The 144179-nt window shown below is 44.5% G+C and overlaps 4 protein-coding genes across 6 annotated transcripts in view; 1 reads left to right on the plus strand and 3 right to left on the minus strand.

Annotated features, from left to right (window-relative positions):
- Positions 1-13770: 13770 nt before the first annotated feature.
- On the minus strand, positions 13771-21992 carry RPS25 (ribosomal protein S25). Its single transcript, XM_040325426.1, has 5 exons — positions 21885-21992; positions 17796-17891; positions 16442-16625; positions 15891-15981; positions 13771-13834 (listed from the first exon to the last, which is right to left on the minus strand). Exons 1-5 carry the CDS (start codon positions 21885-21887, stop codon positions 13828-13830), a joined length of 381 nt encoding a protein of 126 aa, XP_040181360.1. The 5' UTR covers positions 21888-21992; the 3' UTR covers positions 13771-13827.
- Positions 21993-36100: 14108 nt separating this feature from the next.
- Positions 36101-62500, plus strand: TRAPPC4 (trafficking protein particle complex subunit 4). Its single transcript, XM_040325427.1, has 5 exons — positions 36101-36323; positions 47563-47737; positions 50661-50764; positions 52773-52899; positions 62418-62500. The coding sequence occupies exons 1-5, from the start codon at positions 36149-36151 to the stop codon at positions 62494-62496; spliced, it is 660 nt and encodes a 219-aa protein (XP_040181361.1). The 5' UTR covers positions 36101-36148; the 3' UTR covers positions 62497-62500.
- Positions 62501-67588: 5088 nt separating this feature from the next.
- Positions 67589-113936, minus strand: SLC37A4 (solute carrier family 37 member 4). 2 transcript variants are annotated; one of them, XM_040325429.1, is made up of 10 exons: positions 113809-113936; positions 96872-97338; positions 83331-83563; positions 82894-83137; positions 80740-80901; positions 78987-79072; positions 73717-73830; positions 73461-73526; positions 70582-70720; positions 67589-68123 (listed from the first exon to the last, which is right to left on the minus strand). In XM_040325429.1, the coding sequence occupies exons 2-10, from the start codon at positions 97023-97025 to the stop codon at positions 67957-67959; spliced, it is 1365 nt and encodes a 454-aa protein (XP_040181363.1). In that variant the 5' UTR covers positions 97026-97338; positions 113809-113936; the 3' UTR covers positions 67589-67956. The 2 variants fall into 2 exon arrangements, with proteins under 2 accessions (XP_040181363.1, XP_040181364.1); XM_040325430.1 differs by lacking the exon at positions 73461-73526 and having other exon boundaries at positions 113809-113934.
- A 12960-nt stretch (positions 113937-126896) lies between these two features.
- The window catches only part of HYOU1 (hypoxia up-regulated 1), a 63463-nt gene continuing 46180 nt past the window's right edge, over positions 126897-144179 (minus strand). For both annotated transcript variants that reach the window (XM_040325432.1, XM_040325431.1), the window contains exons 19-25: positions 137580-137667; positions 136997-137119; positions 136354-136487; positions 134419-134503; positions 131123-131372; positions 130275-130355; positions 126897-127485 (exon numbers count right to left, since the gene is read on the minus strand). In XM_040325432.1, coding sequence (XP_040181366.1) covers positions 127436-127485; positions 130275-130355; positions 131123-131372; positions 134419-134503; positions 136354-136487; positions 136997-137119; positions 137580-137667 — 811 coding nt within the window. In that variant the 3' untranslated portion in view covers positions 126897-127435. The remainder of the gene's footprint in view (positions 127486-130274; positions 130356-131122; positions 131373-134418; positions 134504-136353; positions 136488-136996; positions 137120-137579; positions 137668-144179) is intronic.

The raw sequence follows: 144179 nt of genomic DNA on the forward strand, positions 1-144179 counted from the left end.
CAAGCCTGCTTATCTCACACATTTGCTGATCTGACAGAACACTGCCGCTTTAAAAATTCAACATCAAAACAGTGTCACGGATTTCTAAATACTGTATTCTTTTTTTTTTCTAAATACTGTATTTCATGATATAAGCTCAGTTTAGTGGTAAAAATAAGTGTGAAATGCAAGATTTCAGTGGGTGTAAAAAGATGTCCGCTTGGCGACTTCAGACTGTAGACTTAGTGTGGCTGAGGTGTACCAAGATGGCCGTAACGGAACGTCACTTCTGTTACAAGTTTTGATGGAGTTGCAAATCTGATGGAACACTGGCGCACACCAGGATACCTTAAGCTGCTATCATGCCCGTGCTGGGTGTTCCGTGCATCCTTATACCTCTGAGGGGTGGGCTCCCTCCCTCCAAACCTGCCCTTAAAGTGATTGTAAACCTCAGACAGGAAATATGAACAAAGCACCCCCCCCCCCCCCCCATAGGATGTACTCTCAATTAAGTACACCAACTGTCATTTCTGTCTGCTGCTGCATTCCTGTTTTCTGCATGAATCGCTTCTGACAAGTTTTCCTGACACCAAGATAAAAACGGCAACAGGGGAGTGTGCGCCCAGCAGATTGACAGCTTCAGCTCTGTTCCTGTGTGGAGGGGGTGTGTCACTTCCCTCCAATCAGCTCTCAGAACTCTCCTCACTGAGCGCTGCCAAGTGTAACTTCAGCTCTCCGTATTTTTTTTTTTTTTACAGCTCTCCAAGCTTTATGAATTCAGCACTTTCAACAGATGTAGACTGCAGGTACAACTTATGTATGAGGATTAGTTTAATCTCTGTGCATCACCTGAGACCAGTCACCGCACTGCGACTATATAAGGGTTTACTACCCCTTTAATCTATTCATCTGCTATATATGTGCTCCAATTTTAGGGAGACTCAAAATGATAGTTGGAAATGGGGGGTACCAATGCGCAAACCAAAATTATAAAAAGACTAATAGGTAGCTGCCAAGATAATGGTGTTCCCACACTAAAGATATATAAAATAGAGTAATGTGGCACTTACTAAATTATGAAATACAGACTAGTGTTCTTTATAGAATAAAAATAAAAAACATGACGTGTATATATCTCATGTAAAAATGAAAGTGCATACAGTACAAAAACCTGTGCAATCTTCATAAAAAAAAGTGTGCAAATAACAGTGGCATCGATAATACTTCCAGGGATTTTGTGAAGAAAGAAAGAAGTCCCATTCAAAAATGCAAATTGCGCCACAATATATATTAATATATGTCAATCGTGCAAAAAAGTTCATCAAATAAAGTGCAAGTGCCAAAAGTCCAATAAATTTCCACCATCCGATGTGCGCTAATGGTTTTCCCCAACCTCTCACCTCATACAGGTCAAAAACAAGCCTCTCTGTAGATAGAGTACTGGTTCCACAACAATCAATTGGTTTCCAGGACATCCACGATAAGAAAACACCCACAGAGGAATCAATCTCCCAATCATTCATAGAGATCAACATGTAATAAAAGAAGGGGGGGGCTCCATGGTGTAGTATTTCCAGATTTTTTTTTTCCTGACGCATTCATGGCAGCAACACACTGGGTTGTGACTCCGCCCCCACAAACCTGACAGGATTGGTTAGCTATAAATTTGAAGGGAGACACCCGGCATTATTCTCTTTTTTTATCCTCACCTGACAGGACGTGGACGTACAGCTTGTCTCCTACCGCTATAGCCCCAGCAGGTTCAGCCTCTCCTGTTTGGAAGTCCCCCTTGTACAGTCTCTAAACGAGCGTAATGCGCATGCGCGCAGCAGAATGATGATGTCGGCGGTCTCCTCGCCCTCATCCAAGATGGCGCCGGGACGCGCGGGACGCTACTGCGCGTCATCAGCGCCGAATTTAAAAAGGCACTAAATTTCTTTTTCCTCCCTAGGCTGCTGCTTTACTCAATCCCACCGGGATTTTTTCCCAGGTATTTATCTGCCTCTCCCCTTCTAGGCTCTCCCCTCTGTTTTTTGTTTTGACTTGTTTTTCACCATATTCTGCTGCTTTCTGCACTTCTCATGGAGCCCCACTGCCCTCGCAGACCACTACAGCAAACGAGGTATGGAGGCCATCATGTTACTAGGTAAGTAGAGAAGAGACAAAAAGAGAGCCGGCCGCTAAACACTGCCTTTTTGTTGCAGTCCCATCAGGCCAAGAGACGCAAGCCCACGGCGCAGGGAGAGGTCCAGGCATGCATCAAGCAGGAGGTCCCGTAAAAGTCGGTCAAGATCTTCCTCCCGCTACCATCGATCAAGGCATAGCCGATCACGCCGCAGCCGCTCCCGTCACAGTCGGTTCTCATCGCGGACGCTCTCCCTCATGTCACCGCCAACGCTACCATACCCGTCCTGCAGCAAACGCTTGCTGGGTGTGCGGTGCTACTGCTTTGCCAGGAAAGCTAGCATGTCGTACTTGCTTTAATGAAGCAACTAGAGAAAAGGAGACGGACGCCAGGATGGCTACAGATCTCTCTTCCCGACACCACATTGAGGAGCCAACACAGGAATCAATCTGGACCGCACATCCTCTGGCCTGTGATGAGCCCATCCCAGGCTCTTCATCCGCTGCTGGCCCCTTATTTCTCAGCTAACAGAGGCTCATTCCGATCATGAGGATCGAGAGCTCGTGTCCGGATTTGACTTTGGCCCTGGTTCGAACCTTTTGCCCGCTCGGTTAAGGAGACAATAGGTTGGGAGGAACCTGTGTCGGAACCACCGAAGGTTGGGAAATACTTCCCCGAGTTAAGGAGGGATCCAGAACTGTTTCCCTTCATTGAGGAATTGGAAGACCTCATTAAGGAGGAGTGGGAAAAACCGGACAAGCGGCCCGGTCTGTCAACAAGCTTGCTAAATTGTATCCTCTGAAGGAATCTAAGATCGCTTCCCTCATTAACGCTCCCGTTGTGGATTCATCTCTTATGCGGCTTGCCAGGCACGTCACTTTGCCAATAGAGGAACGCAGTCTCGTTCCGGGACGTTCTCGACCGCAAGATCGACCTGGAGTTGAAGAAAGCATACTCCACGGCAGGGGGAGCATGTAGACCAGCTATTGCCACAGCAGCTGTCGCCAAGGCCATTTCCGTATGGGCAGCCAGCGCTGAGAGGGCTCTCCTAGAAGGTACTGACCGGGGGGACATAATGTCCTCCTTGCAGGAGATCAGGCTAGCGGTGACTTTGTGGCAGGGGCCTCGGTGGATGTCATTCGTTCTTCGGCTAGGTCCTGTTGGCCTCAGTTATGGCCCGCAGAGCTTATGGCCTGAAGCCTTGGGTCGCTGACACGTCTTCAAAATCCAACTGGTGCAAGATTCCGTATGATGGCACAAGCCTGTTCGGCACGAAATTGGACTCGGCAATCTCCAAGGTCACTGGAGGAAAGTCGGGGCTTATTCCCCTCCGACAGGAGGCCCCAAGCCTCAGAAGGTCCTACTTCAGGCGTAATCTGCCTGAAAGATACAGGGAAGCCAGATCCTATCGCCCCGGCAAGGAGATTCAGAAGGGATTGGAGACCTACTCGCCCTCCCTTTGCGAGGGGTCAGAAGTCCCAAGGCCATTACTACAGGGGATCAGCAAAAGTCCTTTTGAAGTATTGCCCTGTCCACCCAGCTCAGGTGGGCGCCTGGCTCAGCAGTTTCGCACAAATATGGTCGGAACACATAAAGGACCATGGACTCTTTCCACAATAAGACATGGCCACAGATGGAACTTTATGGGGGCATTGCCTCACGCTACTTTCCAACCTACCAAAAATACCATCTTCCTAGACAAAAGGAAGCTTCCTCATTCAATACATCCTAGAACTACTCCAGAAGGAAGCTATCGTGGAGGTTCCTTCGCACCAAAGAGGCAGGGGATTTTATTCCCCTCTCTTTTTAGTACGGAAGAAGTCAGGGGATCTACGGCCCGTGCTGGACCTCAAGAGGCTCAACAGAAGGATTTCAAATAGAAGCCTTCAAGATGGAGAGTCTCCAGTCCATTCTCATGGCAGGTGAATCTCGGAGATTGGATGCTGTCGATCGACTTATCAGACGCCTACCTTCATGTGCCATTCACCCCGCATTCCAGAAGTTTCTGCGCTTCTCCATCGGCCAACATCACTACCAGTTCCGATGTCTACCATTCGGATCTCTTCAGCTCCCAGGACATTTACAAAGGTCCTTCTCCCTCTCATAGCATTCCTCAGGGAAAAGGGGCTGCGGGTACATCATTACCTGGACAATATCCTGCTCTTAGCAGCAAGTCGGGAGACTCTACTCCTCCAGCGGGAGATCCTAATCTCGTCCCTCCAGAAGTTCGGCTGGTAATCAACTGGCGGAAGAGCAGCCTTCAGCCATCACAGTCTATGGTATTCCTGGGGGCAGAATTGGTACCAAACAGAACAGAGTACAACTGCCCTTAGAGAAGGTGGAGCCCCTTAGTACGGAAAGTTCGGAATCTATTGTCCTCCAGTCTCACGTCATCCAGAGCCTGCTCAGTATGCTGGGCTCGATGTCCATCATACCATACCCATGGTACAATGGTCCCAATGGCACATGAGAACCTTGCAGAACACCTTTCTCAGACAATGGGACGGGAACCTCGATGCACCAACCCATCAGCATCCCCAGCATGTAAGGCACTCTCTTTTGTGGTGGACTTGCCCTCCCAACCTCAGAAGATTCAGGCTCATAGCCCCTCCAAAACCAGAAACTAGTGACATCAGATGCCAGCGAGAAAGGTTGGGGGGCTCATACCTGGATCAGACAGCCCAGGGTCACTGGCACTTCCCGGCTCGGGGGACAGTCTCGAATATTACTGGAGCTCCGAGCGGCATTCAGGCCCTCTTAGCTTTGGCCTCTTCTACAGGGGAAGAAGCGTCCTAATTCGGATGGACACAGAGGGTAGCGGTGGCCTACATCCAGAGGCCAGGGCGGGTACCCGGAGCCACACTCTTCTAGAAGAAGTTCACCCCATAATGGAATGGTCACAGGTACATCTTCTGGACCTGAAAGCAGTCTATGTTCCAGCAGCACAGAACACGCTAGCCGGACTTCCTGAGCAGGGAACTTCTGTCCAAAACGACAGTGGTCGCTGAATCCCCGGGAGTTCTCCATTCTGCGGAGACATGGGGGGTTCCGGAGATAGACTGGCAGCAACACCCGCAAATGCCAAATGCTCAAGGTTCCTTTCCAGAGTACCCTTCCGACAGCAGAGGGGACAGATTGCCTTCTTCACCCATGGGACTTCAACTGGATACATCTTTCCCCGACTCCTCTAATAGCGAGGTTTCTATCTCGTCTCCGAAGGTCATCTGGCCACAGTAATCACAGTAGTTACCATTCTGGCAAGGAGGCCGTGGTTTACCAGCTCCTACAGCTCAATACCCGACTCAATCCACTACCAGCTGCAGCGGATCTCCTACACCAAGGTCGGTTTCTCCATCCAGCCCCAGACAGGCTCCACCTGACAGCCTGGAGGTTGAGAGGGCTAGACTAAGAGAAAAGGGATGTTCCCAGGCGGTTATAGCAACTTTAATGCAAGCCAGAAAAGCCTCCACAAACACCATTTACTCCAGGGTTTGGGAAAGATTCGCCCAGTTGGCGCAACTTAAAGGCTGGAATCCCATCTCTCCCGATCCTTACCAGATCCTGGAATTCCTGCAAACGGGAGTCGACAAAGGCCTAAATTCAAGCACCCTAAAGGTACAGATCTCCGCTCTGTCTGCCAAAACTGGCACCAGATGGGCCTTGCATCCTCTCATCATCCAGTTTATAAGGGCATGCATAAAAATCAGACCGCCCAGCCTGGGATCTTTCGGTGGTCCTCGAGGCTTTTTCCAATCCACCCTTCTTCCCACTCGACTCGATTTCTCTAAGGGATCTGACCTTGAAGTTATCCTTCCTCATTGCCATCACCTCGGCAAGGAGAGTGTCGGAGCTGCAAGCTCTCATGTCTAAGAAACCATACCTGGTTTTTCGGCCCGACAGGGTGATACTGAGACCTTCAGATCGTTTCCTTCCCAAAGTTACTTCGGCCTTCCACTACGGCCAGGACATCGTCCTACCATGCCTTTCTAACGAGACTGGCGAACCTCATGCCTTGGACATTAAGTCTACAATTTCCAAGTATCTGTCGGTTACTACCCATCTTCGGTCAACAGACGCCCTCTTGATTATACCGCACGGGGCCAGGCGAGGCCAGGCGGCCACTTCCCACACCATCGCCTCTTGGCTAGTCAAGGCTATTGAAAAAGCGTATTCCACTCAACAACTGGATATCCCGGAAGGCATCAAGGCTCACTCAACCAGGGCAGTGGCAACCTCTTGGGCAGCATATTGTGGGGTTTCTTCAGAAACCATCTGCAGAGCAGCAACCTGGTCGTCCAGGCATAGCTTTATCTCCCACTACAGGGTGGACGCCGCTCTCTTGGCTTCTGCCGAATTTGGCAGATCTGTCATCAGGGCTAATTCTTCTGCTCTCTAGGGAATAAAAATCTTTTGCATTGAACCCTCCCGAATGGTGAGTTATTTCCCAGTGTGTGCTGCCATGAATGCGTCAGGAAAACGGAAAATTGTATACTCACCTTTCCGTGATTTTCCTTTCCTGACGCATCTTCATGGCAGCACACAGCTGCCCACCCTACTGTTCAATGATGATATTTACGGAGAATAATGCCGGGTGTCTCCCCTTCAAATTTATAGCTAACCAATCCTGTCAGGTTGTGGGGGCGGAGTCACAACCCAGTGTGTGCTGCCATGAAGATGCGTCAGGAAAGGAAAATTACGGAAAGGTGAGTATACAATTTTCCGTTTTTTATAATAAACGTAGTAACTCACAGTTCAGAGAAGCACAATACAGCGTAGTAAACGTGGAGACTTCCAGTCTCAGCCGCGACCGAAAGTGACGACACCCGGCTCTTTACTGACGCGTTGCATCACTGATCACGTGACCTTATCAAGGAGTATATTTATCATCAACATACTGACATTCTTATAGGGATCTCTCCTAATACGGGACACTCCCACTCCATCTAGTAGACATATATAATACAAAACCCATCTACAACCTTAGGATCAGTGGCGGCATCTAGTGGATGTCTATATAAAGGCAATTATGATGAAAAAAGAAAATAGAAATCCAAAAGTTGGATATACAGCAATTTAAATCGAACTCCACATTATGTCCTAGTGGTGCTAAAGTAAGTGACTCATGTATCCAACGGGATTCAGACTGACTCAATTTAATGATTTTATTATCCACTCTCCAATGAGGTTTATATTTTTCAATCCCCCACACCAATAAGGAAGAGGGGTCTCTATTATGGTTCTGGGCATAATATCTCGATAGACTATGTTCGGTGAATCAATTTTTTACATTTTGTTACATTTTTTTTACATTATGTTCTCTCACTCTCTTCCATAGTTCTCCCAATATATTGAATCCGACAGGGACAGTCTAAAAGATAGACAAGTCTTACACTATATGAAATCTTCAATAAAATATTCTCTCCCAGTTACTGTAGATCTAAAAAAAAACTTTTTTACTTTCTTTAGTGTGTCTGCATGTATAGTAGTCTTTACAAGGGAAGTATCCCTTTCCTTCAAAAAAGGAAAAATTCCTTTGAGCAGGTGGATCCAGTACATTTTTTTGCGATGAGGTCTCCGAGAGTTGGAGCTCTTCGGTATGTGAATTTAGGTTTCTCAGGCAAAAAACTACCAAGGTGTCGATCAGCTTTTAAAATGCTCCAATTTTTTTCTACATATCCCCTCTTATCTGCTTATGCTGAATATTATAATCCATAACTAATGGAACAATATTTTTACATATCCTGGATTAATTTTTTGTTCAATAACTCCATGAGGAAACCACTTTTGTACAAATCTCTCTCCAATCAAATAAGCTTGTTTAAGAAATACATATTTCTCTTTCGTCTATGGACGGACACAGCTTCCTTATACTCTTCACTGTAGGGTTATGATCAGTCTATTAGGAGAGGACTAGGCAGACATGTTAATGGTTAAAACATGTAAACTTTAGCAAAGCTGAAACAGCCCCGCCCACGGGGCAGTCCCTCATAACCCCTCACACTGCCCTTACAAGCTCAGTTTTTTTCTGCCTAGTAGAGAAGGACCTGGCTTCCTTATGGGCCCTTGGTCCTGAAGAACTTTTTTTATTCTTAACGATTTCAATTTATTAAATTTTTTCTTGATCCTGAGATCTTCTATCAACTGCCGGCTGGGTGACAGGTTAGATCAGTGTTTCTCAACTCCAGTCCTCGGGGCGCACCAACAGGTCATGTTTTCAGGATTTCCCTCAGATCAAACTGCTGTGGTAATTACTAAGGCAGTGAAACTGATCAAATCACCTGTGCACAATAATGGAAAGCCTGAAAACAAGACCTGTTGGTGCGCCCCGAGGACTGGAGTTGAGAAACACTGGGTTAGATAATATAGATTCTTGTAGTCCCCCCATCGAGCGTGAGCAAGCATTAGCTACGCGCTGGGTCGACTACGACATACCCCATTGCTCCAGGGGTGGCCGGGTTAAAAAAAAAAAACACCCCCTCCCCCCCACCATCTCCTGGGGGATAGCTCCGACTTGGGCCCGGCTGCGGCACAGGGCCCTGGTTTTGAGGTAGCAGAGGATGCGGACCAGGACCTTTTGGACAGCGAGGACTCCGGGTCAGCGCAAGACAAGGTACTTGTTGGAGCTCTTATCACCGCAGTGCCGGACACTCTTAAGCTAGAGGATACTGCCGGGACATCTGCTGAGGGGGTCAGTCCCTTTTTGGGTCCCACAAGCAGGCCTGCCCTGCTAAAGTGTTTCCTTATGTGACCTTTTTGACAAGTTCATAGACAAGGAATGGGAACGACCGCAGGGGGACTTTTTGCAGTTCCTAAGTGTATGGCAGTTCTTTACTCCTTCGAGAGCATATATATATATATATATATATATATATATATATATATATATATATATATATATATATATATATATATATATATATATATATATAAATAAATATAATAAATAATGTGGGCATCTCCCCCATTCGTCAGTCAGGTCCCACAGGTAAGCATCCTCAGACACGACATAGGGCCTGCTGGGGGCCAAAATCGTCCCTGGGTTCGCAAGCCAACGCGAACAAATCTGCGACAGCATGAAGGTTTGCCCCCGCCCAACTCTCAGGTGGGGGGACGTCTGCACAAGTTTGCGGCTCGGAGGACCTCCCTGATTTCCGATCAGTAATCTGCAAAGGGGTTTCATCAGGGTACAAGATAGAGTTTCTTTCTCGTCCACCAAACAGATTCTTTCCCTCAAACCTTCCAGCTTGTCGGGACATCCTGTTTGGGGCAGTGCAGGACATGTTGAGCTGCAGGGTAATCATACCTGTGCCACTACGGGAAAGGTTTCAGGGTTTATACTCGAATCTGTTTGTGGTCCCGAAGAAGCAAGGAGTCTGCCCAATCCTGAACCTCAAGGCTCTTAATGCCTTTGTAAGGGTTCAGAAATTCAGGATGGAATCAGTTCGCTCTGTGTTTGCTGCTCTCCATCCGGGTGAGCCCACTAGTCAGGACTTCCCTGGTCTGGTGGCTGAGAACTCCCCCTCTTATGCCGGGAAGTCATTCCTTCCCTTTCACTGGACGGTGATCACGACAGACGCCAGCCTGACCATCGACACAGGGTCGATGGACACAGGAATAATCTCGCCTGCCGATCAATATTCTGGAACTCTGAGCGATCAGGCTCTGCCTCTCCGCATGGTCGCGAAGCCTACAGGAGCATCCAGTCAGGATCCAGTCGGACAACGGCTCAGCAGTGGCGTATCTCAACCATCAGGGAGAAACAAGAAGCTTGGCTGCAGCTTTGGAGGTCGCTCACATCCTGAGGTGGGCAGAATGGAGCGTGTCGGCTCTATCTGCCGTGTACATTCCGGGTGTAGAAAACTGGCAAGCGGACTACCTAAGTCGCCAGACGCTGGACCAAGGAGAATGGTCACTACACCCGGATGTGTTGCCCCATTTTAGGAAAAGGCGGGAGCCAGACGTGGATCTCCTGGCTTCTCGACTCAATCGAAAGGTGTTGAGATTCGTGGCCAGGTCAAAAGATCCTTGGGCAGACGAGTTACTGTCCCCATGGGGCCACTATCGGCCGATATATGCATTTCCCCCACTGAAACTGCTCCACAGAGCGGAATCCTAAGGGATCCCAATTGCCCTCTGTGTCCTTGGTACGCTGACCTAATACGCCTGGTGGTGGATGTGCCTTGGCGGCTGCCAATGCGGGAGGACCTTCTTGTCAAGAGTATAAGGAAGCTGTGTCGGTCCACAGACGAAAGAAAATTGGATTTTTGTACTCAGCATAAAAAAAATAATTTCTGAAGTCCATGGCCGGACACAGCACCCACCCCTCCTTTTGAGTTTGTACTGCTTTTTGACGAATTGAGTTTCTCAGGGCAGTGTGAGGGGGTTATGACCAGAGGGACTGACCCCTTTGCTAAAGTTTACATGTTTTAACCATTAACGTGTCTGATTAGTCCTCTCCTAATAGACAGGTTATAGACGGCACATAACCTACAGTCAAGAGTATAAGGAAGCTGTGTCCGTCCATTGACGAAAGAGAAAAAGGATTTTACAGCGAGTACAAAATTTTTTTTTTTTTTCAGTACAATTTCGTCGCAGTCTGATTAGTTGACCTCTCGGTATACTGTCCAACCAGGGAGCATAATGACAGCCGTTTCTGTCAACCAATTTAAAATGTTTGCGTCACTAGTCTCTCTCCTTTCAATATGTCCAGATCTAAACCTAAAATTCACCAAACATAAGTTTATCGAGACATTATGCACAGTACCCCAATAGAGATAGCAAGAAATGTTACACCACAGCCACTTGCGATATACAACTGGAAGTGAACACTAAGGATTCTCTGAATTTCAAAACAACAAAACATGCTTTTAACAGCAACAGACCAGCCGCCAGTGTGAAAGGGGCCTTAGACTGGGCCAATTTGGTTTTGCTAGCTGGCAATTTTTAATCTATTAACTGCTTAACGCCCACCGCATGTATATGTACATCCACAGAATGGCACGTACAGGCATATGGGCGTACATGTACGTCCCTGCCTTCTTGCGGGTCGGGGGTCCAATCGGGGACCCCCCGCTAAATGCGGCGGGCGTCTTACCTCCGGGAGCGATCCGTGATAAGGGGCGGCTGTTATCGGCCCCCTTGTGATCGCTCCCAGCCAATGCGGCAACCCCCCGCCATGTGACTTCCTCTGCCTGTGTAATGTAAACACTGGCAGAGGAAGTGATGTCAGCTCTCCTCTCGGCGGTATTTTTAATCCGACGAGAGGAGAGAAGACATCACAGTAAGTGGCACCAACACTACACACAAACATAGGCACACTCAACCCCTTCTGATCACCCCCCCAGCCCAGTGTCACCGATCATATATTTACTGATCACTGCATTTAGTGTCAGTGTGACAGGCAGTTAATGTTAGGTCCAGGGTAGCCCCATACCCCCCTAACCCCTTGATCACCGCCCTAGTTAACCCTTAAACCCCCTATTGCCAGTGTCACTAAGCGATCGGTTTTCTGATCGCTGTATTAGTTTCACTGTTGCCGCTAGGTAGCCAATTTTTTTTTAAAATTGGGATTTTTTTTGACTAAAGACATGTGGCTGAATACATTTTGGCCTAAAATTTTGTTCATTCGATTTTTCTTATAACAAAAAGCAAAAAGAAATCTTGTTTTTTTCAAAAATGTCGCTCAAATACCATCAAAAGAAAAGCTCTATTTGTGGGAAGAAAAGGCGCAAATTTTGTTTGGGAGCCATGTCGCACGACCGTGCAATTGTCTGTTAAAGCGACGCAGTGCCGAATTGTAAAACGCCTTTGGGCATTTAGTAGCATATTGGTCCGGGGATTAAGTGGTTAAACAATCTCATTACCAAGTGGTACATTGTGAGAGAGATGTGAAGCAATGCAAGTGTTACTTTTCAGTTTATGAATTTAACACCATTCATCTAAACTGTCACCCCAAATCAGATGTGCACTTTAAACATTCTGCAGAACTAAATCCTTTAACAGTTTCAGAAAAGCTACAGTCCCAGTATGCTGGTAATGATAACTGTCATACTTATGCTCTCAAACAGCCGGAGTTATAACTGATCATATGGGCAAGCATGATGGCAGTTGCAGACCAGAGGCCAATATGGCAGCTTCCTTGGCTGAAAGGTATGGGAGGGTTTAGTTCTGCTTTAAGAGCCACTTTAACCACTTCCCCGCTCTATAGCAGAATGACAGCTGGGCAGTGGTTCAGTAATCCCGACTGGGCATCATACGACGTCCAGCAGGATAACCGCCTCTGGGCGCGCATCCCTGCGATGCAGCATTTCAGTCTGACACACTGCTACGCCGATTTTGGTAAAGAGCCTCAGACGGAGGCTGCTTACCATGTGATCAGCCGTGTCCAATCACAATGTAAACAGGAAGAGCCATTGATCGGCTTTTCCTCTCGCGTCTGACAGACACGAGTAGAGCCGATCAGCAGCTCTCCTGACAGAGGGGGGGGGTCTGTGCCGATTTATCAGTGCGCCCCAGATGCCTGGCCAGGTATCACCAGGTATGCCAAAGTGCCCAGCCACAATGCCTGCCAGTGCCACATTATCAGTGCCCAGCAGTGAAGGAGAAAATTTACAAAATTGTATAACAAAATACATTTTACCAACTTTCCAGTCTTTATTTGGTACAGTGTAGCATGACCGCGCAATTGTCATTTAAACAGCAACAACGCTGAAAATTTGCTTGAGCAAACATGGCTTTGTTCTCTCTAAATTACCTACAATGTTTTGTGTTATAGGTCTTAAGTACCTGACAAAATGACCATTTAGTGACTCAAAACAGGCATTACAAAAAGTCAGAGCAAGTTTAGTAATACTTGACTTTGGAAAGGCATAGTTTGACGAGGGAGTTGTTGGAGCCACTGTCAGAAACCGGCCTGTGTCCCCCTATTAGGAGATCCACTCACTTTAACTGTCCTGATCACCAATATCTCCAAACACAAAAGTGAGGGTTTGATATCCCACCTTAACAGTAATAGAAGGGACAATCCTCTGATGGAACACTTGTGCTTATGATAACCGTCAGATGGGATTTCCCCTATATTGGAAAGATATCCTTTTCACCTGTTGAGTCTCTACAACGGGGATATGCAATTAGCGGACCTCCAGCTGTTGCAGAACTACAATTCCCATGAGGCATAGCAAGACTCTGACGGCCACAAGCATGACACCCAGAGTCAGAGGCATGATGGGACTTGTAGTTTTGCAACAGCTGGAGGTCCGCTAATTGCATATCCCTGCTCTACAAGAATGTGAAAGAGACAGAGGAGAAAAAAATAAAATAAAAACTAGCAATTGACTTCCCACTTGGTACTTTGGTGTCTGTTACATTGAAAAAAACGTTTGATGATGCAAGTTCAGATTATACCTACTGATCTTGTTGGAAAGCTTGCAAGACCTTGTCTGAGGACTACAGAGCCACACCTTTAGGTGATCGACAATCGAAAAAAGGGCAGGGTTCTGTAGTCCCATCTTGTTTTGATACAGAACTGATAAGCAGTAATCTATGTGTTTAGGTTTAGACATTTAAAAGTGGTCTTTCCTTAAAATACCTTTTTACATCATCCCATGAGTTTTTCGGCTATAAAGTGCATATTTTAAAAGTAGAAAAAATAGATAGAACAAAGTTTGTTTTTTTTTAGACGGTTTTATTTCTGTTAATGTACATAGAAAAGTTGGATCCTTCCATTAGGCCCTGCAATAAAGAGAACATGAATTAATGCTTACAGATCCATATTGAGATCAATATCCTTAAAATGAGAGAACTTTAGGCAAGATGTTCTATTTAACATTAATTTACTTAGTTTTGCTGTCTGATCGGGAGCCCAGCTAAATCAGTGATCAGTCAGGTTTCCCATGCATGCAAGATACACTATACACAAAGACACTCACACATAGGTGGGGGATGTCCCCTCCTGTGGCCTGGAAGAACGGTCAGCACCTGAACTGCCACTATAAATTCTTACGGTGCACAGAATCGCCAGCATATATATCTGAACGATGCATGCAAATGCAGGCATCAGATATCCCCACTGAAAGTCAGGGACATCATTTAAGTGTAAAAGATGAGGGGAAAAAAGTGCATCAGGATATAGGAAGTGGCCACTGTGGTTTCTGAAGGCACATAGTCCAGAGACCTCTTTATTACCCCCTTACTAGCTGGTGAGAAACTGAACAGAAAAAAAAAAAAAAAAAAAACCACAGTCAGGTGTCAGGAAGGACAGCTTCCATGTTTCTATGACTGGCTCTTGTCAGCTGTGACATGCCTTGCTGCCATAATAAAAATTAAACTTGGTTCTCCTTCAAATAAATCTATCCATTGTTACACTTAAAGCCTGAGGCCGGGTTCACACCAATGCGAATTGAGTGCGGTTTAAACCGCATCCAATTCGCAGAACATTTCTAAATACATTGTTCTCAATGAGGCTGGTTCACATATGTGCGATGCATTGGCACTGCCGAAAAAACGTGCACGTTTTTCTAGGCGGTGCCGCTCAGGTGTGAATTCTGGCCCATTATCTTCTTTGGGCATGCATCTGCCCAAATTCACAGATGTTCCTTTCTCTTCAGGATTTGTCTCATTCACCTCAATACACTCCCCCCCCCCCCAGGTCTCCAAATTCGCATCTAAACCGGAGCTGATCTGCTGAACAGTTCTCTTATCTCTCTGCAGAGATAACAGAACTGAAATTCGCACCGCACTAGTGTGAATCCGGCCTAAAGCAGGCCATACACGGTAGAATGGCGAACACATTTTATTTTCAAAATCAGAAAGTTCGTTTTTTGTGATCTGATGATGCCATCATTGATTTTCGAAATTCGGCCAACTAAGCCTTCATGTTGCTACAGAAAATTTGTAGCCGGGAATATTTTTTTCTTGCACATGCGCATTTTTTCTTTTTACATTATTCGCACGATTTTCCCATCATGGATTAGAAAATTGTTAGTTTTCAAAAAATTGCCAACATGTCCGATTCCTCAAATTTGATTGGCGCACGAAAAATCGGCGGTCGCTGCAGCCCACCAGCAGTGCGAAATTTGTACAAAATTTCTTCGATACAATTTTTAAAAGAAAATTTCGAAATTCAAACCGTGTTTTGTTGGCTTAAGTGAACCCATAGATTTAAAAAAAATAACTGTTACAATTCTGGCACATGCCAGGAATGCAACCGTTTTATTGGTTGTGTTCTCAACCAAACCATTCTCACGGCTGGTGTTATCACATGTGCAGCATCATGGCAGTTAAAGATTAAACAAAGGCCAAGATGGCAGCTTCCTTAACTGAAATAGGAGGGTTTACTTCCACAAAAAAAAGTTTTTTTTTTTATCGCCAGGCCTGTTTATATAAACAAATTAAAATTTTTTTTTACACAACAGAACAAAAGGCAAAAAAAAAAAAAAAAGCCAGCCTATTTTCATGCCAAATATCCCTGTCCGATTTCTGATCAGTCATAATTGATAAAATTATGTTTAATAAATCATTGCATTGTTGTTGGCCTATGTTTTTCTGGTATTTTGTTGCCATCTGTCCCCATCAGAGGAGTCACCTTACTATGGCATGTAGGGTATCACCAGAACAAGAGTCACAGATAGCAAAAACCTGAAATTAATCAGATTCCTTGCTTCCCGTCTCAGTTATGGAGACATGAAACCAGCTCTACCCTTACTTGGTGAAATTTTAAGTCTTGGCTGGGAGTTAGCCCAGAACACACACACACACACACACACACACACACACACACTAAACCTACGTTTCCTCAGTTCCAGCAGGTGCATCTCCGCCCTTTGTGTTTCTGGTATAGATGACTTGGGCTCTGTGCTTGGACACCAACTTAATCAGACCTTCGAAGAGAAAAGTTACATAAGAGAAGCTTCTTGACCCATTTTACTACAAAAAAGGCTCACCAACACAGTTACGCAAAATTCATTTAGGGTGGAATATTGGTACCAAACTGTACTGTTATAATGACAGCTGTGGGTTTGGCCCAAAGGGACTGGTTTCCTCACTTGACAAGTTAAAAGTAGGAGGTGATGAGCAACATCACAAGTTTACGTATGACTGAGGGGGGTCTTAAATGTGCAAGAGCATGCGGAACATCTGTACAATATAAAGCAAAGGGGGCAGCAAGTATATGCAGGCTCTGACAAGAATCTGTTGGTTTGCCCTGCACGTTCAATGTTATGAAGAGGACATTACTCATTTAAGTTCTGTTCTTTATACTTTACAACCTATAGCACACAATAAGCAAAACATATATAAAAAGTTAAATAGCTCTTTAACACAGCGCACTCCAATGCTTACCTTTGTTGAGCAGCTCCTGGAGGGCAGCTCTGGCCAGTGAGCCTCTGATCTTCAGCCTCTCAGACACCACAGCTGGAGTAATGAGTTTGTAGTTGGGAACTTCTTTACACAACTTGTCATAAGTGGCCTTGTCAAAGAGCACAAGATTGTTCAACTTGTCCCTCACTTTTCCTTTTGACCACTTCTACTTGGAAGAAAAAAAAAAAAAAAAAAAAACAGTCATATACAGTTTTATCATTAAGCCCCAACTCACTTGATCAAAGTTATTAACTACACTCAATTTTATAATTAAAATAAGTCTTCTGGCATCTCCCACTGCTTAAGCTGAATATAAGAACCACAAGAGTCCAAGAATGATTAACGCAAAACAAAGCGATAGAACAAGACTGCTTAAAGTGACCCTGTCACCACAAGGTAATGAGTCACTGCAGGGGGTTGGGGGAGGAGGCCATTTAACCAACCTCAAGTACTGAATACATGCAGAGGCCAGGGAGAAGCAAAGCAGCTGCATTTTAATACAGGCCACCAGACCAGAACTTGAGCTTTCAATCACCTAAGGCAGTGATGGTGAACCTTGGCACCCCAGATGTTTTGAAACTACATTTCCCATGATGCTCCACTACACTGAAGAATGCATGAGCATCATGGGAAATACAGTTCCAAAACATCTGAGGTGCCAAAAGGTTCACCATCACTGGCCTAAGGTGATCGAAGGGGAAGTGGGACCAGGTACCTATCAAAATCATGTACCTTCTCCACAAACAGGAGCCAGGGAGGAGGCCTTACAGCAGAACTTACCCTTTTGGGTGGAGCGCTGATTCAATAAAACATGCAACTTTTTGGCAGGTAAAAAAAGGGGGAATGTACTATTTATTTTTGGAGCAAGAAAAGCATTGCAGCAGCAATCTTAACCCTGATGCTATGCAGGTCTCAAGCAGATTGTCAGTGTGAGCCGTCTGCCTGTACATCATAGGGGCAGGCAGTGTCACACTGACAGGAAGAATCAATAAACTAGCACGGCACCCAACAGTGCCGTGGTAGTTCATGGACTACAAGCCAACACCCGCAAATGTTGGTAGTTCATGCCTACAAAAAACACTAACATGTTACAAAAGGCTTCTTTAAGTATACTGCTATGAGGGTTAACCCCTGCGGCCGAGTCCTGAGTCACATGATCTAAGAAATACAGTTACATTTGGTAATTATTGATTAAGTGTTTCCATTATCAATCCAGGTTCTATCCATTCAAGCTGGGAAAAATATCTGGGTCTTCATCCTATACAAGCACTCTGTACCAACACTCCTTACGCCAATGTACTGATTTTTGCCCACAAACAAATGAGCAGACGTTTACCTTCTTTTTGGCCTTGCCTCCAGACTTATTGACTGGGTCCTTATCCTTCTTGGCAGATTTGCCAGCATCCTTCTTTTTCTTGTCGTCTTTAGGTGGCTGGATAAGAGAACAATACATTTAATAGGCTGTACTGAAAGTTCACTTTGAAAGGTTAATCATCTCTAACTGTATTACTCTCAGCAAATCTTAAAGTGATTGTGAAGGCAGACTTGTATCTTAGTGCATTCTACGCATTGAGAAAAAAAAAAAAAAAAAAGTCTCCTGTGTAGCAGCCCCCCTCATACTTACCTGAGCCCCATCTCTATCCAGTGATGTTGCGCAAGAGACTCAGCTGTCTGAGACATAGCGGTGGCGCCATTGGCTCTTGCTGCTGTCAAAGTCAGGAAGTCAATGAGAAAAGAAAGGGGAGGGGCTGGGTCGCTGCACCATGTCTGAATGGCGAGTGACCTGAGGCTCAGCTTAGGTGCCCCCATTGCAAGCTGCTTGCTGTGGGGCCACTCAACAGGAGCGAGGGGCTGAAGCACCGAAGAGGGACCCTAGAAGAGGAGGATCTGGCAGTGAGAAACCCCTGCAACAGAGCAGGCAAGTGTAACATGTTTTATATTTTTAATAGAGTTTTTATTTTTAAAGAGAAGTAGTGTGTTTTTTTTCTTTTAATTCATACTTGCCTCGATAGATGCAGCTTTAGACCGATGCTGCAGCTGTCCCACGCCGTCTCTGCACTGAGAACCAAGCCCCTGAACATCACCGATGGCTTGGTTTTCACAGATCCCCTGAGAGGAGAGCTGCTGACTGTCAGCATTCCTCCTCCGCGCTGTGTTGTGGAGGGGCGGGGAGAGGCCGTCTCAGCGGCTCGCTGAGATTGCCATCAATTAAGGCAGCTGGTGGATCCAGACTTGGAAGACGGGATGACGCGCTGCCCTGACTGATGGCAGCGACGTTAGCGAAGAGTGGACTTCAGACCGTTCGGTTGAAAACGGGTCACAGGAGTGCAAAATGAATCGCACTCCTGTGACCCATAGAAGCCCAACCTAAAAAGCTCAGGTCAAAAAGCAGAGGTCCAACAAATTCGATTTTTCTTTTTAAAGTCAGCAGCTACAAATACTGCAGCTGCCGACTTAAAATAAGGACATTTACCTGTCCAGGGCGCCGGCACCCGAAGCCGATCTATCGCTCAGCTCTCGTGTGCTGCCACCATCACCGGTAAGGGAATCAGGAAGTGAAGCATTGCAGCTTCACTTCCTGGTTCCCTACTGCGTATGCGCGACTCTTGCTGCGCTATCCCACTGGTCCCTGCTGTCTTCTGGGACCTGTGTGTCTCCCAGAAAACAGCAGTGGGGACACATAAAGGAAGGGGCGTAGATACCCACGGGGGGCACAGGTATCTATGCCCGGAAGTAGGAGCAAATACCTGTATTACACAGGCATTTGCTCCCCTCTGAAAGGTGCCAAAATGTGACACCGGAGAGTTCCGAAAAGTGGGGGTTCCATTTTTGGGTGGAACTCCGCTTTAAAGGGAATCTTTACTCAACTAATACACATCACTTACTGGTTTGCTACTTTATTTTTTTAATCCACCCCCTTCTTCCCAGGTGACTGCAGGACTAGGTAGACGCAGTGGCCAATAGGCAAAGCTGGTATGTGCGATCAGGGGCTGGCAAGACAGGAGCGGCTGTACCGAGCAGTGGATTGCAAAAGAACAACCCAGCTTCACCGGTAAAGCACAAAGGAAAAAAAAATAAAAGCACTGCTGCGTCCCAGGCAAGCCAACATGAGCCCTCATTCACACTGCTGCATTTTAGTCCGACTTCGGGGGCAACTTGAAAGACATCTGAGAGGTCATGCGCAGATGTATATTGAAATCGCCCCAAAGTAGTGCAGGAACTACTTTTGGAAAGCAGTGCAGTGCTGCAAAGTTGCACCAATTGGGATGAGATTTGACTTGACAAATCACACTGATGTGAACAGAGGCTCAATGCCCTGTTCACATGGGAGGTGCTGCAGTATCTCATAACTTTGCCGTTTCAGCAAATAGTCGTAAGTACCAAATGTTTCATACAATCATTGTGCTTTATTGCTCCTCTTGATTCAAGGCTACTAATCAGATAAAAGAAATTCCTAAAGCCAGTTTCAGATAGCAAAAGGACATGTTTAAATGCTGTGTCCCTTTAGGGAGATTTTCTTCAACTTCCTGCTTTGGGTCACAACAGAAAGTAAGGAGATCCTCTCATCTCAGGCAGCTGTCAAATCAGGTGTTCACCTACTACAAGCATTTGCACTCTGTTCCAGTGATGGCTGAAAACCCTGGAGATTCTCCTCATTAGGTTCTATCCCTTGTCAAAGTTTATTTTTATATAAAACGTTAGAGGCCCTTTACTGAACTCTGATGCTGTAGACACAAAAGTTCAAAACACATTCCCCACTATACACCGGGCTCCAAATAAGGATGAGCTCAGGCGTGTTTGCAAACCCCATGTGTAAAGTCCGCCAGGAAGTCTGCACTGCGCAAATCACAGGCAGAGAGACATTGCAGCTGCACAGCGGGAAATGTCTCGCTGCCTGTGATTAGCGCAGTGCAGACTTCCTGGCGGACTCTGCACATGGGGTTTGCAAACACGCCTGAGCTCATCCTTGGTTCCAAACACCAGTCTCTACATCACTGGTGTGTCTGCGGAGGGAACACTAATGACAGGAGCTGGATGTGGACCATAGTGAGGGGCTGGGGGACACCTGAAAGTGTTAGGATCCTTTCACAAGGACTACAGCAGCAGATCCGCCTCAGCAGGGAATCTGTCCACTGATGTCTGCTGAGCAGGCAGGTGACAGGTCTGTGTCTGCTCCACTTATGCAGAGCAGACACAGACTACTCTCTATGGGCGGTTGGATGGAGACAGACCGTCTGTCTTCCGATGGATGGGAAACAAATCTCCCATCTGTCTGTTTTTAGCAGATAGGATTGGATGTTGGCAGGTGTCAAGAAACCCATGTCTGACACCCGCAGCTTCAAAGAGGGTAATGGATGATCTGGTCTGATCCACCCCCCCAAAAAACCTGACAGGAAGACCCTATTGGTCCACCCATGTGAAAGGGGATTTGGATGGTGAAGATCCCAGAGCAGAATTCACATAGGACTGACAATTTAGCATTTACCAGGCTGCATTTTATGTCAGCAATGGAGTCACCAAAGGCAAACATTCTAGAGATGGGACAGATCACTGTTGTCATGTGTGCCCGTTAGTCCCCATTCATGAGTGCATTTTCAACAGTGCTGACAATGGAAGTTACATTCATCTCTATAGTGCCCATCACATTTTTTTAAATGGTGCCAGTGCTTCTTTTGGTGGCATGGAGCACATTTTTGCCCCATAGACTGCAATGAAAATGCACCAAAAATAAATGTCTTGTGTATAAAATCCAGGCAGCCATCAGAATAGAGGGGAAGCTTCCTACGGGGACACATCCAAGTCTTTTGGGAAGATATTCTCTCACACTTTTCAGTTGGCAAGACAGGAAGTGACATCAACTAATCCAAAAAACTGACAATGGTTTCACCCTTCCCAGGTCACTGTCCTGAGACATCCAAAGGACAGTTCAGTCCTTATCCCTCATGGAGGTGCAAGTGGGGTCCCAACCCTCCAGGGGGAGCCAGCGCTCAGGGAGAAGGCCCATGAGATTCCTCCAATCCCACAGATCTGGAGGCAGCGGCGCAGTGACGCCACCACACTCTCTGAACCTGGGGGGGTGGGAGGGGATCATCGTTTTAGCTTATAACGTGTATATGACTGGAAACAACATCCCGCCATAACATTCACACGTTACGGACCAAGAGATGGTAAAGGATCAGTAAGGTTTGTTTTATTTGTCACCACACAGGCACTAGGAAAGCCCTGCGTGACCCGAACCCAACCAACCGAGCACACCGACATACAGCCCCCTATACCACAGAGAGGAGCCGCCGGACCCCCTTCCTGGGCTGTGTGCAGAGCCACCCGTCCCTCATACACACAGGGCGGTATACCCTCCACCCCGGGGCAAGGTCTGCCCGTCCAATCCGCCCCACACCGCTCACCCCCGGACCCGGAGCCTCACCATGCTGCTGCTGTCTCAAAGATGTCGGACAGAAAGGAAGAGGCTCTTGCAGAAGAGCGCAAGAAACCCCGTAGAGGGCGTGAACTTCCGCTTAACACCGGAACACTGGTTATCCCCACTAAAATACAGTCCCCCATGTTCCGTCAGATTAGGCGACCCCGTCAGAATTGATAACGGAAGTGACGTTCCGTCGCCGCCATCTTGCTACACCCCGCACTCCTCCATAGTAATGATACACCGAGAAGGGGGCAAGCGGACATTTTGTTACACCCACCGGAGTTTTACACTTCACAGTTATTTTCAGTTATATGCTTAAAGCGCTTGTAAACCCAAAAATATATATGAAAAAAAACCTGCAAGACAAAGGCATAATGAGCTAGCTCATTATGAATTACTAACCTTAGATCGAAGCCCCCAAAGCTGTCCTCGTCTCCCTCTCCAGCCCCACGGCCCCAGACATCTCTCCGGAGCGGCGAAGATGTCACTCCACTAATGCATGCGGGAGCCGTCAAAGCCGGTGTATTGTCACAGTTTGCTGCCTATCCTAGAATGCTCCGGAAGTCACGTGGCGGCCAACTGCGCATGCGTGATGCGTTCCAAACGCAAATGCGATGCGTTCCAATGCATTCACGACAGTGCACACCAGTGAAACCTCGGTCGGCATCCAGGCTCTTTCCTTAACATCCCAGTGGATTGGAGGATGTTAAAAAAAGAGCCAGGAGGCCGAGCGAGCAGAGCGAGGACGTGAGGCCGACTGGCCACTTTCCCCTAAGTCCACGTCGCCCTGAATGACGGCTTCGCTGGTGTGTACTGTCGAAAACCCATTGGAACGCATCACACTTGCGTTTGGAACGCATCGCGCATGCGCAGTTGGCCGCCACATGACTTCCGCAGCATTCTAGGATAGGCAGCAAACTGTGACACTACACCGGCATTAGCTATTCACAAAACCGGCGTTCCCAGTGCGTCTGCGTCATTGTCCACGGCGCGCATGCGCCGTAGATATCGGTGCATTCTTTTTGGGAAATATCTCCTAAAGCGTGTAGGTTTAGGAGATATTGCAAACACCTACAGGTAAGCCTTAAAGTGGATGTAAAGCCACTCTCATCTTTTTTAAAGTAATGCCATAGTGCTGATCTATAAGGATATACATGCCTCCTGCATGTATCCTTACCTGTCAAATATCTCCCCTTCTTTATTTGGACCCCCGTAAAATTGTGGATTCAGTGGGCGGGCCTGATGTATGGCGCTCGGTGGGCGGAGTCATGACATCTCCAGACTCTCCGCCCACCTCAACACTCGTGCCTGGCTGGAGTGAAAAGTGTGCGCACAGGAGAAGAAGAGCGCGCTCATGGCCGCTGTCAATTCATGTGTCACTGTCCAGTGACAGTCGGGCATGATGGTGCGGTGAGGACAGCTGTAAGCACGGATCCCCCTGAATATCTTTTCCGCGGAAAGCCAGGGGAGGGAGAAAAGGAGAAGCGGCTGAGCTAAAGCCATGCAGGGAGATCGGTGCTCACGGCTGTACCGATCACCTCCGTGTTCTCCTCCACCAACTCCCCTCACCTTCTTCTCTGTCCCCCCTTCTCTCCTCCTTATCTGCCTGCTATGTCTTCCTCCTACACGCCCCCCCCCTTGTCCCCCGCAGCCGGCTCCCCTCCTCTCCTCTCCCGCGGCTGGGGGGGTTAATCTCTCAGGATGGAGAGCGGAGGAAAGGACCAGCAATATATGTCATTTACCGGTCCTTTCTTTTTCTGAATGGTACATAGAGAGAGCGTTCGTTACCGAACGCTCTCTCTATGTCCTGCGATAACTGAGCAGAGTAACCTGTGTTACTCTGCTTCAGTTTATGAATAGAGGGGAGACGCTGTCTTCTCTCCATTCATCTTCAGTGTAAGAAAGGGACTGGGGAATCTGTGACCTCACTCCCGTTCTCTGTCTCAAAGGGGAGATGTCAGGGGTCTGTTTTGACCCCTGACATCTCACCAAAGCCCCCCAAGGAAGCTCATAAAAAATAAAACTGCAATGAATGAATATTAAAAAAAATAATTGTAGAAAAAAGACAAAAAAAAAATAAATACTGACACAATATGATTGTGAAAAAAAAATGAAGAACAAATTAAATTGTAAAAAAAAAAAAAAAAAAAACGATTGACACCGTCCATTACCCCACTGACACCGTGTACTGACGCCCACCAGTGACACCGACCGCTGACGCCGACCACTGACGCCGACCACTTACACCGTCCACTGACGCCGACCACTGACGCCGACCACTTACACCGTCCACTGACGCCGACCACTGACACCGTCCACTGACGCCGACCACTGACACCGTCCACTGACGCCGACCACTGACGCCGACCACTGACGCCGACCACTGATGCCGACCACTGACGCCGACCACTGACGCCGACCACTTACACCGTCCACTGACGCCGACCACTGACACCGTCCACTGACGCCGACCACTGACACCGTCCACTGACGCCGACCACTTACACCGTCCACTGACGCCGACCACTGACGCCGACCACTGACACTGTCCACTGACACTGACCATTGCCCCATCCCCCCACCCCCTTTCCCAAAAGCACTGTGAAAAAATATATTAAAAAAATAAAACCCCACCCTCCCTTCAATAGTACAGAAATAAATTGTAAAAAAATAAAATTGTAAAAATGTATAAAAAAAAAAAAAAAATCCACTGGTCTCAAAAAACCTTTTGAAAAAAATAAAAAAATGTAATTGTAAAATAAAAAAATAATCTGACACTATCCTGACACCATCCTGCACGTACTACCCACCACTGTACACTCTGCATTCCTGTGATTCACACCGCATTGCTGTTCAGATTACATGCGATGTCTGTGCAATGAGATTTGAAATCGCATTACATTCGGACCAAACACGCACAGGACCCTTTTTTTGGTCCGCACCAGTTTTGCATGGGTGTTCACACCTATGCGTTCCGATTCATGTCCTAACTGTCAGTTCGCAGTGCGATATGCGAGCTGAAATGGGGGTGTCATTACCATTGTATGACTCTCCCTAGAAGTTTTCGCATAGTTTTCGCAAGTTTTCCAATGTGATGCAATTTCAGCCATATAGTTTGTATGGCTGAAATCGCATCGCACAGACATCGCATGTGATCTGAACAGCAGTGCGGTGCGAATCACTAAAGATCTTGCACAGCGCACTAATGTGAACCAGCCCTAAGTTCATTCAGCCTTACTGGGTGTAAGTATAAAAAGTGAGAAATCCACCCCTCCCCCAAATAACACATCCTAGTCATATATGAATTTTGCATATGTGATCAGGTGACCTCAGACACACACACTGCAATATAACAATAATAAGAAGATCACTCACGCTCGGACTACATATATCTCCCCTAATAACTTGTCTATGTCTATTCTGATGGCTGTTCACTGGAGCATTTCCTCATCACACTGAACTGTGGATCACCCCATATTGTAAAAAACATTTAGTCAAAACACAGGAAAGACAGCCAATCCTGGGAGAGCTGGAGGGGAGAGGAGAGGAGGAGAGGGGAGGGGGATGTGAATTGAGCACTTTTTACAGAAACTGTGCATGTCTGCAAGCTAGTGCACGAGATATGTAAATAACCTGTCACTCAAAGCAAGGACTTTGGTTTTTATCTGGAAGTCTGTGTTATTTCACTGAACAATAAAAAGAGGATTGCTCAGCGCTGGATTAACTCTGTGTGGCAAGTTTGGGCACAGATGATAGGACATCTTATTCTCTACATTGTGACATAAAAAATTTTTTTTTTTTGGGGGGTTTACATCCACTTTAATCTAGGCTTACCTGTAGGTGTAACCTCCCCCAGAGGGTTTACTTCCTCTTTAAATACAGTGGGGCAGATCCACAAAGAAATTACGCCGGCGTATCTATTGATACGCCGGCGTAATTTCAAAATTCCTGCGTCGTATCTTTGTTTTGAATCCTCAAAACAAGATACAACGGCATCTCGGCTAGATCCAACAGGCGTACGTCTTCGTACGCCGTCGGATCTAAGATGCAATCTTTCGGCGGCCGCTAGGTGGCGTTCCCTTCGTAATCCGCGTCGAGTATGCAAATGAGCTATTTACGGCGATCCACGAACGGACGTCGGCCCGTCGCTTTTTTTTCCGTCGTTTGCGTTCGGCTTTTTCCGGCGTATAGTTAAAGCTGCTGAGGCGTACTCAATGTTAAGTATGGCCGTCCTTCCCGCGTACAATTTTGAATTTTTTACGTCGTTTGCGTAAGTCGTTCGCGAATAGGAATTTGCGTAGAATGACGTCACCGTCGTAAGCATTGTGAGTTCTGGTTTAATTTCGAGCATGCGCACTGGGATACCCCCAGGGACGGCGCATTCACAGTTCCAAAAAAAACGTTGTTTACGTCGGGTCACGACGTATTAACATAAAACACGCCCCCATTAGATCCATTTGAATTCCGCGCCCTTACGCCGCGAGAGATACACTACGCCGCCGTAACTTACGGCGCAAATTCGTTGAGGATTCAAACAAAAGCAAAGTAAGTTACAGCGGCGTAGCGTATCTTACATACGCTGCCCCACTATTTGTAAATCCGACAGACATGTTCAATTTTAAAATCAGATGTGTTCTGTCACATTAGCAAGCATGTAAGGTCAGCAGGTTTGCTCCTGCTTTAAAAATATACATTTTTAAAGCAGTCTGTCGGATTTACAAATACTGGGCCAGATTCATGTAGCCGCGCGTCGGCGTAATGTATCCCCTTTACGTTACACCGCCGCAAGTTTTCAGCGTAAGTGCTTGATTCACAAAGCACTTACCTGTAAACTTGCGGCGGTGTAGCCCGCCTAATTCAAATGGGGCGGGCACCATTTAAATTAGGCGCGCTCCCGCGCCGAACGTTCTGCGCATGCTCCGTTCGGAAATTTCCCGCCGTGCTTTGCGCGAAATTACAGCGCCCCAATGTGTTTTTTGAACGGCGACGTGCGTAACGTACTTTCGTATTCCCGGACGTCTTATGCAAAAACATTTTTTTTTAAATTCGACGCGGGAACGACGGCCATACTTTAACATGGCTGTTCTAAATGTAAGCCATGAAAAAGCAGCCTTAGTTTTGCGACGGGAAAAACCGACTAGCGACGACGTAAGAGATTGCGACGAACGCGCGTATCTTCGTGGATCGCCGTAATCAGCTAATTTGCATACCCGACGCTGGAAAACGACGCAAACTCCACCCAGCGGCCCCTGGAGAATTACAACTAAGATCCGAAGGCGTACGAAGCCGTACGCCTGTCGGATCTTAGCCAAAAGCCGTCGTATCTTAGTTTGTGAATTACAAATAAAGATACGACGCGGCAAATTTGAAAGTACGCCGGAGTATCAGCAGATACTCCGGCGTACTATTTCTGTGCATCTGGCCCACTGTATTTAAGCATATATGCTCAGTTTCCTGTTAAAAAATAACTGGTGGGTGTAAGAAGATGTCCGCTTGCCCCCTTCTCGGTGTATCATTACTATGGAGGAGTGCGGGGTGTAGCAAGATGGCGGCGACGGAACGTCACTTCCGTTACTGAATCTGACAGAACACCTTCCACCACTAAACTACACTTCCCGGCATGCCTAGAGAGTGCACGAGAATGTACAGTGCTTCGTCACATATGGCGACCCATCACATTTGGCTACCCGCTGGAGTGCGCATGTGTGACGCCGCCAAATGCGTTCCAACACTTTTACGACAAAAGAGCACACTAAAACCTTGATGGATAGCCGAATGTGACGAAACACCGCCATCTTGCCACACTCCGCACTCCTCCACACTAAGGATACAGTGAGAAGGGGACAAGCGGCCATCTTTGTACACCCCCCCGGAGTTTTACATTTTACACTTATTTATAACAGTAAACTGAGGTTCTATGGTGAAATACAGTACTTGGAACTCCGTCTGACTGTTTACATGTTGAATTTTAAAAGCAGCGGCAAGCCTGCTGATGTCACAGGTTTGGTAATCTGACAGAAGTCCGCTGCTTTTAAAATTCAACATGTAAACAGTCAGACGGAGTTCTAAGTACTGTATTTCACCATAGAACCTCAGTTTACTGTTATAAATAAGTGTAAAATGTAAAATCCCGGGGGGTGTACAAAGATGTCCGCTTGTCCCCTTCTCACTGTATCCTTAGGCCTCGTACACACGACAGAACATGTCCGCTCAAACTGGTCCGTTTTCCGGCGGATCGGACAGGTTTCCAGTGGACAAATGTTTCTTAGCATGCTAAGAAACATGTCCGCTGGAAGCCTGTCCGTCTGACATGTGTGGAGGAGTGCGGAGTCTAGCAAGATGGCGGTGTTTCGTCACATTCGGCTACCCATCACAGTTTTAGTGTGCTGTTTTGTCGTAAAAGTGTTGTAACGCATATGGCGGCATGAGCACTCCAGCGGGTAGCCAAATGTGATGGGTCGCCATATGTGACGAAACACCCTCCCCCACTGAACTACAAAATTCCTGTCCTGTCGATATGGGTCCCCCGTCGGATAATGCTCGGGCTGGACTGCGCATGAGCAAACGGAGCCACCGAAAATCTCTGAGGATGAACAGCTGTTCATCACCTGTACACGGCGCATGCGCAATCAACACGCCGCTCACTCCCGATGCTCGGGGAAGGTTATTCATTGAATACAACAAGGGATGGTGTTCTGACGATATGGGTCAAGGGCGGATGCTTTTCTCAAAGGGGCGGCTGTATGGTTATACATTCAACACAACAAGGGGAAGAGGCCGCATGATGGGCAGTGCTATTTCGCAAAGGGGCGGATGTATTATTGAGCAGTGCTTTTTTGGGGGATGGATTTCTCAATAAACTACACGTCTTGCTGTATACACATCCATTACTATTATATGTTTAAATGCCACGCTTCTCAATAATACATCCGCCCCTTTGAGAAAAGCACTCCCATCGTATGAGCTGCCCATCATGCAGCCTCTTCTGTATGCATCCGCCCCTTGTGTTCAATCAATAACCCGCCCAAGCATCGGGAGCGTGAGGCAGTGTATTGCGCAGGCGCCATGTACAGCTGACTCACAGCTGTTCCATCCTCTGCAATTTTCAGCTGCTCCGTTTGCGCCTGTCCAGTCCAGCCTGGGCATTATCTAATGGGGGACCCATATCGTCAGAACACTGGCTTCAGCCAGAGGCGTGTCTGCTCCACCTACTTGATAAACATTAAATCATGATTGGTTTTTAGGGGAATGGGCAGGTTGAGTGGCAGGCGGGGCCGAGCGATCTCCACCCACCTGAAAAGCTAATATAGAAATGGGGTTAAAGGGGTGGGGCTGCAGATGGTGAGAGGCGGAGCTGCGCGCTCCCCACCACACCATCCTTATTTTTATAGAGCATCACGTTCTCTTACCTAATGGGTTTGCTCATCTGACATTACACACGTGTTCTGTCAAATTATCAAACCTTTGCTAAGGAATTCAGAGGGAAGGGGCGGGCACTTCTGAAGCCAAGTCGGCCATTTACAGTAATGGAAGAAGGGAAATCAAAGCCGGTGGGAGATACATGGCAAAACAAGACCACACCCATAACATCATGTTAGCCTATATCAGGCGGTGATTAGATGACACATTGGGGGTTATTTAACCACTTCCATACCAGGCACTTACGCACCTTCCTGCCCAAGCCAATTTTCAGCTTTCAGCGCTGTCGCAATTTGAATGACAATTGTGCGGTCATGCTACATTGTACCCAAATGAAATTTGTATCATTTTGTTCCCACAAATAGAGCTTTCTTTTGGTAGTATTTGATCACCTCTGCGATTTTTATTTTTTGCGCAACAACTAAAAAAAGACAGAAAATTTTGAAAAAAATTACGTTTTTATTTTTTTCTGTTATTTTTTTTGTAAATAAGTACGTTTTCTTCTTCAATTACGGGCACTGATATGGCGGCACTGATGGGCACCGATGATGTGGCACTGATAGGCGGCGCTGGTATGCGGCACTGATGGGCACTCATAGGCGGCACTGATGGGCACTGGGCACTCTTTGGCGGCACTGATGGGCACTCATGGGCGGCACTTATGGGTGGCACTGATGGGTCCTTATGGGTGGCACAGATGGGCACTGGGCATAGATGGGCAATGAGAGGTGGCACTGATGGACACTGAGGGGTGGCACTGATGGACAATGAGGGGTGACACTGATGGCATTGCTGGGCATCACTTCAGTCAGTGCCCATGTTGCCAGTCAGTGCCCATTTGTGGGCACTGATTGGCATCGATTGTGCTCAATTTATTTTTTTTGCCTATTATTTCTCTATTGGGCACCGGGGGCCCTCCCTGGTGGTCCAGTGTGGGCATCCGAGGGGGGGCTGCGCTGATAAACAATCAGCGCGAACCCCCCCTGTCAGGAGAGCCGCCGATCATCTCTCCTCTACTCGCGTCTGTCAGACGCGAGTGAGGAAGAGCCGATCAACGGCTCTTCCTGTTTACATCGTGATCAGCCGTGATTGGACACGGCTGATCACGTGGTAACGAGCCTCCGCCGGAGGCTCTTTACCGAGATCGGAGATGCAGGGTGTCAGAATGACACCCTGCATCACTGTTTGCCGCACTGCGCGCCCCCATGGGTGTGCGCCGGCATGTAATCCTGCAGGACGTCAATAGACGTCCAGTCAGGATTACAGAACCACTTCCCGGGCGTCAATTTACTATTGACCGGGCGGGAAGTGGTTAAGAAAGGCAAATCCACTTTGCTCTACAAGTGCAAAGTGCACTTGAAATTGCACTGAAAGTGCACTTGGATGTGCAGTCGCTGTAAATCTGAGGGAAAGATCTGAAACGAGGGGAAGCTCTGCTGATTTTATTATCCAATCGTGTTTTTTATTTTCCTAGCATGTCCCCCTCTGAGCTATAGTGACTGCACTTCCAAGTGCACTTTCAGTGCAATTTCAAGTGCATTTTGCACTTGCAGTGCAAAGTGGATTTGCCTTTAGTAAATCAACCCCCTTATGTTTAAATATTCTACAGCTAAAGGGTGAAGACTATGAGTGACGTCACAGAAGGGCGGAGCGGGTAAAGGTGCGTTAAGCTCAGAGAGCGAGCAGTAAAGCAGGCAGAGAGCCGACCAGAGGGGCCCTTCAGCGTGTCTGCGCTCTGTGAAATGTAATAGGATACTACTGAGCCCAGATTTATGTGTACAACAACATGTCCGGTGATCTGACAATATGGTTCCGGCTATCGTGAAAGTTCCGGCGCAGGCGCAATCTGATCTGCCGATATGGTTCCGGCTAACGAGAAAGTTCCTTTAAGGACTGCGCAGGCGCAAACTTGCCGACGGAAATCTCCGAACCTCGGCCGGCATCCAGGACGTGGATTTCGAGGAAAGTGGCCAGTCGGCCTCACGTCCTCGCTTCGCTCGGACGGCTCGCTCTGCTTGCTCGGCCTCCTGGCTCTTTTTTTAACATCCTCCAATCCACGGGGATGTTAAAGAACGAGCCTGGATGCCATCTCGTTAGCCGGAACCAGATCGTCAGATCAGCGGCACACATACAATTAAGAGACGGGGCCTGCTCTGGCGACCGTTGGCCTTGCAGCTGATTGGCCGACTTCAGAGCGAGAGATAATGAAGAGCGTTGCACTGAAGAAGCTTCAGTCTGCAGTTCGGCAGTGGGTGGAGCGCCATGCATGATTGCAGTGCCCCTAGTGGAGAGAAACCATAGCACACTGAAGATGTTCTATTAGCACAGGAGGTTATAGGCAAAGTAAAGACACAAGACACTAATATTATATGTTTATTTGTATATTGAAGAATTATGGAACATTTTTGTACTTAGAGGATTATGTATTATTGTATGTATATGTATATATATTCACTTACTGAAAGAATTGGTTTTCTTGTCATTTACATATATTGAATTGGTAAATTATCACCCTATTTAATAATGCTTTTATCTGTATATATATATAAACCTCACACCTGTATATATTTCTATCAGTATTAGCAATTCAGCGCCACTTCACTTCCACATTTCTATACACTATAAGTACTTACAGTGACTCATTTACTTTTATAAATGATTTATTCACCGATAGCATGGAAATATCACCCATTTATTATCACGTCATTATAATTGTGCACAGCATCAGCCAGCTGAACATGTTGGCTCAGCCACCAAAGTCCGAGGCTTTCAGCTGAGAATTAGTGGTCCCGTCTGATGGGATGGGCAAAGATGGCAAAACGAGAATTTTTATCTTTTATTTGAACCGTCCATAACAACCAGTCCATAGTCACCGTCCAGTTCAACCAGTCCATAGCAACCAATTCATAGCAACCAGTCCATAGCAATCATCCATAGCAGCCAGCCCATAGCAACCAATACAAAATTAGATATTTTTTTTATTTGAACCATTAAAAGCAACCAGTCTATAGCAACCAATCCATAGCAAACAGTCCATAGCAACCATCCAAAACAAGATTTTTTTTTCAAAACGAGAAAATTATTTTCTTTTTTAAAACGAGAATTTTTTAACTGTCCATAGCAACCAATTCATAGCAACTGTCCATAGCAAACCAGTCCATAGCAACCATCCAAAATTAGAATTCATTTTTTTTATTTGAACGATCCATAGCAACCATCCAAAACAAGATATTTTTCTTTTTCAAAATGATAATTTTTAACCAATCCATAGCAATCAGTCCATAGCAACCAGTCCATAGCAACCATCCAAAACGAGAATTTTCTTTTAAAGCGAGAAAATAATTTTCTTTTTCAAAATAAGTTTTTTTTTTTTTAATTTTAACCTTCCATAGCAACCGGTCCAAAGCAACCAATCCATAGAAACCAGCCCATAGCAACCGTCCATAGCAACCAGTCCATAGCAACCATCCAAAATTAGAATTTTTTATTTTTCTTTAATTTGTACCGTCCATAGCCACCAGTCCATAGCAACCATCCAAAACACAATATTTTTTTCAAAACGATAATTTTTGACCAATCCATAGCAATCAGTCGATAGCAACTAGTCCATAGCAACCAACCAAAACGAGATTTTTTTTTCAAAACGAGAAAATTATTTTCTTTTTCAAAATGAGAATTTTTTTGTTTTTTCAAATTTGAACCATCCATAGCAACCAGTCCATAGCAACCAATTCATAGCAACCGTCCATAGCAACCAGTCCACAGCATCTATCCAAAATTAGATTTATTTTTATTTGAACCATCCATAGCAATTGCCCATAGCAACCAGTCCATAGTAATCAGTCCATACCAACCATCCAAAATTAGATACATTTTTTTCAAAACGAGATTATTATTTTTTTATTTGAACTGTCCATAGCAACAAGTCCATAGACACCATCCATAGCAACCAGTACATAGCAACCAATTCATAGCAACCAGTTCATAGACACCATCCATAGCAACCAATTCATAGCAACCAGTCCATAGCAACCATCTAAAAAGAGATTTTTTTTATTTGAACTGTCCATAGCAACCAGTCCATTGCAACCATTCTATACATGCCCCCTGGGGCAGGACCGGAGTTTCCAAACCCTTTTTAGGACAATAACTTGCATATTAGCCTTTAGAATTCGCACTTTTGATTCCTCATGTTCGAGTCCCATAGACTTTAACGGTTCCTCAAATGGTGACAGGACAGTGCATGCATTCTTGATTACGAGCCACTGGCGTGGCGAAAAAAAGCCAAGCTCCCCTGACCCTGTTCTGGTGCCATAGTCGCACAGGTACTCATTGATGGCTCTCTGCTGCATGTGCAGCCACTGCAGCATGGCCAACGTTGAGTTCCACCTGGCGGGCATGTCACAGATTAGGCGGTTCTGGCATGCCTCAGGACATCCTGTAAGCCCGGGTACCTGCACAAGAACCGCTGCACCACCAAATTAAGGACGTGAGCCAAACAGGGCACATGGGTCAAGTGTCCCTGTCGGAGGGTGGAGAGGAGGTTGGTGCCATTGTCGCAAACCACCATTCCTGGCTGAATCCGGTGTGGCGTCAACGACCTCTGAGCCTGCCCCTGCAGAGCTGACAGAATGTCTGCCCCAGTGTGGCTCCTGTCCCCTTGGCCATTATAAGGCAATGGGCATCATGCCTCTTCTAACCATATCCGCCTCCCAGATTGTGGCCATCATAAAGCACTGGGCATATATATATATATAGTGCCCCATCATCGGTGTCAGGGGGAGGAATAGTGCCCCATCATTGGTGTCAGGGTGAGGAATAGTGTCCCATCATTGATGTCAGTGGAAGGAATAGTGCCCCATCATTGGTGTCAGTGGGAGAATAGTACCCCATCATCGGTGTCAGGGGAGGAATAGTGCCCCATCATCGGTGTCAGGGGGAGAATAGTGCCCCATCATTGGTGTCAGTGGGAGGAATAGTGCCCCATCATTGGTGTCAGTGGGACGAATAGTGCCCCGCCATTGGTGTCAGTGGGAGGAATAGTGTCCCATCATTGGTGTCAGTGGGATGGATGGTGCCCCATCATTGGTGTCAGTGGATGGAATAGTGCCCCCATCATTAGTGTCAGTGGATGGAATAGTGCCCAGTCATTGGTGTCAGGGGGGAGAAATAGTGCCTCATTATTGGTGTCAGTGGGAGGAATAGTGCCCAGTCATTGGTGTCAGGGGGGAGAAATAGTGCCTCATTATTGGTGTCAGTGGGAGGAATAGTGCCCAGTCATTGGTGTCAGTGGGAGGAATAGTGCCCCATCATTGGTGTCAGTGGGAGGGATGGTTCCCCATCATTGGTGTCAGTGGATGGAATAGTGCCCCATCATTGGTGTCAGTGGGAGGAATAGTGCCCCATCATTGGTGTCAGTGGGAGGAATAGTGCCCCATCATTGGTGTCAGTGGGAGGGATGGTGCCCCATCATTGGTGTCAGTGGATGGAATAATGCCCCATCATTGGTGTCAGTGGGAGGAATAGTGCTCCACCATTGGTGTCAGTGGGAGGAATAGTGTCCCATCATTGGTGTCGGTGGGAGGAATTGTGCCCCATCATTGGTGTCGGTGGGAGGAATAGTTCCCCCATCATTGGTGTCAGTGGGAGGAATAGTGTCCCATCATTGGTGTCGGTGGGAGGAATAGTGTCCCATCATTGGTGTCAGTGGGAGGAATAGTGCCCCACCATTGGTGTCAGTGGGAGGAATAGTGCCCCACCATTGGTGTCAGTGGGAGGAATAGTACCTCATCATTGGTGTCAGTGGAATGAATAGTGCCCCATCATTGGTGTCGGTGGGAGGAATAGTTCCCCCATCATTGGTGTCAGTGGGAGGAATAGTGCCCCATCATTGGTGTCAGTGGGAGGAATAGTGTCCCATCATTGGTGTCGGTGGGAGGAATAGTGTCCCATCATTGGTGTCGGTGGGAGGAATAGTTCCCCCATCATTGGTGTCGGTGGGAGGAATAGTGCCCCATCATTGGTGTCGGTGGGAGGAATAGTTCCCCCATCATTGGTGTCAGTGGGAGGAATAGTGCCCCATCATTGGTGTCAGTGCAAGGAATAGTGTCCCATCATTGGTGTCAGTGGGGGGAATAGTGCCCCATCATTGGTGTCAGTGGGGGGAATAGTGCCCCATCATTGGTGTCGGTGGGAGGAATAGTGCCCCATCATTGGTGTCGGTGGGAGGAATAGTGTCCCATCATTGGTGTTGGTGGGAGGAATAATGCCCCATCATTGGTGTCAGTGGATGGAATTGTGCCCCATAATTGGTGTCAGTGGGAGGAATAGTGCCCCATCATTGGTGTCAGTGGAATGAATAGTGCCCCATCATTGGTGTCAGTGGAATGAATAGTGCCCCATCGTTGGTGTCAGTGGATGGAATAGTGCCCCATCATTGTGTCAGGGGGGAGGAATAGTGCCCCATCATTGGTGTCAGGGGGGAGGAATAGTGCCCCATCATTGGTGTCAGTGCGCCGTCGCTGAGGGGAAGCAAGGTGCTCCATTGTCCCGCCAGAACATTGGAAAGCCGAGGGACCTGGAGCCATTAAGATACACATAGGTCCTGACTTCCCTTTCAGCATGCTGCTATAAGCGGGTCATCGGCCTACACTTTACATTAGAGAAAATGTCACGTGTAAAATAGGAGCGTTATCTTTCACCGAAGATGATGCTGTGAAGAGCATGCGCAATGGATGCTCTCTCCTCCCCTCACATCCAATACTAAGGAGAGAACTACATTTCCCGTCATCCTCCCTTCCGGGACACGCCCCCCAGCTCATGTCACGTGACCGGGCTCCTCCAGGAAGATGGCGATCTTCAGTGTATATGTGGTGAACAAGGCTGGAGGACTCATCTACCAGCTGGACAACCAGAACCCCCGAGCCGAGACCGAGAAGACCTTCAGCTACCCGCTGGACTTCGTTCTCAAAGTACATGACGATCGGGTGTTGGTGTCGTTCGGTCAGAGAGACAACATCCGAGGTGAGCCTGGAGGGGGAGGAGGACGCCCATCATCGTCTGCCCTCCCTGCCCATCTACTGCCCTCCTGCTCATCGTCCACTTGCCCCGCCCATCTACTGCCTCCCTGCCCATCTACTGACCTCCCTGCCCATCTACTGCCCTCCTGCTCATCGTCCGACCTCCCTGCCCATCTACTGCCCTCCTGCCCATCGTCCGACCTCCCTGCCCATCTACTGCCCACCGTCCGACCTCCCTGCCCATCTACTGCCCATCGTCTGACCTCCCTGCCCATCTACTGCCCTCCTGCCCATCTACTGCCGTCCTGCTCATCGTCTGCTTTCCCCACCCATCTACTGCCTTCCTGCCCGTCGTCCGACCTCCCTGCCCATCTACTGCCCTCCTGCCCACCGTCCGACCTCCCTGCCCATCTACTGCCCATTGTCTGACCTCCCTGCCCATCTACTGCCGTCCTGCTCATCGTCTGCTTTCCCTGCCCATCTACTGCCTTCCTGCCCGTCGTCCGACCTCCCTGCCCATCTACTGCCCTCCTGCCCATTGTGCGACCTCCCTGCCCTCCCCACCCATCTTCTGCCCTCCCCGCCCGTCGCCCGCTCTCTTTGGTGAGATATCCAGCATCTAAATAAACCCCTGACAACTCCCTTTTGAGACTGGGAGCCTTAGCTGTACTGCAGCAGGTTGGCTTTCCTGGGCAAATCGCCCTCATGGCACATTGGCCACTTTAAGAGCTCTAGGGGGCACACCGCCAGAACTGATGCGTGTGCCAGCCAGCCAGTCACCCATGATGATACATTGACAGATGTCTGTTCTGTCAGGGGAGGAGAGACTGATCTGCTGTTTCTACTGATTAGGAACAGTGATCGGTCTAATCCTCCAGTCAGTCCCATCCCACCACAGTTAGAAACATACATTGAACCCCTTGTTTCCCCCCTAGTGTTAACCCCTTTGCTGCCAGTGACATTTTTTTACAGTAATAAGTGGCTAGTTTTTAGCACTGATCGCTGTATTGAATGTCGGTGTGTCCTAAAAAAAAGTGTCAAAATTGTCTGATCGGTCTGCCGCAATGTCGCAGTCGCCGCCATTACTATAACAAAAAATAAAAACGCATAAATATATTCCCTATTTGTAGACGCTATAACTTTTTTACGCAAACCATCAATATACACTTATTTGCGATATTTTAATTTTTTTCCCTAAAAATATGTAGAAGAATATATTGGCCGAAACCTGATGAAAAAAATGTAGTTTAAACAACAAAATAAATTGGCATATGTAATATAGCAAAAAGTAAAATATATTGTTTATTTTCTTCCAAATTGTCGGTCGTCTTCTTCTTCTTTTTTATTTTTTTTTTATTTTTTTTTATTTTTTGTTATAGAGCAAATAATAAAAACCGCAGAGGGAGCAAATACCACCAAAAGAAAGCTCTAATTTCTGGAATTGTCAGTTAAAGAGATGTAGTGCCGTTTCGCAAAAAATGTCCTGGTATTTAAATGGGCAAATTCTTACGGTCCTTTCACCATTTTATTTTCTAGGGTCTCTGCTTTCACCAAATATATGATGTTTTGAGGGTTTTATGTAATCTTTAGGGCCATAGTTTAAAAAAATAAAATAAAATTGTACACAAAAAACACAAAAACAGCTCTGGGAGCAAAGGGGGTTAAATGTTTAACCTCTTCTCCTCCCAGCCTATTGTCAAATGACGACTGGACAGGAACTTTGTCATCTGGGCGGACATCACACCGGAACCGGGGCAACGATGCTGTCACGGCTGTGTCCACTGGACTCGGCTGATGACTGGTCAGTGTACCGGCACGCTGCTGGTACTATGTGATTGCTGTGACCAATCACAGCAGATCACATGGCAATTGTAAACAATGGATGGCATCTTTTCATGGCATTTATTGTGTACAATTGTGTTTCTAGCAGTGATTGGACACAGTGATCACTTGGTACAGGCAGGGCCAATCGCAGCCCTTCTGTACCATGTGCTTAGCTGTGGCCATTCACTTGTACCATGTGGATTAGCTGTGATTAGCCACAGATAAATCACAACAAAATGCACTGAATCAGTTTCATTTAGTAAAAATGGTTGCTTATACCAGTGAAACTCGCCGTGTAGAAATAACTTTTTACCTTTTATGCCTGTCAGTTTTGACTGGCCGCGCTCCATGCAGTCCTATGGAGCGTTGGATTCAGGGGAGACATGTCTGCCAAAATCGGACTGATGGCGATACGTCCCCATCCGTCCAGATCGGATCGGTAAGATTTGATGAAAACGGACATGCTGTCTGTTTTAATCAGATCTCCCCTCTCAGTGAGCAGAGAGGGACTTGTGTGATCCGCCGGCTCAGCGGAGGAGACATCTCCTGCTGAGCTGGAGTCCGCCTGTGTGGAAGAGGGCTTAAATAAAAAGTTATTCTACAAGTCAGACATGGTAGTTACAGTAACATAGCTGACCAGTTTCCCAATTTCTAAACTATCGGCTTCTTCAAGGCTTGTATTGAAATACGTTACAAGTCTGTAGTTTGAATAAAACATAAACACATAATGACTTGGTGTATTTCAGTGTATTCAGTTGCCTCATAGGGTGTAGGAGGGTGCAAAAAAAGGGGGGGGGGGGGAATGGAAGGGGGCGTATAGTATAAGTGTTATATGGTGTCAATAGTAATGGCTACCTTTTTAGCCATCCGTGACTTCCAGATAAAGGGGAGATCAGACAATATAGGTTCATGTCGCAGCAAGGACCCCCACATGGCACACGGAAAACCCCTAAAGTTTCGCATCTGATAAAGTAACAAATATATAATGGTTTGAAAGGGGCATTGTGGATAACCCCCCAAAAATAAATATAAACAAATACAACCAGAGTTGAACCCCAGACATCAACCATGGTATAAGATGTCTCCATATGGGATGCAAGAAAACATTCTCAACCTTTTTATACAATAGGGTGACTGAATCTCCTATATATCTCTATCTGTAGAACAACTGTGGCTTTTATTTAAGGGGGCATCAATATCCCCTCTGTGTGTGTTCTATGCTTATGTGTTTTTGATTATCTTATAATAAAACATTTAATATTTACTAGTACTCTTATATGTCTGGAGGTGACCGCGTAATGCCAGATCCTTTACCCAATTCCCTTTCTATTTCTGACATAGGGTTGGCACTCCATGACAATATATTTTTCCCTTTATGGGCCTGGATCACATACATCTATTGCATTAAAAAAAAATATATATATATATATTTTTCCTTTTTTTTTTTTTTCCAAATTGTCAGTCATCCTTTGTTCTAGGGCAAAGAATAAGAACCACAGAGGTGATCAAATGCCGCCAAAAGAGAGCTCTATTTGTGGGTGGGAAAAATGGGCATACGTTTTATTTGTGTACGACGAGGGTTTGACAAATTATACTTTAAATCTAGGAGCCAGCTAAAAAAGTTAGGAGCCAGAAAACGTGTCCCGACGAGCTTGCGCGCAGAAGCGAACACATACGTGAGCAGCGCCCGCATATGTAAACAGTGTTCAAACCACACATGTGAGGTATCGCTGCGATTGGTAGAGCGAGAGCAATAATTCTAGCCCTAGACCTCCTCTGTAACTCAAAACATGCAACCTGTAGAATTTTCCCGAGGCGTCTTTCAGGACAGCACCTTGAGATATGGTGACTCCTCCCACTCCATCAGGAAACACCTTCTTTCCAATCTTTTAAAAGGGAGGTCCCCTTGTACCAGTCAGTTTTTGTGTTTCCTCCTCCGGAGGGGGCATCTTTTAGGAGGGAGTCTGATATCTCAGGGAGCTCCTGAAAGTCGGACTCTTTTTTTGTACTCCTACCTTTCTTTTTCTTTTGCGGCGATTCGTCGCGGAGACTGTCCGCTCTCCTGTGCCACCCGCGCGGCGGTGATGGTATTCAGGCTCCTCTCATTCCCGTGCTCAGTGGAGCCAGCAAATCTGGGGCCTGGCATTCGATTCCCTGCGTGCGCGGGGCGCCGCCATTTTGGCGGAGCCAGGCTCCGGAGACGCGCGTCACTTCCGGCGCGACCGGGAGGAGGGGCAAGGGGCGGACGCTGGGGCCTATTTTCCGCTTCCTGGTCCGGCGCAGCGGCGCTTTAGGAGTCCAGGGAGCGCGTACACATGCCACAGGAGTAAGCGCTGTCGTTTCTGCTATGGAGAACGCAGAAGATGCAGCGAGTGGAACAGGCACTGGCACCAGCAGGACCTCGGCGGGAAGCAGTAACATGAGTCTGTCTTCCTTAGGGGTGAGGGGGTCTTATGTTTCTCTCTCTCGGTCTCCTTATTTTTCCCCCCAGTGGCATGGGGGCCTGTCAGGACGCAGGTAGTGGTCACTTTCCTTCCTGGCGCACCTGGTGAATGGGGGGGGTTCCTTTTCTTGTCTGAGACCGAGTCTCATTCCGGACCCCTTTATTGTTTTTCTTCTCGCCCGTTTCCTTAGGTCAAAGCGGATGCTAAGAGAAGGTGTCCTGGCGTGCAGGACTAAATGGGGGAGGACTGGAAGAAACCTTGGTGCAAAGCATGCATCGCGGCAGTAGTGCCGGAAGAGTCAGCTTCTATTAGAGAGGATGTTAGTCCTCTTCCATTAAAAGCGAGTTTACTGGCCTCATTCCAGTCAGTTAGGGAATCCCTGACTTCTACTACCACCCCCTCTACTCAGCCGTCCACCTCTGCAGTCTTCCCGAGGGAGGTGGTAGTATTATCTTCTGGGCCCTCGGTCTTCGAGGAGGTATCTTTAGGGGCAACCTCAGGACCCCTCTAGTGGGGGAATCGGAGACTGAGGAGGAAACGGGGGTCTTCCGCAAAGTTTAAGCTTTCCTTAGAGGAGGTGGACAATCTCCTTATAGCCATTTACGCTACCTTAGGACTGGGTGAGGAGAAGAGGGGACCTAAGTTTGCACGATCGAATGTATGCTGGTCTCTGCGAGCCCAAGGGTCGTACCTTCCCGGTACATTCATTTATTTCTGAGACTATTCTACGGAATGGCTGGAGCCGGAGAAAAAACCCTTTTTTTTCCAAAGTCCCACAAAAGACGCTTTCCTTTTGGAGAAGATCCATCAGCTATCTGGAACAAGTTCCAAAGCTGGATGCAGCCTTTTCGCAGGTCTCTCGGCGTTCCACGGGACTTGTCCTTTGAGGACATGGGTCTGCTCAAAGATCCTATGGATAAGCGTATGGATCTTCTCCTTAAGAAAGCCTGGCAGTCTATTTTGATCAATCTGAAACCAGCCATGGCTACCACTTGCGTGGCTCGTAACCTGGAATATTGGGTGGATCAGCTTAAAGCACATATTGAGGCAGATTCCCCGAAACAGGATATTTTGGATTCTTTTTCCACCATAGCTGCAGCAGTTGCCTATATGGCAGATGCCGAGGCGATTAAATTTTCTGCCAGGTCCGCAGCCTTAGCCAACGCAGCCAGGAGGGCCCTTTGGCTCAAGACCTGGCCAGGAGACGCATGCGTCCAAAAGTAAATTATGTGGAATCCCGTTCTCGGGAGACCTAGCTGTTCGGCCCTGAACTAGATTAGTATCCTGGACAGGACGGCAGATAAGAAAAAGGCTTTCCCAGTAAAAGCGAAAAATCCTCCCCCTAAGCGTTTTTTTTCGGGCCCATAAGCAGCAAAATAAGGGTAAAGGGCCACAGGGAAAGAGAGGTTGGTCAGCGCAGAAGGGTAAAGGTAAGGGAGTCCTTTTCTATCCTCCTGGCGCAAACCAACAAGCCGCAATGACTCAGCCCCAAGGGTAGGCGGGAAGGTTGTGAGAATTTCCTTCCGCAGTGGTCGGCAGTGTCAGACAAACCGGTACATTCTGACCACTATCGCCCAGGGTTACACTATAGAGTTCTCGGAGGCCCCACCAACAAGATTTTTGGTAACTCAGACCCCAAGAGATCCAGTGAGAGGCATTGGCTTTAAAGTCCTCCCTGTCGGAGCTTCGACAGCAGGGAGTATTAATCCAGGTTCCTCTGGTAGACCAGGGCAGGGGGTTTTACTCTCATGTCTTCCTAATAAGAAAGCCCACAGGAAAATCAGGCTAATCCTGAACTTAAAACCTCTAAACAGATGTGTAAAGTACGAGAAGATTCAAGATGGATTCGATATTTTCCATCAGGAATCTTCTGACGCCAGGTTGCTTCATGCATCGATAGACCTGAGGGACGCGTAGTACACATTCCTATATCCCCCAAAGTCGGCAGAGGTTTCTCAGGCTAGTGTAGAGTTGGAGGGCACAGTGCAGCATTTCCAATACAGGGCCCTCCCCTTCGGGCTCTCAATCATCACCCCGGATCTTCACCAAGGGTGCTGGCAGAGGGCCTTAGCACCTTTGCGGCTTAGGGGATACAGGTCATCCCCTACCTGGACGACCTCCTCTTCTTTGCCCCTCGAAAGAGAGGTTGTTGGCAGATCTGTCTCGGGCACGAAGTCGCTTGGAATCCCTGGGCTGGATCTTAAATCTTCAGAAGTCCGCCCTAGTACCCTCACAGGAGATTCGTTTTTCTGGGATTCCAGGTGAATTCACTATGCCGGAGAATATTTCTCCCTTTGGAAAAGACAACCAAGGTCTTAGATTCCGTTCGGTTGTTGCAGGCCCACCAGACACTAACAGTCAGGCAGGTTATGGCAGCACTGGGAGTCTTGACTTCCACCATGCCAGCCGTCCAGTGGGCGAGATTGCATTTCAGACCCCTGCAGGCTTTTTTGTTCAGGGAATTGGGCTTGTGATCCCATGCTCTTGACTCCCAGGTGAAGATTCCAGCCAGTGTAAAGAGATCCCTATACTGGTGGCAAAATCAGAGAGTGCTTGTGGAAGGTCTGGAATGGTTCTTCCCAGTGGAAAAGAGCTTACCACGGATGCCAGCGCCTGGGATGGGGAGCGCACTTAGACGAAAGGTTCACTCAGGGAAATTGCTAAAGGAGGAATCCCTGCGTTCCTCAAATTGGAGGGAACTGAAAGCAGTCGCCCTGGCCCTAGTGGGCTTTGCTCCACACCTACGGGTCGCCATGTTCAGATTTTGACAGACAACTCCACGGTGGTAGCCTACTTAAACAGACAGGGGGTACGAGAAGCCGGATGCTTCAGTCCCTTGCCACAGAAATCCTGCTCTGGGTAGAAAGCAACTTACTTTCCCTGACGGGCCCTACATCTGAAAGAATCACTAAACCGGGTGGCGGACTTTCTAAGCAGACACCAGGTTCGGGAATCAGAGTGGTCCCCTGAATCCAGAGGTTTTCCTACAGATCACCGACAGATGGGGTCTGCCAGAGGTGGACTTGTTCGCCTCGAAGGAGAACTCCCAGGTAGGAAAGTTTCTTTTTCTCTGAGCCAGGGGGATGGCTCCCTAGGGGTGGATGCTCTGGCGAATCCCTGGGAATTTCGCCTTTGCTTTGCCTTCCCCCCCGTTTCAGCTAATTCCCTTGGTTCTGAGAAAGGTCCAGAAGGAAAGGGTCCCGGTCATCCTCATCGCCCCGTTTTGGCCCAGAAGAGCATGGTTCGCGACGCTCCTGACGATGGCAGCCGAACCTTGTTGGCACCTGCCCCTCAGGCGGGATCTTCTAGCACAGGGCCCCGTCTCTCACTCCGGAAGTGGCACGACTTTCCTTGGCAGCGTGGCTTCTGAGAGAGAAATCTTAAAAATAAGGGGTTTTCTGACCGTCTAGTTTCCACCTTACTTAACAGTAGGAAAAAAGTGACCCGAGCTATCTATGCCAAGGTTTGGAAGGTATTTTCCACATGGTGTAGCTCAGCGGGCCAGGACCCTAGGGATTTAAAGTTCCATCTTGGAGTTTTTACAGGAAGGGGCAGATAAAGGCTTAGCTATCAGTACCCTAAAGGTGCAGGTATCCGCACTCGGCAGTGTTCTTGAGAGGCCTGTGGCCACAGAACCCTTAGTGGGTAGGTTTTTTAGGTCTCTCACGAGATCCAGACCACTACGGTTACAGGGGTTCCCGAAGTGGGAGCTCTCAGTGGTACTTAGATCCCTGGCAAACAAGCCGTTTGAACCCTTAGGGGAAGCATCGCTTAGGAATGTTACCCTAAAAACTTTGTTTTTGATCGCTATTACCTCGGCACGTAGGATCAGCGAATTACAGGCCCTGTCTATTAAGGAGCCTTATTTATGTTTATTTACGGATAGGGTAGTGCTTAAAACTGACCCTAAGTTTTTGCCAAAGGTAGCTTCTAAGGCAAATCGTTTACAGGACATTGTCCTTCCCAGCTTTTGTTCTAGTCCTTCGGGAGAGAAGGAATTATTTTTTCACATGTTGGATGTCAGGGCGGACTTTATTAGGTTATTTGGAGATAACAGGTCCGTTCAGACGCTCGGATGCTTTATTTGTCCTCTTTGGGGTATCAAAAAGGGCCAACAGGCATCTAAGGGGACCCTAGCTAGGTGGCTGAAGCTGGCTATCCGGGAGGCTTATTTACAGGCAGACCTGACCCCACCAGAAGGGGTTAATGTCCATTCAACCAGAGCTCTTGCAACTTCATGGGCAGAAAGAGCTGGTGCCACGCCAGAGCAAATCTGCAGGGCAGCGACGTGGACAAGTTTTCACACGTTTGTGCGACATTATAGATTGGACCTCACCTCGGCCAGTGATCAGGCTTTTGGCAGGAAGGTCCTACAAGCTGTCGTCCCGTCCTAAGGTAGTAAGTCTCTGTTATCCTCTCAAGGTGCTGTCCTGAAAGACGCCTCGGGAAAATTCAAGTTAGTCTTACCGGTAACTTGTTTTCCAGAAGTCTTTCAGGACAGCAACGACCCGCCCTATGAGTGTTAAATGAACTATGCTGTGACTAACGTATGTGTTTGTGTTCCAGCCGGGGCCGGAGGTTTTTCTCTATTACAACTGACTGGTACAAGGAAGGACCTCCCTTTTAAAAGATTGGAAAGAAGGTGTTTCCTGATGGAGTGGGAGGAGTCACCATATCTCAAGGTGCTGTCCTGAAAGACTTCTGGAAAACAAGTTACCGGTAAGACTAACTTGAATTTTTTTTAAACGTCGCCTATGAAGATTTTAAAGGGTAAAAGTTTGTCGGCATTCCACGAGCGGACGCAATTTTGAAGCGTGACATGTTGGGTATCAATTTACTCGGCGTAATATTGTCTTTCATAATATTAAAAAAAATGGGGATATCTTTACTGTTGTCTTATTTTTGTCATTAAAAAAAGTGTAATTTTTTCCCAAAAAAGTGCGCTTGTAAGACCGCTGCGCAAATACGGCGTGACAGAAAGTATTGCAACGATCGCCATTTTATTCTCTAGGGTGTTAAAATAAAAAATATATATAATGTTTGGGGGTTCTAATTAGAGGGAAGAAGATGACAGTGAAAAATGACATTAGAATTGCTGTTGAACTTATAATGCTTAACTTGTAATACCAACGGCCACCACCAGATGGTGCCAGCTCACACAAGGAAGAGCTTTTTTTTTTTTTTTTGCCCACCTTCCAAGCCAAGTCGCCAGGATGCTATTTCTAGTCGCCATGGCGACCGGGATTTGTCGAGCCCTGGTGTATGGGGTCCCACGACCGCGCAATTGTCAGTTAAAACGGCGCAGTGCCGTATCGCAAAAAATTGGCCTGGTAAACACTCCAGAGCTGAAGTGGTTAAACTGACTTAATTTGCAGTTTGAAGCTCATCTCTTTGATCTGTAGATGAAGAAACAGACACAAAAAGAAACCATCTGTTTCAGTGGCTGAGCAATAATGTTGATAAACATTGTTTGGCTGCTATTTTTTTATTTATTTTTTTACAGCTCCAATTGCCAGACTTTGTTTACACTTCAGCTGTCAATGGAGGAACCCCACTGATGGCTGAATGAGTCATCAGTTGTTAGGGAGCGGGGCCGCCACCTCCTTAACGATGGATAATTGCGGCTTTCTTTTTTTTTTTTTTTACATTTCAACTGTCGGTGGGGGAATCCTGCTGACAGCTGAAGGAGCAGAGCTTGAAAGTATCAGTTTTAGGTATTGAAGCATTTGCATGAGTACTGGTACAAATGCTTAGTATTGGCACAGATGCCTGTATCGATGCAACCCTAGCTGAAAGTGTCGTGTGTTTTTTTTTTTTTTTTTTTGAGGTTTAACCACTTCCGGACTGCCGCATGTACATTTACGTCGGCAGAATGGCACGGACAGGCACATCAACGTGCCTGCCTAGACGTGGGTCGGGGGTCCCCCCCCCCCCCCCCCCGGTACCTGCGGCGGTCCCCGTGGCTTCAGGAGCGATCCGGGACGACGGCGCGGCTATTCGTTTCTAGCCGCCCCGTCGCGATCGCTCCCCGGAGCTGAAGAACAGGGAGAGTCGTATGTAAACACGGCTTCACTGTGGCGGCTGCATCGATCAAGTGATCCCTTTTATAGGGAGACTCGATCGATGACGTCAGTCCTACAGCCACACCCCCCTACAGTTGTAAACACACACTAGGTGAACCCTAACTCCTACAGCACCCCCTTGTGGTTAACTCCCAAACTGCAACTGTCATTTTCACAATAAACAATGCAATTTAAATGCATTTTTTTGCTGTGAAAATGACAATGGTCCCAAAAATGTGTCAAAATTGTCCGAAGTGTCCGCCATAATGTCGCAGTCATGAAAAAAATCGCTGATCGCCGCCATTAGTAGTAAAAAAAAAAAAAAAAAAAAACTATCCCCTATTTTGTAAACGCTATAAATGTTCTGCAAACCAATCGATAAACGCTTATTGCGATTTTTTTTTTGATTTTTTTTTTTTTACCAAAAATAGGTAGAAGAATACGTATCGGCCTAAACTGAGGAAAAACATTTTTTTTAGATATGTTTTTGGGGGATATTTATTATAGCAAAAAGTAAAAAATATTGCATTTTTTTCAAAATTGTCGCTCTATTTTTGTTTATAGCGCAAAAAATTAAAACCGCAGAGGTGATCAAATACCACCAAAAGAAAGCTCTATTTGTAGGGAAAAAAGGACGTCAATTTTGTTTGGGAGCCACGTCGCACGACCGCGCAATTGTCTGTTAAAGCAACGCAGTGCCGAATTGTAAAAACCCCTTGGGTCATTTTATTTTCCATTTGTGAGCTGATTGTGTCTATTCCCTATTGTCGTCTTATTACATCTCAGCTGTTATTTTCTACCACTTTACTAAAGGAAATGTACTTGGTGTGTGTGACTTATCTTGTTTTATCATCTCCTCTATGAGATTTGTTTAGTAATAATTGTGTCTCTTATGTTTTATAATCCCATATAGTTGGACACTCTGTGCTCTCTATCAATGGCATTGATGTAAGTGGAAGATGCACAGCAGATGGAAAGGAAGTTCTGGAATTTCTGGGAAACCCCTCCAACTATCCGCTTTCCATCCGCTTTGGGCGACCCCGTCTTTCATCCAATGAGAAGCTGATGTTGGCATCCATGTTTCACTCGTGAGTTGCTGCATTGAGACACGCATGTTTACCATGTTACCTTCACCCAGTTAAGCTTTGATACAATTTGTGTTTTTATTTGATTTTTTTTACATTATTATAGAATATTGGGGAGTAAGGAAGATGTAGAGATAGAGAGTAACGCACATTTTGCTCGGGGGGGGGGGGGGGGGGGGGGGGGGGGGGGGGGGGGGGGGGGGGGGAAGTAATTTCAAACTTTTTTTAATCCAGAGGAGCCATTTGATTGAAGACCACCTGCCCTTGTGTGGCTTCTAAATGATCTGTAGTAGAAAAACCCAATGATGTGACCGGAGGGAGGGTTCTTGATCCAGGAAGATATTGGCTATGTATGCTGGTTTAGTTAGATTGCAGCTGTAGTGTAAAGGCCTGTACATATGATCGGATATTCCAAAACAATTGTCCGACAGATGTGTTTTGTCGGACAATCCGAGCGTCTGTATGCTCCATCGGACAATTGTTGTCGGAATTCCCAACAAAAGAAATGTTGGATGTTCATGCTCTCAATTTGTCTGACAACAAATGTCTTACATAGTTAGTCAGGTTGAAAAAAGACACAAGTCCATCCAGTTCAACCACAAAAAATAAACACAGTACAATCCTATACACCCAACTCCATACCCACAGTTGATCCAGAGGAAGGCAAAAAACCCCAGCAGAGCATGATCCAATTTGCTACAGCAGGGGAAAAAAATCCTTCCTGATCCCCCGAGAGGCAATCGGATTTACCCTGGATCAACTTTACCTACAAATCTTAGTACTCAATTATTTTATGTACATTTAGGAAAGTATCCAGGCCTGCCTTAAAGTAATCTACTGAGCTGGCCAGAACCACCTCTGGAGGGAGTCTGTTCCACATTTTCACAGCTCTTACTGTGAAAAAACCTTTCCGTATTTGGAGGTGATATCTCTTTTCCTCTAGGCGTAAAGAGTGCCCCCTTGTCCTCAGTGTTGACCGTAAAGTGAATAACTCAACACCAAGTTCACTGTATGGACCCCTTATATATTTGTACATGTTGATCATATCCCCCCTAATTCTACTCTTCTCAAGAGTGAATAAATTTAGTTCCTCTAATCTTTCCTCATAGCTGAGCTCCTCCATGCCTCTTATCAGTTTGGTTGCCCTTCTCTGCACTTTCTCCAGTTCCCCGATGTCCTTTTTTGAGAACTGGTGCCCAAAACTGAAGTGCATATTCCAGATGAGGTCTTACTAATGATTTGTACAGGGGCAAAATTATATATCTCTCTCTGGAGTCCATACCTCTCTTAATACAAGAAAGGACTTTGCTCGCTTTGGAAACCGCAGCTTGGCATTGCATGTTATTATTGAGCTTATGATTTACCAAGACCCCAAGATCCTTCTCCACTACAGACCCCCCCCAGTTGTACTCCCCCTAGTATGTATGATGCATGCATATTCTTATTCCCCAAGTGCATAACTTTACATTTATCTACATTAAACCTCATCTGCCACTCAGTCACCCAATTAGACAGAGCATTGAGGTCGGCTTGTAAATTGGCGACATCCTGCAAGGACGTTATTCTCACTGTTCCGTCAGATCATGTGTACACAAATCCGTCAGACTAAAATCCAAAGTACAAACAACTCCGAACCAATGCTAAACATCAGACAACAATAGCAGACGTTGCCCAAAGGGTGGCAGTAAAGAGCTGAAAAACCACGTGGTTTGGTGTATGTTGGCTGAAAATGTTCTGCCGTCTGTATGCCGAACAAGTTCATGGACAACGCCCTTTGGACAAAGATCCACGGATTTGTCCGATAGAAGTCCGACCGTGTGTATGAGGCTTAAGGCTGGCCATACATTATAGAATTTTCCTTTTAGAGATACCAAAATCATATAATATGAGGTTTAAACATAAACCCTTTCATTGTGTATACAATCAGGCAGGCCCTTCTACTACATAGATGAAGGTAAAACTAAAGGAAATTGTATAATGTATGGCAGGCTTAAAGTGGAGTTCCACCCATAAATATAACATTACATCAGTAGTTTTTAAAAAATGTCATTAGTCCTTTACAAATTTTTTTTTTTTTTTAGATGCCTTCAAAGTGTTGTTGCTAGGCAGAATAGTTAATCTTCCCACTTCCTGCACCTAGGTGCTTAATGCACCGCACAGACTCCTGGGAATGTAGTGGGTGTAACTTTCCAGGAGTCTGTGCACTCCCCAGTCTCAAAGAATCATGTGACTTGGACAGTACAGGTGCTGAAACCTGATCTGACACTGCTTGTGCAGCACTGAGCATGTGCGAGATCTGCAAGGCTGAAATCCAGGAAGTCATACAGTCTGGCTTCATGATGCCCACACTTAAGATGGCCCCAGTCAATTTCTATTTTTATAAAGTGTCTAAATGCTGTAACAACCTAATAAAACGGACCTTAGTTTACAGACTAACTTTACTAGAATACATTAAGCTTGTGTATTACAGGGGTATTTATATTTAAAAAGTGAAATTGTGTCCGGAACTCCGCTTTAAGTGTAACCATGGGAGGCACCTAGCCAACATGAGGCAGTATTCCTCCCCTGTTATACAACTTTAGTGTTATATACTGGCTGACGCATGCAAATGTATCCAAGTGGTAATCCAGACAACATAATAGGACTACATAGAACTCTTCTAGTATTGCAGCGTATTGGTTTAGTAAAACGCTGCAGAAGCCACATAAACCTTTACCAATTGAGCTGTCCTCCAGGCATACAGATGAATAAATGAACACGGAGATCTTTTACCAAATGCTTTGTATTTTTGTCCATCCTGTCCTCAGATTTACACAGCTTTGGGAGAGGATTTCATCTTTCCCTGTTACAGTTTCACTTACAGCTTTGAAATCTGTGTTTACCAATCTGAACGCATATGAATCTAAGCTTCTATCTTGTTTTCCAGGCTATTTGCTATCGGATCCCAACTCTCTCCAGAGCCAGGAAGCTCTGGGATTGAAATGCTGGAAACGGATACATTCAAACTGCACTGCTATCAAACTCTAACAGGTAAGTGGTTTTGTTGGTGGCATGTGTTTTATTATTTTTTTGCTTTCCAGTAATGTATCCGCCCTTTGTGACTGAGGAATATCGGAGCTGGAAATATTTAGTATATCTCATACTACTTTTTTTTTTTTTTTTTTTTTTTTTTTTAAATCCAAAAACATTTTATTGAGTTTAGCAGAGGTACAAGAGATACACTGTGACAATGTAGGATAAAAAACATAGCGTACATAAAGTACAGTACTGGATTCGGAGCTGACTGTCCAGCCAAAAAATGACCAACAGTAGAACCACGTCTAAAACTTAATTCTCCCCTTTATTAGTTCACACATCCCTACCTCATTTACACTGTTATACAAGCTGTACACTCACTACTTTACTAGTTGTTGCCCACGCATGTAGATTAGGGGGCTGGAAGCATGGGGGGGGGGGGGGTGGCGGCGCCGGCGCCCCTGCGCCCTGCATTACAGGCTGACACTGCTGAGATGTGTGCAAACCTGGTCACCAACTACAAGAAATATCTTGCCTCTGTGCTTTACAACAAGAGTTTCTCCACCAAGTACTAAGTCATGTTTTGCTTGGGGATCAAATACTTATTTTACTCCCTGAACTGCAACTCAATTTATAACATTTATATCATGTGTTTTTTATGGATTTTTGGTTACTATTCTGTCTTTATCGTTTAAAATACACCTATGATATAAAATTATAGACCCTTCATTTCTTAAGTGGGCAAACTTACAAAACCTGCAGAGGATCAAATTTCCCCACTGTATCTGCATGCTGACTGGCTCTGTTTGCTGTTTATTCCTTTCACACACCAGCCCTGCTGTACAGGGACACAACAGGTTGATAGCAGGTCAGGCTCACCACTTGTATTCGCAAAATACATTTAAATGATGTATTAACCACTTAAGCCCCGGAGCATTTTGCAGCTAAATGCCCAGGCCAGGTTTTGCGATTCGGCACTGCGTCGCTTTAACAGACAATTGCGCGGTCGTGCGACGTGGCTCCCAAACAAAATTGGCGTCCTTTTTTCCCCACAAATAGAGCTTTGTTTTGGTGGTATTTGATCACCTCTGCGGTTATTATTTTTTGCGCTATAAACAAAAATAGAGCGACAATTTTGAAAAAAATTCAATATTTTTTACTTTTTGCTATAATATCCCCCAAAAACATATAAAAAAAAATTATTTTCCTCAGTTTAGGCCGATACGTATTCTTCTACCTATTTTTGGTAAAAAAAATTGCAATAAGCGCTTATCGATTGGTTTGCGCAAAATTTATAGCGTTTACAAAATAGGGGATAATTTTATTGCATTTTTCTTAATTTTTTTTTTTTTTACTACTAATGGCGGCGATCAGCGTTTTTTTTTTTTTTTTTTTTTTTTTTTTTTGTGACTGCGACATTATGGCGGACACTTCGGACAATTTTGACACATTTTTGGGATCATTGTCATTTTCACAGCAAAAAATGCATTTAAATTGCATTGTTTATTGTGAAAATGACAGTTGCAGTTTGGGAGTTAACCACAGGGGGCGCTGTAGGAGTTCCGTTTCACCTAGTGTGTGTTTACAACTGTAGGGGGGTGTGGCTGTAGGACTGACGTCATCGATCGAGTCTCCCTATAAAAGGGATGACGCGATCGATGCAGCCGCCACAGTGAAGCACGGGGAAGCCGTGTTTACATATGGCTCTCCCCGTTCTTCAGCTCCGGGGAGCGATCACGAGGGGGAGGCTATAAACCAATAGCCGCGCCGTCGTCCCGGATCGCTCCCCGAGGGAATCCGCATGCAGCGGAGGGGGTCCCGATCGGACCCCCCACCCGCTAGAAGGCAAGGACGTATATATACGCCCATCTGCCTGTCCGTGCGTTAAGGGGTTAAAGATTAGAGGTGTGTTCAAGTATACCTGGAGCTCAGTTTATTGTCCAATATCCATATATGCTGTATTTGCTGACTTTTTGTTTGCAACATGTACTTGTTTGTTTTACTATCCATTCCTTCTCTTCAGGTATAAAATTTATGGTTTTGTCTGATCCACGCCAGGCTGGCGTAGATGCTTTACTACGCAAAATTTATGAACTGTATTCTGACTATGCGCTCAAGAATCCATTTTACTCCCTGGAAATGCCCATTAGGTAAGAATTATTTGCAGTAGTTGCTGTAAGCGGAAAAGAGGGTCAACAATGCCCATTTGCATGCCTCACTTTGCCCATTGCACCCTCACTGTGCCCGAGTCAGTGTACCTGAAATTGACAGGTTGCGGGCGTCCATTCATTGTTTAAAAATTGCGGTCTCCTCCTGGTCCCTTCCGTTTCTCAGCAGACACAGTTCCGCCTATCACGAACGTTCTCTCATCCTCGGACTCCGTTTGCCAGCAGACGCTGTGTGCAGTGTTCCGCCAATCAGACGTCCTCTTGTCCGAGGCTGAAAAGACATCTGTGATTGGTGGAACTGTGTCTGCTGAGAAACGCCCATCATGGATGGGACCAGGAGGACACTGCAACTTTTAAACAATGTACGCCCGCAGCCTGTCAATTTCAGGTACACTGACTCGAGTGTATGTATGTATATATGTGTGTGTATGTATATATATATATATATATATATATATATATATATATGTATATATGTATATATATATATATATACAAAAGTCTATGCACCCCCTGTTAAAATGTCAGATTTCTGTGATGTAAAAAAAATTAGACAAAGAATCATTTCGGAACCTTTTAATGTGACCTATAAACTGTACAACTCGGTTGAACAGACTGAAATCTTTTTAGGTGGAGGAAAGTAACAACTAAAATAGGGTTGCAAAAGTGTGCACACCCATCAACTTATTATTATTCAGAATTTTACAGCACTTTACAATATAAAAGGGAGACAATACAGTTACAATAAAATACAAGAGGATTAATATTTTGTTGAAACGCCTTTTTTGATTTTATTACAGCACTCAGTCTTTTTGGGTATGAGTCGATCAGCATGGCTCATCTTGACTTGCCAATATTTGCCCACTCTTCTTTGCCAAAACACTCCAAATCTGTCAGATTGCGAGGGCGTCTCTTGTGCACAGCCCTCTTCAGATTACCCCACAGATTTTTAATGGGATTCAGGACTGGGCTCTGGCTGGGCCATTCCAAAACGTTCTTCTGGTGAAGCCATGCCTTTGTTGATTTGTATGTATGCTTTGGGTCGTTGTCATGCTGAAACATGAAGTTCCAAAAATGAAAGGAAAAGCGCACTCAATAGACTAAAATGGCAATATTATAAAAACTAGGGTTGTCCCGATACCACTTTTTTAGGACCGAGTACAAGTGCCGATACTTTTTTTTCATGTACTCGCCAATACCGATACTTTTTTTTTTAAATGTGTCCCCCCACATATATCCAGCCGTGTCCCCCCACATATATCCGGCCGTGTCCCCCCCACATATATCCGGCCGTGTCCCCCCCACATATATCCGGCCGTGTCCCCCCCACATATATCCGGCCGTGTCCCCCCCACATATATCCGGCCGTGTCCCCCCCACATATATCCGGCCGTGTCCCCCCCACATATATCCGGCCGTGTCCCCCCCACATATATCCGGCCGTGTCCCCCCCCACATATATCCGGCCGTGTCCCCCCCCCCCCACATATATCCGGCCGTGTCCCCCCCACATATATCCGGCCGTGTCCCCCCCACATATATCCGGCCGTGTCCCCCCCCACATATATCCGGCCGTGTCCCCCCCACATATATCCGGCCGTGTCCCCCCCACATATATCCGGCCGTGTCCCCCCCCACATATATCCGGCCGTGTCCCCCCCCCACATATATCCGGCCGTGTCCCCCCCACATATATCCGGCCGTGTCCCCCCCCACATATATCCGGCCGTGTCCCCCCCCCCCCACATATATCCGGCCGTGTCCCCCCCCCCCCACATATATCCGGCCGTGTCCCCCCCCCCCACATATATCCGGCCGTGTCCCCCCCCCACATATATCCGGCCGTGTCCCCCCCACATATATCCGGCCGTGTCCCCCCCCCCCCACATATATCCGGCCGTGTCCCCCCCCCCCACACATATATCCGGCCGTGTCCCCCCCCCCCCCCATATATCCGGCCGGTCCCCCCCCCCCCCCACACATATATCCGGCCGTGTCCCCCCCCCCACATATATCCGGCCGTGTCCCCCCCCCCCCCCACATATATCCGGCCGTGTCCCCCCCCCACATATATCCGGCCGTGTCCCCCCCCCCACATATATCCGGCCGTGTCCCCCCCCCACATATATCCGGCCGTGTCCCCCCCCCCACATATATCCGGGCCGTGTCCCCCCCCCCCCCCCCCACATATATCCGGCCGTGTCCCCCCCCACATATATCCGGCCGTGTCCCCCCCCCCCCACATATACAGGGAGTGCAGAATTATTAGGCAAATTAGTATTTTGACCACATCATCCTCTTTATGCATGTTGTCTTACTCCAAGCTGTATAGGCTCGAAAGCCTACTACCAATTAAGCATATTAGGTGATGTGCATCTCTGTAATGAGAAGGTGTGTGGTCTAATGACATCAACACCCTATATCAGGTGTGCATAATTATTAGGCAACTTCCTTTCCTTTGGCAAAATGGGTCAAAAGAAGGACTTGACAGGCTCAGAAAAGTCAAATATAGTGAGATATCTTGCAGAGGGATGCAGCACTCTTAAAATTGCAAAGCTTCTGAAGCGTGATCATCGAACAATCAAGCGTTTCATTCAAAATAGTCTACAGGGTCGCAAGAAGCCTGTGGAAAAACCAAGGCGCAAAATAACTGCCCATGAACTGAGAAAAGTCAAGCGTGCAGCTGCCAAGATGCCACTTGCCACCAGTTTGGCCATATTTCAGAGCTGCAACATCACTGGAGTGCCCAAAAGCACAAGGTGTGCAATACTCAGAGACATGGCCAAGGTAAGAAAGGCTGAAAGACGACCACCACTGAACAAGACACACAAGCTGAAACGTCAAGACTGGGCCAAGAAATATCTCAAGACTGATTTTTCTAAGGTTTTATGGACTGATGAAATGAGAGTGAGTCTTGATGGGCCAGATGGATGGGCCCGTGGCTGGATTGGTAAAGGGCAGAGAGCTCCAGTCCGACTCAGACGCCAGCAAGGTGGTGGTGGAGTACTGGTTTGGGCTGGTATCATCAAAGATGAGCTTGTGGGGCCTTTTCGGGTTGAGGATGATGTCAAGCTCAACTCCCAGTCCTACTGCCAGTTTCTGGAAGACACCTTCTTCAAGCAGTGGTACAGGAAGAAGTCTGCATCCTTCAAGAAAAACATGATTTTCATGCAGGACAATGCTCCATCACACGCGTCCAAGTACTCCACAGCGTGGCTGGCAAGAAAGGGTATAAAAGAAGAAAAACTAATGACATGGCCTCCTTGTTCACCTGATCTGAACCCCATTGAGAACCTGTGGTCCATCATCAAATGTGAGATTTACAAGGAGGGAAAACAGTACACCTCTCTGAACAGTGTCTGGGAGGCTGCAGTTGCTGCTGCACGCAATGTTGATGGTGAACAGATCAAAACACTGACAGAATCCATGGATGGCAGGCTTTTGAGTGTCCTTGCAAAGAAAGGTGGCTATATTGGTCACTGATTTGTTTTTGTTTTGTTTTTGAATGTCAGAAATGTATATTTGTGAATGTTGAGATGTTATATTGGTTTCACTGGTAAAAATAAATAATTGAAATGGGTATATATTTGTTTTTTGTTAAGTTGCCTAATAATTATGCACAGTAATAGTCACCTGCACACACAGATATCCCCCTAAAATAGCTAAAACTAAAAACAAACTAAAAACTACTTCCAAAAATATTCAGCTTTGATATTAATGAGTTTTTTGGGTTCATTGAGAACATGGTTGTTGTTCAATAATAAAATTAATCCTCAAAAATACAACTTGCCTAATAATTCTGCACTCCCTGTATCCGGCCGTGTCCCCCCCCCCCCACATATATCCGGCCGTGTCCCCCCCACATATATCCGGCCGTGTCCCCCCCCCCCCACATATATCCGGCCGTGTCCCCCCCCCCACATATATCCGGCCGTGTCCCCCCCACATATATCCGGCCGTGTCCCCCCCCCCCCCACATATATCCGGCCGTGTCCCCCCCCCCCACATATATCCGGCCGTGTCCCCCCCCCCCCCCCACATATATCCGGCCGTGTCCCCCCCCCCACATATATCCGGCCGTGTCCCCCCCCCCACATCCGGCCGTGTCCCCCCCCCCCACATATATCCGGCCGTGTCCCCCCCCCCCACATATATCCGGCCATGTCCCCCCCCCCCCACATATATCCGGCCGTGTCCCCCCCCCCCCCACATATATCCGGCCGTGTCCCCCCCCCCCCACATATATTGCAGCCGTGTCCCCCCCACATATATTGCAGCCGTGTCCCCCCCCACATATATTGCAGCCGTGTCCCCCCCCACATATATTGCAGCCGTGTCCCCCCCCCACATATATTGCAGCCGTGTCCCCCCCACATATATCCAGCCGTGTCCCCCCCACATATATCCAGCCATGTCCCCCATACCTAGTAGATGATGATGCCGCCGCCGCCACTGCCGCATTAATCAGTGTGCGGGGAACATTACAGGCAACTTTCGTTTGAATAGCTGTCCATTCCTTTCCGTGCATAGACACTCCCCCCTTGCTCGGGATTGGACAAATCAGTCCAATCCTGAGCAAGGGGATCTGTCCAATCCCGAGCAAGGGGGAGTGTCTATACGCGGCGGGGAATACAGCTATTCAAACGAAAGCTGCCTGTAATGTTCCCCGCACGCTGATTAACGCAGCAGCGGCGGCTTTGCGGTATGCGGGGGGGGGGGGGGTCAAGTATTCTATTCAGGCATCGGGGGCATTTGCGGGAGTGCAAGTACTCCCGCAAATACTCGGTATCGGGACAACCAAAATAAAAACCACTTAAAATCATGAAATGGATTCAAGAAAGGTAAGTACATATAGTGTACATATGGTATCGTCCCATGTGGGTAGATGATGGATGTACATGATTTTAAGTGATTTTTATAATGTTGTCATACATTTTAGATTTTTAATTTGTATTGAGTGCTCTCTTCCTTTCATTTTTGGTCTACTAGTGGCTACCAAAGTCCAGTATCACTCCACATCTTTTCTTTGGTATTTGGAATTGTTCATAATTCCCTTCACCTTTTCTAAGGCCCTTGTTCCAGCTGAAGAAAAACAGCCCCAAAGCATGATGCTGCCACCACCATGCTTCACTGTGGGTATGGTGTTTCTTAGGTGATATACAGTATTATTTTTGCGCCACACATATTTTGTAATTATGGCCAAAAAGTTCAGCCTTGGTTTCATCAGACCATAACAATTTTTTCCCACATGCTTTTCCGATGCCTTCAGATGGGCTTTTACAAAATTTGATCGGGCTTGGATGTTTTTCTTAAGGCTTCGATCTTACTACTCTACCCCATTGCCCAGACATATGAAGAATACGGGAAATTGTTACCACAAAGCCAGTACATGGCAAATATTCCTGCAGCTCCTTTTTAATGTTACTGTAGGCCTCTTGCAGCCTCCCTGACCATTTTTCTTCTAGTTTTTTCCTCAATTTTGGAGGGACGTCCAGTTCTTGGTAATGTCACTGTTGGGCCATATTTTCTCCACTTGATGATGACTGTCCTCGCTGTGTTCCATGGGATATCTAATGCCTTGGAAATTCTTTTGTACCATTTGCCTGACTGATACACTTTTAACAATGAGATCCCTCTGATGCTTTGGGAGCAGGACCATGGCTTTTGCTGTAGGATTTGACTAAGAAAATGTCAGGAAAGACCTACTAGAACAGTTGAACTTTATTTTGGGTTAATCAAAGGCATTTTACCATTTCCGGACCAGCCACCGTCATTATACGTGGGTACTTTGACGTTGAATACTGGGGTTACGGCAGCAGATAGCTGCCATAACTCCAGTATTTTCTTCAACGGCGGGCGGTCCTCTTTCTGATGAAAGTGGTCTCTATGGCGGATTCGTCCCGGGATCACTTTTATCAGGGTGGGAGAGGGTCGTCTCCACCGCTTACTGGAGCCGTCAGTCGCAGCGGAGACTGAGGCTGGATGCTGAATGAGAGAAAGATGGCCCCCACTCGGCTCTATAACATTGGATCACGGAAGCGTCGTCAAATGCCCCTTCTATCCAATAGTCTTAAAGCGTGTTTTTTATTTATTTTTTTATTACAAGGGATGTTTACATTCCTTATAATAGGAATACAAGTGACCCAAAATTATTATTTTATATATATATATATATATATATATATATATATATATTATAATTGTAGCCTTAGATCTCCTCTTTAACTCAAAACTGGTAACCTGTAGAAATTTTTAAACGTTGCTGAAGGAGATTTTTGAGTGTCAAAGTTTGTTGCCATTCCACAAGCGGGCGCAATTTTAAAGCGTGACATGTTGGATATCTATTTACTCTGCATACCATTATCTTTCACAATATAAATTGTGTTTTTTTTGTGTTTTTTTTATTTCATTTGTAAGACCGCTGCGCAAATACGATGTGAGATGAAGTATTGCAACGACTTTTATTCTCTAGGGCATGGGTGCTCAACCTGTGGCTCTCCAGCTGTTGCGGAACTACAATTCCCATGAGGCATTGCAAGCCGCTGACAGGTACAAGCATGTCTCCCAAAGGCTGAGGCATTATGGGAATTGTAGTTTTGCAACAGCTGGAGAGCCACAGGTTGAGCACCCATGCTCTAGGGTGTCTGGAAAAAAAATATATATAATGTTTGGGGGTTCTAGGTAATTTTCTAGCGGGAAAAAATTATTTTTAACTTTTTAACAACAAATCTCAAAAAAGAGCCTCGGTCCTTAAGTAATTAAATGATGGAAGTGTGTACTGACTCCTATTTACCTTGAGTTAGTCATTTATTTTTACTTTACCTCCCTCCCTCGATAGACTCATACCCCAAAAGACTGTTTGCTGTAATAAAACCAAAGGATGCTTCAACAAAGTATTAGTTTAAGGGTGTACACACTTTTGCAACCCTATTTTCGTTTTTTAGTTTTACTCACCCATAAAAGATTTCAGTTTGTTTTTCAATTGAGTTGGACAGTTTTTATGGTGGAAAAAGTGAAATCCTTTATCTTTTTTATTGTTTGTGTTGTCCCGAATGAAGGGCAGATCCGTCTTCGCCTATCTTCCTTTCGGGGGCCATGGACTCTGGCTCTGTGACTGGCCAGAGTCCGAGTGATGTCACTTCCATGCATGCGCAGGAGCCGCCAGTCAAGGCACACTTGCCTGAAGAAACGTCTCTGTTGGCAGTTGCTTCATCGCGCATTCGCAGATTACATCATCGGCACAGTAAATCTCTCCTAACAGGCGCACTATTGGGAGATATTTACAGTACCTTATTCTAGGCTTACCTATAGGTACAACTTACAAAAGGAGGTTTACAACCGCTTTAAGGCAGAATTAAACATAAAATATTTTTTTATGACAAGCCACACCATTGGTCGCTTTTGTCATAAACCCTTCTGCCTGTCAGCCCAAGCATGTGCAGCTCGGCATACATTTACAGCATGGCTCTTTGTTGTAACTATGTGACTCCTGTGCGCATGCGTGCAAATTGCATCATCACAATGTAGCCAACCAAGCTGCTGAAGAGTCCTAATCTGGTGGAGGCAGAAGACCATTCAGCCTGCCCTCTGCCAAGCAAAGTGATTGGAGTCGGTGGCACAGTGCAGTCTGAATTCTGCATCCATTGATTGAGTCTGCACAGCTTGACATAGTAGCTGACAAATACAGAAGTATATATAAATACAGAAGTGTATATTGAACTATTCACATGGGAATCTTTTAACGTTCAGAACATCTAAAATTGATATCCGTTGAATGCTAGTCAGTGTTCATGCCGTGTACACCCCTTTAGCTGTGGGGTGTCTGCTATTCTTATCTATGACCTGTGACTACATAACCCGGCTCTTTGTGCTGACAGGTAAAAAGAGACATGCTTGTTGATGGCTGTGGTGGTTAATTATTAGCAGAATTAACTATCATGGGTGGACTTTGCGATGAAATAAGATCACAATCCACTGGAATCATTTCATGCAAATCCATTTCATTGAACCATTCATGATTTATTTCTAATGTTACTAAAATCTGCCGTGGAGCCAAATCTTGCATTAAAATCATCCTATTTTATATAGTTTCTGCTTTTTAATTGCTTGTTCTTGTTCGATTTGTAAGCTATTGCTCTCCACAGGAGTACTTGAAATGTTTTTGCTTTGTTTAAAGTAGGACTGTTGCTGATTAAAATTTTCATGTTCCATTAATCGACTAATTTCGATTAATTATAACGCGCATACATTTTTCGAATTATTGCCATATATAGTCCCTACTGTAATGTCCGCAGACATCCTCCCCCCCATTGTAATGTCCGCAGACATCCTCCCCCCCCCCACTGTAATATCCGCAGACATCCTCCCCCCCCCCACTGTAATATCCGCAGACATCCTCCCCCCCACTGTAATATCCGCAGACATCCTCCCCCCCCCACTGTAATATCCGCAGACATCCTCCCCCCCCCCCACTGTAATATCCGCAGACATCCTCCCCCCCCCCCCCACTGTAATATCCGCAGACATCCTCCCCCCCCCCACTGTAATATCCGCAGACATCCTCCCCCCCCACTGTAATATCCGCAGACATCCTCCCCCCCCCACTGTAATATCCGCAGACATCCTCCCCCCCCCCACTGTAATATCCGCAGACATCCTCCCCCCCCCCCACTGTAATATCCGCAGACATCCTCCCCCCCCACTGTAATATCCGCAGACATCCTCCCCCCCCACTGTAATATCCGCAGACATCCTCCCCCCCCACTGTAATATCCGCAGACATCCTCCCCCCCACTGTAATATCCGCAGACATCCTCCCCCCCCACTGTAATATCCGCAGACATCCTCCCCCCCCACTGTAATATCCGCAGACATCCTCCCCCCCCACTGTAATATCCGCAGACATCCTCCCCCCCCACTGTAATATCCGCAGACATCCTCCCTCCCCCCCCCCACTGTAATGTCCGCAGACATCCTCCCCCCCCCCACTGTAATGTCCGCAGACATCCTCCCCCCCCCCCACTGTAATGTCCGCAGACATCCTCCCCCCCACTGTAATGTCCGCAGACATCCTCCCCCCCACTGTAATGTCCGCAGACATCCTCCCCCCCACTGTAATGTCCGCAGACATCCTCCCCCCACTGTAATGTCCGCAGACAACTCCCCCCCACACACCAGGGAGAAAGCCTTGCATTACTGTGTGGAGTTACAGGCAGAAGAACAGGAAGTGAGGATTTCTCAGAAGAAATAAGGGCATTTAAAAGCAAAATGGAAGGATGAGGTAAGTGAAGGAGGACTGCACTGAGGTAAAGGAAGCTATTTAGGGAAAAAATTGTACCTTTTACAACCCCTTTAACGCCCAAGTTCTGGGCCCCTGTAAACGTGTAAAAGCTTTAGACACTTTTACATGCGTCAGTCTTTTTTTCTTTCTGCCAGGAGGAAAAGCTTCTAGGTGAGTTTTTGCCTCTACTGTCAACTAATGTGTTTATTTATTTTTTTAGGTGTGAATTGTTTGACCAGAACTTGAAGTCTGCTTTGGAAATATCGGAGAAAGCGGGAACATTTGGAGCCAGTTCCTAGCCTTTGAAAGTCAGTAAATAAGAAGAGCGTGCAGGACAGAGCTGGAGCCATGTGCTGGTATGTGGAGTGTGAAGTCACATTTCACGTTTCATGCTGGGTGAAGGTTGCACACTGCCTTGCTTGTATATATTGTAAAGTTTACTAATGTCCGGTGGGTGGATCATACTGAAATAATAAGGGTTGAGTATGTTCAATTGAAATGCTGAAATATGTAGCTGTGTTTAAAGTATTTAAAAATAAAAAATATATTCATATTCAAAAGTTTTTGTTTCTAAATCCAAGTTTGGCCGTCCTTTATTTTTTTGCTTTCTTTTCTCATCTCGGTGCTACTGATGTCTTTTCAGCCTCTTCCAATTTCTATGCAATGGCTTCCCAATAATGAGTAGAGTGTACTTGCCCAAAGTGAGGCTGAGTTCTCAGCACAGCTCGACCATGCTCGGGATCGATCTGCTGATTCCCCCCCCCCCCACTGAGCTGGTGGGTGACGGGTCTGTCTCCGCTTACTGTGCTGAGATGGACCCGTCAGAACCCCTCGCTCTCCTCTATGGGGGGATCGTATGAAAACGGGCTGCCTGTCCGTTTTCAGCCAATCTGCCAGATGGATGGAAAATGGGGTCACCATCCGTCTGGGTTTCACAGATCGGATCTGATAGTAGCGGGTGTGAGCAGACATGTCACCGCTGACATCTGCCACTCAATAGCAGTGAATGGAGGCTGGGATCGGGTCTGCCTGACAAATTGATAGGTGGACCTGATTGGAAAGCCTGTGTGAAAGGGGCCTTGGCGTGGTCAGATTTTAATAGGAAAGCAGAGGGACTGGGCGGAACACCAGGGATTTCACATAAATGAAGCAATACAAAGAAAACAGATGACGTTCTCATACAAGTACAGCGGGAACATCAGGAATATGAAATGTTGGGTTTACATATTAACAAAGGCTGTAGATTCAAAGAGATGGAAAATGTAACATGTTGAAGTAGTATTAAACCCTTAAAGGGGTTGTAAAGGTAAAACATTTTTTTTCCTAAATAGCTTCCTTTACCTTAGTGCAGTCCTCCTTCACTTACCTCATCCTTCCATTTTGCCTTTAAATGTCCTTATTTCTTCTGAGAAATCCTCACTTCCTGTTCTTCTGTCTGTAACTACACACAGTAATGCAAGGCCTTCTCCCTGGTGTGGAGTGTCGTGCTCGCCCCCTCCCTTGGACTACAGGAGAGTCAGGACGCCCACTAACACACAGCCCCTTTCTCTACAATGTAGAGAACGTCATGACTCTTTTGAAGTCCAAGGGAAGGGGCGAGCACGACACTCCACACCAGGGAGAAAGCCTTGCATTACTGTGTGGAGTTACAGACAGAAGAACAGGAAGTGAGGATTTCTCAGAAGAAATAAGGGCATTTAAAGGCAAAATGGAAGGATGAGGTAAGTGAAGGAGGACTGCACTAAGGTAAAGGAAGCTATTTAGGGAAACATTTTTTTTACCTTTTACAACCCCTTTAACATGTTGAGTGCAATGAAATAAACATTCCCCAGTAAAATTCCTACCCAAGCACTTGCAGCTTAAAAATTTTGATGCTGCTGGCTTTTGCGCTCAATGCTACTTCCCTGAACTTTCAGTCTTCACAGGAAAGCGATAACATTGGACAGTGCCGTCTCCAGTCACTCCGTTGGCTTGAGAGGAGAGGAGGGGGGGGGGGGGGGGGAGAGAGAAGTGGTGCCTTGCAATTCAAGGCTATGGGGTTGTGTGTTTCCAATGATGCACACAGTGTAGGGTGACAAAACTCTAGTCCCTGCATGCATGTTTTTCCATAGGATGCTGCAAGAGGAAGGCGCCACCCTGAAACAGGAAACCTGGAGCAGGAGTTGTGGCTGCAGTTAAATGGGAACATAAGCAAGTATTAAAAGATGAAACGGCTGTATTCTCTGTAAGTAATTAAATTCGCTGCTGAAAGTGCCTAAATAAAGCAGGGTTTATTGTTAATTTAGTGGTTGCATAGAGAATTATAAAGAATATAACCATACACTCTGGAATATTCTTTTGTAGCTTTATGCATTCCTATGATTAGATTATTATTTTTTTATATTAACACTTATGCAGTTTCTCATGAGGTTGGGTTGACATAAACAGATTTGTTAATTGGAATAAACTCTCAAAGATTTTATTAACTCTGAGATTCACATAAATGTTCCATCAAGAACCTTGCTTGCTTAACCCCTGCCCAGCATTCCTTTAACTGAGATATTACCTCCGGGGCTGGGTGGGGGAGGGATGGCCGGTCTGATTTTGTGACTGGTTGTCACATGATCAGTAGCCAGTCCTTACCGGCTCCTGATCATTACTAAAAGTCCAGGAGCCGCCTTGACAGCTTGGTCACTGTGCGCTCTCTGCATCTCTGCACAGAAACCTCTGCTGCCCATGGATGCATACATATGGCATGTGGGTGTGGTAAAGCCCACCCTTTGTGCCACTGCACATGTGCTTTCCTTGGCAGCAAGAGGTTAAATCTCATGCTCAAAAAAAAAAAGATCCTTTTAAACTACAACATGCCAAACATTGTGATTGGCATAACCATCTTTTATGGGGATGTAAAGATTATAAAGCAGACTCTCAAATGTTTTAACCTATAGGAAGCGTAACCAGTTTTTCAGGTTTCAGGGGACCCCTGCCTACAAATAAATGTATCTACACCTCATGGTACATTAGTGATTGGTAAGTTGTATACACAACAAGAATATAAAATGAAATTTTATTGTGTAATGTAAAACCCACCTGTTTTTTGCTGCTGTACGTTGGTGGGAAAAGGCTTCTTGATATTGGTGGTGAGTATAGTGCTGCCTTACCTTCAGTGGGTCATTGTTAGATGGGGGGGACCCCTTCTATCAGTGGTTAGAAGGATGAATGTCTATTGTATTGGTGGCCCTTACAGACCGGTAAAAAGATCAATTATGTCCATGGTCACTTACCCTACAGAGGAGGGGAGATGTTTTACATCTGACTCTGAAAAGTGACATCAGTTCCAGAAGCAGATACTGTAGGGCAGGGATATGCAATTAGCGGACCTGCAGCTGTTGCAAAACTACAAGTCCCTTCATGCTTCTGCCTCTGAGTGTTATGCTCTGAGTGTTATGCTTGTGGCTGTCAGAGTCTTGCTATGCCTCATGGGATTTGTAGTTCTGCAACATCTGGAGGTCCGCTAATTGCATATCCCCGCTGTAGGGAAACAGATCTGTGTGCCTGAATGATGGTCACAGAACCCCTTGTGAGCTCTCATGGACCCCTTCTGTTAGAAACCCAGGTTGGGAGAGGCCATTATTGAGCATTAAGAATGGATGTATAGTTTTAATAAATTTTGCCTTGATATACAAGCGATGTCTTGATATAAGAGTAGCGTCATGTCACAACTGAGTATAAAAGAGAAGAGCGGAGCCTCTAAGTATAGCAATATGGTTACATTTAATGAAGTACAACATTTAGCAACACATTGCTATACTTAGAGGCACCTCTCTTCGAAACCCTGTAAAAAAAAAAATGCTTTGATATACAAGTGCTTTGGATTATAAGCATGTTTCTGGAACTAATTATGCTTGCAAACCAAAGTTTTACTGTACTTGGCGCACTGCTATGTTGTGCTATTGAGAGCTATAATACTACAAAACGTACTAAGTGGATCGCTCACACCTTTATCTATCTCTCTTTTGAATCTAATATTATTAAGCATGTTTAAATATTTTCACCTTTTTAAGAAGCTTAAAGGGACACTAAAGGTTCCCCCCCCCTTTTTTTTTTTTTTTTTCAAATAACAAACATGTTATACTTACCCTCACTGTGCAGCACGTTTTGCACATGGTGGCCCCCGATCCTCGTCTTCTGGGGTGTCTCGGCTCCATCCCACAAGAGCTAACCCCCTTCATGAGAAGCTCTCTCCCAAGGGGGTTAGCTTGCGGGTGCGATCCTGTGATACAGCCGCTGACTGTATCACTTGGCCCCGCCCCCCAGCGTGCCGCTTCATTGGATGTGATTGATAGCAGCGCGAGCCAATGGCTGCTCTGCTATCAATATCCAATGACGAGCCTTGAGAAACCATCGTGGGAACGAGCCCACAGAGTTTTGGGGCTTAGGCAAGTAAAACGGGGAGGGGGGGGCTGTCATTGCCAGGTTTTTTTTCACCTTAATGCATAGGATGCATTAAAGCGGTTTGTATATGGATTTTTTTAACTTTTACCTACAGGTAAGCCTATAATAAGGCTTACCTGTAGGTAAAAAAATATATCTCCTAAACCTTTACGGTTTAGGAGATATTCCCCTCGCAATGAGCCGCTGAATGTTTTTCCTTATCATATACATTTTTTCCATATTGTTACACCAAAACATTATAGTACAGACATTACAGTTTTGATGACGTGCCTCAAAAGTCCAGTTCTAGTGTATTTTTTCTGTGGATTAAATGTTTGTTTTTGACTACAATGCCAACAAAAAATTCCAGGGAGCAGGATGAAAAATGTTTCTAAATTTTCCATTCATTCCAAAATCAAATGTTACAAGTAAACAACATCTTTTAAACGACATTCAGTTGTTCTGAGAATCTTCATACACATTTTCCTAAGGATTTTTGTATGACATTCTATCCCTCTATGGCCACCTTTAAAAATTGATTATAAACGTTTATTGGAAAAAAACAAATATGCCTATACTTACCTGCTGTATGCAATGGTTTTGCACAGAGCAGCCCCGATCGGCTTCTTCTGGAGTCCTCCAGGCCCCTCCTCATCATTGGATGCCCCCACGGAAAGCCACTTTCCGCGTGGGCTCGCTCCCGAGTCCTGCTGCTGTGCCCATTGACACAGACAGTGGGACTCGGCCCTGCCCTCCGATTTTGATTGACAGCAGCTCCGGCAATCAATCTGCCCAATGAGGAGGGAGACAGTGGCGGGAGCCTTGGCTCTCATGCACATTGCTGGATCTGATCAGGCAGGTAAGAAAAAGGTGGGGGGTCTGCAGCCCAGATGTTTTTTTTTTTTTAACCATAATGCTTTACAACCACTTTAAGCATGAGAAGAGTAGAAATACAACTGCGAAAAATCTTCCCAGTAACCCAGTTACAAAGGGTTTGTTCCAGTTGTGTTTATTTAATGACAATATTGTTCTTAGTTTTGTATGTGAGAGATGCAGTAGTATTAATTCCAGTTAAAAGTCTGTGATGTATCACAGTAAAGGGTAAAATGAAATGAACTTTCCTTCATAAACTCTAACATTGGCAGTGTGTTATATCCCCATTTTCTTCATGTCCTGCAGTCTGGATGCTTCTGTGCCTTAACGGGGAAAGGCCACATGACTTGCTTGCAGCATCCAATCAGAACTCTGCAGTACTTTGAGTTGAAAATAGTTAATAAGTTAAAACCCATCCCTCCACCTTCCGTCTGACTTCCATACTCTTCGGTGGAGGGATCTTTCATTTCATTTCAGTCTGACTTCTTGGGCAAACGCCCCATTTTAGTCTGGATGTTCCTCAGAAGAAAGAAGATTATGGTGACTGCCAGACAGGTCATCTCAGCAACCCAGAAGGCTGCGTCCCATCCGTAATATTTGGCAACCGTGCTGAAGGGCAATCCTGCAAGAAATCCTCCAACTGCAAGAAAATAAAGAGTGCTAAAATAAGACACTTTGGCGAGGAAATTAATAGCATTAAAATGGCAAGCACAAAATCCACCCACAGTAGAGGAATGGGTCAATGTAATGAATAGCACAATTGGGAAGGAAAGGGGAACATGGATTAGAAGGGGTAACCTCAAAAAATTTAATGCAATATGGGAGCACTGGTTACGTAAAATAGGCCGCTCACTTTAAATCAGGGAAAATTGGCAAAGAAAAATCTAAGGAAAAGAATGGAATTAAAAACGTGTAAGCACTTTAAAAGCAAGATAGGAGGGAGGTGAGGGGCGGGAATGGGATGTATGGTCATTTTTTATTGTTGCAATAATTTTTTTCTTATATGCACATAAAATGCACTAAGTATATAAAAAGAATGGATCTGTAAATTTTTATCTGTAACTGTATGGAAATATTAAAAAAAGTATTGAAGTTAAAAAAAAAAATAAGACACTTTATATCGTCACTGATATCATTTACATAAAATAATCAGAAGCACTTAAAGTTTACTGCCCTTTTTTATAACCCATTGTCACAGAAAAGAAGGTGAGAGGACATTTTCTCCTGAGAACACTAAATTGTAAACTATTAACCTGGTTGTAAAGGCAAGTGTTGTTTTTTTCTTTTTTAATCTTAATGCAGTCTTTGCATGAAGTTAAAAAAAACTTGTGTGCAGCTCTTCTAATACTTATCTGAGCCCCATCTTGATCCACAAATGTCTTGGGTGTCCGACACTCTCCCTCCTGATTGGCTGAAACACAACAGTGGTGCCATTGGCTCCCCCTGCTGTTACACTCCGCCAATGAGGAGAGAGATGCGGGCCTATGCACGGCTCCGTGTCTGAATGGACACTTGGAGCTACAGCTTGGCTCAGGTGCCCCCATAGCAAGCTGCTTGCTGTGGGGGCACTCAACAGGAGAGAGGGGCCAGGAGCTCCAGCCAGGGACCTGAGAAGATTAGGATCCGGGCTGCCTGTGCAAAACCATTACAAAGAGCAGGTAAGTAGAACATGTTTTTTTTTATATTAAAATAACAGACTATACAATCACTTTAACTATATTATACCTGATAAGTATATTTATTGAAGCTGTTTTTATAATACATATTAAATTCTAATATATAAAGAGTGTGTGTCCTGAACAGATTTAACCGCAAAACAGTTTAGACTAACAAAAAGCAACGCTGCAAAATAACTAACTGATTGATCTAGTTTGGATAGAGAAACACATTGTTAGAAACCCTTTTAAGTTTTTTGCCATCTGTGTCCTGGTGGGGGGGTCTCCCTTTACTTCCTGTCCAGGATACACAACAGGAAGTGACAGCAAATCTATCCAAAGTAAGGGAAATGCCCTTAAGGGAAAGGGCCAGAGTAAAGCCCTCTTCTAGGGGGAAAAAACAACAACAAACAGTGATTATAATATTACTGCTCTATCCAAAACTAAAATAAATTCTATTGGATTTAAATACAGTTAAAACCTTTTTTTCATAAAAAAGGATGAAAAGAAAAACTGTTGCCGTAATCTCTTCAAATTACATGTCCATTGTTGCTTTTGTGCACATCACTGTCTATGGACACAGGCAGCGTGGCAGGGGATCGAGCCTGCAGGTGTGCCGCCATAGAAAGCAGCTTCTTATGGTGGTACACCAAGGAGAGGAGGACCCAGGAAGGCCGGCGGTGGACCTTGGAAGAGGAGGTTCGGGGCCACTCTGTTCAATTCCATTGTACAGAGCACGTAAGTATAAACCAGCTTGTTATTAACAAAAAAAAAAAGTTTACAGTCATTTAAATGTTACTGAATACCAATTGCTATACCATGACCTGGATAAATGAGAAACTTCACAGACATATGACAAAAGGAAAAATATCAGCAAGAACTATTCTGTATATGTTATCAAGTAACAGAGACAGCACAAAAGCTAACACCTAAAGATATACACTCATATGCATATTTAGAATACACAGTTTTTGGTCCCTAAGAGCCGGTTCGCACTGAGGCAACCTGGGATCCGACTTCAAGTCGCCCAGTCGAGAAAATTAATGGAAGTGAATGGGAGCCATCTTAATGTACACTTCAGAAAAGGTTCCTTGTACCCATTGATTTCAATGGAAGTCGCCTCAGAAGTCGGATCACTGTCTTAACTGAAGCAACAATACAGGAAGATTACAAACATTTCTCAGGAAAACCCCTCCCCCCCCCCCCCTCCTACAGAGCTGATTGTTGTTTGATTGGCCACTGGAAAGCCTCCTGTCCTGGAGGCAACTTGAAGTTGCCTTGTAAGTTGCCTGATGATTCATACTCAAGTCGTGTCCAAGTTGCGTCCCAAAGTCGTGCTAGAAGTTGTGTTGCCCCTGTGTGAATGGGCTCTAAAACAAAGGTATAGCACACAAAGTAATAACAGGCAACACATCCATATTGTGTAGACAATTTTCAACTTACCATTGGCAGAAAGAGCCACAATTGCATGAGAAGTGCCGCAGAAGTTGGATGGCGCACTTTCATTGGCAATAACCCCAAAGAGAGCAATAGGTCCATATGAACAAAAGCCAAATATGGCGCCTAGGATGAGAATCCATACCTGGAAAAAATTATATTTATAATGAAAATAATTCGCTTCAGATCAACACGCAAGTAAAAAGACCAATTATTCATCACTATTATGCTGGACATAGACAGGAGACGATGACTGATGAATAAGAAATGTTGGGATCACCAAGTACACCTAACACCAACACGTACATGCATGCAAGTATCTAGGTAACAAACTTGCAACCTGGCCAACCTTTCTTCTTATATGGTGATAAGGACAGTAAGTTTGCCTATATACAACCACTCATCATACCTATCAGTTATGCAGGCACCAAATGTCCAGGGGTATCCAAAGGCTCACACAGGACACGTTGCAGCTGTAGTTTATAAACTAAATTCTGTTCTCACACAATTTTGCTAGTTTCACAGGTTTATTATATAGGAGAAAATGGCTTGTGAAAAGGTTACAAAACGAAAGCTTTGTATCTTTTTTTGTATATAGGCTATGCTCAATAGCATATAAATAAATAAATAAATAACATACTTAAAACTGAACTCTCTATTGTGTTCTGATCCATCACATGTATTTCAGATAAAAAACAAACAAACAACTAAAGGCTGTAATGTAACAAAATAGGTAAAAAGCCCAGGGGTTGAATACTTTTGCAAGGCACTGTACCTTCCTGAAAAAAATCCTTTCACAAAATCTTTGTGAAACAAGGCTGCAGATTTATTTCTCCTACAGTTGCATCACAATCTTAATTAGGGGACAATCTCACATCTATATCTATGGGATACTCACATAAGCACACTTTGGGAGGAGCAATTGACTGGGTAGGTTAGAAATCCTGAACATTAATGCTCTCCTTATGATATATAACTGCTTCTATATGGTCTGTGCCCTTTCCCTCTCCATAGAGAGACGTGGGGCTTGTACATTTCATGCACCACTCAAGTTTAAAATCTCTCAGATCCTTCAAAAATATCTGACCACACCTGGACATTTTTAGGCGTCTTTACAACCTGCCCAATAGTAAAGTAAGGTGAGGGCAGCACCTAGAACACATCTAGTAGGTAGTTGCAAACAAAGGTCAGCAAAGGAATCCTGTACAAGAGCAATTTTTCTGTCCTTCCTCAATAATTACTACCCAGATACGATTCCCTGTGTATCAATAGCTAGATTATACCTAATGCAAATAGGCTCCCAAATTCTAGAGGGTCCTTGTGCAGCTGTATAGCCTGCACCAATGGCCCCTTCACCCTTACTGTGCAAACAGACATTCCAGTACTCTACAGATAGAGAGGACAAAGTGTAAATACGGATAGTGAATATGCCAATATAGCACCAGGTGACATTAGCAGGATGACAAAATATTACTGGTGCAACCTATGGCAACCCTGCTGCCTTATACTGTCTGTGTGGCTCTGTAAATCAAGCCCTGTCTTCAAGGTCTAAATCAGCTGTGAGATGGTTAGATCTGTCTAGCCAAACATGGGCCAATGTCTTTAGTCCCCCCCCCCCCTCTATATATGTGTCTGAGGAGACCAGCCATCACTGGCTGTGGGCTCCAGAAGCAGCAAATATCTACTTAGCCTAAGTCTGACTATTCCCACCACTATCAGTCTGTGTCTGCATGTTGCTGTAAGGCACCAAACCTTGCTGGATAAATGTGTCAATGACAGCTGGCTCTTCACAGGCAATGGGGCAGGAGATGCATTCTGACATTTCTGGTTACCTGAATGGTATGTAAATTAACTTCTGCAGTAATAATGGTCAAAGATTAAACAGGACATGCACACACTGCAATAACTGTGTGGAGGTCCCCATCAATAAAATGTTTGCCTTGGGCCCACATATGATGTAAAGCAGCCATAAACACACTTGACGTGATTTTTATAATTTTCAGGTTTCTTCATATAAATTATATATATATATATATATATGAGAGAGAGAGATAGAGATACATGTCCCCATGGGAGGGTTTTGCTTCCTGCCCCCTAGTGGTCACAGGATTTGGGCTATGTATTCCGCTGGACTTTATCAAAACAATCATTTCATTGTTTATGTCTGTTTTTGTTTTATTTTTTGGATATTATGATATACTTATTTGATGTTTCTTTATACACCTATTCGATTTGAAAAATCTGAAGAAGATCTAAAGAAGCGCATCTATGCACGCAACATGTAGAGCAAATTTTCTGTGCGACCTCATATTGTGACTCAACTACTCCCACGCACTTTATTTCCATTGGATGCTGCTACCGGTTACTCTTATTATTGCACCAACTTGGTTTAATATATATCTACATATCTTGGAGGTGTTTTTAGTAGTCTTTGGGGTCACTCAACATTATAATGTGTTTTAATATGTGTTTGTATACAATGATTTTAACTTTATCCAATTAAAAACTTCAATACATTTTTACAAATCCTATGCGTGTGCCTATAACGTCTATCTTCCTAGTTAAAATTTTTCCTTCTGATTTTCATAATTATTTTAAGAAAATTAACATGGAGATGGCAGCAACAGAATTAAATTTCCAGCTGTCATCTTTCCACTGTCTACCTCCAGCATCACAACTTATAACGAGAGATCATGTTGTTAACAGACACACTGCTGCAGTACATAAAGCTGAAAGACTGCCTTACACAGCCTTGAAACACTACTATTACTACAATACAGTACACAAGCTCTATGAACATGTAAAATGACAAAAATGTAGAAACGGCCATGAAGGGAATGGGATAAAACAAAAGATGGACAACAAAATATAGAAAGGATGTAAACCTCTTGTTCATTCAGACCCGACATCTCAGCAAGTGGCTCGAGAGCGATAGATAAGATTCCATCAACCTGAGCGAGAGGACAGCAGGGAAGAAGAAAGAAGAAAAGAAAAACAGGGAAATTTTAGGAACAGCAGCTGTTCACAAAGAATGAAAAGCACCCCAGGCCTGCCAACTAGAAATAATGTGTAGATGCAGTAACTATATTTAGCAGAACTTCATTGCTGGATGTTTGAACACTGAGCATTGATTATTGGTACCTTGGGTGATCCAGGAGTCACTGTAATACGGAACAGAAACATGGAGCCCACTATTCCAGCCATCATTGAGAGAAGTAAAGTATGACGCGGGCTGCCATGGCTCTTTAACCCTTCCTATGAAAAAAAGCCATTAGTAAAAAAAGAGAAAGAACATTAAAAAAAGCAATGCCATAAATTAACTCAAGTTAAAAAAGTTAAATACATTTTGATAGTGTTGATCATACGGAAGAGAAAACAAAAACCCAATTCCTATTAAAGCGGGGTTCCACCTGCATTTTTTTTTTTATAAAAAAAAAAAGTCGACAGCTACAAACACTGGCAGGTCCCGGCGCCGCCATCCTCACTAAGGGGAACAGGCAGTGGAGCCTTACGGTTTCACTGCCCGTTTCCTACTGCGCATGCACGAGTCTCACGGCGATGTATGAATTGGGTGGCTGCTCTCTGGGATACACACAGTTCCCAGAAGGCAGCGCGCCCCATTTCCCGGAAGACAACGCAAGGATGAGGACCAGCCACGGACTATGAAGAGGCAGATTAGGAAGATCCGCCTAGCAACCACAATTTCTGTTAAGTAAAAAAATTATAATTTTTTTACATTTTTTTTTGCAGCATTTTGATGTATTATTTTTTTTTTTCTTAGGGTGGACCTTCACTTTAAATCCACAGCCGCATGAAGTAGAATAAATTCCTTTTTGACTCAGAAAACGGCAACTGAATTAAATTTGTGCAGTAAATTAATCAAATACCTTTATTAAGCTAATGTTGTAAGTATTTGTTGGTCATTAACACCACATGCAAAGAGTATTTTGTAGCTTGGTCTTATTAGAAGAAATCATTTCCTAAACAGACTATCGTATGCCCATTTGTCATTGATGGTCCCTTGGCCTCGGTACAGACTATGGTTAGAAATCAGCCAGGATTTAACCTAACCCACCTCCTTTACCCTCTTCAAGACATATTAATACATGGCAAATCACAGATTGTGTTTAATGAGAAAAACTAATAATAATAAAAAAAAAGGTTCCCTTCTGAATTATCTCTTACATATTTAACCTGAATCCTGTTGCCTGCCTAAAGTGACTTTTGTCACCTCCAGCCATCTGGGTTTCATGAGTACCTGAAGCCTTATCTCTTACCCTAAACCTAACCGCCACATGGTTCTGACACTAGACATACACACTCTACTAATGGATCTGGGCCTGCTTGCAGGGTGCCTACTGATAGTGCCGACATTCACAGCCTGGTATCTTGTTTCCCTCTGCGCTAATGCCCCGTACACACGGTCGGAATTTCCACCAGCAAAAGTCCGATGTGAGCTTTTCGTCGGAAATTCCAACCGTGTGTATGCTCCATTGGACTTTTGCTGCCGGAAGATTGAGAGCTGGTTCTCAAATTTTCCGACTGAAAAAAATCCTATTGTAAAATCCGATCGTCTGTAGCAATTCCGACGTGCAAAATTCCGACACATGCTTGGAAACAATTTGATGCATGCTCGGAAGCATTGAACTTAATTTTCTCAGCTCGTCGTAGTGTTGTACGTCACCGCGTCCTTGACGGTCAAAAGTTCAGAGACCATGTGTATGCAAGCCAAGCTTGAGTGGAATTCTGTCGGAAAAACCATCCAAGGTTTTTCCGGCGGAAAATCCAATCGTGTGTACGAGGCATTAGAGTTTGTATAGTCATAATTAGATAGCGTAATTACTTCTTTCTGCACTTCCTGCAGAGGTTTTTTTCCTACAGCCATGCAAGACTTTATGGCCCAAATCACAAGCACTCTCCTAAGTCTTTTCCCATTTATTCTCTGATTTACAGTTGTGCTCAAAGGTTTACATACTCTGGCAGAATTTATGATTTCTTGGCCATTTTTCAGAGAATATGAATGACAGCACAAAAACTTTTCTTTCACTCATGGTAAGTGTTTGGCTGAAGCCATTTATTATAAATCAACTGTGTTTACTCTTTTCAATCATAATGGCATTAGAAACTACCCAAATTACCCGGATCAAAAGTTTACATACCCTGGTACTTCATTGCTACAAAACTGAGGCTTTCTGGTAGTGAGGGCAGTTATCCTAGACTGGAATACAGATTTTTGTTTGCCAGAGTCTAATACTTTTGTAGGTGGTAGTATATTCCAAAGGTTAAGGATCCCTTCAATGGACACCATACTTACTATACAGCGATTAGCTTTAGGCCCCATGCCCACGGACATTTTTACAGCCACTTTTCTGAGCGTTTTTTGCAGCTTAAAAACAGCTCTCCATGTTAGCCTATGGTCTAATGCCCACCATGACGTTTTTGAGCTGTAAATAGCTGAGCCGTTTTTAACCACTTAAGCCCCGGACCATATTGCTGCCTAAAGACCGAAGGGGTTTTTACAGTTCGGGACTGCGTCGCTTTAACAGACAATTGCGCGGTCGTGCGACGTGGCTCCCAAACAAAATTTGCGCCTTTTTTCCCCCCACAAATAGAGCTTTCTTTTGGTGGTATTTGATCACCTCTGCGGTTTTTATTTTTTGCGCTATAAACAAAAATAGAGCGACAATTTTGAAAAAAATGCAATATTTTTTACTTTTTGCTGTAATAAATATCCCCCAAAAACATATATAAGTTTTTTTTTTCCTCAGTTTAGGCCGATACGTATTCTTCTACCTATTTTTGGTAAAAAAAAAATCGCAATAATTGTTTATCGGTTGGTTTGCGCAAAATTTATAGAGTTTACAAAATAGGGGATAGTTTTTTTGCATTTTTATTTTTTTTATTTTTTTTTGCTACTAATGGCGGCGATCAGCGATTTTTTTCGTGACTGCGACATTATGGCGGACACTTCGGACAATTTTGACACATTTTTGGGACCATTGTCATTTTCACAGCAAAAAATGCATTTAAATTGCATTCTTTATTGTAAAAATGACAGTTGCAGTTTGGGAGTTAAACACAGGGGGCGCTGTAACATTTAGGGATCACTGTGTGTGTGTTTACTAGTGTAGGGGGGTGTGGCTGTAGGAATGACATCATCGATCGGATCTCCCCTATAAAGGGGATCACCCGATCGATGCGCCGCCACAGTGAAGCACGGGGAAGCCGTGTTTACACACGGCTCTCCCCGTTCTTCAGCTCCGGGGAGCGATCGCGACGGAGCGGCTAAAAACAAATAGCCGCGCCGTCGTCCCGGATCGCTCCCTGAGCGGACCCGACCTCTAGAGGTGTAAAGACGCCAGACGCTGGCAAACGTGATTTAACGAGGCTTAACGCTGTGTTAAGCCTCGTCCGGCGTTTCTTTCTCTATTCAAAATCAATGGTTCCCTATGGGAGCCCATTGATTTGAATAGAGGTCACACCAGAAGTCGGATCAAGATGATCCGACTTGCGGGGCGACTGGTGTGCGGAGAATCTTGAAGGGGAACCCCTGCACAAATTAAACAAAAATTTGCATGAGGTTCCCCCCAGGATGATACCAGACCCTTCGGTCTGGTATAGATTTTAAGGGGAACACCTACGCCGGAAAAACGACGCCCGGCCAGTCAGGAATGGTGGTGTTGACGAGCGAGCGCCCCCCCCCCCCCCCGGAACCGTACCAGGCCGCATGCCCTCAACCCCAAAGCACCTTGTCCCCATGTTGATGGGGACAAGTGCCTCTTCCCGACAACCCTGGCTGTTGGTTGCCGGGGTCTGCGGGCGGGGTGCTTATCAGAATCTGGGGGCCCCCAGATCTCGGCCCCCCACCCTACGTGAATGAGTATGGGGTACATCTTACCCTTACCCATTCACCGGGAGGAAAAGTGTCAATAAAATAAACACACAACACAGGTTTTTAAAATAATTTATTAGCCAGCTCGCCGTGTGACCGACTGCTGGTGCGACCTCTATTCAAATCAATGGGCTCCCATAGAGAACCATTGATTTTGAATAGAGACAGAAAAATGCGGCTGAAAACTAGCGCGGCAAAACGTGCATTGAATTCAATGCAAAACGCGGAAAAATTTGCGTTCAAACGCCACTTTTTTTCCTGGCTTCTGTACTAGCTTTACAGCCTGTTTTTTTAAAACGTCAGTGGGCATGAGGCCTTAAAGTTAATTTGTTGTTGTTTTTGGGTCATTTGCTTATTTGTTAATATTTGGCATGGTTTTAAATATTGTATTTATTTGATTAAAGTATACATGCTGCTCTGACAGCTGACACACATACTACCCAGCTGTTGGACCATGGTAGCTTAATGATCAAAAAGCTGCATTTAAAGCAGACTTCCACCCAAAAATGGAACTTCCGCTTTAAGTGCCGGTGACCCCCTGACATGCCACATTTGGCATGTCATTTTTTGGGGAGGAGCTGGTACACTGTTTTTACAGGCACCCAGCTCCCACTTCCTCCCCTGGCTCTGCGGCGCCAGAAGGAAGTTCACCTCTCCCCCTCCCTCCCTGCAATCTTCTGGGACACGTCACAAGTCCCAGAAAATTGCTCGGCCATTCACCTTGTGCATGCACAGTGCGCGCACGGCTGTGAAGCCACAGCCAGGCACCCACAGTTAGAATGTCGGTGCCTCAGAGAGGAGGGGGACTGGAGCGATGCTTCCTGCACCCACATCGCTGGACCGTGGGACAGGTGAGTGTCTGATTATTAAAAGTCAGCAGCTACACTTTTTGTAGCTGCTGACTCTTAAATGGGTGGAATTTCGCTTTAAGGTGCGACTAGTGTGAACCTACTTTAACACCTTTTATCTAAACAAGCAAATTGAAGAATAGATCTGAAAGCCAAACCGGGGATTGCAAGTTACTGAACACTTGATGGGGAAAGAAAACCATTAAGCTACTTTCAACATTTGAGCGGGGGGTGGCGTTAGCTGTAAAAATTTGCGGCGCTTTACCACTGTTATGGCAGCGCTTTTCGGTTGCTAGCGATGTACTTTTAACTCCCCACTAGTGGGTGAATAAAAAGTTAAAAACGTCCGCAAAGCGCCGCTGCTGAAACGCTTTGCAGGCGCTTCGGCAGCGGTGCCCATTGATTTGTGTTGAAGGAGCAGTGTATACACCACTCTGGCACCACCCGAAAGATGCTGCTTGCAGGACCTTTTCTAATGTCCTGCAAGCACACCGCCCCAGTGTGAAAGCACTCGGGCTCTAACACTGGGGTTGCAGGGGAGGCATTTTTCAGGCGCTTTACAGGTGCTTTTTTTTTAGCACAAAAACGCATGAAAAACGCCCCAGTGTGAAAGGGGTCTTAAGAAAGCATAGATTTCTGAAAGAAGTACAAACAATGCACAAAGTTCTTACTTTTGCCACTGCTCTGTCAGACAGCAAACCTGCTAAGATACTGCCGACAAGACCTCCGATCTCTAGAGCACTCATGTAGGAACTTCCTGTAGGAGACATGAATGAATGAATGAAAACTTATATAGCGCAACACATGCGAACTTAATCACCTCTGGGCGCTGGGCGCTAAAAATTAAACACTAATATTATTAAAACATTATACAGAAAAAATATACCAGAGTTCCTGAAAAGGCGATGCAACAAACAACGCCTCTTTTAGATACTGTATGTCTTTTCTATGAGTTGGTTAGTGTATTTACAATGTACAAGTATTGTATACAGCTTATGTGGGCTGATATAATGTTGAAAACTTTAAAAATCCTGGTCACCATTTCAAGTCTGTGATGTCTATTAGTATTATTAATGTGCATTTAGGGTCCCATTACACTACTAGGGTAGAATGAAATAAAACACATGCAGTCGTCTGCACATTTATTGGGTCTAAAATGTAAAAAAGCTACTTCTTTCTATAAACAGCATTTAAACCAGAGTGGCTACAATACATGGTCTTAGCAGTCAAGGTGATAAGGCACAAGTTGGGGATTTTTTGTCATTAGCATGAAGAGAAGCAAGGGGAACCTAAGGTCTGTCCTTAAAGCGGAGTTCCACCCAAAAGTGGAACTTCCGCTCATTTGTCTTCTTCCCCCCCCTCCGGTGCCAAATCCTGTCAGGTATCCTGTCCCCACTTCTGCGAGTCTCGGCCACGGCCGTTGTCACCACTTGGCTCTCTCCTTCTTCCCCCGCCAATTGTTGGAGAGGATTTTATGTGTTTGGGTGTAACTTAAATTTTTTACCTATAAATATATTTTTCTATTTTTTCATCACAGGGGACAAAAAGTCCCCTATGTGATAGATTTTTGGTGACAGGTTCTCTATAATTAGATACCCAGGGTCTTAAAGACCCTGGGTGTCTCCCTTGTGCTCTACTGAATGTATTGCAATGCAGATATGCTGGCTGGGGACACCGTGGGGTGGACCCGGAAGTGACATCAAGAACGCTCTGCTCTCACCCCTAGGCCTTGCGGCACCTGCTATGTAATTCCTGGCACTGCAGATGGGCAAGCGGAGCCTGGGATACGTGCTGGGGGTGCCATTGCTGGGGGTGTGTGAAAGCAATCTTCCACCTGACAGGCAGGATTCTGTTTGTCAGGATTACACACAATCCCGATGGCTGTAGCAACTGGGAATGTGTGTAAAGCCCCTCACTGCCAGGTTTGTATGAGGTATGGATTTCAGGCAAACCAAACTACTCTTTAAAATGCTCCGTTCCCCCCTTCTAAACACTATTCTGACTAATGTGTAGAAAAGATACATACCTTTTTTCAGGCCCCTCTGGTCCAGTTGCCTGATGATCTCTCCTGTGTTAGCCTGTGCCAGCTGCAGGGTAGAGGAAAGAGCCCTTGATGAGACTGGTAATGCCATGTAGTGTTGAAATCATCATCCATAGTCTCCTATGGCCCATGCATTATCAGCACTCTCTCCTCTACCCTGCATCTGTGGCTAGCTGACACAGGGAAGCGGGATCACATGACCAAATCAGAGCGAGCTGAAGCTGAAAATAGGTAAGTATAGTATACAGATTTTTATTTTTATTTTTACACAGGTTAGTCAGAATAGATGTTAGGTAGGGGGGGAATATTTTGTATGTGTTTTTGCCTGGAATTCTACTTTAAGTGCAAATTGTATTTCATTATTTAGAATGACACATACTAACCGATTAAAGCAGATTGTCCTTTGTCTTGAATGAGAAAGAGCTGACCCCAGTCTGTACAACATGTCTTTACTCCAAACACAACCAAGTACCCAGTACACAGTAACCACAGGTATGGAGACAATAGAAACTCCTTCAATGTAGTCTCATCTGAAGCTCCAGAACCTGGGGAAAAAACACGCTCGTTACATAGATTCCTGTGTTCTTGGAACTGGTTATAAAGCTCTATACAATTGACAGATACTATTGCATGACATTTCCTGGATCAGAAATGACGGTGTTGTGAGACTAATCTTGCTCGCAATCAAGTGTCTGAGTATTTCATCGGATCTTTTCATAAAAGCAGATTAATCATAAGAGAACGGGTTGCAGAAGCTAGCTAGCTTCCAATTTGTATTTAACAAACAGAAAACAGCCAATTAGTATATTTTATTCTTCACCAAATGTTTGTGTCTGCAGATCAGCCTTGGATTATAATAGAAATGAAGAGCGATTATGTGCTGTGACATATTTAATTATTCTAACATTGAGAGATTATATAATCTGATATGAATTTATTTGCTTAGCATTGTAGTTGCCTTTTTGTTGTATTTTCTGTGTATTTGTAGGTGTGAATTTTAAACTGTACTGAATTCAGAGGTGATGTTTGATCACATAACAGAAGAGATGGGTTAGACCTTCTGTAAAGTTGCTGCTTCTCCCCACTGGGAACATTTCTACTCACTTCCTCTCCATGTGGCAACACTGTCACCTGGACAGGAAATGACGGGAATCCCTTCTAAGCAGGAAAAAAAACTTTTCATATAGTAGAGTGGGGAAAAGTTATAATCTCTATCAGTTTTGCATTGCGGTCTATATACACTATAATGTCAAAAATATTGGAACACCTGACTTTACACGCACATGAACTTTAATGGCCCATCCTTTGCAGCTATAACAGCTTCAACTCTTCTGGGAAAGCTGTTCACAAGGTTTAGGAGTGAAGCCTCGTACACACGACCGGTATTCCTGGAAGGAAAACTGCCAGGAGAGCATTTGGCTGGGAATCCCGACCGTGTGTATGCTCCCTAGCAGTTTTCCTGTCAGGAAAACTATTTTCCCGGCTCTCTATTTTCTCGTCGGGTTTCCTGCCGAGAAAACCGGTCGTTTGTATGCAGTGAAAAACCATACATGCTAGATAACACTTAGACGCATGAGAGGTAGCATGCAAGGTTAGTGTGGGGTGTAGCAAGATGGCGGCGACGAATGTGACGAGACACCGGCTCATCGTAGTCGATGACGTCACCACGTTCTTGCCATTCAAAAGAACAACGGTTTTTTTGAGTGGCCGTCTGTATACACGGCTTTGCAAGGCAAGCTTGCCAGGAATCCCGCCAGGAAAACCAACGTTTTTTTTTCCTGGCGAGATTCCCGGCTGTGTGTACATGGCTTTAGTCTATGGGAATGTTTGACCATTCTTCCAGAAGCGCATTTATGAGGTCAGGCACTGATGTTGGATGAGAAGGCCTGTCTCGCAGTCTCCATTCTAATTCATCCCAAAGGTGTTCTATCAGGTGGAGGTCCGGGACTCTGCGCAGGCCAGTCAAGTTCCTCCACCCCAAACTCGCTCATCCGTGTCTTTATGGACCTTGCTTGCGTTAAGGAGTGTCAAGCGTTTGGAATATGAATGTATTCTGGCCAATGGAAAGCAATAATGCTCAAACGCTAGGTGTGTCTAGCATTTAGGCACATTTAGCATTGTATACACTATTCAGCTCCGCTCCTGAACGCACCTTTGGTGTTTTTTTTTCAGCATGTAAACACTCCTCTTCTAATATGCCTATATTATGTCTATGTGTGCATGGACACATAGGACAATATTTACTAAAACTGGAGTGCTCAGAATCTGGAGCAGCTGTGCATGGTAGCCATTGAGCTTGTTCAAATAAGCTTTGACAATAAAACCTAGAAGCTGATTGGTGTAGAGCTGCACCAGATTTTGCATGCTCCAGTTTTAGTAACCCCCCCCCCCCCCCCCCCATAGGCTTACATAGAGGTACTTTATCAGGCTGAAAGAATAAGGCCAAACACCTTTAAAAGTGGAAGTTCGTAAGCCTAGTGTGCATGAGTCTTAAAGCATTCAGATTTTCTGCCGTACAATACATAGTTGAGGCTCACCTTTCTTTCCCTTTTTGGGTCCTTGTTCAATATTCTTCAGACCCACATCTGATGGCTCATTTTTAATGAGAAAAAGACACACCACAGAGGCCGCAACACAGATCAGCCCTGACATGGAAAGAGTGCTGCGCCAGCTGTAACTAGCTGCGACAAGGGTTGCAATGATAGGACCAAGGGTGCCTGCAAGATTCATGCTGCAAGATAATACCGCCCACCATGTGCCAAACTGCGAAGGCTCAAACCACTGGAAAACACAGAATATTGCAATTAGTGTAAATAAGCTGCATAAAACAAACCCAATTACTTGGAATAATATGCTGCACTAAATGTATACAATTTTGTACAAAAAAAAAGCATGGGGCTGAACTAAGCCCTGTTTTTTCGATTCTATTTTGGAAGACCACAAGACTTGTCAAATCAGGTTGGTTCAAGCTTACCTTACGGAGCACCTTCCCACAGGGTGGCCATCCAAATCCCTGAGCCAGTCCATTCAAGAACCAAAGCATAGCAAAGACGGACACGCTGGAGCTCCATGAAAATACAATGTTCACCAAGCCTACTAAACAGAGACCCGAAGAGAAGAGCCAGCGGGCACTTATCTGATCAGACAGGACTCCACTTATAAACTTGCTGATTGCATATGCTGCTGACTGGCTGCTTGTGATCAAACCTGTGGGCACAATAAATTTGCATTATATATATATATAAAAATAAATAAATAGCTTAACATCAAACTGTTTTAAAATGTCATACAAATATATATTTGAAATTAAATCTTTATTATTTTTTGGCAATAACATTGCCAGATCTACATATAATATCCCAGCCCTATTGGGTTTAGCTGGTTAGTGGACATAGAGGTGGAGGGAGGGAGTGGGCTGTCAAGTAACTCTACAGTATAGTCACAAGGGCTGCCCAGAAGTGATGGGGAAATTCTCCCTATAGACTCAAGCCTCGTACACACGCTCGGTCTCAGGGCAGTCTTCAGGAATTATGAGGCCCCTTACACAGCTTCAGGCATGGGCCCCCAGGAGCAGAGAACCGGGGGGGGGGGGGGGTTCAGTGCTGCCGCCTGAAATTGAGAAGCGGGGAGGGGGGCTGCTGCGAATTGAGAATCAGGGGGGGGGCCCTTTACAAAAAAAAGAAGAAATAAAGAAAAATATATATACAGAAGGGGGTAGCCGTAGCCATCCGGGGACCTGGGGACCTCTGGGCCCTTTAATAAAAAATAAATAAATAAATATATATATATATATATATATATATATATATATATATATATATATATATATAGATACAAATTATTATTATTTTTTATAAAACAAAATTACAAAAAAGGGGGGTTGCCATCCGGGACCTCTGGGCTCTTTAATAATAATAATAAAAAAAAAAAACCTCTGGGCCCTTTAATAAAAAAAAAATACTTATATATATATATATATATATAAAAAAAAAAGGGGGGGGGGTTGCCATTCAGGACCCTGGGGACCTCTGAGCCATTTAATAAAAACATAAAAAAATAAATATATATATATATATAAACAAAAATAAAAAAATAAACATTTATAACAAATAAAAAAAGGGGGTTTGCCACATGGGGCCCTGGGGACCTCTGAGCCATTTAATAAAATATATATATATATATATATATATATATATATATATATATATATATATATATATATATAAAAAAGATATATATATATATATATATATAAAATAAATAAATAAAAAATATATATAAAAAAGATATATTTTTTTATAAAAAAAAGGGGGGTTGTCATCCGGGGCCCTGGGGATATCCGGGCCCCCCCTACCCCTAAAAAAAAATTGGAGTTGCCATATGGGACCCTATGGGCCTCTGGGGACCTCAGGACCCCTAAAAAAAAAAAAAAAATTATTTTGAAAACTGATGTGCAGTTTGCACCACAGCTGCAAAATCCCCAGCTAAATTGGCGACATGAACAGACGGTGGACGTAGAGAGCAGCAGGATCAACCAGGTTTTTTTTTGCAGAATACAGAAAACAAGTATGAACAGCATGTAATTCAGCATTTATTGATAGTTTTTTATAATGTGGCAAATGTTCACTGATGCCTAGGGGCACCTTAAAGGGCAGCAGCACCCTTGGACTGCACTGTCCTCCACACTCAGATTCCCGGGTAGGTCTTACACTTACCTGTCCCTGACCCAGATGGATGCTGCCTACAGAGCCGCCAAGTTGTTTGGTAAAATCTTCTGATCACATACCCTGAATATGCAGAACTCTCTTTATTCAATCCTTTGGAGAGTTTATTCTCCTAGAGTGTAGAGCACAAACTCTCTAGGAATAAATAGAGAGTTGCTGCACATGCATGGATCCTACTCATAACATTTTGACAAGCGACTTGGAGACTTGTGTCCTAAATGACCCTCATTTCTCCCTGTGCAGTGTCCTTATTTCTCCTTGTGCAGTCTCTCAGTTTTCCATATAGCAGCTTCCAATACACTGACACCACAGCTGCTCTGTGCCCCCCTTCTTATAGTGAGAGGGCTGGATTATCCAAAAGTCACCTTATTGATCCTTCTTAGCCTGCTGGTCACATTTCAAATGCCATACAGTGCATTATGGTTTAAAAAAATTGTTCCAGGCAAACCTACAAAGAAATTTGCCAGAACCATAATTCTTGAAGCAGAAAGTTTTGCCTTAGGCCCATTGTGGCGGTGACCCCAAACTTCTTCCCAATTTACAAATTAGAAAACTAATCACAAAATCCACTTTTTGTTTGAAGATCCAAACATGCATATCTATTAAGGGAGAAGGTTTTCTCTCCCCTAGGAGGAATTCATATGTCATTTGGATTATCTGTTCTGGTCTATTCACAGTACAGCATTAAAATATAGAACCCAGCCCTCACCACACAGCATTTTAGCTTCAACTGGAAAATATTAAATATAAATATGTAAGGTTTAATATAAAAATGAATTCCTGATTAATAATGTCAAAATGTGTTGAGAAAAAAAAACATATGCCTGTGAATAATCTGCAGTTGGATCTCGATCTCTCTTGTTCCTACTTTGGAGTGGGTGTAAAAAAAAAAAGGTGTAAATAACGTAATGCTATATTCAAATTTGCAACACACAAAAACACGCAGCCCTTTAGCAAACGTATGACAATGCCATTGATTCTTAAAGGTACCTCATGCATTTTACTAACACATGCGTTTTGGTGTAGCACAGTCTTTAAAGCGGTAGTAAACCCGCCGCCGTTTTTTGTTTTTTTTCACACCTGAAAAGCAAAAGCCATAATGAGCTAGTATGCACCGCATACTAGCTCATTATGAAATACTTACCTTGGAACGAGGTGTGAGGAACTTACCTGGTCCACGCCGAGCGAGATGTCCGGGTATTGCCGCTCCAGCGATGTGATTGGCTGGAGCGGCGATGTCGCCACTCCCATGCATGCGCGTGGGAGACTTCTTTCCGGCAAAGTGCGGCGGCTGCCGTGCCTTTAGCCGAGGATCTCCCCTGCGCATGCGCCGCTGCAGTCAGCGGCACATTGCGAGGGGAATATCTGATAAACTGTACAGGTTTAGGAGATATTCTTTATACCTACAGGTAAGCCTTATTATAGTCTTTCCTGTAGGTTAAAGTGGTAGTACAGAGTTTACTACCACTTTAAAAAGGGTCAAACAATTATTTTGCGCATTTCTCACATGCAGGGCAGCCCATTGAAATTAATGGGCTGCCCTAAACGCGACAAGCAGAAACGCGCAAAACCAGGCATGTGCACAATCTTTCCCACCTGCATACGTGTGAATGAAGCCTAAAGCCCTGTACACGCGATCAGAATTTCCGATGGGATAAAATCCGATAGAATTTTCCGTCGGAATTCCATTCAAGCTGTCTTGCATACACACTGTCAGACCAAATTCCGACCGTCCAAAACGCGGTGACATAAAACACTACAACGATCGTAATTTCCATCGGAAAAAATAAATCATGTTCTATTTCTAAACTCAGACGGAAAAAAAGTCCGATGGGGTCCCCACACAGTCGGAATATCCGATGAAAAAATTCCATCTGACTTTTTTCATCGGAAATTCGTGTGTACAAGGCATAAGTCAGCTGTCACTCTTTTATAGAAACATAGAAAAGTGATGGCAGAAAAAAGACCGACTAGTCTATTGAGTCTGCCCATTTTTTTTTGTTTTGTATTTTTTTTGTTTTGTTTGTTATCATACATTTCTCCTGTCTACTAGAAAGTATTAGTAGACTAGGTTGCAAAGGTACAATTTTTTTATCCTAAATAGCTTCCTTTACCTCAGTGCAATCCTCCTTCACTTACCTCATCCTTCCATTTTGTTTTTAAATGTCCTTATTTCTTCTGAGAAATCCTCACTTCCTGTTCTTCTGTCTGTAACTCCACACAGTAATGCAAGGCTTTCTCCCTGGTGTGGAGTGTCGTGCTCGCCCCCTCTCTTGGACTACAGGAGAGTCAGGATGCTCTCTACGTTGCAGATAGAGAAAGGAGCTGTGTGTTAGTGGGCGTCCTGACACTCCTGTAGTCCAAGGGAGGGGGCGAGCATGACACTCCACACCAGGGAGAAAGCCTTGCATTACTGTGTGGAGTTAGACAGAAGAACAGGAAGTGAGGATTTCTCAGAAGAAAGAAGGACATATAAAAGCAAAATGGAAGGATGAGGTAAGTGGAGGAGGACTGCACTAAGGTAAAGGAAGCTATTTGGGAAAACAAAATTGTACCTTTTCACAACCCCTTTAAGGTGGGGTGGACAGAAAGCCCTGGTTCACACTGGGCTGCGGGAGTAAAGCCGTGCGAGTTTAGCTGAACTCGCACGATTTCACTCCCGCCGGCAGTCCCGATTTTGGCCGCGATTTAAGAGACATCTGTGCAGGTTTCAGGAACTACTTTTTGAAATCGGTGCAGCTCCGCAGATGCGGCGTTGCACCGATTAGGACAGTGTCATTGCCGACAATTGGCGGCAAATGCCGCCGATTTGAGATGCGATTTCACATGTGAAATCGCATCTCAAATCGAAGGAAATCGTACCCAGTGTGAACCTGGGCAAAGGAACCAAAAAGTCCTGCACAAACCAGCCACAAAAAACTCTACTGGGATTGCGACTGTCTACTAGCAAATAGGGCTATTGACTGAAGGGAGCGGGGCAGCATGGGACATCACAAGGACACTCCTGATCTTCCTTTATTGTAAGAAACCACATTGACCAAACAGAACAAGAGAGGGCGTCAGCAAGTATTGTTAAACTTCTTATGGGAATTCTTCTTAAAATAAACCCAACATACTTTGCAATGACAGAAGTATAAAAGCTTGTACTGAGAAGTAACATTATTTGATCATGCTAATATTTTATGTAAGTTTATTTATTAAATACTTTTAAACCAATAACGTTTTTTAATGCCAAAAAGGGGCTTATACACAGGCATACTGATCTATACACCCATGTAAAACCCTCTTTGCCCGCACAGGATGCACAAGTGTTCCATTCATCTTGGTGCCGGCAGAACCGAATCATATCAATTGGAACGCAGTGGGGCTGCATGGGTACAGCCGCTGCTCCCAATTTGAAATCTGCACTGGTGCTTGTCCCTGAACTCATACCATCTGTGTTCACCCACCCGTACGGTTGTCACATTGGGAGCAGCAGCTGTGTGCATGCAGCTGCTGCACCCAAATAGACATGAAGGGACGGCTTGCACACAGATGTATGGAACACCTGTGCTTTATTGTGCAGGTAAAGATGTCCCTTCACACAGAATCAGTACGCCTGTTGACAGGGGCAGACTGACCATTCGGGCACTGCCCGAGGGACCCATACCACTAGGGGGCCCCATCAGGGTTGCCAGCCTCAGTAAAACCAGGGACAGTATGTAAAAATCTGTGTTTTTTTTATATACCATAGATTATAGCTGCCCCGCCTCTCCAGTACCTTTTCAGTGTGTGTATGTGTATTCTGTGTGTATGTATACTGTGTGTGTATACTATGGCCCGGATTCACAAAGCACTTACGCCGACGTATCTCAAGATACGCCGCGTAAGTGTAATTATGCGCCGTCGTATCTATGCGCCTGATTCTGAAAATAAGATACGCCTGAATTTTGGCTCCATCCGACCGACGTAAGTCTCCTACGCCGTCGTATCTTGGGCGCATATTTACGCTGCCCACAAGGGGCGCTTCCATTGTTTTACGCGTTGAATATGTAAATGAGCGAGATACGCCAATTCACGAACGTACTTACGCCCGTCACAGTAATCTACGCCGTTTACGTAAGGCGTAAAGTTAAGCCTCATAAAGCAGGTGTAAGTCATGTTAGGGTATGGACCAGGGAACAGCCGTCGTATTTTACGTCGTTTACGTAAGTTGTACGTGAATGGGGCTGGGCGTAGGTTACGTTCACATCGAAGGCATTGAGCCGTCGTATCTTATGGAGTATATGCGACATGATTCTGAGCATGCGCCGTTCGTTCGGCCCTTCATTTGCATGAGGTCACGCTTCATTTTAATAGATCACGCCCACTTCCTTCCTACTTTGAATTAGGCGGGCTTACGCCGGCCAATTTACGTTACGCCGGCGCAACAAAGGGAGCAAGTGCTTTGTGAATACTGTTCTTGCCTCTCATATGAGATGCGCTACGCCGCTCTAAAGATGCGCCGATCGACGTGAATCTAGCCCTATGTGTGTATATTGTGTGTGTATACTGTGTATGTACACTGTATTTGTGTGTATACTGTGTGGCCCCATAATCTATTGCCTGGGGGCCCCATAATCTCCTATTGCCCGGGGGCCCCATGAGTTGTCAGTCCGCCCCTGCCTGTGGATGAACACAAGATGTCAACCATAGTGTGTTATTCACACAGTGAAATCAATAATGTTACTTTTATTTTACCAGTGTGACAGACGGGCACTTTAAAGATACAAATATCTGTCTGTCTGACAATTTCCCTTCTGGTGTAAATAAGTTATTTATCATGCAATTACAAATGTGCATAAAATGACATAAATATTATTTTCATGTTTTTTATTTTTTCGAACAAGAAAGTTTACTGAGCATAAATGAACATTCCCATTCCCAATATAAAACGTACAAGTCTATCATATAAGTTAGGCGGTTAAACCCACCCACCACCTCCACATACAGAAAAGAACACTGCATGTCTGACAAGGTTCACGATTTTTACCACTATCATTATAGGCACATTTTGTTTACAAAAATAAATGAAAAAAACAAACTGACATGACACTGCACCTGACACTTGATGTACGTGTTTTTGTTCCAGATCACTGACTCTACAAGGAATTAAAGAAGACCGTGCATGATAACACAAGATTACTAGATTTCCTCAGGAGGGGAGCTGTCCTTGTATTATCATGGTCTGCTTTAGGGAGAATTATGGTCCTGAAACTGGTGCTTAAAGTGGATGTAAACCCCCCCCCAAAAAAAAATGTTAATGTCACAATGTAGAGAATAAGATTTCCTATCATCAGTGCCCAATCTTGCCACACAGAGTTAATCCAGCTCTGAGCAATCCACTTTTATTGTTCAGTAAAAATTTACAGACTTCCAGATAAAAACCTGTCTAAATAAAAAGTCCTTTCCGTCCCCTTGCTTCGAGTGACAGGGTTTTTACATATCTCATGCACTAGCTTGGACACATGCACATTTCTGAATGTTTATCATAATATGGGGGGTGATCCACAGTTCATTGTGAAAGGTAATGTATGTCACTCGAAGCAGGGGGACCAAAAGGACTTTTTATTTAGACAGGTTTTTATCTGGAAGTCTGTTAATTTTCACTAAACAATAAAAGAGGATTGACCTCCAGAAGGTTTTACTACTATACTGTAATGGTGGTGATCATCAACTTATTGTGGGACTGTGATAGGGTGGCGGGCAACCTGGTGCTAACAGACACTATCTGGGAGGGTCACTGATGTCGCTAGCAACATTAATACATTGATTAGTGATAATACTGTACACTGACACTGTACTAATGACACAGGCTGGGAAGGGGTTTACATCTGGGGGGCAATGAAGGGGTTAACTGCGTGCTGCTTTTACTAACAGATCTGGCTGTTTTTTCTGCCTGCATAAAAAAACCCATCATTGATCATTGTACAGAGTATGTATGTAAACCAGGGATCGACAAATCCCGGGCGCCAGGTCGCCATGGCGACTAGAAATAGTGTTCTGGCGACTTGGCTTGGAAGGTGGGCAAAAAAAAATAAAAATAAAAAAAAAACTTTTTTTTTTTTTTTTTTGTGTGAGCTGGTGCCATCTGGTGGTGAGCCGTTGGTATTACAAGTTATTACCACCAGATGTGAGCTGGCGCCATCTGGTGGTGGCCGTTGGTATTACAAGTTAAGCATTACTAGTTAAACAGCAATTCTAATGTAATTTTTCACTATTTTTACTGCCATCTTTTCCCCTCTAATTAGAAACCCCAAACATTATATATATTTTTTATCCTAACACCCTAGAGAATAAAATGGCGATCGTTGCAATACTTTCTGTCACGCCGTATATGCGCAGCGGTCTTACAAGCGCACTTTTTTGGGAAAAAATTACACTTTTTTTAATTAAAAAATAAGACAACAGTAAAGTTATCCCCATTTTTTTTAATATTATGAAAGATAATGTTACGCCGAGTAAATTCATACCCAACATGTCACGCTTCAAAATTGCGTTTGAACACAGTTTACATATGCGGGCGCTGCTCACGTATGTGTTCGCTTATGCGCACAAGCTCGTCGGGACGGGGTGCGTTTTCTGGCTCCTAACTTTTTTAGCTGGCTCCTAGATTCCAAGCAAATTTGTCAACCCCTGATGTAAACATTGTGATTGGCTACCGTGGATTAGCAGGTCTCAGCCATAAATAATTGGGCGGGACGCGTTGACAACATTCCGCTGTAGCCAGTGACAGCGTAGATTAGCAGCAGGTGTGCGCATGCACACCCCTAACCTGAAACAGGCTGGATGACGTACACCTATAGGATCCAGCCTGCCCATTGCTGCCCTGCCTCAGTAAATGTACAGTCGGTGTGCAGCAATCGGTTAAAACACAAAAACATTCTAGACAAACAAATGGGAACTTTGCAGGAGGAGGAAAAACATCACCACTACAAACATAGCTTGTTGATTGGACCCTGGGCAAAAAAATTCTTGGGGGCCCCCATGCAATTTTGCTCTTCACCTTCTCTGAGACATACAATAAATATCAGCTAGACTTGTAATCTGTTTACTGTATCAGATCAGGCAGTGATTGTGATTGGTTGCTAGAGGTTACAGCATATCATTACCACTTACTGACTGGTTGCTAGAGATTACAGCACACATTACGGCTCACTGATTAGTTGCTAGAGGTTACAGCACATGATTTCTTCTAAAGGTTACAGCACATCATCTATTCACTGCAGAGGGCATGATATACATATGAATGCCGCCTTTATTTACATATTAATGCGGCCGGCCTCAGCTATTTACATATGAATCCACCGCTATTTACAAATGAATGCTCCCATTATTTACATATGAATGACGGTTATTTACATGTAAACACAGGGTCTGCAGGTGAGTCATCTGTACACAATAGGGCAGAGCTGGGTAACATTAGTAGCAGCACTTCACACTGAGATATCAGGACACAGAACAGGACTTAAACTTCAAGGGACAAGGGAATTTAAACTGGGATATTTGGCAAGTATGAGGAAGCTGCTTTCGGCCCCACAACAAAGACAGGACCCAGGGCAGCTGCCCCGTTTGCCCTGCCTTAAAGACAGCCCTTATCCTGGTGGTCGCCTATAACATGTGTCCAGCCTGAGGAGAGGAAGGAGGCCAATGAATGGTTGGGAAGACTGGGATAGGTGAGTGAGAGAGTTATTAGGGAGAGGGATGTAAGCACCCACCAACAACTAAGGCCGAGTACACACGGTCAGTCCAAACCGATGAAAACGGCCTGCAGTCCAGTTTCATAGCATACTAGCTCATTATGCATGTACTTACCTTAGAACGAAGCACCAGAAGCCGCCCTCACGTCCCCCTCCGCCGCATCCATTGCTCCCAGAGGTTACTTCCGGGTATCGCCTCTCTGTCACTGCGATTGGCCGGAGTGGCGATGACGTCACGCCGTGCATGCGCGCGGGAGCCGTCAAACACAGCATTGCCGTTTTTAGGACGGCTATTGTTAGTGCGCCTGCGGACCGTTGTCTATGGCGCATGCTCCGTAGACAGCGGTGCCTGTCATTGGCGAATATCTCCTAAACCGTGCAGGTTTAGGAGATATTGCGAACACTGACAGGTAAGCCTTAATTTAGGCTTAGCTTACCTGTAGGTGTAAATGACAAAAGTGGGTTTACAGCCACTTTAATGTTAAGTTTCAAGCTCACTACTCGTTATCCTTCGTAGCTCCAAATCTTTTTCAGCATCTTAGTGTCTCAATGTAAATTGTAAGCCCCCCACCCCTCCAACTGACACAGCAAGCAAGTGCTGAAAAAAAAATGGGGGTTGATTTACTAAAGGCAAATAGGCTGTGCACTTTTGCGAGTTACTCCAGAGCTTAGTAAATGAGGGGGAGCCCTGCTAACGTCCATCATCCAATCATGTTGACGCAAACATTTTTTTTTGTCTTTTTTATTTCCTTGCATGTGATTAGGTATTTATTGTAAAGTAAAGCTTTACCTCATTTACTAAGCTATTGAGCAACTCACAGCCCCTTTGCCTTTAGTAAATAAACTCCATAGTGCTGGGATTTTTACAGCTTGAGTAAGGCTGTATTAGCCATGCTGGGTTCATTTCAGTGCTGGCCAGGTTCACCAGAAGCTCTGAAGGCAATAAATCTACACTACTAAAACAGTCAAAGAAATTCTCCTTACTGCACAGCCTGCAAAGGAGATCAGTGACCAGTCTAGTGACAACTATTCAGAAGTCTCCTACTGTATGTCTGACGTCAGCTCTTCTTGGTGGGAAATGTCACAAGGAGTAGAGGGTCAGTTTCATTAGCAACCTCTGCAATCCTTAATACTACAGTAATGGATATGTGTTATCGTCACACGCACATGGTTTTTCTATGTTTAACCACTTGCCGACGGCCGCACACACATGTACGTCGACAGAATGGCACAGACAGGAAAATGGGCGTACAGGTATGTCCCTTTAAATTTGCTGCCGTGTGGACCCTGCCGCGAGCTCCGTGACCATGCCCACGGACTTGATGTCCACCAGTATCCCACGAGTCCTAGTGACATGTCACTGATCGAATGTTCCCTCTCATCTGGAACAGCGATCAGTGACGTGTCACTCGTAGCCACGCCCCCTAATAGTTAGAATCACTCCCTAGGACACACTTAAAGCGGTTGTATACCCTGTAAAGGAAAAGCCATAATGAGCTAGTATGCACCGAGGATCCCCGCTGTGCATGCGCCGCTGCAATCAGCGGTGCATTGCGGGGGGAATATCTCCTAAACCGTACAGGTTTAGGAGATATTCTTTATACCTACAGGTAAGCCTTATTATAGGCTTACCTGTAGGTAAAGGTAAAAAAGTGGGGTATGCAACCACTTTAAAGGGTATGTAAAGGATTTTTTTTTTTTAATAACAAACATGTTATACTTACCTCCACTGTGCAGCTCGTTTTGCACAGAGTGACCCCGAAGCTGGTCTTCTGGGGTCCCTAGGCGGCTGTCTCGGCTCCCCCTCACAAGAACTCATCACCTTTATGCGAGCGAGTGAGCACGGTGATGGGTTCTTGCGGGCATGCTCCTGTGATACAGAAAGCGGCCATAGCCACTCACTGTATCACTCGGCCCCGCCCCCCGCGTCATTGGATGTGATTGACAGCAGCGCCAGCCAATGGCTGTGCTGCTTTCAATCAACCAATGAATGAGCCGAGAATCCTGGCCGAGAAACCAGCGCGTTCATGGCGGGAGAGGTCAGCTAAGTAAACTGGGGGGGCTGGGGGGCCGCTAATCCGCTGATGTAATTTTCACCTTAATGCATTTTAAACTTTTACCTTTACAACCCCTTTAACCCCCTTCCTAGCCCCCTAGTGGTTAACCCCTTCACTACCAGTCACATTTACACAGTAATAAGTGCATATTTATAGCACTGATCGCTGTGTAAATGTGAATAGTCCCAAAATAGCACCAAAAGTGTCCAATGTGTCTGCCATAATGTCGCAGTCACGAAAAAAAATCGCTGATCGCTGCCATTACTAGTAAAGAAAAAAAATTATTAATAAAAATGCCATAAAACTATCCCCAATTTTGTAGACGCTATAACTTATTTGCACAAACCAATCAATAAACGTGTATTGCGATTTTTTTACTAAAAATATGTAGTAGAATACATATTGGCCTAAACTGAGGAAAACCTTTTTTTTTTATATATTTTTTGTTTATATTTATTATAGCAAAAAGTAAAAAAAATTGTTTTTTTTTTTAAATTGTTGCTCTATTTTTGTTTATAGCGCAAAAAATAAAAACCGCAGAGGTGATCAAATACCACCAAAAGAAAGCTCTATTTGTGGGGAAAAAAAGGGACATTGATTTTGTTTGAAAGCCACGTTCGCACGACCGCGCAATTGTAAGTTAAGGTGAAGCAGTACCGAATCGCAAAAAGTGCTCTGGTCTTTGGCCAGCCAAATGGTCCGGGCTTAAGCGGTTAAACAGCCCCCCTAATGGTCTCCTTTCACCCCAAGCCCCATAGAAGCTGCTATGGCTATTGGTACATCACTATTATCTGCAGTTAAATAGTGAAAGTGTCATGAGAGCATGAACCAGTCCAACCTGGTGGGGCACTACTCCAGGAAATAATTAGTAGTTCCACTTCAGGCAGCATTCCTATACAAAATCTGTCTTAGAAAAGATGAGATTGTACTTCTTTGCAAAAGATAAATCTCCAACCCCATATCAAGGCATCTAAAACATTAACCGTGAACTAAGAATGCGGATATATTTGTATAGTGTAAGGCATTTACCGTATATACTCGAGTATAAGCCGACCTGAATATAAGCCGAGGCACCTAATTTTACCACAAAAAATGGGAAAACTTATTGACTTGAGTATAAGCCTAGGGTGTCCATCTGCATGCCTCACTGTGCCTCACTGTGTCCATGTGCATGCCTCACTGTGTTCATGCCTCACTGTGCCCATGCCTCACTGTGCCCATGCCTCACTATGCCCATGCCTCACTATGTCCATGACTAGACTGACGGTTAACATAAGAGTCTATGGAAACGGCTTTGAAAAATCGGTGCTCCCCAGCCGTAGGCCCCCCAGACAACAAACTTTGCACACTTGTACACGAGAAATGGGACTCAAAGGTGACTTGAGTATAAGCCGAGGGGGACGTTTTCAGCACAAAAGTGCTGAAAAACTCGGCTTATACTTGAGTATATACGGTAAATACTGATGGTGGGGGTGGAGTGCAGATTTGAGGCGCGAATAGAGTAGAGGAGAAATGGGGCTACATGTGTGCCAAGTTCCGGGTCCAGGGGGCCTACGACCGACGGGTCCCCCAGACAACAAACTTTGCACCCTTGTAGAGGAAGAGTGGGGCTACCCGGTACTGGGTCCCCAAAGTCCGGAAGATTAGCCTCAAAAAGGTGACTCGAGTATAAGCCGAGGGGGTCATTTTCAGCACACAAAAAAATGTGCTGAAAAACTCAGCTTATACTCGAGTATATACGGTACTTATTTTCATTTGAAATGATCCCATGTTTTGTTCAGGCATTATACGGCAGGGCAGGTGCTAAAACATAATTAAATCAAATAGACCCGCATATTTTACACCCAGATTCAGGTTTGGGCTACAGGTTCTGCATTGCATGATCTTTACAAATTTAGCATACAGTGTACATTAAAAAAAGAACGTAGATAAAGCTACATATACAGAAAACTAAAATGACATAATACAAAGTTCAGATATGGGAATTTGCAGAACAAACGTACAGAAACTACTCACCCAAATCATCCTTGTCAAGCTTGATTTCTTGCATTACAGATGGCATGACAAAAGAGAATGTCTTACGATTAAAATAGTATAAAGTATATCCCATAAACATGGCACCAAAAATGACTGTCCTGTAGTAGCCATATCCCTGTCCTTGCTGCCCCATTGTGTCCACGTGAAGTTTGTAACTTAGTTCCAGTAATTCATTTAAAGTGGTAAAAGCTCTTCTCCGGGTCCTCGGCCTATAGATGCAGATAGGATCAGCACAGCTCACATATAGACTTCCCAGTGAGAACAGAGATCACACAACACGCCTGAGGAGCTGTAAGTAGAGAAGGTCCCAGGAGGGGAAAGGACTCTGCCAATCTCTTCAGGGCTTTCTGCTGAGTAGTGAGTTTGCTCTCTGTTTTCTATAAGGCTGGCAGCAAAAATACTTCAGAGAGAATGATTAACAGAGAGGCGTCACACCATACATTACCCTGCAGAGACAGAACACAGAAGATGTTTTAAGTGACAGCAAAGGAATTTAACATTCCAGCTAACAGTTGTTTACCTTGAATGTTTGTCACAATGAAACATAAGGGCAAAGATTCATCAGCGATACATTTATAACAAATTGTAAACAGACATTTAAAAAGCAAGTAAACGATAAAGAAAACAATCAACTAGCGCCTACCTAGCATTAAAGTGTATCCAAAACCAAACCCTATTGTTAGCTGATAGAGTAGATAAGCCCAGCAATACTAGGAGGATTCACACCCTCTGTTTGTCCTAGTTACCATTATCACTGGGAATGGAGGTCAGGAAAATCCCAAAATTCCAGTTGGCACTGGAACAGCCGGATTCTTCTCCAGGGAGTGACGGAAGCAGTATGCAAATGTGGTGGAGTACGTATATATTCCCAAATCCAAACAGCTACATGCAGAGAAAGTCTGTGTTCAGGGAGGTAGGTACATATGGCCCTGTACCCATGTACTCGCATGTTTGCATATACAGTGCATTCATAAAGTATTCAGTATGCAAATGAAGTGCGATGAAATAATATGCATGAACAATAAGAATACAAAAGACATAAATCTTAAAGCAGTTGTATAGTCCCAAACATTTTGATTTTAGTCACCTGTAAGGCAAAAGGGATAATGAGCTAGTATGCACCGATATAATGAGCTAGTATGCACCGATATCAGTCCGATATCGCTGTGAGTGGCCGGAGCTGCGATGTTGTCACGCGCGTGGGAGACTTCTTTCCGGCAAGGTCTGGCAGCGTCTCCTAAATCATACAGGTTTAGGAGATATTGTTTTTACCTACAGGTAAGCCTTATTATAGGCTTACCTGTAGGAAAAAGTAAAAAAAAAAGGTATACAACCACTTTAAGATTTATGTCTTTTGTATCCTTATTGTTCACGCATATTGTTTCATCGCACAGCCTGCACTTTATTTTTATATTGTCACTGTGCCGGGTATCTAGGTTATAGTGTACAGATCCTGGTTGTTTTAGTTCCTAGCGCAGATATATATTTCAATTTCTTATAAAGTATTCAGACCCCCTTCAATTTTTGCAATTTTGTTATGTTGCAGCCTGATACTACGGTTGTTTCAATTTATTTTTGTTTATCAATCTACACTCAGTGCCCCATAATACTGAGTACTTTGTGGAGTCCCCCCACTGTCAGAATACAATAGTGTAGCCGGGAAGATTACCCCATCCACCTCCATTGTGTGTATAGGGGACTGGTTTAAAACACTTCCCACCCGCAGTCATATGACGTCCTTGACTTTCAGTGGGGATATCTAAATGATGCCTGCAGCCACAGGCATCATTCAGATATCATAAATTTCTGCCGGAGATTCTGTGCACCATAAGAATGATCATAGCGTCAGTTCCACTGCTTGATCGTTCTTACAGGCTATGGGAGGGGACAAGTCCCCCCCTCCCAACACCATCCGGTTCTTCTCCGGGCTCTCCCGTGCCATTGGGGACCCGATGAAAGAATCGGCCACCAGATGATGACCATAGAGATTGCAGTCATCTATATGATCGTCGGAGGCCCAGGCGCAACGTTATGACGTCACGCCATGGATGTAGACAAAGCCATGATCGTGGCTGTCTGCATGAGATCTGTGATTTTTTTTTTCGATCTCATGCCTGGAGGGGAGATGTGGGGTCTTATTGACCCCGCATCTCTCCATAAAGAGGACCTGTCACTATAGATTCCTATTACAAGGGATCAAAAAAAAAATGTAAAAGAAAGTGTAAAAATAAAAAATAAAAAATAGTAAAAAAAAAAGTAACAGTCCCTGTCCCCGGTCGTGAAAAGACAAGTAAGTCCTGCCCACATATGAAAACGCTGTTCAAACCACACATGTGAGGTATTGCCGCATTAGAGAGCAAGCAACAATTCTAGCCCTAGACCTCCTTTGTAACTTTAAACTGGTAACCTGCAAAGAATTTTAAAGCGTCGCCTATGGAGATTTTTAAGTACAGAAGTTTAGCGCCATTCCATGAGTGTGCACAATTTTAAAGTGTGACATGTTGGGTATCTATATACTCAGCGTAACATCATCTTTCATATTATACAAAATATGTGTCTGCTAATATATATATATATATATATATAATGTTTGGGGGTTCTGAGTAATTTTCTAGCAAAAAAATTATGATTTTTACATGTAGGAGAGGAGTGCCAGAATTGGCCCGGTATGGAAGTGGTTAATTAAGACTAAATTAACAAACTGAGCTATGTATGTCTAGCTTAATATGAATATGGATAGATAAGTCCACGATAAAATGAGGGTGGTTGGGTTGAGGTGGAAGTTGACCTTACATAATAAATACAAATTTTAATTAAAAGTTACCCTTTATCATGCATATTTTTTATAGGAGTTTTCATGATCTGACTGCAGTCTGGTGTTATTCATGTCGCCTTTGTCTGTTTTTCAGTCTTTCAAGGATTTAACAGCAATGTTTCCCTGTGCGGTTATGTTTTGTACCGATCCTTTCCTTTTCTGCACAGCTGTGCAGCTTTGCCTAAAACTATTGATCAACCTGTTGAAAGTGGAATCGGCTCAAAGTTGAGAGGTCCAGGGAACGCTCACAGGGGACAAATTCCACAAAATGTTTTTGGAACAGATTACACTTTGTGCTACAAAGCTGAGAACAAAACAAAATTTACATAGGTGTTAACTGTGTGCAAGGCCACATGGACAGGTCAAACCAGATCCACAGCTCACCAGACAGCACCACCTCTATAGACAATAGCACACAGCTGAACAAGTTGTTTTTCATTTCTAAGTACTGTATGTAAATTGAATACGCCTTGCTGTATTGCTGATTCAGTGGCTTCAATACTTCTGAGGAAGAGACCTTGAACAAGTGTGTAGCCTGTGAAATGAGATAAATAAAAGCTGATCTCTATGTTTGTTTGCAATTAAACAAAAGTGTTAATTGTTTAGTGTAAAAGAATCCAAGTTTTATGGTGGGCGAGATGGCCCCCGGGCATTTCTATGATCTTTCGGAGATCGGGCACGATGTTATAATGATACGCCGGGCCTCTGCATTTGAAAAAATGCCCCCGCTAGGGATGAGCTCCGGCATGTTCGCACAGTCCACGTGCAGAGCCCGCCAGGAAGTTGGCACGGTGCTGCGCTAATCACAGGTAGGGAGACATAGTCCTGATGCTCGGCTGCAAAGATCGGGAAATGTCTCACTGCCTGTGATTAGCGCAGCGCAGTGCCAACTTCCTGGCGGGCTCTGCACGTGGACTGTGCAAACATGCCGGAGCTCATCCCTGGGAAGCCAGGATGTTTTTTTTTTCTCTTCAGGCTTCCAGGCCTAAAGGCGAGATCTGGGTACAGAAGCAAACGAATACGTAGGTTGTGCCCACATATGTAAACAACTTTAAAACCACACGTGAGGCATCGCCGCAAACGTTAGAGCGAGAGCAATAATTCTGGCGCTAGACCTCTCCTGTAACTTTAAATAGGTTACCTGTAAAAAAAAAAAAAAATTAAAGCATCGCCTATGGGGATTTATAAGTAAAGAAGTTTGGCGCCATTCCACAAGTGGTGCATACTCGTGGAATGGAGCCAAACTTCTTTACTTATAAATCCCCATAGGCGATGCTTTAATTTTTTAATTGTGACATGTTAGGTTTCTATTTACTCGGCTTAACATCATCTTTCACATTATGGAAAAAAAATACTGTTTTACTATTTTCTTCTAATGCAGGAAACGCGTTTGAAAAATGACTGCTCAAATACTGTGCGAGATAAAAAGTAGCAACGACCACCATTTTATTCCCTAGTGTCTTTGCTAAAAAACATATATAATGTTTGGGGGTTCTGAGTAATTTTCTAGCTAAAAAATTATGATTTTTACAAGTAGGAGCAAAGTGTCAGAATTGGCCTGGGTAGCAAGTAGTTAATCATGCGCACTTGTGCAGTAATCGTGGTGCATCGCGGATTCAAATCATGAACAGGATAATTGTAATCAAATCTAATCGCGAGACCAGTGAAGATTCACACCCCGACACTCCAGGACCTTAGTGTGCTTCTTCTTGAGCCACTCCTTTGTTGCCCTGGCTGTGTGTTTTGGGTCATTGTCATGCTGGAATACCCATCCGCGACCCACTTTCAATGCCCTGGCTGAGGGAAGGAGGTTCTCACCCAATATTTGACAGTACATGGCTCCATCCATCGTCCCTTTGATGCAGTGAAGTTTTCCTGTCCCCTTAACAGGAAAACACCCCCAAATCATGGACAGTTATTTTGTGTTTCTTCTATTTGCAAATAATCACACCAACTGTTGTCACCAGGGTGGATTTGATTTAAATTAATTTGATTTAAATCACGATTTAAATCATAATGTAAATCACTAGTAAAAAGGCTTTTTCTTTTCTATTTTTAAACTCGATTTAAAGAGGAAGTAAACCCTCTGCAAAAAAAAAAAAAAACCCTGCATGACAAAGGCATAATGAGCTAGTATGCATAGCATACTAGCTCATTATGAATTACTTACCTGAGATCGAAGCCCCCGCAGCTGTCTTAGTTTCCCTCCTCCGTCGCCGCCATCTCTCCCGGAGTGACTTACGGGTATCGCAGCTCCGGAGCTGTGATTGGCCGGAGCCGCGATGACATCAGTCATGGCACGTTCGCCTTTAGAAAACGCACGCTCGCTATTTCTAAAGGTTTTCACAGTCGCCTGCGCCGTAGACATCGGTGCTCGACTTTTTTGCAAATATCTCCTTAACCACTGTACTACCGGCCGCTGTCAATGACGGCGGCACGATATTCCTCTAGTTCTGGGAGGACATCATATGACGTCCTCGCCTTGCCGAGCAACTAGGGGGCGCGTTACTGGGAACCCGATGCGTGTGCCCGGTGGCCACGATGTCCGCCAGGCACCCACGATTGCCCAGTAACTGACCAGGACCGTGGATCTGTGTGTGTAAACACAGAGATCCACGTCCAGTCAGGGAGAGGACACCGATGGTGTGTCCCTTGTACATAGGGACACAGATCAGTCACCTCCACCAGTCAGTACCCTCCCCCTACAGTTAGAATCACTCACTAGGGTACACATTTAACCCCTTCATCGCCCCCTAGTGGTTAACCCCTTCCCTGCCAGTCACATTTACACAGTAATCAGTGCATATTTATAGCACTAATCGCTGTATAAATGTGAATGGTCCCAAAATAGTGTCAAAGGTGTCCGGTGTGCCTGTCGCAATATCGCAGTCACGATAAAAATCACTGATCGCCGCCATTACTAGTAAAAAAAAAAAAAATTCTATAAATTTATCCCCTATTTTGTAGCCGCTATAACTTTTGCGCAAACCAATCAATATACGGTTATTGTTTTTTTACCAAAAATATGTCAAAGAATACGTATCGGCCAAAACTGAGGAATTCTTTTTTTTATATATTTTTGGGGATATTTATTATAGCAAAAAGTAAAAACTATTGTTTTTTTTTCAAAATTGTCGCTCTTCTTTTGTTTATAGCGAAACAAATAAAAACCGCAGAGGTGATCAAATACCACCAAAAGAAAGCTCTATTTGTGGGGAAAAAAATATTAAAATTGAATTTGGGTAAAGTGTTGAATGACCGCGCAATTGTCATTCAAATTGTGACAGCGCTGAAAGCTGAAAAATGCCTTGGGCAGGAAGGGGGTGAAAGTGCCCTGTATTGAGGTGGTTACCTGTGTAGGTTTAGGAGATATTTCTTGCACCTACAGGTAAGCGTTAATCTGAAGGTAAACAAATGAAGGTTTCCCATTTAGAATAGTAAGCTGTCAGGTTAGTAAAACAGCAATGTGAGAACTGATTCAATCATACAGTTTTTAGTGTACATAGATTTGCAAAACAATGGGATAAAGGAATATTCCTAAGCTTCGTTTTATCTTATGGCTACTGTGAAATTGTGTGAATGCATCAATGCAGCATGTTATTTCAGCTTGCAGAGCTTGGATTCATTGAATGAGTTTACCAATGAATGTAAATATTGCAGAATATACAGCCTTATGCTACATAACTAAGCTCTATTTCACGCTGAATAAACAAAATTATTAATGCATCATAAATATAAAACTCCAGAAGCATTTTATTAAAAAAAAATAAAAAATAAAAAAATCCAAATTGTTTGATTTTTATCCACCCTGGTTGTCCCCCTTTCACCAATCTGCTTGGCGATGGTCTTGTAGTCCATTCCAGCCTTGTGTAGGTCTACAATCTTGTCCCCGACATCCTTGGACAGCTCTTTGGTCTTGGCCATGGTGAAGAGATTGGAATCTGATTGATTGCTTCTCTGGACAGGTGTCTTTTATACAGGTAACAACCTGAGATTGGGAGCACTCCCTTTTAGGCCCCTTTCACACGGGGCGGATCAGTAATGATCCGCCCCGTAAACCTCTGCTTGCTCAGCGGGGATCGCTCCGTTGATCCCCGCTGAGCCGACGGATGACAGGGCGGTCCCGGTGCATTGCCATGAAATGTGATTTGCCATGAAATGTCCCATCACATCCCATTGGCTCACTCCTGTCACGTGACATATTTAAACGTCATCAGTCTCAGCTAGGCTATCATAGGGAGAGGATCTCCTCTCCCTATTATAGTTGAAGCTGCACGGCACGGAGATGGTATATACTGTTAGGAAGGAGAAGCCAGTGTGATATGCACAGCTCTGTGAGGAGCAGCCTGTGTTGCAGTGAGTGCATTGCTGGTGTTAGAATGTATAGAAACAATGATCGCACACACATCTATAGGCTGCTCTGAGGCTGTGTGGCCAGCAGCACACACACACATCTATAGGCTGCCTCTCCCCTCCTCCTGCTCTCGGGCTGTGTGGCCAGCAGCACACACACACACCATGGGCAGCCTGTATAATGGAGCAGCCTCCCATCTGCCTGCCCCCCTCTCCTCTCTCTTAGCCCTTTGAAGAGATGCACGGGGGTTGACCTCTCTGGGTGCGCGAGTAAGCTAAATTTACTACTACAGCTCCGTGCAGCTATTACAGGGGGAGGAGATCCTCTCCCTATGATAGCCAATAGCCTAGCTGAGACTGATGACGTGTCTATATGTCACATGACATGAGTGAGCCAATGGGATGTGATGGAGGCGGACCATCACATTTCATGGCAAATCGCATTTCATGGCAATGCACCGGCACACTGTACAGGGACCGCCCTGTCTTTTCTCTGCTCTCCCCTATGGGGGGATCGGATGAACACGGACCGTCTGTCCGTGTTCACCCCATCCGATCCGCCAGACGGATGGAAAAGTAGGTTTTTCCTCCGTCACACTTTGGCGGATCGGATGTCAGCGGGCATGTCACCGCTGACATCCGTGGCTCCATAGAGGAGCACGGAGCGCCCGTTCAGGTCCGCCTAAAAAACTGGCAGGCGGACCTGAATGGACCACCCGTGTGAAAGAGCCCTAAGGGCTCTTTCACACGGAGCGGATCCGTAAACGGACTTGTAATAAACAGACCGTTTGTCCGTACGTCTGAAAGGGGCCTAAGAGAGTGCTCCTAATCTCAGCTCGTTACCTGTATAGAAGACACCTGGGAGACAGAAATCTTGCTCACTGATAGGGGATCAAATGCCTTTTTCACTCATTAAAATGCAAATCAATGTTATAACTTTTTTTAAATGCATTTTTCTGGATATTTGTGCTGTTATTGTAAATAAACCTACTATTCAAATTATAGACTGATCATTTCTTTGTCAGTGGGCAAACGTACAAAATCAGCATCAAATACTTTTTCCCTCACTGTAACTGCCTGGAGTCTCATTTTAATTAAATATGCCACGCAATGTTCCTTCTAATTACACTAAATTAAAACTATAAAGATGTTGTTATACTTTTTATTGGCTAACTACACAGTTATACCCTAGATCCAAATGTCTAGTACTGTCATTCGCTAACGTAACGCAACACTCAGATATTGTAGTTGTAACGATTTTTGGTGTTTTTTTCCTGTAAAGTTCTCTGCTCCATCAAATAAATAGGTTCCTCCTCCTTCTATAAGACAGTGGGTGGCATGGAATACAGGACAAAGTGCTAAGAATGCTGTCACCCAAAACAATGTGAAATGACAGTAGTTCCTTTGCTTCGAATTTATGAGCCAGCTAAAAAAGTTAGGAGCCTGTTTTTTTGTTTGTTTTTGCGCTAACGTTTTTCTTCTGTTTGTTTTCAGATGTTAACCGCTTGCCTAACGGCCAGCTTCTCCCCTTCCTGCCCAGGCCAATTTTCAGATTTTGGTGCTGTCGCAATTTGAATGACAATTGCGTGGTCATGCAACACTGTACCCATATGAAATTTGTATCATTCTTTTGAGACAGATAGAGCTTTCTTTTAGTGGTTTTTAATCACCACTGGGTTTTTATTTTTGTTGATAAACAAACAAAAAACATTTCTTAATTTTTGCAATTTTCCAAGTAATTTCTTCTTCTTCACGGATGTGCACTGATGAGGCTGCACTGATAATAGGGTGACAGTGCGGAAGGAAAGTACTGCCGATAAGCAGGAAGTCTGTTTACAATGTGATACGCTGTGATTGGACACAGCTGATCACATGGTAAAGGGCCACTGTGATTGGCCCTTTACCTCGATCTGTCATCAGCTGTGTCCGAATGACATAGCAATCACAGAGTGTGCCCGATGTGCGCCTTCCCAGAACTAGCCAACCGCGCGGTCTACAACCAGCTGCCTGGTGCTTAAAACTGCATGTCCAAGGCATCGGGTCAATAAGAATTGCTTACGCCGGGAATGGGCTGACAAAAGTGAACTGCGTGTCCGGGGGTGTCGGGCAACAGGAATTGCTAAAGACTGAGAATGGGCCGACAATTTCTAGTCGCCATGGCACCTTGGATTTGTCAAGCCCTGCCAATGACAATGCAGGGCCCTGCCACTGTGTAAATGAAAACAGAAATATCACAGGGTTTGCATGCACATGCGCCGTCCCGTGGGCACATCCCAGTGCGCATGCTCACAAATACGTCGGAACAACTGCCTAAGATACGCCGGATCACTGCCTATGGCGTGAACGTAACCTACGCCCAGCCATATTCACGTACAACGTAAAATACGCCGGCTTGTGTTCCCTGGTGCAGCCCTTTGCATGGATGCTGCTGAGTTACACCTCCTTTATGGGGCATAACTTTACGTCGTACGTATAACTTACGCGCACCAGTCGTAGCCTGCTCCAGGCGCAAGTACGATTGTGAATCGGCGTATCTCCCTCATTTGCATATTTGAATAGAAAATCACTGGGAGCGCCACATGCGTCCAGCGTAAATATGCGCCCACTCTACGCCGGCGTAGGCAAGTTATGTCGGTGGAATGAAGCCTGTTTTTAGGCGTATCTTAGTTTTGTGGGCACAGCGCACAGATACGACGGCGCATATTTGCACTTACGCGGTGTATCTCAAGATACGTCGGCGCAAGTGCTTTGTGAATCCGGGCCATTATGCGCACTCCTTTATTAAGCTGGTTTTATTGTAAAAAAAAAAAAAAAAAACTCTTGGGAAAAAAACAATAAAACTTATTGTGAAACAGACTCATTAAAAAATGTTTTTACCACTGGGCTAATTACCCGCAAATATCACAGTTTAGAACCAATCTGATTCTGTACTGTACTTGGACTAAGGCTGCATTCACACCTAGGCGACAAGTAACGCCGCGTAAGCGGCGTATTTTGCCGCAATTTCGTTTACTTTTTTTTTTTTTTTTACAAAGAATTAAACATTGCTGTCTATGGCCGAACGCCAATGCCGCCTGAAAAAAATGGTCCGGGCCATAACCTTGCTGCCTGCTGTTTGTGAACAACTTTACATTGTGGTATGTTATTGTATGAGTGAAATACAGTATGACGTCTATCAGTAATGTAGTATAAATACCCCAGTTTATTTTGAGCATTAAGGTTTTACTTGCTCTTTAAGTTGAATGCCTAATTGGCAAGAGTTAGAATATAATGCAGCATTTTAATGGTGGCGACTAAATATAAAACATGCTGAGCTTTTCAGCTCTGGGGCCTGACAGACAGCCTTTCACAAATAGCATCAGTGCAAATGTGAGTGGGCAGGCTGGAAATTAACCCTCTCCTGTCACCAGGGTATTGATGTCATTATAATGTGCATATGTGTAACTACAATAAAGCATACATATTTATGTCCTCATTGTGTAAAGCATGCATTTTGGATATTAAAAATTAGATCAAATGTCTATTTTTTTATACAGTAGATATACATGTGAACAAGACATTACCAACCCTCAGTTTGTAAGAGTTTCAGTATGTAATGTCCAGATTTACATTACATGGTGCTCCTGCATGTTTGAAAGCTTTCCTTTGCTGCAGTTTTACCTGGTACCCTGATCATTGACCCCACCTTCTAATATAAGGGCTGCAGTTTTACCCGGTACCCTGATCATTGACCCCCCTTCTAATATAAGAGCTGCAGTTTTACCCGGTACCCTGATCATTGACCCCCCACCTTCTAATATAAGGGCTGCAGTTTTACCCGGTACCCTGATCATTGACCCCCCTTCTAATATAAGAGCTGCAGTTTTACCTGGTACCCTGATCATTGACCCCCCTTCTAATATAAGAGCTGCAGTTTTACCTGGTACCCTGATCATTGACCCCCCTTCTAATATAAGAGCTGCAGTTTCACCCGGTACCCTGATCATTGACCCCACCTTCTAATATAAGAGCTGCAGTTTTACCTGGTACCCTGATCATTGACCCCCCACCTTCTAATATAAGGGCTGCAGTTTTACCCGATACCCTGATCATTGACCCCACCTTCTAATATAAGGGCTGCAGTTTTACCCGATACCCTGATCATTGACCCCACCTTCTAATATAAGAGCTGCAGTTTTACCTGGTACCCTGATCATTGACCCCCCTTCTAATATAAGAGCTGCAGTTTTACCCGATACCCTGATCATTGACCCCACCTTCTAATATAAGGGCTGCAGTTTTACCCGATACCCTGATCATTGACCCCACCTTCTAATATAAGAGCTGCAGTTTTACCTGGTACCCTGATCATTGACCCCCCTTCTAATATAAGAGCTGCAGTTTCACCCGGTACCCTGATCATTGACCCCCCTTCTAATATAAGAGCTGCAGTTTTACCTGGTACCCTGATCATTGACCCCCCTTCTAATATAAGAGCTGCAGTTTTACCTGGTACCCTGATCATTGACCCCCACCTTCTAATATAAGAGCTGCAGTTTTACCTGGTACCCTGATCATTGATCCCACCTTCGAGTGCTTTCACACTGGGATGGTGTGCTTGCGGGACGTTAGAAAAAGTCATGCAAGCAGCATCTTTGGGGCAATTTGGGAGCCACAACAGGGAACACGGGCGCTTTTAACTCTTTGTTCAGCCGCCAGTGGGGGTTCAAAGCACCCCACCAGTGTCTGAAAAGTGCAGCTAAAACTGCGGTAAAGCGCCGCTAAAACCAGCGGAGCTTTATCGCTAACGCTGGGCACTTTCACTGTGAAAGTAGCCTAATGCCGCGTACACATGATCATTTTTCAGCATGAAAAAAAACGTTGTTTTTCAGCATGTCGAAAAAACAAAGTTTTCCCAACTTCATTATTAAAACGATGTTGCCTACGCACCATCGTTTTAAAAAAATTATCTAGCAAAGCGCGGTGACGTACAACACGTATGACGGCACTATAAAGGGGAAGTTCCATTCGCCTTTGGGCTGCTTTACCTGATTTTGTGTTAGTAAAAGACGATTCGCGCTTTTCTGTCTGTTACAGTGTGATGAATGTGCTTACTCCATTATGAACGGTAGTTTTACCAGAACGAGCGCTCCCATCTCATAACTTGCTTCTGAGCATGTGCAGGTTTTTTACATCGTTTTAGCCCACACACGATCATTTTTACAACCAGAAAAACGACATTGTTTAAAACGACGTTAAAAAATGCACCATGTTCGAATTTTTTTTTGGCGTTTTTCAGAACCTGTACTAAAGCAGATGGCTTAATGGCAAATTATTGAAGTTTGAAGGTATAACTTACAACCAGTAAATTCACAGTAAATAGATAAACAATAAATGATTATGTTATAACATATATGGGGTTATTTATGAAAGGCAAATCCACTTTGCACTACAAGTGCAAACTACAAGTGCAAAGTGCGCTGAAAGTGCACTTGGAAGTTCAGTCGCTGTAGATCCGAGGGGGACATGGAAGGACAATAAAAAACAGCATTCTAGCTTGCACATGATTGGATGATAAAATCAGCAGAGCTTCCCCTCATTTCAGATCTACCACTTAGATTTACAGCGACTGCACTTCCAAGTGCACTTTCAGTGCAATTTCAAGTGCACTTTGCACTTGTAGTTTGCACTTGTAGTGCAAAGTGGATTTGACTTTCGTAAATAACCGCCATAGTATAATAATATATGATTTAGCTTGAATAAAACAGTACATTTTCAGCAGAAGATTCTCATTTTCCCAACTGTGTGATGAAAAACATGGGATTGTGGGTAAATCTTAAACCCTTTCCTTGTAGTTAAGAGGGCTGGGCTGGAAGGAAGCATGTGTCTCCACTGCAGCATTTTTATTGGATCCAATGGTACTTTATCATTGGTGAAAGACTCCAAGCTGTCCAATGAGCTCAGTGCCTCTGACAAGAAGTGAGAGGCACTGTGAGCGCATCCTCTCAGTCTGCTGCAAACAGAGTGTGTCAGCTTGTATTTAAACTGGCCGCTCTCTATGTAGTTTCTGACAGGCTGTGCAAGGAGCCCCATATCTGGTCGTAGGGACGACCCAAAAACAGTGGTGGGGTAGGACTTCAGCTACCTACCCCCCAAATTTGGGATCCTTGTGAAGTTCGATCTCGAAGTTCGATCGTGAGTTTTTTTTAATGTTCATGGCAGGCTCTGCTTCACCTGCCTCACCTGACTGCACGTCCCTGCTAGAAGTTGAACATGGAACCTCATGGCAAAGAACTCTCTGAGGATCTGAAAAAAAAATTGTTGCTCTAAATAAAGATGGCCGTGGGAATGCCCTCCTGTACAGGGATTCTGGCGGCGATTTCAAATTGTACTGCAAACTGATGGCGACCTCTATTCACCCTTCCCCTGAGATGGCTCTCCTATCTATACTCCCTGGCACGTTCAAATCCATCAAAAACGATGTACTACGACACTTCCTGGCGGCGGCCAGAGTGGTGATCCCCCGTCATTGGAGATCGGCAACCATGCCTTCCCTGGGGGATTGGGCTGTTGAAGTGGACCGCATAAGGGACCTTGAGCGTCTGTTAGCGGAAGAGGGTGGTAAAAGCGAGCAGTTTTCTCTCACCTGGACTTCATGGTCCATGTTCCGACACTCTTCTGAGTTTATCTCTTGGGCCGAGGGTGGCCTGGATGATGTGACCCTGACGCCATGATGGAGTGATTCTTGTCCCTTGACCCTTTTCCCCTGTCTCTCTGCCCCCCTCGTTGTCTGCCTATGCTTCTTCTCCTTCTCTTGATCTCTAAATACTTCCTTAGGAATCTATTGAGCTAAACGTATCATGGCCTCGACCCGCTTAGTGTTCCTGATTCGTTATGTGACCCCATGTCTTATTTTGCCTGCAGACTCATGCATTATCTCCCCTAATATGCCATATGCGGCGCAACACTGACCCCCTCACAAATGCGAGGTTGGTGGATGCAATTAATGTACATATTATATATCTGGGGATTGTTTAATTGAACGGCCTTGTAGTGGTCAGCGTACACATGCTCTCGTTCCCATTTCTCAAGTATCTTGGACATGAGTTTATTATGTCAAACACGTTGCTTACTGCTGATGTAAGTGTTTTCACTGTATGTAATGTTTGAGACACTATCTGTCTATGTGTTTCTTCCTTTTCTTCTTATGAATAAAATAAGATTGAATTAAATAAAGATGGCCTAGGCTATAAGATGATTGCCAAGACCCTTAAACTAAGATGCAGCATGGAAGCCAAGACAATACAGCGGTTTAACAGGACAGGTTCCACTCAGAACAGGCCTCGCCATGGTCGCCAAAGAATTTGAGTGCAAGTGCTCAGCGTCATATCAAGAGGTTGTCTTTGGGGAAATAGACGTATGAGTGCTGCCAGCATTGCTGCAGAGGTTGAAGGAGTGGGGGGTTCAGCCTGCCAGGGCTTAGACCATACGCCGCACACTGCATCAAATTGGTCTGCATGGCCGTCGTCCCAGAAAGAAGCCTCTTCTAATGGTGATGCACAAGAGTTTGCTGAAGACAAGCAGAGGTAACAAAATATCCTGGACTGCTGCACTCTATTGAATGACGTCTTTATTGAGTAAAATCAAAATAATACAAAACTGTCCAGCCAAAAATAAAAGGTGAACAAGAGAAAAGTGGCTAACGCGTTTCACTTCATGAAATGCTTATTCATAGCTGAAGACAAGCAGACTAAGGACATGGCTTACTTGAACCATGTCCTGTGGTCTGATGAGACCAAGATAAACTTACTTGGTTCAGATGGGGTCAAGCGTGTGTGGCGGCAACCAGGTGAGGAGTACAAAGACAAGTGTGTCTTGCCTACAGTCAAGCATGATGGTGGGAGTGTCATGGTCTGGGGCTGCATGAGTGCTACTGGCACTGGGAAGCTACAGTTCATTGAGGGAACCATGAATGCCAACATGTACTGTGACATACTGAAGCAGAGCATGATCCCCCCACTTCAGATACTGGGCCGCAGGGCAGTATTCCAACATGATAACGACCCCAAACACACCTCCAAGATGACCACTGGTCACACATGAAGCTGAGGGTAAAGGTGATGGACTGGCCAAGCATGTCTCCAGACCTAAACCCTATTGAGCATCTGTTGGGTATCCTCAAACGGTAGGTGGAGGAGCGCAAGGTCTCTAACTTCCACCAGCTCTTCGATGTCATCATGGAGGAGTGGAAGAGGACTGCAGTGGCAACCTGTGAAGCTCTGGTGAACTCCATGCCCAAGAGGGTTAAGGCAGTGCTGGAAAATAATGGTGGCCACACAAAATATTGACACTTTGGACATTTTCACTTAGGGGTGTACTCACTTTTGTTGCCAGCAGTTTAGACATTAATGGCTGTGTGTTGAGTTATTTTGAGGGGACAGCAAATGTACACTGTTATACAAGCTGTACACTCACTACTTTACATTGTAGCAAAGTGTAATTTCTTCACTGTTGTCACATGAAAATATAGAATAAAACATTTACACAAATGTGAGGTACTGTATAAGTGTATATACACACACACGTCTTAGAGAGGAAGTACTTGTGCCAGGCTGTAGCCATGATCCTGGTATCATTTCTTAGAGATGATGACTGGCTTTCCAGTAAAAGTGATTATGCGGCTTTATACAGCTGCCCGATCACCTGACAGCCCCTCCCCCTCCCTTCCACCGCTGTTCCTGGGTAGGCTGCACACAGAGGTGAGGAATAAAGATCACTTGTTTCCTTCTTCTCAATGAAGAATGAAGCCGGAAGCAATGAGGATTTCATTCCAGGGAAGCAGCCAATCAAACAGATCTATGTTTCATCAGCTGCCTTGGAGGGAAGAGGAAGGACAAGGGATCTTATAGACCCCTAATTGCATAATAAAGAGTACCTGTCACTGCCCAAGATCTCACAAGGGCTGTTGTCTACCCCTTGTGATAGCAATAAAGTTGAATAAAAAAAAAAATGTAAAAAAAATCTAAATAAATTCAAAATAATTCAAAGCACCCCTATCCTCATGCAAACAATGTTCGGTATTGGCGCGAATGTCAGAGAGCAATAATTCTAGCAACACGGGTTCAACTCTAACCTGATAACCTGTAGTCTTTAAAGCGCCACCTATGGATAATTGTAGGTACTGCCATTTGTGCCCATTTCACAGGTGGGTGCCATTTTCAGCCTTGACATGTTTGGTATCTATTTATTCGTCACAACACCATCTTTTACATTTTACACAAAAAGTGGATATTATGTTTGTGCGCACTAAAATAATTTGTGTGTGAATTTTTTCCTCAAAACTTATGTTTGATAAATGGTTGTGCAAATATCATGCAACATAAAAAGAATAGCAACAACCATCATTCTATTCTCCGGTAAATATAGAATGTTTGGGGGTCCTAAGCAATTTTCTAGCATAGAAATTCTGATTTGAACAAGTGTATGAAAAATGGCCCCCGGGCAGCAAGGGGTTAAATTGGTGACAGGGGTGTCCTTTCTATGATGCTCCGGAGCGCCCCCTGGCTGCCAACACCTACAACTGCATTTCATTGGTGAGGAGAATGGAGCGCCAACAACTGGTGAGACTCCAAACTGAATGTCAGTGAGTGGTAGACAGGGACATAGAGAAGTAATAAAAGTATCCGTGTGTCATGTCCCTCATGTCTGGCCGGACACAGCCCAGGCCCAGCGTACGGACAGACGGACACCGGGAGGACACGTCACTCACCTCACCCGCGCCTCTCCCCGCCACATAACAGTACTACGGAGGTGTAGCCACGCCCACATGCAAATGAGGATAGGAAGGCGGGGCCTTCGGTAGCTCGGAGCACGAGTTCCTGATTGGAGGAAGTACACTCTGCTCGGCTTTGGAAGTAAATGGCACCCGGAGGATGAGCGCTTACATTGTATCACCGTGTGTGTTCAGCGCTGGCGGAATAGACAGTAACCAATCAGAAGCAGAGATCAGAGATAAGATCCAATCAATACACAAGCCTGTGCGATCTAAATGGAGACATCCCTGGCATCCCTGTAGATGTGTCATGCCTCCAGCGCGCCACTAGGTGGCAGGCACGGCTACTATTCTGTGCTGCAGCCTTTACTTGCCAAGCAGAAAGATTTACAGTAAAATTAAAGTGTATCTCTAATCCCAAAAACCAAATATCGCGGACTTGTAGTTTATCAGTCTTTAGAGTTGGTGGATGCATTTGTTTTCTTATTTAACCACCTCAATACTGGGCACTTTCACCCCCTTCCTGCCCAAGCCATTTTTCAGCTTTCAGCGCTGTCACACTGAATGACAATTGCGCGGTCATGCAACACTGTACCCAAATGAAATGTTTATCATTTTTTTTTCCACAAATAGAGCTTTTTTTGGTGGTGTTTGATCATCTCTGCGGTTTATATTTATTGCGCTATAAACAAAAAAAGAGCGACAAGTTTGAAAAAAACACAATATATTTTTACTTTTTGCTATAATAAATATCCAATTTTTATTTATTTTTTAAAAAAAAAAATTTTCCTCAGTTTAGGCCGATACGTATTCTACATATTTTTGTAAAAAAAAAAAATCGCAATAAGCGTATGTTGATTGGTTTGCGCAAAAGTTATAAGGGCTACAAAATAGGGGATAGATTTATAGCATTTTTATTATTTATTTATTTTTTACAAGTAATTGCGAAGATCTGCGATTTTTAACGTGACTGTGATATTGCGGCGGACACATCGGACACTTTTGACACATTTTTGGGACCATTCACATTTATACAGCGATCCGTGCTATAAAAATGCATCGATTGCTGTATAAATATGACTGGCAGGGAAGGGGTTAACATAAGGGGGCGTTCGAGGGGTTAGCGTGTTCCCTAGGGAGTGATTCTTACTGTGGGGGGAGGGAACTGACTGGGGGAGGTGACCGATGGTTGTGCCTATGTACAAGGGACACAGCATCAGTCTCCTCTCCCTGACAGGATGTGGATCTGTGTGTTTACACACACAGATCCACGGTCCTGCTCAGTTACTGGGCAATCACGGGTGCCCGGCGGACATCGCGGCCGCCGTGCACGCACATTCGGTTCCCAGTGACGCGGCATGCACGCGCCCCCCCTAGTGGTTCTGGAAGGTGCAACGTCATATGCCCCCTGCCCAGAACGAGCGGCTCATCGTCCCACTGTCATATGACGTGGGCTAGTGGTTAAATACCCTTTATTTTACCTGATAAGCCTGATATTACCTCACTTCCTGTCCCAGGGTGACAACTGTCCTAAGCAAAGTTGTCACCAGTGGTATATATTTTTTAGAGGGGCGGGGCAATCTGTCTGCCAACATCCCTCCCTTATCAGTCGATCGATCAGTCCCCACATCTAGGTCACGGGCTTCCTCTAGGCGGCAGCTTCACCCTGTATCTCCTTCCTTTGTTTCACAGCAGCGCAGCTTCCCCTGCATCTCCTCCCTCCTCCTTCTCAGTGGCCAATAGGATCGCATCTCCTCTCTGCCACCTTGGTCGATACAGTTCTCCACGTGAACGTACAGAGAGACCCATGGGGGGCACTTTTATACATATATATATATATATATATATATATATATATATAAAAAAAAAAACATCGCAGACACTACCCGTCAGGAGGGCACCCTATTCACTCATATTTTTATGGCGATATAGCAAACTATAGCACAGTCATGAAAGACTCCACTTCTTAGCTTTGAAGAGGTTAAAGTGGTTGTAAGCCCACTTTGAAAAAAAAAAAACTAACACCTGCAAGACAAAGACATAATGAGCTAGTATGCATAGCATACTAGCTCATTATGTAATACTCCCCTAAGATTGAAGCCCTCGCTGCGGTGCCGGTTCGCAGCTCCAGCGCTGTGATTGACTGGAGCAGCGATGACGTCACTCCCGCACGGGAGCCGCAGGTAACGACACAGTCTAACTGAAGCAATGGCACGGGATGATCCAGTTTCCTTGACTCTCCCCAAGGCCTCTGCTGAATTTGACAATTTATAAAAATGTATCATTTCTTTTAGCTTCTAAATTTGTAATTTTTCTGCCTCAGTGCCAGTTACAGTTCTTTGAAATTTTCCACATTTTGTCAGGTTACAACCAAAAACGTAAATGTAGTTTATTGGAATTTTATATGATAGACAAACACAAAGTGGTACATATTTGTGAAGTGGAAGGAAAATTATATTTATTTTTAAAACATTTTGAAAAATAATTATCTAAAAAGTGTGGCATGCATCTGGTATGAATCTTTAGGTCAAAAAAAGGAGGGGGGACAAGCAAGCATGCCTCCTGCTCCAGAACTGGGGACAAGGGCCTCTTCTTGACAACCCTGGCCAGTGGATGTCGGGGTCTGGGGTCTTATCGGAATGTGGGGGGCCCCCACTCTGTGAATGACCTACCCATTCACCTTTTTTTTTTTAAAGTGTCAAAATTAAAAAAAAAACAGTACACAGGTTTTTAACAAAAGTAATTTATTAAAGCAGCTCCGATTTCCTCTCCCTCCATCAATGTCTACATCTTCCGCTGCTGGTTCTCCTCTCGATGCTGTCTTTTACCTCTGATCTTTACCCGACACTCACTCCCACTGTAATGCTAGGGCCATGATTTATATAGCCGTGGGGCGTGGCCACCCTGGTGACATCATTCGGAGGCCCCCTTGCAACATCACCACTCATCATGCCTCAGGCAGTGACGTTACAAGGGAGACAGGGCCTACAAACGACATCACCAGGTGGTCACACCACATGGCTATAAAAGTAATGACACACACAGGGGCGTACCAAGGGGTTGGTGAGACTGGCGCAGGCTGAGGTGGAGCACAAATTGGCAGTGTTCTACACCCTCCGCCGCCCTTTCAACCACTTCCAGATCTGCACCGCAGCACGCGTACTCCCTCCTTCTCCTCCTGGACCCACCACACCTCCCTGTCACCGCTTTAAGGTGGCCATGTCTTGTGGTTTGGCAGTGCTGGCTGTGCGGGGCCTCGCGCTGCAACCCGATTGGCCCCGGCTCTTCTTGTTCTCCCGGGCATGGGCTGGCTCTGCCCCTGGCCCTTGAAATGTGCAGCGCGCTCAAATCCGTGGGAAGAAGAGCTGGCGGAGCAGAGGGTGTCTCGAGAGCGAGTCGGTGGTGGTAGTACTTTAGGGGCCTGGCCTCCTGAAGGTGAGGAGAGTCGGGCTGTGTGTATGCAGTATGGAGGGAGGAGGAGATGTCCTACAACATGTGTGTCTGCAGAGACATGACATCATAGGACACGTCATACATATTGTCAGTGTGTAGTGCAGTGGTCAGTGTGTAATGGTCAATGTGCACACTGACCTCTATACTATACACTGACCACTGCACAATGACTACTACACACCCCACTGAACAATACACTGTAGAGTAATGGTCAGTGTGGTGGGTAGTGTAGTGGCCAATGTAGGAATTGGGTAGGTCACCTTTGTGACAGTGAAACTCCGATAGAAACATCAAATGTAAAAAAAAAACATGTATTGATGCATAAACCAATGTACATTTAGGGCCGGTTCACATATATGCAATGTCTGTGCAATGCAAATTCCGCTAATACAGAGTCCGAGGTACACTGGAGACCCTAGGTATGCCTCTGGGCACACAGAAGCCCTAGTATTACAGTGAGAGCGAAGGTCAGGTGAAGATCAAAGGGAGAAGACCGCGGAAAGAGGAGAACCAGCAGCAGAAGAAGACATCAACGAAGGAAGATGTCATCCGTAGGAAGAGAAGAACCGGAGGATGAAGATATCGCCGGAGGGAGAAGAAGAGACGCCGCAGCTGCTTTAATAAAATTACTTTGTCAAAAGCCTGTGTATCATTTTTATTTTTGGACACTTACCCCATCAGTGGCAGCTGGTGAAGTTTTAGGATGATGATGGGGGCGCCAAACCCTGCCCCTTCTAGAATCCACCTACTCTGTCCCCTGTATTCCACTTGCTTCCACTCATAGTTTCATGAGTATACAGCTCAGCATCACAGGACAGAGTATAAAGCCCCAGCATCACAGATCATGGTATTAAGCGCAGCCTTACAGATCGGCACAAACAAACTAAAAAAAATGACAGTTAAAAATGAGGGGGTTCCCACCTGTAAATCGCATGTACCTGCATGCTGCAACATGTAAATCACACATCTGCATTTTGGACCCTGTAAACAGCACTTATGTGCTATATACAGGGCGCAGAATTCAGATAAGTGCTGGTTGCAGAATGCAGATATGTGCTATTTACAGGGTGTAGAATGCAGATATGTGCTATTTACAGGGTGCAGAATGCAGATACCTTGCAAGTTGCAGATATGTGCTATATACAAGGCGCAGAATTTAGATATCTGCATTCTGCAACCTGCAAAGCGCAAGGTATCTGCATTCTACACCCTGTAAATAGGAACATATCTGCACCCTGTAAATAGCACATATCTGCACCCTGTAACCCCCCCCAATCAGGTCAGCTACAGTGCTACACATGGCAGGGGGGGTGGTGGACACAGCAATCACACCCCCCCCCCAGATTAACACAGGGTGGCAGGGCAGACAGATGCACTCCTCCAGGCTCCAGACTTTTCTTCTTCTTACAAGTACAACACTACTACAAGTCCCAGCATTTATAAAAAAAAAAAAAAAAAAAGAAGAAGGGCATGACCACTCATCCTCCTTGTAGTTCTCCAGCGGCTCAGGTGCATGCCATCCACCATTTTGTCCAGTTTTTCTCTCACTGCTGGGACTTGTAGTTCCATAGAAGGTAGATTGCATGCACCTGAGCCCCAAGAGAAGATGGGGAAATACAAGTCCCAACAGGTTATAATATAGGGCTCCGAGGTGGATGGGTGTCCAGACATCCATCCACCTTGGAGCCTTATATTATAACCTGCTGGGACTTGTAGTTCTCCATCGTCTCCTGAGGCTCAGGTGCATGCAATCCACCATCTATGGGACTACAAGTCCCAGCAGTGAGAGAAACTGGACAAAGATGGTGGTTTGCAACACTTAGAAACAAATTTAGAACCATTGTGGTCAACAGCTTGGCTTATGTGCTAGCACTAGAGGCCAGTTATAAACTCATGTTTTGGTGGTATCTGGTCCCTCAAAGCCAGCCTATTTGCTGCTCTGCTTCTGAGGGTGTTGCACCAACAAAATGTTCCTGGCATATCTGGTGGGGGCTGTATGAAAAAATCAAGCAAGCTGGATTTTAATCCATCAATTGCCATACAGTAAAGTCCCCCCGTTCACACCAAAATCACTCGACTTCACTTGAAATCCGTGCGATTTTAAACCACATTTCAGGTGTGATTTTGACTACATCTGTGTCACTTCATGCACCTCCATCTATGCAAGTTGCACCTGAAATCAACACAAAATAGTGCAGGAACTCTTAACATTGCTGCGCCACTCATTTGAACAGTTCGCTGTGAACAATAGGGTGCGACTTCTCATGCAATTAAGCTCCTGGTCACTCCGGTGTGATTTGACAGGGCCAAAAGGAGAAGAATAGCCAAAGCTATTCCGGCTATACTTCTGCTGTAGGACACAGGAGTGCAGTTTATTCTGCACTCCTGTGACCAGTTTTCAGTCAACAACAGGCTAAAGTCCGCTGTCGTCTGAAGTTACTCAGTGGGCCCAGGGTCAGAATCCGAGCAAATGCTCAGCCTCTCAGCAATCCAGAGCCTGAGCCAGCCCCTCACTCAAGTGCTAGAGGAGCAGAGAGCCAGTGACCGACAGTCGCAGCTCTCTTAGAGAGGCGGGGGATATAGATAATAAATAGAAAATAAATAAATAAATAAATATATATATATATATTCCCCCCCCCATCTATATCTCTCTATACATACTTTTTTTTTTTTTCAGAAAAAGCAAACAAAAAATTACCTGCAAGAAAGTACGAAAAATGTGTTTGCAAAAAAAAAAAAAAAATATGTAAAAATTTGACTTGAATGTAGATTCCCAATCTTGGAATACACCACAGTATTTGTACTAGACGATGAGTTCTATATCTCCACCTACCTTCAAGCGAGTGGCTACTGGCAAAACTTTCTAGGCCATTGTCCCAGTGCACATTTAAAACTCTGCTTACTCCATGAAACGCAAGTTTTTTTTTGTCAGCGTCAAGTCACAGGGGTAGATGCCAGTATCGTACTCCAATAGAATAAATTTACAAGCAAATTTCTATTTTGATCATACATTACAGGACACACAACTTGTATTGTTAATTCATGGTACATAATCAGGCAATAGTGAGGGGTGGGAAACAACTTAACAGAACTGCCAAAGGGAACACAAGTTTTAAAAACCCTAAAACACTCAGATGACAGCTTAGAAGGACCCTGTAATCAAAGCTGGAGGACAAAACATCTACCTGGTAGAACTTGGAGAATGTGTGAACAGAGGACAAGGTGGTAGAGACACTAAACTACCCTGGTGGAACGGGCTCTGATAGGAAAATGAGAAACTGTCTAAGGGTGTATGCACTGGAAATGCCTTGCTTGATCCACCTAGCATTGGTGGAACAAGAAGCAGGATACCCTCAACTTTACAAATGGAAACTGTGGCTTCCAGGTAGACCATAGCCACATATAGGCCAATACAGGATGATTTTCTAGTCGTGTTTTGGGACAGGACAAAAAGGCAAGGAAGAACAATGTCCTCATTGAGGGGGGAAAGAAAAAAAAAAAAATCACTTTGTTTACTACCCAAAGTTTATGTATCAAAACAACTTGGTTTGTGATAAAAAAAAAAAAATGATTTTTTACAAGGACAATTTGCCAACTCGAAAAACACATCCAACAGTTGTAATGACTACCAAGAAGGCAACCTTACAAGTGAGGTCTTCTGAACAAATATTGCTAAATTGGTTCAGAGATTTCTGAAATACAGAGGACACCAGGTTCAGATCCCAAGGTGGCACAGGAGGTCAAACCAGTGGATTTATATGATCAATGCCCTGAAGAAAAGCCTTGATGAGGGGGATTATGAGGCAACAGGTTTGTGGAATAAAATGGAGAAGCAGAAACCGGTCTCTTGAAGGTATTCAGGATAAGATGCTGGCCAAGACCAGAACAAAAAAAGGTCAAAATATCACTTGGGTGATTAGCGAGGGGCGCCTGGAGTCCAACAAATAAATGTCTCACTTAATGATTTTTAGTTGGTTTATTGAAGATAAGAGTATACAAGTGAAGCCAATGCGGTTCAGTGGCGTTAGCTTCCCCTTCTGTATTTGAGAATGTATATATTAAAAAAATTAAGAGCTTAACCAATCACAGCAGCTCTGAAGTATGCCAGCATTGTGGAGCAGAGGCAGCCATTATTGTCCAGCGAGAAAACTGAGGATTCTGTGAGCGACCCTCTGTCTCAGGTCTTCAACTTCCTGCTTGATGACATTTGTAGCCCAGAGCTTCATGTTAGCCTGATGCCTGAAAGAGGGCATGGATGTCTGCTGCAGAGTCCAGGGAGCTCTCCGTCATGCCAGTAAGGCTGTGCAACACTGTCAGATCCAGCAGAGGAGAGAAAAGCAGACTGGTCCTGAGGCTGCTGCTGCTCTGTGGCCAGGCAAGCATTCATAACACTCAATGTGCATGTGCCACCCCTCCCTTCTGCACCCTTTTGCCAGGAGTCTTAGAAGGCACCATGTTAGCTGGCTCCGAACAAGAGCTTGGTACAGATTGGGGCTGAAAGTAACAGCGATGCATGTGCTGATGCAGGTGTACAGCTGTGTAGAATCTGCAGAAAACCCACAACTCTAAAGGCACCGGATTAATCAAAATCGCGGCCAGAGCTTCATCCCCCTATCCCACCATGAAGCATTTTTTTCTTTCCCCTTTTAAAGATGTGAAATACAGAGTTTGAAGTTAGAAGAATTAGATCTCATGGAGCAGTGTCCACTGAAAACAAACATCAAACTCCCAAATACACCAACCCCAAGGTAGCATTTACACACAGTACAAGTTAAATTTCAGAAATATAATGCTTTATTTTTTCCTAGACTCTGACAAGTTGAATAGACAAGTAATGAGACACTAAAATCGACAATTAGCCAGGGTCTTTTCCAAGCTCTAGTATGTGCAGAGCAATTATCTTATTCCAGCAGTGAAAAACGGTCAACTTTGCAATACCTGAAAGCAAATGAATGCATTTATGTTTTACCGAATATATTCCTGAAGCTTGTTAAACTGAGTAGGCATCTTTACGATCCTACTTAAAAAAAAAGGCTTAGCTGTCAAATATCAAACAAACATGGACATCTGCACAGCTGTCATTCATCTTAAAAATAAAAAATTTTTTTTTTTTTTTTTTTTTTTATCAACAACATATTTAATCCATATTTAGTAAAACAAAGCCAGCACTATGGACTAAATATGAGGTAGACCCTGCTTAGGCACTATATAAACCTCAGTTGAAAAAAAATTTAAGCAACAGAACAAACCTGTTTCAAAGCATAATTAAAAGGATGACGGAACACAATGCGAACCATCATTACTAATGGACTAGAAGCTTTAAGCAAATCTGTCACTATTTTTGGTATTCCTAAATGCCACAACTATTGGGTTACATGAACTACAGGTAAATACCTTTATTAGCAAAAGAAGCACTCTTTTAAATGCTTCACAAACCCCGAGGAACATGATGGAAAGACTTTAAATCTCCAAATCCTAATACATGTACCCCCAGGACCTATAAATGGGGTGCATGCTAAAGCTATCAACTTTGATAGACATAAAACAGCAGGTTCCTGGGTTCACAGGCTCCCAGAATGGGCTAGGGCAGGGGTCTCCAAACTTTCTAAACAAAGGACCAGTTTACTGTCCTTCAAACTTTACGAGGGCCGGACAGTGGTCAGTGAAAAGGTCCCAACATCACTAGGAAAAAATAATGCCCCGTTGTTTGTTTCAATGGCAGTAATTGCACCTTATCATTAGGCCCCATTGTTGGTGTCATTGGGAGGAATTGAGCCCCATCGCTGGTGTCATTGGGAGGAATTGAGCCCTATCGTTGGTGTCATTGGGAGGAATTGAGCCCTATCGTTGGTGTCAGTGGGAGGAATTCTGTCCCAATGTTAGTATCAGTGAATGAACTAGTGTCCCAAGGGCCAGGTAAAAGCAAGCAAAGGGCCGCATCTGGCCCCCGGGCCGCAGTTTGGAGACCACTGGGTTAGGGGAAGGTTTTCTGTGTGTTATAAAGTTATGGCAGTGTAATATACTCACTATAGTGACAAGTTTGCCACAAGTTATAAAATGTGTGCAGTGATCAATTACAAAACTAAAAACGCATGTTATTTGGAAGTAAACCTCAGGATAGTATAAATGGGAGAGAATAGGCTCAATTGACAAAACCAACACACAAGAATAAGGACTTTGTTAAATAAATGTCCAATTATTTTCAGCCAAGTCCAATGAGATTTGAAATATTAGTCACGAGGGTAGTCCTTATCCTTGTGTTTACATTTTGTAAATTGTAATGATCAATGCATGTAAGCAGACGTAATAAAAAAGGCATTTGTTACTGCGGTTTATAATGTGACATACATACACTGTAATAAGACAAGGTGTTGCTTGTTGGAGGTAAGCAGAGACCGCAACATTATAAAACCCATTGCTTTAGAATTTTTTTATATATATATATATATATAATAATTTTTTTTTTTTTAATTAAAAACTTATTCTACAGAATTATTTATTTACACAAGTCGTACTACAGCCCACACCCATTGAGGGCCGTTTACACCAACATGGGGGGGGGGGGTGCAGAGGTGTTCCATGCATGCAGTCCCATTGATGGCAATTGGGAAGCAGCTACGCGGACACATGCCAATTTGATATTCATTCTGGCACAGGTCCCCAAACTCAGTTTGTGTTGGGGGACATGCAGCCACACAGATATTAAATCAGGAGCAGTGGCTGTAAGCCATTGTGTCCCAATTGACATCAGTGGGACTGCCTGCTTAGGGAAGCATGCAATACCTTTGCATCCCCATGGGTGTAAACACGGCCCTCCACATACACTTCAGTACACCCTATATAAACAAGTCCAAAAAGTTACAACTAAGAAAGTTACTGTACCTGCACATACAAATGGAAGGGATTTTTTTTACAGTCTAATATATTGTACAATATATTAGTTGACATTTGTGGTCAGACCTGGCAACCAGCAGCATTCTATGGGGCTTATACAAGAATAGTTAATTCTTCTTGCCCAAAGTGACTAGTCAAAAATTTTAACTCCCTGCATAAATGACATAAATTCTTGCTGACAATTCTCCCCCCCCCCCCCCCATGAAAAACCCCTATGGAATGGCTAGACATATCAAAATATCACTCTGATGGCATCATGCAGTGTTAAATATATTCAGCTTGGTTACGTTTCCCAAACACAACAATCTGTCAAATAAGATTCTTTACATATAAATTTAACATATTTAGTGGTTTGTTTCAGTAAGGTTTACATTTCAAGTGCATAACCTTTGACACTTTGCACACATCAAAAATAAAATCCCCTCAAAACAGGCCTGTGCTTTGATAAAAATTAAAAAAAAAATGGAACAGATTCTCTGTGAAAGATTTTGCAGACTCTGCGACAACATGCAACCACAATGGGCGACACTGGCAACCATACCACAGTTGACCAAAAAGGCTTTACTTAAACTGTGGCAGGTATACAGTGAAAATAAAACATCACCCTACTTGGGCTTTTAAGGATTGCCACACAACACTGTCATGTGAATGATATTTTCCAGAGCTAGAAAATACAGCCGACTAGACAATGCAGGATCAGCAGAACACCCACAAGGTTCTCTCTCTGCTATTCTCCTGTCAGCAAACTCCCATTGTGTAACTGACAACATTGAGCTACACTAGACCCAGACAGGGCATATATACTAAATACATTTAGGGATTTTACACAACTGTAACTGGGTCAAAAATGTGATTTATACATATAGAACTCTGAAAGTTAATGAAATGGACTCCTTTTAACCAGAGAATGGCAGGTTTACTGTAAGGCTTTTGTACCTTGTCTTCAGCAAAACACTGCTAAACAAGAGATGAGATTGTCATAGAGGGCTTTTTTTCCCCCCAATGACCAAGGATTCTAAACTATTCCCTGAACTAAATCATGGATTTCTGAGGACACTGACCAGCGATGGTTTGCAGCTTTACAAAAATAAAAACTGATGGAATGACATATTTTCACTAAAGAAACCATCACCGGTGTCAATACTCAATGATAATTTTGTGAACGTTTCAAGTTAGAAAAAAAGAAAATCAAGACCAATTTACCAAAAGATTAAAGTAATAAATGTTCTATAAAAAGGTTATTAAATCCTTAAACACCCCAAGAGGTTGGTGTCATAGCTGGCCAGATGTGCAGCATCATAGCAAATGCAAAGCTGAAAAAAAAAAAAAAAAAAAAGAGGCCAAGATGACACCATCCTTGGCAGGTAGTGGATAGGATGGTTTACTTTTGTTTCAACATGGGGGATCAGAATCGTTTAACTATTCTCAAAATCACATTACAACTCAGCTTAAAAGATTAATCACCCTTTTTAAGAATAAAATGATCCTCGCCCATTAGTCAGCTAGTGAATTGAGCTTCATGCATCTTACTCCGAACTCAGAGGAATAAAAACGTGGTTTGCACTCCAGTTGGTCTCAGGCACTTTTTATTAATACACCCCAGAGTGTCAATCAGTATGGATACTGGTGTTCAACATAGAATTGACCAATTTTATGGCAATCAAGTCCACAATGTGTTTGCCTCTCTCTCTAATGGCTTAAATTCTGAACCAAAAATCACTTTAGTATCTTCTCTACATACACACTAGTTAATGCACACAATATTCAAATGCTAAATATCTGTAGATATTTAAAGATTTTTCCAAGAAAAAGCTAAACCCCTTACATTTATAGAAGCAGGTTGTTCAGTGTCACACTTAGATAAAACCCCATGCATGCCAATGCAACACACGTTTAGCATCAGCTGCATTTTTGCAGGAATGCCCCTAGATGTGTCGAGGAAAGTAGCTCTACTGGGAAAGCCTATTGGCTTCAGAGTTGATAGACGTAGAGCAGTGATATGCAATTAGCGGACCTCCAGCTGTTGCACAACTACAAGTCCCATGAGGCATAGCAAGACTGGACAGCCACAAGTATGACACCCAGAGGCAGAGGCATGATGGGACTTGTAGTTTTGCAACAGCGGAGGTCCGCTAATTGCATATCCCTGATGTAGAGAGACTGATGTGTGTAAAATACTGGACAACACTTCATATAGGTCTGCATGTTAAAATAGAAACGTGCAGGGAGGGTGTGGATCAAGATTCCCCTTTAGCATTCATCATCAACTCTAAAGAAACCTTTCAAAAGCAGAATGCTAGCCAAACAGTCAAATGAACAGAAAAAAAAAAAAGAAAAAAAGCATAACAATTCTATATAAGCCAGTAAATATGTATTTTTCAACCAGCCTTACCACATATACTCCTCCACTATACTGCATAGCAATGCAGGTGACAGTTTGCCATTTCAGTTTTCTGTTCAAATGGTGCAGACAGGTTAATGAGCAGCATTACACTGCCGATTTACAGTCCATGGAGAAGGCAGGCAAAACAAAAATCAGCAATGCTAAAATAGAAATAGTGGCTTCATCTGTCTGGCTATGCAGTGTGGTAGGGTTGTGTACCACAATTATCTGTATGAAGTCTCACAGTTGACATATATTCAGTTCCAATAGGACTATATACCTGGGAGTTCCACCCCAAGGACAAACCCTCAGGCAAGAAAACCGTTATGTTTAAAGGATTATAAGCTAGGAAAAAAAACGTGGAAAATATTTTTAATAAGTCATTCCCCCCCCAGTTCAGGATATACTGAAGGGTGGTCCAGTATTCAACATATTAAATTACAATTACAGTAATCATTTGAAGAAAATCCAATCTCTAAATTTTAATTGGATTACCACATCTGTAACACTTCACGTACTGTAAACATGTACCAAGGGGACGGACTACAAATCTAGAGCAAAAAAGGTACTATAAACTGAAAAGAATTATAAAAATTGGCCTTTACAGAAATAGAGATTTGGTAGCATGATCGGTGTCTGTTGGTGGCTATGCTGTTCTTTGCTGAGGATGTCCAGTACCCTTTTATACATTCACAGTTAAATAAAGCACGCACATACACACATACCCCCCTAAATGGTGCTCTGGCAGGACAGATATTTACATCTTTTTTTCCGTTTTGAGAGAAAAATAAAAGAAAAAACAGTTCAGTTGGTATGGAACAGTCAGGATCCATTACAAAAAAAGTAATGTCAATAAATATGAAGCGCCATCAATGGACGGGAAGGTAATACAAATTATAATTCGGTCTTCGGCTTCTCATCTGAAGATTGCTCCGTTTCAGAACCTGTTAAACCAAATGAAAAACAAACAAGTAAAACCGTTGTCAAGATCTTTAACCACCTCCATACTGGGCCTATTCTGGCACTCCTCCATACTGGGCCTATTCTGGCACTCCTCCATACTGGGCCTATTCTGGCACTCCTCCATACTGGGCCTATTCTGGCACTCCTCCATACTGGGCCTATTCTGGCACTCCTCCATACTGGGCCTATTCTGGCACTCCTCCATACTGGGCCTATTCTGGCACTCATCCATACTGGGCCTATTCTTTTTTTATTAATTAATTAAAAACACCACACAAGGTAGCCCAATTTTTTAGGGTATAATTTAAAGATAGAGTAAATCTTTCTTTTTTTTTTTACAGGTTACCAGTTAGAGGTCTTGGGCTAGAATTGTTGCTCTCGGGCTAAACACACGCAGCGAAACTTCATGTGTGATTTAAACGCAGTTTACACAAGTGGGTGTGACTTTCATACGCCTTTGCTTTTTTTGATCACTTTTATTCTTATTAATGTAAACATCCAATGTAATAGAAATGGTGTGTGACCGGTCCTCTTTATGGAGAGATCTGGGGTCTAGAGGACGTCATAATGTCAACCTCGGGCCTCCGAAGATCATAGAGTTGACTAGCTGCAGGCATCATTCAGATATCCCTACTGCGTCCCTTTCCCACACATTATATACAGTAGATATGAAAAAGAAGCACTACCCTTTCAAATAATCCGTTTGTCTAAATGTCAGGCCACAAAGCAACAGTTTGTTTTATCCAGCTGTATTTACTTCGTGCAACTTAGAACATCCAAGTGAAAAAATATAAAACACACAGAATCACAGAGTTGGTAAAAAGGATCATCCGTCAGTATTTTATGGAACCACCTTTTGCTTTAATTACAGCCTTTAGTCTCATGGGATTTTTCTCTACTAACTTTGCAATATTTGCCCACTCTTCTTTGCAGAACTGCTCAAGTTCAGTTAAATTTGATGGTGACCATTTGTTGGCTGCAGTCCTAAAGTCATTCCACAGATTTTTAATGGGGTCCAAGTCTGGGCTCTGACTAGGCCATGCAAGGACAATCACCCTTTTCTCCTTCAACCACTGTGTGGTAAATTTTGCTGTGTGCTTTGAGTCTATGGGTCATGTTGGAAGATAAACCTTCCCATTGACAACTCTGGCAGGACAGCAGATTTTCCTCAAGAATTTGAAGGGATTTTGCCAAATCCATTTTTCTTTCTATCCTGACAAGTGCTCCAGTCCCTGCTGAAGAGAAACACCTCCAAGCTTTACTGTAGAAATGGTGTTATTTGGATTTCCACCAGACATATCCATATAGCCTCAGAATCTTCAAGGTGCCTTCTGGAAAAGCTCAGTGGTAACGACATGTGGCCTTTGAGTGGCTTTTTTCTTACAGCCATCCCAATATAAGCCACATTTGTGATATCGTAGTCACATGCACACAATGAGCACTTTGTCCAATTAATGCAACTGCTTCAGAGTTACTGTAGGCCTCTTGGTAGCCTCTGACCAGTTCCCTCCTGGCTCTTTCATCCAGTTTGGAGTGACGTCCTGATCCAGGCAGGGTCTGTTGAACTAAATACCTTCCACTTAATTGACTTTACTATGCTTCTAGGCATTGATAAAGCCTTTGAATTTATTTTTTTATCCATCGGACGTGACCCGTCCACAACTTTATCCTGGATATCTTTTGACAGTGCCTTGCCACCCATAGTTGATTGTTTGCTTCAGTTGCACTACCAGGGACTGAAATGCTTCAGGAAAACACTCCATGTTGAGCTAATCAAAATGACCACAGGTGATCACAGTTGAGTCAAATTGCGTGTGTGCCATTGAGGAGGTGATTAGCTACATTGGATTGAGTTTACAAGCGATTTTTAGGAGGGGGGTAATCTTTTCCAACTCAGGGATTCTGTTTTGTTCTGACATGTTGGAGTTATGTCTTTCACTTGAATGTTATAAGTTGCACTGAGTAAACGCCGCTGGATAAAACAAAAAAACAGTGTGTCTTCATTTCTGGCTGCAAAGCAACAAAACACCCAAGTTAGGGCAAAATTACAATGCCTTCTGATAGCCCATGCCTCCAGCAAGCTATGCTTACAAACCAACACATTTATCATCTTCTTCTTGCTCTATTAGTCTGAACAGGGGTTCCAGGTATGGGGACCTCCTCCACGTGATGCTCGGGTAAAAGCATCCAATCCAAGCACTCATAGGGAAAAGATTGTCCATTCAGATCGGCTTTAACACCAGATTTTACTGGTAGAGTTGTAGGGTAATGCAGTGGGGAGACTGTGGATAAAGGAGTACACCTTGCTGAAGGTGGGAGAGCTATCAGTAGACACTGTCACTTTGCCCTAAATGAGTAGTGCCCTTAAAGCCTCATGCACACTGCAGCTCAGCTTGTTCTACAGGCGTTTGACTTTTTTTCCCCCTTACCACTAAACACCCCTCTACATTTATGCGTCAATTCACACATAGGAGTTTAAAAAGGCAGGAGCGTTTAGAAGCAAACCCCTCCAAAATCCAATGAATGCGCATTGAAGAGAATTATGGCTGAAATGCTAGGCGTGTTTATTCATTCAATGGGCAAAATTAAAATTGTGGCCACTGAAATGAATGCCCAAGCACCGTGGCTTAGGCACGTTTTTGAAGCGGCTTTTCTCCTGAAAGGAGAAAAAGTTTGAGCCCCCGTGTGCATGGGGTTTAAAAGGTGAAGTGGTACAGCACATGGCAAACCATATTTAAAATATACAGATGCACATCATGACTTATTGTACCTGTTTTTGAGTCTGCCAACTCTAGAACCTTCTCTTCTACCACAGGAGGCTCTTGTGCTGGCTCCGGGTCTTTTGCTTGATCTAGAAACATTTTTTTAAAAAAAGGGACGAATAGATAATTAGAAGCAAGCCAATAGTCATGCAGTCTTCTAGGGATTTGTACAAAATGTTGTCTCAGCAATCTGACAAAGAAGGTATGCTGGATGCAGCTTCTCCATAGACAAATGCTGTAGAACATCCACTGTGTTAGATGTGCCCAATGCTTGGCCCAAAAAAAACCTTTTCAAAAATAAACTTTAAACTTGAACTTTAAGTGGTGGTAAAGACAGGTGTTTTTTTTTTAACCTTAAATGCATTAAGGGCCAGTTCACATCACATGCAGTCCAGTGCGTTTTTTTTCTGCACCAAAAATGCATGGAAATTAATTATATCATTTCCAATTATCTTAACACAATATACAAGGAAATAGGAAATTTTACACAAAAACTGTGGAAGGACTGTTGTCTTTATTCAACCTTACCAACTATAACAATGGCACAGTTCACGCATTAAAAAAGGCACCGACACCAGTACAGTGAAAAAAAAAACCTTCCATGTCAGATTCGCCAGCCCTCCCCCCACCAAAAAGCTCTTCCCATGCCGATCAGAACAGTCAGTCCCCTTTTGTTGAAGAACAGGTCTGCAGAACAGTGTTCCTTTCAGCAAAAGCTGCGTTATCCCTTAAAACCCACTTGGTGGTGTGATCATTAAAATGTCCACCACATGACCTTATTTACCCATGAATCCTTTTACTGTTGGATAAGTTTATCTACAGTTCAGATTTTATGATAAAACTAGTATCAACTCACCTTCTGTACCTTCTGCTTTGGGGGTAATGACCTTTTCTTTGGCGTCCGTTACATTTCCATTCGCTGAATCGGTGGCATTACTTTTTTGCTTGGGTTTAGGTTTAGGTTTGGCAAACTTGGCTTTGTTCAACAAGTACTGAACCTCCCTGTCAAGAGCTCCAAGCTTTTGCTCAATATCCTTGGATAATAAAACAGGTTTTTCTGTGGCAGGCAACTTGGCTTGCTCTGCTAAAGTTTCATTCTTCCATGCCTGTTGATACAAAGGAATTTTACAAAAATCAGGAAAACATTCAAGAGGTGAATTTTTTTTTAAATCTTGGTATGGAGTCCCCATAATTGGTCTGTATCCACACTGTATGCCCCATTATCTGGTCCACTGAGCTTTCACTTCTATATGTTACAGCATTACCGCACCAGCCACCCTGAGCCCACTGCATTCCTATTCATTCATACAAGAGCATAAAATGCTTTAAAAGTTGTGCTAAACCTGGCTGTAGGTACCATTGACCGCCGCTCTTTTATAAAAATGCCCTTGGATGGGAAGGGTGATATCTTGGTTAAGGGCCAGCGATTCTGCACAAAATGAAACCAAGTTGAGCTGCTGGATTACTTTTACAGGCAGCGGAAGGGGTCTTTACCAGCTTCTCCCATGTTCAGAGAGCCCAGTAAGGATACAACCGGCGGCATCCAGCTCTGGGCACACAGATAATGTTCCTCCCACTGTGTGATGTCAGAAACAGGAAGCAACGAGATTATAATTTCCTGTTTATTTGGCTGTTACCAGTAAAGCAGCCGATCAGAGGAGAGATCTGGAGATCCAACAGACCCCAGATCTCTCCATAGAGAGGACCCGTCACAGCCTATGCTATTACAAGGGACGTTATTCCTCTCTTGTAATAGCAATAAAGTATTGCATCCCATACGCATATGTAAACAGCGATTGCACCACACGTCAGGTATTGTCGTGAATGTCACAGAGCGAACATTAATTTCAGTGCCACACCTCCTGTGTAACTCTAAACTGGTAACTTTTAAAGATTTAAGAGCGTTGTCTATGGAGATTTTTAGGTACCATAATTTGACGCAGCTCCACTGGCAGACGCCATTTTAAAGCATGACATGTTTGGTATCCATTTACTTGGCATAACATGGTCTTTTCTACTGTAACGGGTGCCCGCACTTCTTGCCGGCCGCAATGACACAGGCTCTCAGAAGGGAGAGAAGCCTGTCAACTCCTGCGGAGGAATTCTCCCACTCACCCTTTCTGCAAGCTCTGCTTGCGTGCGCACAGACAGGCCACCTGTTCTGTCCCCATCCCTGCTTTACTATTGACAGGGGAAGGGAGCCAATGAACAAGAGCTGCAAAACAAAAAAGGATTGTGGGACATGGAAGGCTCCCGCCAAGTAATGCTTGGACAGCTGTTATATAGCCGAGGGCGGAGCCACCCAGTGACGTAAACTGGTGACCCCGGACGGCGTTTAAGCAAGAAGTACCGTCACTTGGTGGGAGCCTCCCATGGAGGCGGTGCTGTTGTGTTTTTTTCCCTTTTTTGGTCCATCAGGCAGTGCAAGATGGATTTACATCACAGGACATTTTACATTTTTATATATATTAAAAAAAAAAACCTTGCCCCAAAGTGTCCCCTGTCATCTTAAACTATTTTACACTTTTGTGAATTGGTCGGGGTACAATGTACCCATTACCAATTCACATGGGGGGGGGGCTTCCAGATTCCAAAAAGCCCCCCCGCTCAGAGACCCCACAACCACCGGGCAAGAATTGAGGGAATGAGGCACTTGTTCCCATCAACATTAGGACAAGATGCTTTGGGGGCAACTCCAAAGCCCGCCCCCCCCCCCCCCCAATGTTGAGGGCATGTGGCTTGGTACGGTTCAGGAGGGGGAGGGGAAGCGCTCCCCCCCCTCTTTTCCTGTGGCCTGCCAGGTTGCGTGCTTAGAGAAGGGTCGGGTAAAAAAAAAAAAAAATACAAATTATTGGTGCAGGGTTCCCCTTAATATCCATACCAGACCTAAAGGGCCTGGTATGGATTTGGGGGGCCCCAATGCAGTTTTATTTTTGCTTCGGGGTTCCCCTTAATATTCACACCAGACCCAAAGGGCCTGCTAAAGGACTGGGGGGGGGGCATGCAGTTTTTTTCCCCAAATGTTTTATCTATATTGCAGAGACCAGACAATTCATTACAGCCGCGATCAGTTTTAAATTACTCCCCCCCCCCCCCTTTTAGAAATGTAATTTTAATTGGAATGTAAAAAAAAAAGGCAGTTTTTAAAACTTTTTTTGCAACGTCCGATGGAAGAACCCAGGGGGGGGGGGAATATTGTGTGCTGCAGCCATACAATACCATTGAGTTCTATTGCTCCTGATTTCAGTCCTTATTACACACAGTTAATTTACTTGATACATTTGCCTATTGTTCAGATATACTGATTCTAAAGAAATTTCTCAGTAAAGATCATTTCTGTGTTTTACTATAAAACGAGCGTCTTCCCATTGGTGGCGTTTGCACTAATATTATTGCCAGGTGTGCCAAAGGGGCCGACACTGTTCTTAGGGTGCGGGGCAGTGTACAGAACCAAATATACTCAAGCGTCTCCTCTGGTGGTAGCGCTACAATACTTTACCCAAACTATTATATTGTTTTTTTGTGCATTAAAATTCTAAGTGCTTGTTGTCAAAAAAAATATGCGTTTGGAAAACTGCTGCGCAAATATTGACCAAAATGAAAATATGAAATGCCCACCATTTCATTCTCTGGGGCCTCTGCTTAAAAAAAAAAATATATAAAATGTTTGGGGGTTCCAATTTGTTTTCTAGCGAAAAAACATGTAGAAGAGGATTGTCAGAATTGGCCAGGACTGGGGAAGCAGTTAATCTTCATTGCAAATACCAGCGTTTCCTAGACCACATTTTGCAGTAGTTAATTTGTGTTTTTGGGGTCAAGTCCGCTTTTAGCCACTGCTTTTAAATGGCACTAAACTAAAAAAAAAAAAAAAAAAAAAGTCATTCTGGCTACTAGTAAAGCAAATAAGAACTATAATAAAAAATGATGCTCTTGAAACATTTTAAACTATGCAACGCATATCATATACATAAATATATTTGAGCCCAATTCACAGATGTGTCCTTATGCACGTGGGTTACTTCACTGCAGCCAGCAAATTAGATTACGGCACACATTATGGCAATTGGTGGCCATGCAGAAGATACTCCGGTTTCTCTGAAAAACACGATATAATACACTGTGTATTCTTCAAATGAATTGGTCCTCTCTTACCGATGTCTCACTGATGAGCTTTTCTAAAGTGCTTAGTTCAACATCTGTGAATATCTGCTCATCTTCTGGGATCTTTTTGACAGTCCTATGGAGGTAAAACCATAAAGATTGAGAAGGATTATGGAAGAAGATAATGGCATGAAGTCAAAGAAAAAAAAATGCAGAGCAAGTCCCATGTCCTTCCCCCCACATGCAGATGAGGCAGGAGGTAGCAAGATTTACCCTAGGTAAGGTACATTTGACATTTAATTAAAATAAGTCTAAATAAAGGGGGGGGGGCAGAAGTTTGTTGCAAATCTCATCAATCTTGCAATTAAAGGGGTTGTAAACCTTTTTCACCTTAATGCATCCTATTCATTAAAAGGTAAAACATCTAATCTTTACAGACCCCCCCACCACCCCGTTTTACTTGTCCAATGCCCGAATCTCCGTGGGCGCGATCCCGCGTTTTTCCTCCCCCAGCTCTTTTGGCCTCGTCAATGGATGATTGATCGCAGTGCAGCCATTTGGCTCCAATTGGTGGCTTTGGCTGCCACTGTATCACACAGGGCGACTTCTTCCCCGAAGGGGGTTAGCTCTTGCAGGGAGGACCAGAGACAGCCGCCGAGGGAAACCCACAAGACAAGGATCGGGGCCACTCTGTGCAAAACAAACTGCACAGTGGAGAGAAGTATGTTTGTTATATATATATAAAAAAAAAAAAAAAAAAAAAAAAAAAATTTTTTAACCTTTACAACCCCCTTTAGGATTTCAAAATTGTCCAATAGTTATGCTTTACAGCTCCTTATCCAATGACACCATGAAGTCTCCCGGAAATCACTGGCTAAGTGGATTACTTGCACCCACAAAAATCTATTGAGACATTCAGGCCAAACGTCCTCATTTGGTTTTGAAATCAAAGTAGGAGTAGAAGCTTTGAAACCTTTTTGGAATGGGTGCGATGAAACCCTGAAAAGCAACCTTTTGAGCACTGCAAGGAAAGACACTCTTTTTGAGGCTTTGAGAAATAGAACATCCTCTTCTTCCACATACAAAAGGTTGGTACTTTGACACCCCATCCTTTCACATCAAGGGAGTATGTGCACACATTTGTGGCCAAGCCGTTTGCAAAACCTAGACAAGGCAAGTCTATCTTTTCCTGAGGGGTGCCATTGCAGGGTGAACCATGTAGTGGCTTCCATATTTTCTGGGTGCCCCCGACTAGTCAGGACTCAAGAACACATAACCTCAGCTAGCAAAAATCTAAAGGTATATGGTGCTGTGCTTGGAGAGGAAACCTGCCTTTTTTTCCCTCCAGTGTCCATTTAGGAAAGTGAAAGCATAACCCAATTGTTACAGATATAAGGGTTGTAAAGGTTTGATTTTTATTTCCTAAATGGGTTCCTTTAAGCTAGTTTACCTTCGATTTCCCTTTTAAGTGTTTTTCTGTGTCTGAATTTCTCACTTCCCGTTTCTCATCAGTAAACTTGCCACCATCATCCGAGCGGTGGTTAGTCAGCCAGAACAGCTTACTGAGGAGAAACAGGAAGTGAGAAATTCAGACAAAGAAAAAAAACATTTAGAAGGGAAATCAAAAAGGAAAGGTAAGTGAACCAACAATGACTAGCTTAAAGGAACCCATTTAGAAAATAAAAACAAACCTTTACAACCCCTTCAAGTCTGATTAAGAAATAAGAACTCCTAAATGCAGCTGTTCAACTTACTCAAACTAGAGGTTTCTTTTTTCAGTCTATGTAGATGAAAGCTTATTCACATGATGCACAGGGAAACGGGGATTCTCCAAGTACAGAAAGCCAGAGCTTGTCAGAATTCATGCCTTCACTGAATAAACTACAGTAAACTAATAGGGGGTCACTACAAGCAAATATCATTGTTACAAACCCTCAGCACTCACTGCAATCTAAATAAGTGACAGCGATTGTAGACTGAACTTACTTTAAGAAAATGTTGGAGTGATTAAGCAAACTATCCAATGCTGCCAGCCTGTCGGGCCACTTTTGTCGCTCCTCTACCTTGAAAAACAACGTCTTGCACACCTTCTTAAGTTCTGACAATTTCTCCTTCAGTTCCTGTAAAGATTAAGAAAACAGGTTTAAAAATAAATAAATGCCTTGATCAATGAAACATACTAGCATCAAATGCAGGACTGAATTTACAGCCATTTACGAATGGAAATGAGAATTTTTGGTTAATTTTTTCCTTTCCCTGAAATGCACCACAGGACACCAGGTATTTAATATTCACAACTACTTGGTCTCCCTCTCTTTAGATGTTACATTTTAAAAGCAGTGGCAAACCCGCTGACCTCACAGGTTTGCTCATGCGACAGAATACCTCCGATTTTAAAATTTAAAACATTTGTCTAGAATTGACTACCATTTGTTCAAACTTATGCAGCACATATGGCTAAAGTCAAAACATCAGATTAAGAACATGAAGATTATGGAATTGTAGCACTACAAGACATGTGCTCTATAGTTACAACCCTTTTAAACCTGCTGAAAAAGTCTGTCAACAGCAACATGAATCAGATTAGAAAGATATGGGGGGGGGGTAAAAACAGATAAAATTATTGTACCTTGGTCGAAGCTTGATAACCATCCTCCTCTAGCCATGCCGACACCTGTCGAAGCTTGCTGGAAATCTCTTCCCTCTGTTCCGCTGTAGAAACCTTTTTAAATTCTCCCTGTTCGAGCTTGAACTATAACAAATGTTAATGAGTTAATGAGTATTTTAAGTATATACTGACTTTCACACAAAGCGTGTAATACAAGCTCTACTTAAAACAACTGCACGTAGATATGCCACTGGCGGCTTGGTGCCAGGTAACACAGTACATCTTCAGAGTTCTACTGGAGTCCATGATTCCATCAGTGGTCATAATTTAGTGTGAATATCTACCCATCACACACGATAAGATGTGTTAGAACACTGAAGTGCTCGATAGCCTGCCTTTATGCAACATGCTATATAAAGCAGTGACAACACACGTGTTAACACAGCACACAAGGACAGACATCAGAATGGGCCTATACTCCTATTTTCTCATCAAATGATGGTGCTAGAGGGGAGGCAGAATCAAAAACAAAAAGGTTTTTGCTGGAGTTGTGCTTTAAAAAGGAAAGCTAGGTATATATAAAAAAATAAAATAAAACACTGACCTGTGTCTCAAATATAAATGCCTCCAGGCTATTTGCTGCTTTTTCAAGCTCATGTTTCTCAAAATCTCTTTCAGTCAGTTCTTGCAATCTGAAATAGTAATGAGAGGTGTTAACCCTGTATCAGGTTTCATTTCTGAGGGCTTGTTTGCACCACATACAAAGACCCGTTTCATTTGTTTCCTATGTGCCCTATTAACTCCAAAAACAGCATGGCTGCATTTTTCCACACAACTACGGACATGAACATGTAAACTGTGCAAAAAACACAAAATAAGGGACAAAAAAAAAAAAAAAAAAAAATCCCACTGTCATGACCACAACAAAACTATTTACCTGTAGCCTCACAGAGCCACACTCGCCATTAGGCCCCTTTCAAACGGGGTAGCGGAGGTGCGGTGGCAGTATAGCAGCGTGTTTTTTAGCGCTGCTATGCCGTCGTATTTACCACGATATTCGGCCGCTAGCGGTGCGGTTTTAACCCCCGCTAGTGGCCGAAGGGTAAATATTACCGCGGTTTCCCATCGATTTAAACACCCCGCTCCTATACCGCTACAAAAGATGCGGCTAGCAGGACTTTTGGAGCGGTCCTGCTAGTGCACCGCTTCAGAGTGAAAGCCTTCGGGCTTTCACATCGAGAACTTCAGGGCACGATTTTTTCAGGCAGTATAGTGGCGCTAAACCGCCTGAAAAACGTGTCGGTGTGAAAGGGGCCTTACTCTGGCCGTATAGAACATTAACCAAGACGTTAACCTAAAGAAAGGGCTTTGTCAACAACATCAATGGCCATGTCAGGCCAAGGATGTCATCCACCTCTACCTACATTTGGCCAGAAGTGGTGAATATAGGTTGGCAGGACTATGGACAGATAGTTTTTTGTTACCAGGTGACCAAGGTGCTTTGCTGCCCACATTCGAGTATGGCAGAATTTTTTCTGTGTAATTTTTTTATATTCACATTACTCAAATCTTGTATTAGAATTGGGTACAGGGCCCTACGAGGGCGTTTTTCCTGCAGCAGGGTTCCCCTTCATATTGGGACCTAAATTAAGGTGACCAGATTTTTTTAATGAAATCCGGGGACATTTTCTTTCTTTACTAGTAATGGCAACAATCAGCGACTCTCTGCCCGTCGCAGCCCACCTCACAGCCTCTCAAGTCTTACTCTCCGGCCCCGGCTACTACTGGATGGGGAGCGGAGGAAGATCACACTGCCAGGGAAGGCAAGGAGATAAGCAGGCAGGTGGCTGGCCAGGATTTGAGCCAAGGCAGAAGAACATGCGAGCGAAGCAGAATGGGCATGCGCCCGAAACTGAAGAAATACTCCCTCCTCTCCGACCAGCACATGATTATCAGAAAGGGGCACATATAATGGGAAAAATACAACCCCCTAAGATAGTAGGCACGGCGGAGCGGGGGGGTGTAATTCTAATTGTTTTATTTTAATTCTGCACTGACTGTCTTTGAAATTGCCCCTGCCCCCTATTAAATCCAATCTGGGGACAGACTTGGTTCGGGGACAGTGTCCTCACTTAGGGGATTGTCCCCTGAAACTGGGGATGTCTGGTCACCCTAACCTAAATCCTGTATGAAGGATTGATATTGATATTAAAAGCAGGTTTTTTTTCTCTTGACACAGGGCTTGCCTTTAAATTCATATCAGACCCTAAACATGGATAAAAAAAGTCTGGTAGTTATAGTATAGTACAAAGGAGCACCCGACACTTTTCATACAAGCCCATAATCCTGGATGGAGGGTTTGTAAGGATAATAAAGGTAAATGCCATGTTTTTTTGGCTTTAGGAAGAAAACACACACACACACACACACACACACACACCTCACTGAAATGTGCTTCAAAAGTCATGTAATCTCTCGTCTTCGCGCTTCAAATCTGCCCCCCCCCCCCATCAGTATTTAACGTATATACTCGAGTATAAGCAGAGTTTTTCAGCACTTTTGTGCTGAAAATGCCCCCCTCGGCTTATACTCAAGTGACCTTTGAGCCCCATTTCTCCTCTACAAGTGTACAAAGTTTGTTGTCTGGGGGACCGGCGGCTGGGGAGCACCGTTTTTTTTAAAGCCGGTCACCCCTTCCATAGACTACCATGTTAAACGTCAGCCTAGTCATGGGCACAGTGAGGCATGCACATGGGCACAGTGAGGCATGCACATGGGCACAGTGAGGCATGCACATGGGCACAGTGAGGCATGCACATGGGCACAGTGAGGCATGCAGATGGATACCCTAGGCTTATACTCGAGTCAATGTTTTCCCATTTTTGGGGGGAAAAATTAGGTGCCTCAGCTTATATTCGGGTGGGCTTATACTCAAGTATATACGGTATGCACATAATGGTGTGAAGAAGGCCTGAAAGCTAAAGATTACATTTTGTGCATCTTCTGATCAGGCCATCCGATGTCATTTTCATGCACCAATTCACAAATGTGTTGCCATCTATGTCAGAGGTCTGTAGTTTTTCCATCACAGGAATTCATATTCATGACTACTTGGGTTGGCTGTAACCTTTAGGTGACTGGACACAGGCCAAGAAAAGACAGGATCCCAGCTCAGACATAACCCTTCCCAGCTCAACCCGGCACAGATTTTGAGCAAGCAATGAACGTGGAGAGGGATTGATGCTGAATAGCCCAGGAAGCGCTGACTCCCGGTGGATAGGCCCCAACTAGGAGGCACCTTGTCCTTGATACCATAGGCCTGAGAAAGATGAAATACACCTAGAAATAGTTGCTTGAGAAGCAGCCTGGCACTTGCGAGAACCCCTAGGAAGAACAAAGCGGGGACTCAAAAAAACAAACAAAAAATAAAATAAAAAAAACGGTAACTTTAGAAAAAAAAAAATTGAAATGCTTGAAGATTTAAAGTGAAGCACTTCCTCCTTAGGATGTTTGGGGTTAGAGAAGACTGCAGACAGACAATCTCCTGATTCAGGTGGAACAACAAACCACCTTAGGCAAGGAGGATGCTCAAGGCAACATCACTTTAACCTGGTGAATGGGGAAGAGAAAAAAAAAAAAAAAAAAAGAAGAAGAAGAAGGGGTGGGGGGAATAGAAGTGCAGCCAATTCCAAGACCCTGCAAGCGGATGTAATGACAACTACAGAATACAACCTTGGGCGCAACCAGTGACAAGGGAATACTCTGGGAGGTTCAAGAGGAGAAATCTGCAAAAAATACCAAACTAAAAAAGGACAATGGGGGTGCACAGGCAGAATCAACCATCCGGCTCAGATTCAGCTGCTGCTAGCCAAGAAATTCAGCATTTGTATTTCTGGAAATTTGCGAAGATTGACTTTTTGTTTGAAACTTTTTGATGCAATAATTTGGCACAGATTTTTATAGACTACTGGACTTTATCACCACAAGACTGTTCACGCTGAGTAAAGGCAGGCAAAGGTGGACACACCAGTCTGGATATAGGAGAACCAGCCAAATCACCAGAAGTTCCAGGATGTTGATTGGCAAAGTCTGCTTTTCTGATTACCACATTCCCTGAACTGATAGATTCTCAGGGCCAACAGGCTAGAATCTGTCATCAAGATCTTCCAACTTCATTATCTGTGTGGATAGCCACCATTCCAGAGCGGACTCCTGAGGTTTGTCCCATACTGCCATGACATTGAGCGGAAGATCTCTGGAATAAAATTGGGCTCAAGGGACCACACTGAAGGAAGCAACCACCTTTCCCAGCACCCTCAGGCAGGCTCGAGTAGACAAACTTTCCAACAACTTTCAGGGGGCAGAGACAAGGCATATCCTTTTCCGAAGCTGTACCTTCACCTGTGCCATTTCGACAACCAAGCCCTAGTACTCCAGATTAGGGATGAACTCCGGCGTGTTTCCACAGTCCACGCGCAGAGCCAGTCAGGAAGTCTGCATGGCGCTGCGCTAATCACAGGCAGGGAGACATTGTCTCGATGCGCGGCTGCAGAACCTCATCCCTACTCCAGATGTGGTGTCAAAACCAAGGCTGACATCTGAAAGTTCAGCGCCCAACCAAACCCTTCCACGACCTGTATGGTTTACTCTACTGGACATTTGATGTCCATTTCTGAGCCGATGATTCCAAGCAGCAAATTATCCAGGTACCCCTATAGTAAAAGCACTTCAGAACTGGAGCCAGTACCTTGGTAAACACTGAGGATGTGTCAAAGTCACTGGTAGATCATCCACTGCAAATCACAGGAAACAATTGGGAGCCTGGAAGATTGGAATATGTAGGTAGGCATCCTTTGATATCCACCGATGCCAGAAAGTTCCCCTGATGAAGCAAATCAAATCGCCAATCGAATGGATTACATCCTGAAACTGTTGAGAGCCCCTTGAGGTCCAGAATAGGCTGGACATCTCCATTTCTCTTGGGAACTGTAAAGAGGTTGAACAGGAGCCGTGAGTCTTCTTCCTCCTCTGACATGGACACAATGAACTCCTGGGTCAGCAGAATGTACAGAATCGCAAAGAAAATCACTTAGTGGAACCAAAAGATCCTCTTAAGCGCATAAAGCATGGGCAGGGAAAGCAGAGAAAATCCAGCTTGCAACCTCTGGCCACCATGCTGCAGACCCAGTTGTCTGACTTGAGTCCACACAGACAAAGGCCAACAAATATTAAGAGGGGAAGCTGACAGGTCAGAAATGGGTGACTCTTAAGGGGTGAATGAGTGCCTTTCCCCACATGCATCTTTTGAATGAAGGTACCCAAAAGATGGTGCAAATAAGCATTTGTCCTCAAAGTGCAGCATATTAATTTGCCTCTTGCAAAGTAGTTCTGCCCAGCCCACAAATACTTGAGCCATAGGATTCTTCTCTTGTGGACAGAGCGGATAACCACCCTTGAAAGCAGCCTTATGGAATTTTACAAGGCATCCAAGATGAAATTCAAGGCTCTTGAAAAAAACTTGCAAATGTTAGATGCCAGGATCCTCCAGGTCAGATTCCCTGGAAAGGAACACATGCCTCACCCAGATCTTAAGGGCTTTGCACACCCCACCACAGGCTGCAGAGCCACTCCTACTAAAGACAAGGATGTTGTAAAAGAGGGGCCTCCGTCCTCTTACCCGCTGCATCTCAAAAGACCGGTCCTTATCCACTGGGATCAGTCATGATCTTATTTAAGTAGGCAATTGCCAGGTCAACAGCTGGAGAATATACTTTATTGTAGAATTCCTCCTCCACTGGCGAGTAGAACACTTGAGTGGTGGTACATTTCTTGCTACAACTGAGGGTGCACTGGAAAACCAGCGACTTAGATTCCAGCAGCGGTAACTTCAGGTTAACGTGCACCACATCTGCTGGAGACAGCACTGAATCGTGAGAGTCCTACTGGAAAGACTCCTCCGCACAAGATTCCTGATCCTCAACAGCTTCCTCTTCATGAAGATTTTCCTCTAATGCCCCCTCACCCTCTCTCAGGAGAGATCCCATGTTTTCTTCCCAGGAGGTCCAAGTCAGTGAGAACCACAAGAGCTGAACACGAAGCCAAGATATGACTGTAGAAAATTCCCTGAAACAAAAAGTAGAAGACTGTACCCCCCTAACAGCTAAAATGGAGCAGGGATTCCAAGCAAATCTGATTCCTTAGAGAGTCCCTGCAAGGCAAACTGTGCATGGGGTTCTTCCCTACCCGATAACAGGGCTTGGGAGCCCCATCATCCTCCTCTATTTCCCCTCACTTCTCTGCCTGAGAGAGGCCATGGCTTGCCGAGAGCCTGTAAAATGTAAGCACAAGCCAAAATGCTGAAGTGGCAGTAAATCAAGTGTCCCCAGTTACTTGCTGAATCCTGTGGAGCTGCACCAAGCAGGAGCATTATCTTGATAAGAGTCACTGGCTGTGTGACAAGGTAGGGGGCTATAACATGCTGCCTGCCTAAAGGGAAAAAAAAACCCATGGCAAACTTGCACCATGATGTATTTCCACATGTGCGGTGTCATTTCCTCCCTGTTCTTAACAAACGCTACCTCAGCGGAGTGCTCTTTAGCAACAAATAGCCTGCTTTTTTTAAAGTACCGGGACACCCTGCATTAATCAGGGCCCATAGGCTAAATCTTCTCTCTTCACAGGGGGTATATTCCACAGGGCCTTCAAGGATACGCACCCCAGAAGATAACTGACCTGTAGAGCATCCTGTCAATTTTAACTGGTACACTGCACCAAGGAGATCGCCGTCCTCAGAATCCAGCCAAGACTGGCAGTGTTGCAGTCCGTCTCCATCCTTGCATGTGTGGTGCAGTGTACAATCCACTCTGGCCAAAGGAAATTATCCCAATAAAGCCCTTCTCTACCCCATCAGGGGTGTTGGGAATAGACCAGGAAATAGGGGCACTAAGGCCCACAAAAGGAAGCTTCAGAAGGGACACAGGTGATGGCTGTGCCTACCCAAGGACACTAGCTAACAACTGTAGCTAGTTGAGCTGGGAGGGGTTATGCCCAGATGTTGATTGCCTGCTTTTCTGGCCTGGGTCCATTCACCTAAAGCTGGCAGCAAAACCCAAGTAATCATAAATTATTATTATTAATTTTTTACACAATGTAAACAGAGGAAGTGGCTGCAATCATTGAGGGGTATAATAAACCTATTTATCAC

This window comes from Rana temporaria, chromosome 10 (assembly GCF_905171775.1).
Source record: "Rana temporaria chromosome 10, aRanTem1.1, whole genome shotgun sequence".
Lineage (NCBI taxonomy): Eukaryota > Metazoa > Chordata > Amphibia > Anura > Ranidae > Rana > Rana temporaria.

What these genes read in the sequence shown, in the direction of transcription:
- RPS25 (XM_040325426.1), bottom strand. An exon ending in GAGGCAAGGCCAAAAAGAAG is followed by an intron (nt 16,626 to 17,795) that starts GTAAACGTCTGC and finishes TCTTCCAAGTAG; the next exon opens with AAGTGGTCAAAAGGAAAAGT. An exon ending in CCAGGAGCTGCTCAACAAAG is followed by an intron (nt 15,982 to 16,441) that starts GTAAGCATTGGA and finishes TTCTCTTCGAAG; the next exon opens with GTCTGATTAAGTTGGTGTCC.
- TRAPPC4 (XM_040325427.1), top strand. Translation starts at nt 36,149, where the DNA reads ATGGCGATCTTCAGTGTATATGTGGTGAACAAGGCTGGAGGACTCATC. An exon ending in TTGGCATCCATGTTTCACTC is followed by an intron (nt 47,738 to 50,660) that starts GTGAGTTGCTGC and finishes CTTGTTTTCCAG; the next exon opens with GCTATTTGCTATCGGATCCC. An exon ending in TCCCTGGAAATGCCCATTAG is followed by an intron (nt 52,900 to 62,417) that starts GTAAGAATTATT and finishes TTATTTTTTTAG; the next exon opens with GTGTGAATTGTTTGACCAGA.
- SLC37A4 (XM_040325429.1), bottom strand. Translation starts at nt 97,025, where the DNA reads ATGGGGCAGCAAGGACAGGGATATGGCTACTACAGGACAGTCATTTTT. An exon ending in CTGACAGAGCAGTGGCAAAA is followed by an intron (nt 73,831 to 78,986) that starts GTAAGAACTTTG and finishes TTTTTTTCATAG; the next exon opens with GAAGGGTTAAAGAGCCATGG. An exon ending in CGGGTCTGAATGAACAAGAG is followed by an intron (nt 70,721 to 73,460) that starts GTTTACATCCTT and finishes AATTTTTTCCAG; the next exon opens with GTATGGATTCTCATCCTAGG.